Below are 144179 nucleotides of genomic sequence, written 5' to 3'. Positions count from 1 at the left end.
CCATGCTACAGAACACCCACGAACTCTGCCTGATACTCCTCTGCGCAGATTTGAAACTAGTGAATGCTAGAACTGCAGTGTTCTTTCTGCTCTTACAAACACAGTATGGTGTTGGGACCATTTGGAGTCCTGGCCTCCAGTTGCTCTTCCCTGCTAGAGATCTTTACTTTCCTTCTGATTTGAGTTGCTAAAAGCTGTGTCAAAGTTGTTTACCAGCTCTGCTTCACGAGCACGGGTTGCCTTGGCCTTGAGGATCAGAGGATAAGGTTTTCACCTGTTGGCCCACCTGACTGTTGGGTATATAAGCCTCCATGGTGCTAGTGAATAAAGGGCTTCTTACCAGTGACTAGAGGTCCGTGTCTCTGTCTCTCTGTCTCTGTGTGAGTGTTTACATGTTTCAACCTCCAGCCCCTTGCCCGAAGCTCGCGAACTGTACGGTAGCGCATAGGGCACAGACAGGTGGTGTGCGCTGCAGTATGGTTTAATCACTGAAAACAAAGACTTTTAGTATGTACCTTCTATCCTCCCTACCATGAAGTATCATCATATTAAAATATCTTTGAAAGGGATTGTAGGGCTGGAGAGATGGCTCAGAGGTTAAGAGCATTGTCTGCTCTTCCAAAGGTCCTGAGTTCAATTCCCAGCAACCACATGGTGGCTCACCACCATCTGTAATGGGGTCTGGTGCCCTCTTCTGGCCTGCAGGCATACACACAGAATATTGTATATATAATAAATAAATAGATATTTTTAAGGAAAAAAAGGGAATTGTGTTGGACAATTTGCAAACACAATCCTCCTCAAAAGCAAATTTGTGCTTTTTCCTTAATAGCTGATAAAATTATATGCATACCAAAAGATTTTTAATTAAATCTTGTTATTTATTTTGTGCATGTTTTATTTTCCTGTATAACATTTTTCAAGCAAACAGTGGTCATGATGGAAAAAGGTTTAAGAATTAGATCAATTGATAAAAATGCTTGTTTTGGAGCCATGTAAAAATGAGTAGGAGCCCCAAAACCCATGTCAACAAAATTGTGTGTGGCAGTGTGGGCTGAGATCCTGGAGCCAGCTGCCTCACCAGCCTAGCCTGCTTGCCACATTCCAGGCTTTATCTCAGAACAGACAAACAAAACAACAGCAACAAAACACACACAAAGTGGATGGCCCCTGAGACCTGAACACAGACACACAAAACCCCTCGTGTCTATGTCCATTTTGTTCATCTGTGCGTGAGCACCTAGATTGCCTTCTCTTGGCTCGCTCTTCAAGGCACATTCTCAGACAAATAAGCACAAGCTTTTCCTTCTGATGAGCCTTTGGAGAAGCCGCCAATTGTTTTCAGTTTAAAATGCGAGCTGTTCGGGATGGAAGCGCCCAGCACTGTTACAGGGGTGATGGGCGTGCCTTGGAGGAGATCGAAGCCACCTGAGCTCTGATTGGCCTTCGGGGGTGCCCTTTATGGCTCTCCCTGGGGCTGACTGTGGTCAGATGTGCTTGTGAGCCAAAGGCCTTTCCTCACTCCGGAGCTGCCCCATTTCTCAGTGGAAGAGCTGTGTGGAAGCTTAGAGTCTGCCACAGAGAAGGCTTCACAGAAGTCTGCCACAGAGAATGAGAGAAGTCATTCTCCAGACTTCGCTAGAGGCCATGATGTGTGTGGGCATTTCTGGTTCCGTTCATAGGACTTGAACTCCAAACATGATTGGCGTAAGGACTGAAGGAAAAGTCAGGAAGTTTCACTGGGAAGGCAGAATGTGGGAGGACACCAACACCAGAGTGCCCAACACCATAGCCCAGAGCGACAGAACGGCTTAGATCAAGCCAAGCTTGGCCGGGACAGGGAGCAGGTGACAGGGTCAACTGGGAGTTGTTTTAGCATACTTTTTTCCTTAAAAAAAAAATTATGTATTTATGTATGAGTGCTCTTTCTGCATGGGTGCCCGCATGCCACAAGAGGGCATCAGATCCCGCTATAGGTCATTGTGAGTCCTTGGTTCAGAGCCTCTGGAAGAACAGCCAATGCTCTTAGCCACTGAGTCATCTCTCCAACCTTGCTTTAGAACCTTAAGGACTGGGTTCAGATTTCAGTTTTTCTCCTTCTAGTTGGAGCAGAGCTTATCTCTTCTCAAATTCACTTTTTTTTTCACTTGTAAAATAGGGGCATTATTGATATTGTGTGAAATTATTTGGATAAAATAAATTTATAGAGGTGAGATGACTCTCACAATGTCAGGGGCTGGCATTCAGTGGTCACAGGGCCTGCTCTTCATAAGTCTGAGAACAAACTCCCAGGATCCTGCTAAATTGGGCAAGTTCAGGCTCCATGCTCACTTGGATTTGCAAGTCTCTGGGTGCAATCCCAAACATCCTTCCAAAAAGGCCTTTCTAACAAAAAACCATTTCAGAAACTTTTCTCCTCCTCCTGATATCAAAAGTCTACTTTAAATCATGAGGGGGTTTTTGGTATTATTTGCATATTGATGGCCCTAAGATTACCTTTGGGCCAGGGAAATGGGTTTGCAGGTAAAAGTTATTATGGCTGCACAAACCTAAAGACCTAAATTCAGTCTTAGAACCCGTGTTAGGAGCTGGAGCTGGCTGGGTGCATCTGTGACCCCAGCACTGGTGGGGTGGGAAGTGTCAAGAGAAGACTCTGCCCCCCACCCCTATCCCTGGAAGCTTGCTTCGAGTATGTAACACAGCAGCAGAAATAACAAGAGAAACTCTGCCTCAAATGAAGGGGAAGATGAGAACCAGTCCCTAAAAGTTGTCCTCTGTTTCTTCCATGTGTCAAGTACACACACACACACACACACACACACACACACACACACACACACTTTTCTTCTGTGTCCACATCAAATGCTTTGTCTTTGGGGGATCTGGTAGACAGGTTTTCCTAGTAGGTATGAAGCCATGTGTCTAAGTAAAGGATTCTCTATGCTTTAAAAATAATAAAGGGCTGGAGAAATGACTCAGGGGTTAAGAACACTGGCTGCTCTTCCAGAGGACCTGGGTTCAGTTCCCAGGTTCTACATGGTGGCTCACAACCATCTGTAATTCCAGATCCAGGGCATCAGATGCCCTCTTCTGACCTTCTGACCACATACATGGGCACCAGGCATGTATGTGGCATACAGACATACATGCAGACAAAACAACTACACATGTACAATCTTTAAAGAAAAGAAAACAAAAACAATTAACAATGATAATACAAGAGAAAACCTTTAGTATCTAAGCAAAACTCTCCGAGTGGTCACTTAAAAAGGAACTCTTTTTTTGAAGGCTTACTTTTATTTACTACAAAGGGTTCACTCTTTAAGAAGACCCATGGGGTTGGAAGAGAAGCAAAGGGGAAATACTTCAAGACCATAGCCTGTAAACAGAGACCACTACTATTAATGGGACATGTAGAACACTGCATGTTTGGTAAATGTGAACGTATTAAAGAACTTCCTCTTTCCCAGTGCTGGTTGGGGCTGGGGCAGAGGTAGGTTCAACCTTCTGCTCATCCTTGCTGATGTAACTCAATGAGCCGACCTGCAAACACAGCCAGTGTCCCGATGAGACATACCAGCATAAAGACTCCAAGGAGAATGTGGTCCATCACCATGGCAACATACTTCCATTCCTCTGATGCCTGGGAGGGAAAAGAGCATGAGACAGGAATCCCTTAAGATGGGACACAGGCTCATAGCATCCCCGACTGGCCTGGCCTTCAGTATGTAAATCTCCAAGCCTTAACACTTGAGGCTGATATTTTGATCTTTAGATTTTGTGGAATTGTTTTCCACCAAAGTGAGTTACTAGAATGGCCTAGAAGCAGTCAGCACAGCACTTCTGAGGACAGTAACTGGAGGCTGAAGCCGATTCACTGGTCATGCCAAACCCACCTGCCACACTCATGCATTTGATTATTTAAGCCCCGAGGTGTGAACTGGAAAGCTTACATTATTGGACTCCTGGTCTGACTTCATGGTCTCCGCGATGTACTTAACACCCTCGATGGCACTTTTCACCTCTGGGTGCCTGATCAGGGGAGAGTGGAAGCCCACAGGTGGAGGCCCCGGCTTCCCAGAAATGTCAGAGATGTCTATGTCTTCTGTAAAAATCTTTTTCTCTTGCTTATCTCTGGATGGTCTTTTCATTGTGGAGAAAAACATAACGTTTGGGATAGTGTCGATAAAAACCTAACATAAAGAAGAGATCCACGGCATGAGACTTCTTGTCAACATTTCAAGAACCACCATCTTTGAGTTAGAAGTGTAATCTTGGACAAATCGCTCAGCATCTCCAGACCTCACCCTCCCTGTCCTTAAAACGGAAAGATTGCAGTACAGGTCAAGAACAATACATCTCCTGGCTGTAGTCTACAGCTATGATTCTGTAATGTCAGCAGATTGCCACTGGAGGGAGCCTTTGTGCAGCCACCTCCGCTGCATTACCAGACTCTGCAGCCAACAGAAAGTGTGTTCCCAGGAACCTAGATTATAGACCTGTCCTGCAGCCTTAAGCATGTAAACGTTTAGCACACAGAATAGAATAACTTGACTGTTTTCTTCTGCGTTTTGTTCCTGATGTTACACATGGCAGAATTATCTAACAGGGACAAGTTGGTGTCCTCCAGAAAGCCTACACGGTGAGCCATGATTACTGACACTATTGTCCTACAGTTAAGTGTCTGTATGACGCTTATAAAAAGTGGGCATATTTGGCTCAGTGGTCCAGTGCTTGTCAAGAATGTTCGGGGCCCTGAGTTCCATCCCCAGCATGATTACAAAATTAATTGATTGAAATAAAAAGACACATGGGAGGTATAACTCATGTTCAGTTCCACAATAGAAACATTTGTGAGCACACACTCTCGTCAGGGCTCTCCTCGCTCTCTCTCTTCCTTATTCTATTCTCCTCAACAGAAACACACCAATACAAATCTTAGGAATGTCCTTGCCTGGCGTGGTGGCGCACACCTTTAATCCCAGGACTCATGAGGCAGAGACAGGTGGATCTCTGTAAGTCTGGGAACAGCCTGGTCTACAGAGTGAGTTCCAGGGCCGCTGGGACTACACAGAAAAATCCTGTCTTGAAAAACGAAAACCAATCAATAAAACAAACAAAATTAAAAAAAAAAAGATAAGACAGGGGTCTATTCATTTCTAATCAGAGATTTCATAAGGTTGAGCAGGCTTTATCCATTTACTCTCCTCTGTCCAGGAAGGCTACCTGTACCCACAAAAACTGCTCCAGGTTCCTAAGTCCAAGAAGGACTTTCAGTCCTAAGTATGTCGCTGGCCCCGCTGGAGGGGAGCCCTGCGGCTCCCAGCACTCACCTTCCGCACCCACTCAGGCATGATGTGGGTGCTGGGCGAGCGGTGGTGCGTGTTGATGACAATGACGGTGATGATGATGGACGCGATGACGAACACCATGGTGAACAGCATGTACTTCCCGATCAAAGGCACGGCACTGGAGGTGGACGGGATCAGCTCCACAATGACCAGAAGGAACACAGTGAGGGACAGCAAGACAGAGATACTCAGCGTCATCTTCTCCCCTAAAAAGACAAAAGGAAGAAATGCGACAACCACCCCTTCCTGGAACCCCAAGACTTCAGAGTGTGGGCTGTGCTTGGACAGGGGACCATTAAGGAGCTAATTAAGGCAACACGAGAGTGGGGAGGGGGATTATTGGCGTCACAGCAAGGGGGACTGTGGACACGGACCCGCACAGGGAGGACCATGTGAGGACATGGAGAAGGTGGCCTCTGATAGGCTGGGAGATTGGCCTGAGATGGATGAAGCCCATTGGCTCCCTGCTCTCAGTTTGAGTTTTCAGAGCTAAGAAGACAGAAGCTGGTATTGTTTAGAACACCCCATCTGTGAATTCCCATCAAGGCCGTCCTTGTACCCTCATTTGCCACCAAAGTCCAAGGTGAAGAAACGTGGCCGGCATGCTCTCAAGGGTTAATTTGGGGACTTCTTTCCTGTGTGACTGCAGCGTCTTAACTCTACTGACAGCATCGAGCAGCCAGAGTTTCCACTCCATCTTGCCAAGCAGTGAATTTCATGGCCTAAACTCTTCTTTTTTGTTGGGACTCAGGAAAACAGGGGGGATTCTGGGCTGGCAAGCTAGACAAAGGTGGGAGTGGGGCTAAACTTCAGGACTAGTTCTCTTGTTAGCCAGCAGGTGGCTGGGCAGCCCAGAAATACACTTCTCTCAGTATGAAGCAAGCTGCAAGGCCAAACTGAAAAAGAGACCAAATCTGCCAATGAGGAGCTGTCTTCTGGATGCCCCTGGGACTCTGAACCCCTGCCCCCTCTCACTCTTGTCTAGAAAGTTTGACTTTTCACACATTTCTCGGTTTGTTTTATTTTTCATAGTAAGGATCCCCTTAAGTCCCTGTCTTTTTTCCTGCAGGCCCGAGTCTCAGAATTCCTGGCTGAGCAGGCAGCAAGAAGGGTGGTGGGGTGCTATAGAGAACCTTGGGCTGCTCTTGTTGGGGTCCCTGGGGGGTCTCTCCTATTGCCCTGCCTGCTGTTACTGTGGTCTTCTTCGTAGGTGGTCTTCCAGATGGTAGATGGACAGTCAGCCTTCTGTACCTGCAGATTTTGCAAGGATTCAATCAAACTCAGATTGGAGAGATTCAGGAAAATTGGACCGTATCTATACTGCACATATGCAGGCTTTTCTGCCACTGTCTCCCAGACAATGCGGCATGGGAACTATCTGTGTAGCCTTTACAGCTCATCAGAAAGTAATTTTAAGTCTCAAAGGTTGTGCAGAAATTCCATGTGACTGCGATGCCGTTTTATATGAGGGACTTGAGCATCCTTGGATTCCAGGACCTGCAGGCATCCTAGAACGGGTTTCTTGTGACTCCTGAGGAGCAACTAAATAAGGAAGACACAGAGTAAAACAGGGAATCCTCAGTTCTGCCCCCAAGAAGTTAGAATTATAAATATTAAGTTACTGTTATTTACCATTTCTTATCTAGTTATACAATTTAGTTATGTACTAAGTAATCATAACTCTTCTGTTATACGGTCATAATTCAGAATTTATAGATGCTAATTAGTTTGTACATTGCTTTGTCAGCGTTTTTCTACTTGCTTTCAGAAGTTTCATTTGCTTGGGAAGCTGGAAATATTTATTTGCACTTACTTGTTCAGAAAGAAATATGGGAGGCAAGAGAGAGGGCTCAGCAGTCAAGAGCGCTGGCTACTCCGTCCCGGCGCCCACATTAAAGCTCACAACCATCTAGAACTCTGGTTCACAGGGGAACGGATGTTCTCTTTTGACCATTAGCATCAGGCACACACATGTAGCGTACAGACACACATGTAGGCATAATACTCACACACATAAAAATAAATAAGTAGAAATACGGGGGTGTGCCGTGTGGTGGTGGCACACGCCTTTAATCCCAGCACTCGGCAGGCAGAGGCAGGTGGATCTCTGTGAGTTCGAGGCCAGCCTGGTCTATACAGGGAGTTCCAGGACAGGCTCCAAAGCTCTAAGGGTGTGTGGGGCTGGAGAGATGGTTGAATGGTCAAGAGGGGAACCTGAGTTCGGTTCCTGCTATGAGCTCTACTGGTATCACACAGCCACTTGGTGACTGTCCGTCGGCACCCTGCCCACAGCAACGACGAACTGGGTCCCTGGGCCTCTGTTAGCACACAGTTATTCCTGGCTCCCCCTAACATAGCAGCGCAAGCTCCATAGCAGCTGTAGTCATGGCGACCGCGCTCACCTGAGTCTGTGGGCAGGTAGAACACCAGGCTGGTTAGGAAAGAGAAGAGCAGGCAGGGGATGATGACGTTGACGATGAAGTAGAGGGGCAGGCGCTGCATGACGAAGTGGTAGGTGATGTCCAGGTACGGGGTGTTGGGGCAGCAGGAGTAAAACACCCAGTGCTTCCAGCCCCTGGCTTCCTTGATCACCCACTCCCCGCTCTCCATGAAGTTACTCAGGTCCGGCTGGTCACTTTCCTGAGGAACAAAACAAGGTTTGCCGAGCCCTGCTCCATCACCCCGAGGAGGGGCGGTGACACGGCAGCCATATCCCATTCAGAGGGTCACTTCTCTAAGAGTGATGCTGGGCCCCTGTTTCGGGGTAATAGGTTTATTTCCTAGAGCATGTGCTATATGATAAGTTAGGGTTATTCGTTTTGGCTCTACAAATCTCAAATCTCCGTGAAACTTTAAAATACTGATCCTGGGGATGGAGAGATGGCTCAGAGGTTAAGAACACTGGCTGCTCTTCCATAGGACCCGAGTTAAATTTCTAGCAACCACATGGGTGCTCAAAACCATCCGTAATGAGACCTGACACCCTCTTCTGGTCTGCAGTCAGACATTCAAGCAGAACACTACATACATAATAAGCAAACAAACACATAATAAATAAATAAATAAATAAATAAATAAATAAATAAATGTATGTCCTGAGTCCCGCTTGACCCATTCATCAGAATTCTTGAGACAACACACAGCAAAGGGAATTCTTGCTTAGTTCTCCGGGGCATCAGGAACCTTGGCACTCAGTTGAAAGCCATACAATTGGATGCATCTCTAGCTGAGAGGAGGGCCTGGAGCTTATGGTTGCCCCCAAGCACTTATCTCACCACACTGATGAGCTGGATCAGCTGTAGGCCCACCCTGGATACGTGGGTGGTCCTATTCTTGAAACCTGCTTCATCCCGAGAGGCCACCACCTACCGGGTTGATGGCCACCACAGAGCCATCATAGGTCCAGGTGCCCAGCTTCATGCTGCAGTTCTGCTCATCGAAGGGGAAATGGGTGACAATGATCTCACAGTAGCTTTTGTAGATGGCTGGAGGCGTCCAGGTGATGTGGCCGGTGTAGTCCAGGAGCACCTTGGTGAATTTGACAATGGCAAAGTCGCCATCTGCACTACGGTTGGGATGAGAGAAAAATGGCTCCAATCTTGCCTTCTAGTCTACCACAGGGCTCCCCAAACTTCTCTTATAAAAAGCCTCCCTGGAGTAATGGTCAAAAACCCCACATTCTTAAGTACTAACCAGGTGTGGTGATTACACCGCTCCAGTGGCTGGGATTAAGACAGTCTGGGCTACATAGAAAGAGCTACTCTCTCTCAGTCAGTCAATGAACCGATGAAAGAAAGAATACAGATTCCTGAGCACTAAGCAAGCCCCAACTCAGATATCAAAGGAAGAACGTAGGACTCTACAGGCTTTGGGGACCTACAGGCTTCAGGGACCAACAGGTGACATGGGCCCCTTGCACCTCGGTTCTCCTTTCCAGTCCCCAGAGACCCTCACAATGTGAGCCTCTATCTGCGCTTTGAGAGCCGACTGGAAAATCTGAAAACTTAAAATAAAACACTCCTAGTAGCTGAACACTGTGCGGGAGGGCTGTGCCCTTCTGAGGGGTGTTCAGAACTTGGTGGGCGGGACACAAACTCAGATGCCTTCTGGCCATCAGGGGAGGGGCCGTTGTAGCTGAGAGAGAAGGGCACAGAACCCCCAGCCATCCAAGCCAGCGAGGCCTTCAGCCCCTGGTTACCCAGGGAAGCCATGGGAGTCTGAAGACCCAGCGTGGCCACATAGCTGGATCCCTTCTCAGAAGCTGAAAACGTAGGTCTTTAAAAATATCAAAACGTCCTTTTCCTCTAGTTCTGAGGATTCCGTATAAGGATATCATGAGTCAGACAAATCCTCTGCCACTGAACTGCATCCCCCCCCCCCCCGCAGCCTTTTTTTTAGCCATGGAGGTGCCCCTTATGGAACTGTGGAGAGAACGAGAGCTACCCTGGGTTCTCACGGAAGAGAAGGCTCTGCTTCCATCAGCATCTCTGTACAGAAGCGCACCGCCTCAGTGGGGGAATTTGGGTCAGGCTGGAATCCCAGCTATAGCTGGGCGGCGTGTGGTAGATGCTGGGAGGGCCGCCAGAGGGCATCATTTTCATCCACCGCCCCTACCGGGAACAGCAGCGGTGTGTGTGGGAGCAGGCTGCAAATCCTCTAGCTGACTGCGCATGCTCCTGCTCCTGCCTTGGAAGGATGCTCTTTGAAATGAATATTCCCTGACAAATGAAGGGCATATGATAATGAACGTGTCATTAAGCCAAGTGTCTTGAATCTCATTATAATTTCTCTGTGGCAGGGCCCCATGGATGGCAACCTAGGCATCCGGGTATTACTGCTGGGATGGCATTCAAGACGTGATGAATAAGACCCCCTGGGAGTTGAGACCCATTTGGTGGCGGGGGCGGCGGGGGTGGGGGGTGGGTATTTGATTCCAAGAAACTCAGAGACGGAAGTCCAGGTGATTCAGATGGCTGCCACACGCCCCACTGGGGCTCTCCGGGATTAATGTCCCCACCCACAGCCCTGATTCAATTTGGCTCCCATAATTGTTTCTATTCATAACATGGGACGCCATATGGCACCCCTCGCCTGTCAACGTGGCTTTGATTTTAAGGGTTATTTAATGCAAACGGTGGGGAAACGCAGGTGGCAGTTTTTCTGAGGGGACACTTGGCCCCCCCTTCATGGCTTTGCTTACTTGTTATAGAGAACGACGTCCGGCCGCCAGATCTTTTCCGAGGGGATGTGGATTTTTTTCACCCCACCGTAGTCGTCTGGATTCCATTTCAAGTTGCAATCTACCCATTGCTAGAAAGGGAGACATGTCCCTAATTAGACCGCGGAACCAGCCTCCTAGCTAGAGAGATTCAGAGTCCCGATGGACCCGCAAGCTTTAGGAACGCCATGCCACAGGCTGAGTTCTATTTCCGTGGAATTCACTCTTGCTAGCGCTAGCCCGTACTTCAGATGGGCCCCTAGTTGTATCGTTACAAAGAAACAAAGTTAAAACCAGTTCATTAGGTAAGCCCCAGTCCAATGGCCTTATAAAAAGAGTAAATTTAAACACAAACACACACACTAAATTCACAGAGCGAATGTGTTAGCGAACATGACAACAGCTATCTACAAGCCTCGGAGAAACTTCCGAAATAGATCCCCCCTCAGTCCTCGGAAGGAAGCAACTCCAATGACACATTGACTTTGGAACATCTGGAACATCTGCAACATCTGCTTCCAGAACAGAGCAATGATAAATCCCTGTTGTTGAAGCCTTCTAGTTTGTATTCCTTGGCTACAGCCTCCCTAGCAGATGAACCCACACAGAGACCAACAAACACAAAGAGAAAACTCAAATCAAACAGGACATTAGAATATGCCAGGTATATATGCTCCCCGCGTCCCAAGGGACCCACTTCCAACATTTTTGTATTCGATCCTCTTTCCTAGATTGATTTCATCCCGGCCCAGGTTTGATTTTAGGTGAATAAGAGCGACATAAAGGCAGTTACCCGGTTGCGTTACCTGTTTCAGACGGATGTTGGTGGTCACAATCTGATTGACTTCATCCTGTAAGCAAAGAAGCCCCCTCTTTAGGGAATGTACAGGGAAGCTGAGGGTGGGTGCCACACAGTGGGTGCCACAGGGAACCCCCAGCACCCATCTTACCACATTGATGAGCTGGATCAGCTGTAGGCCCACGGTGACCTGGACAATCTCCCGGTGATCCTCCACTGGCCGAACCACACTGCTGTAGTCTTTAAATAGCTTTGCCACCAGACGCGTCTCATGCTCGGAGCCCAGAACCAGGCCAGCTGGGCAGCAAAGGACACGTATCTTGTCAGATACTGTTTCCCAGCTTGTACATTCTCGCCAGGGCTAGAGGCATAGCTGGGTAACGAAGGGCACACAGAGCCCCTGCCAAAGGCAGCGCCCCCTCCCAAACACAGCTGCCGGTGTGGTCCCTTACCCAGAAACAGTTGGGTGGGATAACACATGCTCTTTCGATAGGTGACCTTACTTAATGCAGCCCTGGCCACATCATGTTTTCCAGGAGACCACACAGAGAACACACACACACACACACACACACACACACACACACGAAGGCTAGCATGGGCATTTTAGAGTCTGGATATGGTCTAAGACAACCTTGGACTGACTGGCCTCCTATTTCAGGATGCTATGGACAGTATAAAGTGGGTGCTGGTTTACAACCTCCAGGCTGGCCACAGTGAACTAAAAGGAAAGTACTAAGTGCTGACAAAGTTATAGAAAACTCGAAACCTCACATACTGTTGGTGAGAATATGGTATTTTGAGGTCCTCAACAATCTAAACCCGGAGTTGCTATATGATCCAGCAAGTTCAGTCCTGAGTGTACACCCAAAGAACAACCAAACTACGTGTTATACTCAGATGGTGGAAACAGTCCCACGTGTCTTTAACAGATAAAGGGATGGATGAATTGTGGTACAGTCAAAGAATGGAATATTATTAAATCATAAGAAGGGTATGAAGTGAAGATACTGTTGCAACATGGATACACCTTAAAAACATTCCGCTAGTGCAAACAGGTGTCAAGGGTATTGCTGATGGGACAGCTGGACCGGTAAATTCATAGTGGTGGAAAGACAGACAACTGGGAGAACAGGGCCACTTAATGGTGCCGGAGTGTCCTCTGGAGACAACCAAAGAGTTCCAGAGCTAGGCAATAATGATAATATTGAACTGAACTGTGCGCTTTAAATGCTAAAACAGTCCGGTTTACACATGCATGTTTTACCTGAGTTTTCACAGAGCACTGCTGGTAGAGCCGTGTGCCAATTAAAACAGAGGGAAAACTGAATCACAAACAAAACCCCTGTGCTTTGATGACTCGGGTTAGGACTTCTACTTAGAACACAGTTCTGTATGTCCTATTTTTGATGTGTGATTTAACCTCTGTATGCTGTGATTACCATTGATAAATAAAGGAACTGCTTTGAGCCTATAGCAGAACAGGACAGAACAAAAGTAGGCGGGGAAAAACTAAACTGAATGCTGGGAGAAAGAAGGGCAGAGTCAGAGAGAAACCATGTAGTCCTGCTGGAGAGGGACGCCGGAACTTTAGCTGGAAAGCCACAACCTCCAGTTCAACAAGGAGGCAGGGTTTGTGGTATACAGTTGGGACAGGGTAGCGATCTCAGTGGGCACAGCTCTATAGGGGAGCAGTCTTCAGGCCATAACATCCAGGGGGGAGAAAACAATGGTAGACATTTCTGCACACACATTCACACATGCACCAGAGGGAGGCTTTGCCATCTCACTCTGAGCCTTGCCCTAGGGAAGCTTTCCTCTTCCTCTACAGGTCAGAGGCTCTGGGATGTCTGGCACAGTCCTGCCTGAGTCAACAGCACACATTCATCCAGGACTTCACCCACTCAAGGTGAAGTCTTCGCCTCCCACAGACTACACATGGGAATCAACACAGGAAACTTTAGGTTTGACCAAAATACATAGCACACCCTTCCCTGAGCAGCTGCATCTGAATTTGTTGTCCTGAGAGAGCTTGTAGGTTTTTTTTTTTAGAAGCACTTGCGGATTTTCACTAAGGGGGCTGAAGAGATGGCTCAGAAGTTAAAAGCACTTGCTGCTCTTGCAGGGGACCTAATTTGTTCCCAGTGCCCATAGGGTGGCTCGTAACTATGTGTGATTCCAGTTCCAAGGACTCTGATGCCCTCTTCTGACCTCTGTAGTCACTAGGAACATGTGGTACACATCCATGTTGGTAAAACATTCAGACATACAAATTTTTTTTTAAAAAATCTTTTAAATCTTTTAAAAATGAATTTTCCCTGAGTGTGGTGTTTGCAAACACACACATACTGAACCCGATTTGGTTGGCTCAGTTTCAAATTCCACAGGCTTTAATTGATCTGAGTTTAGATATTTTCCCTAAGTTTGCTGTTGAAAGTGAGTGTGTATTTGCACAAGCTCTTTGCCCTTGCCTGGAAGGCCTGCCTTGATTAGAGCCATTTAGAGCACAGGGCTGCGGGCCCTTGGCCTCCTTGCTCCTTGGCAGGATGATGTCACCAGGAAACATTCACAGGAAGCAATCAACATGCATCTCCTGTTTCCCTCTACCGGAAGTCTGGGTCTCAGATACCGTTTCAGCTGCTGGGATGTGACACATTCCAGAGCAGAGAGGAGGTCAAGGGCTGTGCAAGGTTTCATAAGTCCAACTCAAACGAAAGCCGACATATTAGTGAGGGCCTTAAAGAAGGGGGTGGGGCAAGAGGGCGGCAGCTGCGCCTTTATATGGACTTAAAAAAAACTCTGAAGTTGGAAAAAAAAAAATGACAAAACCTGTTCTCTGTAGAGACAGTTTAAACCTACACTGATGAACAGGTTTCCCTTCCCGGCACCTGTAGCTGCCAATCAATTCCCTTCATTCTCAGACAGCTTCTAGAGCCACAAAAGTCCCGTGAATGTCGTTATGACGCTGCGTTGTTGGTGAGTTCCAACACGCCATCACCTACAGAAGTTCACACCTCAAACCATGCGATCAAGTTACCAAAAAAAAAAGTAAAAAAATAAAATAATCAAAAATAAACAAATAAGACTGAAGTAAGTTTATGATTTTGTATTGGGACACGTTTCTAGGTATCTTTGAGCACACGCAGCCCTCAGGTTGTGTGTTGCGCATGCCTGCTAGGGGGTTGAACGTGAAGGCAGTGCCCATTGTCTACCGGTGACCCAGACCATACAAGTACGCCAGGATGTTCACGTGGCTGCGTCTGGGACCAGGCAATAATAGAGCAACCAGGATATTTTGCTCGTGGCTTCTGACTAAACAGCTCCCACTTTAACCAGGTAAACAAGCTAAAAATCCACGAGTCCCCTCAAACCAATGTCTAGAAATGACTGGTCGCGAAGCCTGTGTCTGCATCCTGTATTCCCATCAAAGAAGTAAGACTGAGGTTTGGGAGTGGGGTGGGGTGGGAGGGAGTTAGCACTTCAGACACAAAGCAAGGACCCATCCCCAGGAGCACTTACCGGAGCAGAGGCCTAGCAGAAGGAGGAACGCTGGGAGCTCCATGGGCTGTGGGCACTGATGTGGCCTCCAGTAGCCAGCTGCCTGCCCTGCGCCCTGGCACTCTGTCTGGAGCTCGGCTGCCGGCGCTGGAAGCCAGCTGACTCTGTGGCTATTGCCTTACACCACCTGTGTGCGTGTGCGACAGCTGAGCTGCCCACAGCCCCAAGGCCCAGCGAGCCACTCAGGGGCTCTGGGCTGCAGTCGCACCCCGCTTTAAGGGAGCACTGTAGTCATGCTGGGTGTAACTACAAGAACGCCCACATGTATCATGAGTTGGACACTCTGTTTTGTGCTGAAGATCAATTTCTGACCCTCACACATGCTAGCTAAATATAGGCGAAATAAGAATAGCAAAAATAAAACAAAACAAAACAAAAAACTCTACCCCTGCATGACACCCCAGCCTTACATATGGGGTTTTGAAATTACATTTATTTGCTTGTTTGCTTATCTATCTATCCATCTATCTATCTATCTATCTATCTATCTATCTATCTATCTATTGTCTATCTATCGTCTATCTATCTATCTATCTATCTATCATCTATCTATTGTCTGTCTATCTATCTATCATCTATCTATCTATCTATCTATCTATCTATCTATCTATCTATCTATCTACCTACCTGTGTGAGGGTAGTGGTGGGTATACCCTGGTGCCTGCGTAGGTAAGGTAACTATTTTCAGAGGTTGGTTTTCCTACTATGAGAGTCCTGGGGATCAAACCCAGGTCATCAGGCTTGGTGGCAAGCACCTTTCCTTGCTGAGCCATCTTGCTGGCCCAGAAGTCATTATTAACGGAAAACCTTATGCATGAATCAGTGGAGGCCATGAGCCTGAGTGGACACCAGTTTGTGTAACCATCCTTAATCATACAGGTGCACACTCCCTAAACAAGAATGCAGTTCTGCATCACAGGCAGGCTCAGCATGCCTCCATCTTCTGCGCCTACGCGAGTTTGGGAAGACTGGTTGCTTCTGTTGAGTTAACGACTGGAGATGTCCATATATGATCATAGTGGCTTTAGCAAAGACAGCTTTCCTGCGAATTGGTTTCCTGGGGCCCCAAGCGGCTGCCCCTCCTTATCTGTGTGTCGGGCAGAACCTAGCCCACCCAGAGCTGTTAGCTGAACCCACCACAGCTTCCTGTGCCCTATTATTACAGCAGGGCACTTCGTGGGAACAGGCATACCGCCCCAGTGGCGTTTGTTCCAGATTTCGGCTTCCTGCTGTCCCTTCTCAATCTGCCCTCCCTTGGGGAACACAGAGGGCAGAGTAGTTCAGCTTTTCAAGCCCTTTGTTTAGAAGATCCCTAAAAACAAGATTGGCTCAGCAGTGAGCAGCTAGCAATGGTTCACTTTCAGAAAGCAGTCCTTTGATGACATCCTGCCTGTTCCCTGCACCTCCTACTTCCTACAGGGATTGAGTCCTGAGCAAAGTCTCTCACCTTGAGCTTGAGGACAGCATCTGGTCACATCGTCCCATTTCACAGAGTCCAAACAAACAGATGAGGGACATGCAGAAGAGAGGAGAGAGCTGCAAGCCTGCTTTATGTTATTATGTTTAAATAATAGGATATCAGATTCTGGGAGGAAGAAGGCAGAGTCAGAAGGACACCATGGATCCACCACCAGAGATATGCTGAAACTTTGCTGGTAGGCCACGACTTTGTGGTAATATACAGATTTATAGAAATGGGTTAAATTGAGATGTAGGAGCTAGCCAATAAGAAGCTAGAGCTAATGGGCCAAGCAATGATTTAAATAATATGGTTTCTGTGTGGTTATTTTGGGGCTAAGCTAGCTGGGCAGCAGGATGAACAAATGGGCCCTCCTCCTACACTAGAGATTATCTTTAACCACACGGTCCCAATGCAAAGGATCAAATTGTCCATTAATCGCCCCTTGTTACTGAACAAATAAACCTAGAATTTCTACAGCTGTACACAATAAATATTTTGCTTTCACTCATGAAATTCTGAGTGGAGAGAAGGTGGTGGGGGGCCCCACCTCCACACAGTCACTCGAGGATTCAGGATGTCCCAAGCAAAGCTAAGACTGCTGTGGGGTAGCATCCATCCCCCCAGAGCCAAGAAGGGCAAGATATCGCTGCTGGGCAGTCTGTGGGCACAGGAGAATCTCCCTGGGACTAACTGGCTTTAATTAGCAAGTTGGCACAAGGCAGAGGTGAGGTAGACGAGAAAGAAATCTGGAAATCCGGAACCTTTTGCTTTGAATTCCAAAGAGTAAGGGTTAGCACGGAGAGAAAACTTCGAGCCACAGCCGCTCTTGTAGACGTCTCACTGAAGAAGGCGAGGGACGGGTGGGTGACTCAGAGAGCTTGCCTGGCAAGCACTGGGCTCCATCTCCATCAATGAATGCATACATGCGCGCATGAACAGGGCCAATGAAACGGCTCAGCTCAATCCCCAGATCCACATGGAGGAAAGAGAACATTGACTCCCTCCTGCAAGTTGTCTTCAGACCTGCGCTATGGCATGAGTCGGTTCGTCTACGTGTACATGTATATATACACACACACAATAGTACAATAAGCATTTAAAAAAAAATGCTTAAAAATGAAAAGAAACAGTTTAAATAAATAAAGCCAGGATCGGATAAGGTCAAAGGAATGATCGTAGGTAGAGAAGAAAATGAACCTTCAAAGCTTAGGAGGACGTGAGGACGTGAGGACGTGAGGACGTGAGGACGTGAGGACGTGAGGACGTGAGGACGTGAGGACGTGAGGACGTGAGGACGTGAGGACGTGAGGACGTGAGGACGTGAGGACGTGAGGACGTGAGGACGTGAGGACGTGAGGACGTGAGGACGTTGTGATGAAGCCAGGGAAGGAGGAAGCCAGAGGCAGGGGATATGAGGCCCAGTTCTGGTGCCTGGAGGAGGAAAGAGCAGGGAGGAGGCAGGGTCCTCTGTGGCTGCGTTAACACTGCTGATGGAGACAGCGCGACATGAGTGCGGGACTTAGCAATATGGAGGCCACAGGGCGCTCTGACATGCACAAGGTTCTGGCCAGGGTGGATTTCAGAGGGGCACCTCTGCAAAGGGTGACAAGGATGAGGTGGGAGCCAGTAGGGACACAGAGGAAAACTTTGCGGGGGGGGGGGGGAGAAATCACAGCATGTATGCATGAACGTCACAGCGATCCAGCAGCAGCGACAGTGGAGCTGGGAGCAGAAGAGAGACATAAAAATGTTCTGGAAGTGAGATTTATTACTGTAACTTTCAAAATAAGCAATGAATTCTCCTCCTGTTCAAACGGGGGAGTTCTACTTTTTCATGTCCAATGGCTTTAGAATATTCTTTTTTTCCTTTTGAGTATACCATAATTTGCTTAAGCAACTCTTTATCCTTGGATCTGTGGACAACTTTCTTTCTTTCTTTCTTTCTTTCTTTCTATTTATTTGTTTATTTTTGGCAGCTTTCTTTACATTCCTTGTGCATTAGCTTGTGTACAACAGCAGGCAGTTCTGAACCTCCTTTCCTGACGGATGCTCAGGATGCATGCACCAAAGCAGAAGTACTTAAGTAACTTCAGTGCATATCAGACAGCCTGATGGCTATTTGATAGGACCGATGGATTGCTTAGGCCCTCTCTCTTATTGGGACCCTTCCTCTGGTTCTACCACATTGACTGTCGCAGTGGCCCTGCAGTTGATCAGCGTCTGCCTCTCCCACTAGACTGCAAAGTGAGAGTAATGACTCAGTCCCTTTGCTCGCTGCTGCAGCCTCAGTTTGGTGACGGGGAGGCAGTCATGGTTGTGAGCCATGAATGGAGGCTAATCATAATTCCAGAGTAGGGTGGTAGTGCAGCCTAGAAGCCCAAAGGCTGAGGCAGGGGGATGACCGATTCCAGGGCAGCCCATGCTATCATCAGACCTGTATCAAAATAATCAAAAAGGACAAGGATAGACCTCACTACATGCTTTTATTTGAGGATAAAATAAGAACGTGACTGTCAATCCATCAATAACCCCAGTGCCATTCTGGGTCCCTTCGAAATATTTATATGATTGATGGATGAATAAAAGGTAATGTATTTATAAAAAGCACACCCAAGAAAACAATAAACAAGGAAATAAAAGGCACCCACAAAATCATGTTTTGATGAATGAATTACTACTGTGGTTCTTCACTTCTATCCCCATTCACATTTTAGAAAGTTTATTCTTCAGGAATTCCATGCATGTATACAATGTATTTAGATTATACCCCCTCTCAGCCCCATCCTCAATTCCTTCTGTATCCCTTCTTTGCCCAAAGTCACACCCTATTCTTTTAAACAAAATTACAACCCACTGGATCCAGATAATGCTGCTATGCCCCACTCACAATTTAATTTTACTGAGACGGGGTCCCAGACTGCCCTGGAACTAGCTATATCAACAAGATGGGCCGTAGATTCACCTAGTTCCTGGATTAAGGCCATCTGCCATCACACTGATCACCGTATTTTGATGGGGGTCCAAGAAGCCCCGCGGTTCCTTAGCAGAACGCTGTGCGGCAGCCCAGCGGCCAGCAGGGGGCAACAAACCGTCATTAAAACGATTGGAAAAATATTCAAGCCCTGCCTGAAAGGGCTGCTTCTCTGGCCTCCTGCTGGCTGCTGTCCCCGGGTCCCCACCCCTGGAAACACCAAGCTTTGGGCTTGGAAGTCCTAGGTCTCCCTCAGCTTGGTGCATTTCCCAGGATGCGGCGGGCTCCCTCTGAAGAGTCTCAGCTGGAATCCAGCTCAGTTCCTGCCATAGCTCAGCATAAAAGTCCGGAGGACCTGAGCAGGGTGATTGGAGAGCTGGCCGTGATATTTCTTAAGAAAACATCAGATTTTATCCAGTTTACACCAAATGACCCGCCTCTGTCAGAAAGGCTCAGGCTTTTAAATTCTACCTTGCCATTATTGTTGGGAAGTTTTGTTTGCCAGACAGGGTCCCTCTAAACTGACCTCAAACTTGCGATTGCTCTGCCTCATCCCCCCCTGAGTGTTTTTATTTAACGGCGTGGGCTATCAGATCCATCCTCACACCCAAACAGAGACGCTCTGAAGCCTGTCCTTCAGGCTGATAGTTTCCTGATAAAATGGATCCTACGCTGCTTCCTATGAGACACAAACCAGACTTTCCAATTCATCGGGGGCCTCCCAGTCGTGGAGTGGTGCACAGCAGTCAGCATGGCTGTCCCACCCAGTTACAATCTCCCCTTTTCCATGGAGGAATAAAAGGAAGGAGAGTACCAGGTGAGCCAGGCAGAGTGCTGCTGCCTCCCTCTCCAACCTCAGGCAGCGTTACCTGTGACGCATCCAGGATCCCTTAGGCTGCAAGTCTCAGACCAATCAGAATTTGATGTTTCTCTGTGTGTATATTTGACCATGAGTGTGGTGTGTACGATCGCATGTACGTATGTGTACGTGCGGGTGCACCTGCATGTGTGTTGGGCAGTTAGTTTGAGGCCAACTTTCTCAATCACTCTTCACTTTCTTTCTTTCCCCTGGCTATCCTGGAACTCACTCGTACACCAGGCTGGCCTTGAATTCTCGGAGACCCACCTGCCTCCTCCCCCAGGTGCAGGCATTAAAGGTGTGCGCCTCCATGCCCAGGCCCATCTTATTTCTGCACGGTCTTGTCTCTACCTTCCCCGTTCTGGGGTTACAAACACAGGGCACCACACCTGGCCCTTTACATGGGGGCTTAGGCTCTGACTTCAGATCCTTGTTCTTGTGTGACTGAGCCATCTCCCCAGGTCCAGAATCGGATGTTTCTGAGGCCAATGATGACGCTCCTCTCACTACACTCAGGGTTCAAATTGCACCCCGACTAATCCCTGTCTAAGACAAGAGTAAGCCTAGGGGCTCTGAGGTGGTTCTTCTTGCTTCCCATCCTTAATATTATACATAAAATTTCACTTTGATTTTCTTTGTAGAAGGCAAAAATAACTGCTTTGTACTGGCAGACTTTTATGTCGATTTGCCACAAGACAGAGTCATTTTTGAAGAGGGAGCCTCAATGGAGAAAATGTCCCAACTTGACTGGGCTGTGGGCAAGCCTCTGGTGCATTTTCTTGATTTATGACTGGTAGGGCCCAGCTCATTGTGGGGGTCTCATCCCTAGGATGCTGGTCCTGGGTGCTATAAAAAAAAAAAAAGCAGGCGGAGCAAGCCATAAGAACAAGCCAGCAAGTAGCATTCCTCCAGGGCCTCTGCTGGAGTTCCTGCCTTGAGTTCTTTGCTTCAGGACTCCTTTTGATAGGCACTGTGATGCTGAACTCTAAGTTGAGAGAGAGAAAAAAAAAAAACCTTTGGTCCCCAAGTTGCTTTGGGCCATGGTATTTTATCATTGCAACAGAAACCCTAACTAAGACAGCAGCAAACAGCAATTACAGCTGGCCAGACCCCTCCGACGATGCAGGAAATGCTTCGGTAGGCAAGGACAGTTCTGCCTAGCTCTGCACCTTCCCTGGAGCAGGCACAAACCAAGAAAAGGGAGTCTCCTGTGAAACTGAAGGCGCCCTGCCTCCCCGAGTGGATTATGAGCTATTCTTTGTTCGGCAGGGTCTCAGTAGCTGCAATCTTTGAAAAGCGCTGGTGCCTGGGCGGCTCCGTGAACGACAGTGAGTGGGGGCGGGTTCCCTAGCTCGGGGAGGAAACGAACCGCAGGTATGGGGAGGGGCTGGGCGAGCGGGAAGGACTAAAACCTGGACCAACAGGGAGAGAGAAGCCTGGCTGATAATTTTAAGGAACGTTGCTAGATATTTAAGATACGTTCCTGATTTTGGCATTTTCTCAAGAAAGAGAAGAGATTTGCTTTCTGTTCCTTTTTTTCTGGACTGGACTACTGCAAAGACTGGACCATGCAGAATCCTGGATTTGTGCTAGTTACATAAGCAAACTTTAATCTTCGCTGTGATTTAGAAGAGTCAAAACCATGAACATTTCCCCTCCATTTGTCAGCTGCCTGAGCTTCTATTCTGAGAGGTGTGAAATGTTAAACATTGTTATTCACTTGTGTGCCTCAAATAACTTTTAATTAGTTTCAATTTGGACTAAGAATATTCTACTGTTGACACCCTGACAAAAATTATCAAAAAATAAAATTAATGAGGAATTCTTTAAAACCTTACATTAATAGTATAGTATTTTATATCTGCCTCATCAGGAACAGATAATTTAATTATTTTTATTTATTTTTTAAAAAGTTTTCTCACAGAAGGAATCGCATAGGTAAAGAAGTCACCTAAATGTTATTTTTCAAGCTGGGTGTATTTTTTTTTTCACAATGGGATTCTCCGTAATCTTCCAGCAAAGTTAATTACATTTGATGCAAGAAACACAATCGAATCTTCCATTTGACTATCTTTGGCCTTTGAAAATGTGTCTAGCTGGATGATCACGGTTTTTGTTACGCACTGGAGTGATGATCGAACCCTCCTAAAATGCCGCCAAAGATGAATGCTTGCTGTGCTCCCAGAATATGGAAGGCAGACCGTGCAGCACAACACGCGTCCCATCAGCGCTAGAGTGTTAATGGAACCCTCTTGGCGGACAACAGACCTGGCTGGCTGCTCATCATCTAAGCAGAGTGCTAACACCTGCAAATCCTTTTGGCTAAACGATGGAGAAAATCAAAGAGCTGGCACTCCGGGGCACCATCCAAGGCCTGGGTCCCTTTGAACAACAGTCTGGAAGAGATCAAAGCAAATTCTCCAAGGGCTTCCGTAGGGAGCGGGGCATGTTTGTGGGGACTCAGACGTGAACATGCTCTGAGCTTGCTCTAAATTAGCAGACTGAAAAGGGCACCTTTCTTTAGAGAAGGCCAGAGCGAACTTGACAAGTGTGTATAGTCTCACAGTCATGGTTTTCTGGAGTCTATGCTATGTGACTTGTCTTGGGAGTAAGGACAAGGAGGATGGGTTCGTGTGTGAACATACAATGGGTGGGATTATTAGGGTTCAGTGAGTGTGTTTGGGGGGGATAGCGCATGCTTATTGATGGTGTTCGTCCTTTCTTCCTCTTACAGAGGCCTCGCAATGAAACAGAACTCAGGTGACAGTTCCACATAATCTAACCAGACTTTTCAAGCCCGAGTTTCTTTAAAGTATATAATTTTAAGTATGTGGACCTCGTTCACCTAGCACATGGCCCATAATCGGTGCTTCTGACATCACCACCCTCTATGAGTCCCTTCTGTGTGCTGGACACTGTCACAGTCCGGGTCACACTGGTAATTCCCAGCAGGGTAGGGGGTGAGACGTCTGGAGCCTCTGGATAAACACAGTAGTCTGCTGAGAGCGTTGAAGATTATTGCTGAAGACTCGGAGAAAAAAATTAATTTAACCATTTGTTTAATGTGCTGCCAATTCTTGATTTAATTTTCCACGAAGCAAACAAAATTATGCATTAGCTATGTTATGACTAAAACCCAAATGTTGATTAATACTTACAGTGGTAGAATAACCATGTGTAAACCAAGAAATATGTCTGCTTGGCTCTCAGACTTCCAGCCCCAAAACAACTGGTGACAAGGAGAAAACCACCCGAAGTGGCTTCTTTTTCCCTGTAGGGAGAAGGGACACAGCCCTACCTGCCCTCCAGGTGAGGTAGCCTGTGCTCAATCCCTTAAAAGAGGAGGAGGAGGAGGAGACAGAGGAAGTAAATGAGGTACCTATAGGATGAACGGGAGACAGGACCTCTCAGAAGGCTAGCGACCTGCTAGACTTGGGGGAGACGTCACGTTTTCCCCAATCGTCAGTTTCCTAGCCAAACTCTATCATCTCCTCCGCTCCATCTGCAGAATGTCAGCGTAAAACAGGGGTTCATTTGAAAGTGTCCTTTTCTCCCCATCCTTTATCCAAGAGAAGCCCTTGCTCTCAGAGAGCAGTGGACAGATTTCAGGGTCCAGGGACCCTTTTAGCTTCAGGACAGGGTCTCCTGTAGCCTAGGCTCCAGCTTGCTGTGTATCTTGAGGATGTCCTTGAACTCCTGATCCTCTTGCCTTCACCTGCTCCCTCCCCAAATTTTTAAGGTCTGAGGATGTATTAACAGCTTAGTGGTAGAGTACTTTTATGCAAGGCCCTAAATTCACCCCTCAGTGGGAAAAGAGGGGTGGGGTGAGAGGAAAGGGGGCGGAGAGAGTGTGTGCACAGGCTTTCTCACAAGCAGAAAAAGCCTCTTCATATGGTTTCTCTGCGTCACCCATTGTTCCCTGGCTGGAAGTAGCTTCTGGTTTGCACACTGCTATTCTGTCACTCTAAGTATTAACCAACACTAGGGTGAGCAACCCCTGCAGAGCAACTCCACTGGAAGGTTCCCTTCAGGTGCTGAGGAAAGAGGACCCACCTCCAGCACGTGGACTTCCTGCCCACTGTCTGCCTGGACTTTTCTTCAATCCACCTATAAACGCTGTCTGCGCACAACCCCCCTGGATAGAGACTTGAGATGGAGGGGTCTCCTCTGCCCCCTGAAAGATTTGAGATGGGGGGTTCCTCTGGTCCCTGGGAGACTTGAGTTGGGGGATCTCCCCAGCCTCCTGAGAGACAGACTTGAGATGGGGCTCTCTCCTGCCTCCTGAGAGAGAGACTTGAGATAGGGGTCTCCCCTGCCCCTCCACCAGGTCGGTAACAGAACAGCAGACAGTGCAGACCTCAGATTTTTGAAACAGAAGCAATAATGGTTGAGCTGATTTTGTACAGACTGGCCCTTCTCTCTGCTTTTCTCTCAAATTGCTTTCAGAAGTAGTTCATGTTGTTTTGATTACATTCAGCTCCATGTTGCCTGCTTTGCATTTCAAGAAAAATAAAGGCAGCGTTGGCTAGAGCTGGGGGCCCTGTTCGAGAGCAGTGAGCAGCTTCCACGGACCCTGTTAGCTGGTGACAGGGTCTCTTGTAGCCTAGGCTGGTTTCTACCTTGCTGTGCAGCTGAGGATGTCCTTGAACTATGGATCCTCCTGCCTTCTGGGGATTGACTTCCAAGCTGCATTGCAATGGCTCTTAAAACAGCACACAGTGGACCAGGATGATGGATCAGCTGACAAAGATACCTGCTGCCAAGCTGATCTACATGAGTTCCATCCCCAGGACCCACATGGTAGAAGGAGAAATAGCTTGCCCAAGCTGTCCTCTGACTGCTACACACCGTGGCATATGTACACACGCCTGCACACGCGCACGCGCACACTAACACACACACACAACCTGTGCATGCACACACAGATAAATGCAATAAAAAGATTTGAACAAAAGACAACAAAGAAAGAGAAAAACAAGCCTACAGGGCCCCTGCCTCAGCTTCTTTCTCAGAATATTGGGAGCCCAGATAGACACAAGGGACATTTTAGGAGGCTTTTGGGTTGGCAATAAAGTGCTAGAGAAGTCACAAATGGGAGATTTGGCTGTGATAGTCTGCTTCCAGCCAGACTGCTTCCAGACCTAACAGGCATTAATTCTGTAAGAAGGATGATGCGCCTGTCCTGCTCAGAGTGCTTCAAGCCCTGCTTCTTAAAATGCAATTGTCTGGAGACTGTTTGCTTCCAGGGGCAGCATGTGGCAGGTTAGAAGGGTAGCCTCTGAGGGGTCACTGCCCTCCGAAGGCTATTAGCATGTTCCTTGAGATCTTGTTGTTTCTTAGAACAGCCGCATGAGGATGTATTCTCAGGGGTGACTGTGGCCAGCATCCTCAGTGGCACACATCCCACAGACATGGAAACCGAGGAAGCAGACCACCTGCCTCCTGCCCTACGGTTTGGGAAGGGCAATCACGCGGCCGAAGAGCTAAGCCAAGGAAGTCAGAAGGAAGTCTGTGGGTGGAAGCAATCAAATGGAGACCTAGGAAGCAGGCTGGGAGACTGAGAGATTGCTGCAAGAACGCAAGGGTGTCCCCTGTTGTCATCACTACCCAGATCCTTGAGATGAGAGGCAGAAAAGGACTGGAGGGTGGGTACCAGCTGGGCACGGCGGGGCAGCAGAGAGGAAAGAGAGGAAAGAGACAAGCATGATTAAGGAGAAAATTTGGCCAGGCAATCAGACCTTGGCAATTGTTTATCAATGCAATTCTTCCCTCTGGATTAGACCACAATAAATGCAAACAGACCTGTGTCCTTGCCACTCCCGGGGGGGGGGGGGGGATCCTTGGGACACCTGTTTGGGGACCTCAGTTCTGACGTGTTTGATTTGTGACAAGATCATTTCCGTCGTCTTAAAGTTGCTGGTGCGTTCATGGTCTGCGTCTGTGTTCCCGAGCTGCCTTTTCAAGGCTGGGCTCCTTTCAGCAGCTCCAGTCGGGCAGCAGCCTAGGGTGGGCCTGATGCTCACCAGCTAAGGATAAAATTCCACAGTGAAGTTTTCCCAGAGCCCCCAGGGAGCAATCTGGTGGCAACTGCAGTGTGTGTCCCCATAGAGGCTAAATGTGTGCTCTGCCTGCGGAGAACTGACCTGGGGTGAGCAAGTGGTGCCTGGTCCCCGGCACCCCCTCCCATCTGCAAAGGCTGCCTGCACCGCTTTTCTGGAGACCTCTCTGTACACCAAAGCCACAGCTCTGGCCCTTGCCCCATGGTAGGGCTCTGGTTTGGTCATTTGGACATATTTGTCCCCAACACCCAGAAGATAAAAGGCAGGAAATGTTCAGTTCCTGTTCCCATGTTGGGAGTGGCTGGACCTCATAGCTTTAACAGGGAGTCCTTGGGATCCTGAGGCAAACGAAGGGGAGGGGAGGGGAGGGGAGGGTGGGGTAGGTGGGGTGGGGTAGGGTAGGGTGGGGTAGGGCAGGGCAGGGTGGGGTAGGGCAGGGTAGGGTAGGGCACCCTCAGGCTGGCAACTGGGCTGGCACAGCTCCTGCTGAGCACTGCCTGGCCTGGGAGAGCCTCCTTTCTCACCACAGACTGACCACAGACCAGTTCACGTCCACTGCTGCTTGTAACAGAAGTTCCTTCAGATGGTCACCCCCATGACAGCTACCCACCAGAGGGAGCGCACTTCCTCCCAGTCTGGCCACAGCTGAGCAAAGAATGTGAAACTGGATAAAGGAAACGACTCCAGGGCTTTGGTCAGAGGTTTGGAAAATTCTAGCATGCTGAAAAAGTGACGGTTTGACCCACCAGGACCCAAGGCAGGGCCAGGGATCAGGGGTCAGGGACTGGGTGGGGGGGGAGAAAATCCAAGGACTCTTGTGTGTTCTGAGTGGCCGAGAGCCCTTCCCCGAGTCAGCCATCTAACTTGCTGATTTTTCTATAAACAGACCGCGGCTTCCGGAAGACAGAAGTAAGTTTCACTCCCACCCACACTCAGGATGTTGAAACATTTGAGGAACGATTTGTTCTGGACCGGAGTGGGGTGGGGAACACCATGCGGAAGGGCTCCATTTTTCTCCCTCCAGGTGTATTCCGTGTGGCTAGGGTTATGGAAGCCGCGGGGGCTGTCACTGGCTCTGTAAGGGGCCGTTTCCTGGCTTTGGTGCAGCTAAAGGGAGCCCTGGGTTGTGAGACTGTGGGAAGAGAGCCCCCATAGTTCATCTCCTTGGTGGCTGACTCTGGAAATTGACTCTAACGCACCTGATCTCCCTAAATGTCAAAGGGTGCAGTGGAGAGCCAGCTCCTGCACCCAGACTGAGCTCAGCTTCTTGTTGAACAGAAGCCACTAAAGACAGGAACTCCGGGACAATAATGTCCCTTTGTGCCTTTGTCTGGGGCGCCTCATGACGGTAGAGACCAGCCTGGGCTTTGACAGGACAACCTCTTCCTGTGTGTTCCAGAAGAACACAATTGGCTACACAACCCTTTTCTGATGTCACGGATACAAACCCACTTAGCCACAGAGCTAACTCAGATGCATTCTGGGAACATGGGAATACCACATTCTACAGCTAATCAGACCCATGGAAGGGTGGCACATGTGGATGGCATCAGGAAGGGGCTTCTGGGGACACCAGGGGCTGTGTGCTCTTAGGGTCAATTACAAGGTTCCGAGCATCAATGATCAGAGACCAGCTCCTGTGTACTCAAGGCCTATGAGTATCTGTTTTATTCAAGACCATTAAATAAATAAATAATAAAATAAAATAACTTGCTCAAGCCTTAATTCCAGCAGAGTTGCTCAATGTCTCCCACAGTGCTCCATGAGTTATATGACTGATCTGACATCTTATATGACTGTCCTCTCAAAGACCAAGGAATCCTTCTTGGTGACTCTCCTGAGACACCAAGTCATTTCAAGGTTTAAAAGGATGTTCTGGTCTACCCTGCCTTGGTTTGAACTATTAACACTGACAGAAGACCCTAACAGGCTGGGCACAGGGATAAATGTCACTGAAAAGGGCAAAGGCGGAAGGAAACAGCACCGGGTTTTGACTGGCCAATATCAAGGGGCAGTGGTGACCATCAGTCACAGTGACGTGGAGCACAAGGCTGGGGGAACTGCAGTGCTCACTGGGTACCTGGCTTATGGTAACAAAAGCCCCATTCAGAAGTAACTGTCAAAGTAGAACACTTAGGCTTGAATCACAACGCCCAGAGCCATTCAGAGGGCTTGTGGGTACAGGACCTTCTCTTGACCCAGAGCTTTACTCTGATTGGTGGCCCTGTCTTCAGTGTCTTCAGCTACCCACCTAGCATACTAACCCTTGCTGCTGCTCTGGTGGAGTAGTGGGTGGCAGGGGCCTGTGAGAGACCTGGTCTTTTACACCCTCTCCCTCCCCATCAAACCCGGGCCTCAGACCCTTTTAGCTTAACAGCTGAAGCTCCAGACGGTCTAAGTGTGGTTGGTGGCTCTGCCTCTGGCTTTGGACAGGCACAGAGCATTCAGAAAGAAGTGTGCTGGATTTGTGTGATGAATTCAGGCCGTCATCACAGCACTTGGGAGGCTGAGGCCAGCCCAGACTGCACAGCGACGCCCTTTCTCAGAAAAAGCTAACAAGAAGAGAAGGGCAGCAGTGGGTAGGGTCACCAGAGCACAGCAGGACCCGCTGGTGTCAGCAGGAAAGAGCTCTGCGAGGTGGATGAGGTGGATGTAAGGTGAGGCCTGTGGGGAGTCACAGGGAAGCCTGGAGGGTGAGCCTCAGGCCTCTGCCTCTGGGACTCACAGTCACTTCAGAATCCCAGGCCAGTGTGAACACATCACTGTGGACTGCTCTTTGCGGGCCCCTCCTGGTCCTGCCATGCCACACCTATGTCTCTTCATTCAAAACCAGGGGACCCTCAGTGCCCTGTGCCGCACAGCAAGGCAATAAACACGCTCCAAGCCAAAAGCCAAGTGCATTTGGAGAAACGTGGGGACATGTATGTATGTACAGGTAGCTACCAGGAAGTTGCAGCTTTGTGTGCATGCGTGCACATATATGTGAGTGTGTGTGTGTGTGTGTGTTGTTCGACTGGGAGCAAGGTAGGTTGTTTTAGATACTTGGGAATACTGTTCTGTAAGTGGAGCAGAATGGTTAGGCTGGGGCTAACCCGTTCTTTATGGCTAGGGGCTATTGCCCAGAACACCTTGCTGCAAGTCCTCATGACCTGAGTCTGCTCCCCAACAGCTTCTACCACCTTCCAATGGAAAATATCCAACGGCGTATTGCCGAGGAGGCTATAGTGAAGTTGGACAAGGTCTCGACCTCCCAAGACTTCCCTTTCTGGACTGTACCCTGTCTCTTGGTCCAAGCCTAGTTTGCTCCATGGTGAATGTCTGAGCTCTCCACTCCCCTTACTCCCTCCCGGCTGTTGCCATCTGCGTTTCTCTCCTGCAAACCTCCACGGGGAAAGGGAAACAGAAGATGCAAGTAGACGTGCCATAGCTCTAAAGAAAGCTTAGGAGCAGGCTGCGGGTCTAAGAATGTGTGTTTGCTGTATGTTAGCCAGGGCCTTTTCCACCTTGCTTTGGCAGGTACCCTACTGGGACACTGTGAGTCCCGAGACTAGGGTGTCCCGACATCTCACCTAGGAAGTGGGCATGCATCAAATGGTGCTGCATCCTGTTCTCCATCCTTTTTCCTGCCTCCTGCCTCGGATTCAGGAAATCTGGCTGCGGGCTCATGTTGCCAACCTCCTCCATCCTCAAAAGCTCCCTCTTCTTTTATTGTGGCTCTGATTCTCGTCAGAGACTAAATCACGCTGCACCTCTCTGGTACTCAACTCTCCCTCTGAGGCTCTGCCATGTGATACCCCACCTCCACCTCTCTGTCCACGGTATTAACAAACCAAGTCCTTGTCACCAATAATCTGTCCTGGTGTCTTCCTGAACCAGCATGTCTAAAACCTAACAGAGAGCTAGCACCTCTTCAGCGAAGGCCTGCTTGAGAATCTCAGAATGACAGGCACCTATCAAACTCAACCATATCTTAGCGAGGTCTCAGGCAGCTCTAAAGAAGGCAGGCTGCACTCTGCACGGCAGGGGTCAGGCACAGCTCTTTCCCCCAGGAAGGTAGGAAGAAAAACTGAGGGGGCTAAGAAGCACCCAGAGAGCTCTGAAAGATTCCAACAAGCCTTCTTTGTTTATCTTCTCCCGGCTTCCGCAAGCCGGTCTGCAAGTAGTTGGGATAAATTCAACCCAGGAGGAAAATCAGCCCTTCCTCCCCCTCTCTCCTCCCATTTTAGGTGAGAGGAGGAGGTGCCGTGGGGGTAGAGAAAGATCTCACCAGCTGGTGCTGCTGCAGGGCTGAGCCTGAACCAGCTTGCTCCGCCCCCACAGAGCAGGGCCTGAACAGGAACACGGAGGCACCCCTTCCTTTCCTCCCACCGCCCAGCACCTGGGTAGAGGGAAAGAGAGAGAGAGAGAGAGAGAGAGAGAGAGAGAGAGAGAGAGAGAGAGAGAGAGAGCAGGTAACTGAACCACATTTATTTGAACCAGGGCTCTCACAGCATGCCTGCCCCAAGCACAGCCCTGCAATCAAGCTGGAGCAGGCAGCTTCCGGGTTTTTAGTTCAGTCATGCTTTAGAAGGATGCAGTTTGCAATATAGTCCTGCTTAGGAAGGCGATATAAGAACAGCTTTCTCCTCCCAGCACAGAGTTCAGCCGGTGGATGATGGAGGGATTGCTGTGGGCCAGTTCTAGGGATGGGAGCTGGAGATAGGGGATGTCAGTAAGCGGGGATGGGGGGAATCACATCAGGGTCTTAGGTAAGGAGGGGAATCCAGGAAAACTGGGGTCAAAGATGCGGTTGAGTTTGATAGGTGCCTGTCATTGATTAGGGCCTAGGGAGGATACATGCGAGCTCTCAGCGTCAGCCAGATGCAGCCTCGCCTCTCTGGAGCATCAGGAGAAGACAGGAAGTTTGGCCCCAGCTTTGAGCAGCCTTGTGAAAGACTTTAGGAGCCTCTGCATGTAAACCAAGTGCCTCTTGCACTCCTGGTTCCTGGGTTGTTTCTGGAAGCCTGAGGGATGCTCAGGGGAGCGGAACTCCTTATCTGCCGTCAGCTATGACAAAACTCTGTATGTGTCAGAGGCTGAGGCCATCAGAGAGATCCGGCTCAGCTGAGGACCAGTGTACTCTATTGTCCTGATGCTACAATTCTGGCTATAGTGTTAATTACTATTAAAAACTGTTCTACTGGGTCTTTTCTGTAGGCGGAACCATTCGGATTACTCTTATCCATGAGTAATCTTATCTTTCCACCAGTTTGGCCACCTTTGACCGCAGGTGCACACCTCTGCTTACCAGCAAGCTGAGAAGCTAAACGCTCCCTTGGTTGCGTGGCAAGTGAGACACTATTGGCTGTGGAGTAGCTTGACGTGAAATTATAACCAGGGCCTGAGTGGGTGGAGACAGGAGGCCTGTGGAACTGCCGTGTGGTTTTGAGTGGCCAGCTAAGGATCTGGACACAGCATCGCCTGCGGGTGAAGCGGTCCATTTCTGTTGCTATGGGAAAGGTATTTGAAGCCACTGTGATGCAGGATTGGTATGCGTAAGCTACCATAACCAGATCATCCAGACGGGTAACTAAAACAGCCCAGGTCCGCAGTCAGAGTGGCTGCAGGGCAGTTTCTGTGGAGCTCCATCCTCCTGCACCAGAGGGGAGGGGAGGAGGGGTCAGCATTGGTCACGGTTCCCCAGGATGGAGGAAGAGTCCCGGACGGTGTTCTCCTTAACCTGGTGGGGGTAACAAGGGTGATTGCTCTACAAGTACTCACTGAACTGCTCACTTTACATGAACTACCTGTTTATTTGTGGTGTTGGAGACTGAGCCTAGGATCTTGCCCATGCTAGGCAAGTACTCTTGCCTGGAGCCCCGTGAAGGCCACATTTCTAGCCTCCGTGTGTTTCTCTGGATATATTCTATATTCATAAGGAAAATATCAGCGAGGGTCCTGAAGGCTCCATGCTTAGTCTTGTTCCAGACCCTGTGATGCCTGCCCAGGGAGGATCCACCGTTTGAAAGGACTGAAAACTGACACCAGGGCAGAGGCTTCTGGCACCACCACAATCCCAGCTCCATGGCATCCAGGAGGCAGGGTCTGGAGAAGCTTCTGCCAGGGAGAGGGGAGCATACTGGGTCGAGATGGGTTGAGGGTGAAGCAGGTGAAGAAGGCTCCACAAATGAGTAGCTGATAGCAGTTTTCGTCACACCCATGGTACGGCTCAAGAGGATTTAGAGAATGAACCGGTACGCCCCAACCCTGGTGCTAGTACAGGTTAATCAATTAATAGATTCTCAACTCAGAACTGCCCTCAGGCATACTACAGTTAGACAGATAATAGAAAAACGAACTAAAAGGGCTTGTAGAAACCCTCCGAGAAAAATAGGTAAATCTGAGAGAATGAAAAAATAGATACAATTATGCTTACTGCCAAATTCCATTATAAAACCATCTCCGTCAAGGCTCCACAGGGGCTTGCTTGGGGAAGAGTTTGGCAGCTCCTCAAAAAGTTAAACATAGAGCTAGCACACGATCCAGCGATTCTACTTCTGGGGGCATGTCTAAGAAGCAGAGAGCGGTCTCAGACAGATTCTTGCACAGTGGTGTTCACAGTGGTAGCACCATTCATAATCCCACAGAGGTATAAACATTGCAGGATCAATCAAGAGATGGGCTGGAGAGACGGCTCAGTGCGCAAGAGTGCTCAGTGTGCAAGCATGAGGACCTGAGTTCAAATCTCCAGAACCCACGTAAAAATCCAGGTCACAATTGTTCATGTGCTTACAACCCCAGTGCCGTGGGGGGCTGGAAGAGGGAAGAGACACGAGCATCACTGGGGCTTGCTGGCCACAAGCTTGACAAATATCCTCTTGCTATAAGTAGATATATTCAAGTAGGTCGGGAATATATGCACATATGAGCATATTAAAATCATGTCGGACAAACCAGGTCCCCAGGCTTGCTGGACATACCAGGCCAATGTGGAGGGGCAGTACCTCTTAATCTGAGCGCAGGGGCACAGTTCTGTAACCCTAGCACTTGGGATATGGATGTAGGAGAATCTGGAGTTAAAGGCTGGCCTGAACACACACACACACACACACACACACACACACACACACATGCACACATACACATACATATACAAATTTGTATATATACAAATATAGAGATCTCTATATTATATTCATCTATTATATGAAAAAATAGCGGGAGATACACAGACAGACAACACTTTGCACTGTGGTCTGTGATGGCCTCCCTGACCAGTCATCCAACCACCCAATGCAGAAAGAACCAGCAGACAGAGGACTCCAAACTGTCCTCAGAGCTTCAGCTCCTCATGGGCCTGGCTGCCTGACACACCCGCTAAGTGGCCGCATCCCTCTGCATACACCAGACCTGGTGCCACGCCTCCTGTCAGCCCCATCCTGTGGCTGGCCTGCAAACCTCCAGCTGCTCTCCAGCGGCTCTTTAACACTGGTCTGCACCCCTGCAGTGACCCTTGTGTGCTTTGTGCACCAGCCTTGGCCCTTCCACTAAAGCCTCTTTGAACTCTGTAGTCTCGGTAATGCTTGCTTCTGGGGCCATTTTGCAAAGTGTAATGCATGATGTGAGCGTTAGTATCAGCAATTAAGATTAGAATTTATAAGGACCCGGTGGAAAACGAAAGCGGTGGCCGCTGCCACCATCTAAGAGTTCTGAGGAGGCAGAGACCCGTGGGGGGCTCTGAGGGGCGACGCGGTGGCGGAAAAGGAATCGACAGGGAATGCAGTAGCTTCAGAACTAAAAAGAAAGAAAGGAAAGGAAAAAAAAGAAAAGGCAGGTCTTATGGGAAGACATTTTTAAAAAGTGGACTCGCGAATTTGGAAAGAAAGATGGTGGAACCCAGAGGAGCGCGCATCTTAGCCAGCAGGCTGCAAAGGTCGTGCCCAGTAAGCTACAGTGCTCCCAGCACTGATGACGGGGACGTGTGTTAGTGCTGCGGTCTGGAGCGCCCTTGGGAACACGTCATTACTGAACAGGGCCGGTCTGAGGCCCGCCCACCGGCTGCCCGCACCATGAAGCTGCCAAGGTCGCAGCCCGGTGCTGCTTGCTCTGCTGGGAAATGGAGAGTATGGGGCGGCTTCGCTGTCTGCAGGCGACAAGTACAAAGGTCGAACCCAGAGGCCACAGCGTGGTGGCAGTCACCAAGGGTAGGGGGTGTGCAGCAGCCAACAGCTGGCACAGAGCCTGCCCCCCGACGCCCTGCCTAGTCACAGCATCGTCCTGACGCTGGCAACAGCAGGATCTCCCCGAGTGAGCCTCAGCAATGGCCCCCTTTTAGCCTTTGAGACAGGATCAGTTGAATTGCCTTGATTGGTCTTGAACTTACTCCATAGTCCAGCAAGGCCTCAAATAGCCACTCCCCCTCCAAAAAACAGAAACAAGATAAACAAAATGAACACAAAAACCTAAACTGAAGAGACAGAGGCAGTTCAGGGCACCCAAAGCCTCTTAGCCCCTCAAGTAGGAGGGGTTGCAGAGAGGTCAGGGAGGGCAAGCTCACCTGGAGGGTGGCAGACAGCACAACAGGCTGCCTCTGGGAAGCCGACCAGCACGGGGGGGGGGGGGGGGAGAAAAGATATAGCCATCAGCCACAGTTGAGGGTAGCAGTGGGTTGGGCATGGGCTGATGGGTGATGGGGGCCTTGACTTTTTTTGATCCTTATGCCTCAGTTTACTGAGTACCTGGGATTCTGGCTGAAGCCTCCAGGCTTGCATAATCCATCTTTTAATGTTAAACCCACCCTTGATGCTTCTTGAAAACAAAATATAAAAATGAAAGACAAGCTTGTGAGACACATATTCAATGGAAAATTTGCTCCTCAAGCAGCTTGAGCAGAAAACCTCTCATCCCCATGGCAACCAGATTCCACTGCGACCAACCATACATCTCTGCCAGGTCACCCACCCGTTGGCAAGGCTTGTACATCAGCTCTTCCTAGCGGCACACGGATCACAGCACCCACACAGTGGGCTGCCTCTGGGGCTCTCTCTAGTCTCTGAGAGTTGTGTGGGGAGCGGCACCTAATAGGGGGCAGGCAAAACCTCTCCTGGAAGTCTGGGAGGCTTAGGCAAGCTACTGTCCTCCTTGCAGCCCCTTGGGGCTCAGGATTCGGTCATAAGTATGTGTTTCAACTCTATGCCGGAGCCCTGACAAGATGAGGATGCTCACGGGGAGACACTTGTGCCCCCCCCTTTGATCAGGTTATCTTCCTTTTCTTGGCTGTCCTGGAACTCACTCGGTAGACTAGGTTGGCCTCGAACTCACAAAGGTCTACTGCCTCTGCCTTCCAGTGCTAGGATTAGAGGTGTGCACTGCCACCTCCCAGCCACGTGATCATCTTTCCCCTTGAAAAGGAGCATGTTTAAGAAGAATGAATTCATGTCAAAGGAAAAAGAAAAGGAATTCTTCCAGACCCTGAATGGGTGCGATCAATATAACGAAAGAAGCAGAAATGCTTTTCTCTTTAAAAACTGGGGATATTGAAGACCTCATTTCCTCAGCTGGACTTGGATTTAAAAAAAACAAAGTTCCTAACAGAGAGGGGAGACAACCTGGGGCCTAGGTCTTCTCCCCCCCAACAAAGGGACCCATTAGCCTGCCCCAAAATTTACATTTGTTCTAGTCTTTGTTACAAAGTTACCCTTCAATTACATGATGGCCGCAGACTTACCTCTTCCCACTTGGAACAAACTATAATTAAATCCATTTTCCTTTACCGCTTTGTTTCCTAATTTCACTTAGAGAGGGAAGCCAGGTGCCGGGCTCACGCACCTGAGTGTGGGGTTACATGTGGGACGGGGTTAGAGCTGCAGTGTGCTGCTCCCTGGAACCCCAGGTTCCCCAGAGAATCACAGGAGCCTGGAGTCCTCCGTTTGGTGGAGCCCAGCACTAGCCAGACTTGGTGGTGTGGATATGTGATGTGCCTCAGGGAGGCCAAAGCCTGAAGGACATTCAAGACCTGGAGAAGCTCAGTGCCACCTGGAGAAACTTAGTGAGTCCTTGCCTCAAAAAGTGAGAAGAAGAGGAGGTGGCAGAGGAAGAGGTGGAGGAGGAGGAGGAGGAGCAGCAGCAGCAGCAGGAGGAGGGTGGGGTTGTTGCTTAGTGGTAGAGCTTGTGCGGCTGCGGCTGAAGGCAGCCTAGGTTCAGTCCTTGATAAAGCAAAACAAGCAAAGCCAAAGCTGCTGTAACTGCCTGTTAGGAACGAAGAAATCCTAGCGACACTTCCGCTAGGCTCTCTCTTTGGCCATCCTAAGGAACTAGAACTTCCCCAGTAACCTCTTGCTGGGAGAAGCCAAGGCTGAAACCCTGGCGTGTCTCCTGGGAGATTTCATACAGTTCTCACAACTGTCTGGCCACCTAGCAGGAGAGACTTAAGTCCAGACAAAGGACGGCACCACACCTCCACCGGAACTGCTCAGATATGCTTGCCGGTTCCTCCTCTTTGTCAGGGCCCTGAAGATGAACTTTGGAGAATGACTGTACCTCTTTTTACTTCTTCCCAACAGACTTAATCTCCTTTTTCTGCTTTTCACTATTCGATTGTCTCTTTAATTGGCCTATTGAGGTGGGTGGCTGAACTAGCTTGTTAGGGCTGCCAGGGCTCGGGCTCAGACTCAGTAACTCCAAGGACACTAATTCCATCCTAATGCCTCACTCCCTTGGACAGATCTCCTGACCCCTTGAGTTCGCACTGTTTCCCCCATCGATCTTTCCGGAACAAGCCCTTCCTTGCAAAGTACACTGTCAACACCAGGATCGGCCAGAAGCAGGCCGCTCACCCTCTTTGAGGTTTCTCTTTCCCGTGGGAGTGGCTCAAGACCTAGTCATCATCTCTGCGGCCACCCTCCCCTACTGACCACGGGTAATTCGGGGTTCGGCTCTGCTGGTCAGCAGGGCTCTCCTCCCTTCGCCCACACTGCAGCGATTACAATCAGTGAGCTGAGTCTCCAGTCCCAAACTGTACCCTTCCTGTAACACCACAGAAATCATTGCCTGTACTCTGAGCTGAGCTTTTGTGTTTGGGGTTGTCTTTCATAGGACCCAGATTTCAGGGTAGGAAAAACATACTGGTGAGAGACTGTGGTGTTGCTGGTAGATTCCTTGGGATTTCTCTACCAGCTATATTACCTTGTATTTGATCAGGTTTTGGAGGGGACAGGAAGTGCTTGGTGGTGGGCACATCTCTCTATACCTCAGGCAAAAGTCAAAGGGGTCTGTCCCTTTCTGGTCATTGGTAGGCTCCTGACCATCCAGTTATGGAGTGGATGATGTGTATGTGTTAGGCACAGGGCCTTTCTTGCTTGTGAAAACTCTCCAGAACAACCTCCCACCATCCCTTTGCTTCTCTCAGTCCTAAAGTTAGAACAAGAACAACATGGCAGTTCTTGGGGCACAGGCAGGGATTTTTTTTTCCTTTCTATAACCCATATTCAGAGCTGAAACAGTATGAGTTTGCAATGTGGAACAGGCTAGTTTCCTCTGCAGACAGCTAACTATGAAACCTGGGAAGCTAGGGGCAAACCAGAGAGGAGAGAAAAGAAATCTGTCTTCAACAGCCCAGGCCAGCCTGTCTTTGCCTTCTTCCTTCCTTTCTTCCCTCCCTTCCTGCTTTGTAACCTAAAAAGTCAATTTTCAGGGGACCTTAATCTGAAGCAACTTTTGAGTACATGCTAACCCTAACTGGCACACAACCCCGTGCCAAGGCAGAAGATATACCGACTCACTTGTGAAGCAGCAGTGTTTGGGGTGCCAGCTTACAAGTTCCACCAGAGAGCTCTCAGAACAATCCGGTTCCATCTCCCACGGACTTTGAGTCTCAGCCAGGGAATGCAGAATTCTGAAGCTATTGGTCATCTCTAACACAAACCACTGTTGTGGTACCAGGGCCTTGAACTTAATTCCTGTTACATAAAAACGTCCTTCAGCGGTTTCTAGCGATCCTCCCTAGTCTCCTAATAAAGGGTTTTAAGTAACTGTTGACATGATTCATTCTGATTTCTATAAGGTTTGATGAACTCCCGTTCCCTTTTCCTGACTTAGACCCACTTTAGATTTAGTGAGTTGTGCAATTTAGAATCAAATGTCAATAAGAACATATTGAGGGGGAGGGGGAGTTGGGGGAAAATGTATAGCACGTTCCTATCCAAACAATTAAAATGAGAAAAGAAGGAGAAGAAGGAGAAGGAGGAGGAGAAGAAAAGGGGAAGGAGGAGGAGGAGAAGGGGAAGAGGAAGAGGAAGAGGAAGAAGAGAAGACTGTACTGAGGACAGAGTCAGCTGTGGGTCAGAAACAGGGAGGTGACATTGGAAAAAAGCAAGGACTTCAGACTAATTGACTTCATTATTTTCTGTATTTTCCATATCTTGGAGAGTGCCCTCCCATATCCAGCCAATTCCTAGAGAGTGCAAAGGACTTCCCTTTGAGATGCCAAAGCAATCCAGAGCCAACAACCCCTGCCATCAAGTCAATGTTCTTACACTAAATCACCAGAGCCAGGTGGGAACAGGGATTAGCACCACGGGCTACTCTACTCTACTCTACTGGCGAGTCCTTGACTTGAACCTGATAAAGGCTCTGGCTCAGGCCCAGCCAGTATGCTTTCTAGCCACTGACTTCTTCCCTGCGAGGCCCCGTGTGCCTGGCTGTGCCCTGCCTCCTGTTTCTTTGTGCAGAAACGCCATGACAACCGTTTCTCCTACGTCTGCTATTTGATTCTACTTGAAGCATATTTCTAGTGCATTATAACACATCCAGAGGAAATGAAGCCGCTACAATTAGCAAAAAGGGACTATAGAATGACCCGGGATGCTGTCTGCCCAGGCCTTCATTGACCTGTGGTGATCTAGTGGGCAGTGAGGTTCTAGAAACCCCAGGCCAGCGGCTCCCAGAGTGGGATCCTGGGACCCTTGTAGGCGTCGCATCACTACACACGCTTAGAAATGGAAGCCTTGGGCCCTACTCTAGGCTTCACCTCAGGAATTCGGAGTGGGGCTTGGAAAATTGCTGCCCATGTTGTTCAGGCGATGAGGATGCTCAAGTCTGACGTGGTTAGAGAAGTAGGCGTGGGTCCAGCCACAGCAGGCTGTCAGCCATGACAAGGAGTGTGGCTTTGTTTCAGGTGTGAAGGAAGTTACAGGAAGAATTTAACAGGTTTTGGCTGCCGCAAGCTATGCGGTGAGGAGCTGGCTTTCCCGAGGGGTCTCCTGCAGCAGCAGAGGGGACACTTGGTTCTGGGGAGTGGAGGTGAGCAGAACCAGCGCAGTAGCAATGGCACAGGTAAGCCTGCATTTCAGCCCCTCCTGTAGCAGCGGCCTGGACCATGAGGCAGCTACCGTCAGCAACTCTAAGCCCCAGTGTCTTCAGCCTGCTGTCATCTCAGCCACACATTCACAGGGCCAGGGCATTTCTGTAATCTGGGATATAGGATAGAGACACCAGCTTCAGGGCTCCGAGACTCCTTCTCAGTGAAAATCTCCACTAACCCCACAGTACCTCTCTGATAGCTGGTGTGACTGAGAGGGACAGATCTGTGGTTCCTCGAGGAGTCAGGTTAGCAATTCTGAAACGTAACAAAACGGGCACATTTGAGGCTCTGTAGGACAAAAGATCTGAGGGGCTGGAGAGATGGCTCAGGGGTTAAGAACATTGGCTGTTCTTGCATAGGACCTGGGTTTGATTCTTAGCGTGCACAGGATAGCTCACAACCATCTATAAGTCCAGTTCCAGGGGAGCCAATACCATCTTCTGGTCTCCATGGGCACCAGGCACACACGTACACAGACATTCACGCAGGCCCAACACCCATGTACATAAATAAACAACAAAGCCCAGGGATCGCCAGTACCCACACCAGTTCAACGCAAGTTTTTAGGGTGAAGGCTCTCCTCAGAAAGCTGTAGTTTCACAAGTTTCTTATGATAGCCCACATGCTGCATGTCTCCGCTACTCAGAAGGCAGAGGCAGGAAGGTTGTTCAAGCCGCAAGTTGAGTCCCTGTCTCTAAATCGGGGAGGTAGGTAGGTCAGAGCCTCACCCAACTTTCAGTTTATAGGAAAAACAAAGACCAGAGGACCGTGCCAAATGGATGTAATTGGCAAATGTGACAATTTGGAAAATTCCCAATGAATTACAAGGACCTGATGGGACCCATCCATACATGAAGCCGCAGCAACCACCCGCAATATAGAGCGCCTTACTAAATGATCATGTCTGGGGCAGGCAAAAAGCACCAGTCCTGCCATTTTGATGTCAGCCTCCATTTTACCTGCAGGGTGAAGCACAGTTCAAGTTGGCAGGCCCTGGGGGAGCTGGGAACCTTCCACCTCCTCCTAAACCACAGCAACAGTCGTTTGGCATCTCTAGTTCTCGATTACAGCTATTTCTAACAGCGGAAGGAACAAACGAATCCATTGTGTCGGCTGGCAATGAGGGAACTGAACATTCAAGCCCCTAATCTCTTAAGTCCCGATTGGTGAAAATTTTAACTGTAACTTGGCAACAAATGTTTGTGATTTTGTGCTTAAATACTTGCTTCAGCTGGCATTCAGGGCAGCGGTTCAGCTCGGTTCTGTGGCCCTGATCAACCAGCCCCCTCCCCTCGCTCACGCCCTTTGTGCTGCTTGGCATTAAATCTTGCCTTGCGGTGTCCTCTGGTGTTTGCTTGGGTTGACTCGGAGCCTTGGGCCACTCCATCAATTACAAACTCCATCAATTACAAACAGTAACTCCATCAATTACAAAAAAAAATTGGGCAATCAGGGAAAATTGCATCTGACAATTTAGGGTAATTAAAAGATATTGTAAGGCCTGACATGTGACTCATACCTATAATCCCAGCGCATAGAGGACTGAGGCAGGAGGATTGCTGGAAGTTTGAGTCTTGTTTGCTACATAGTTAAGTCCCATGCCAGATGGTACAGAGATCCTGTCTCAAAATCCAGGAAGCCTGTGAGCTCTTTTAGATGCCTTGACAGGGTTTTTTTTTTTAATTTTTTTTGTTTTTTTTTTTTTTTTTTTTTTTTTTTTTTTTTTTTTTTTTTAAATAAAGGCCCTGATCTATGAGATGTGTGCTTAAATATGGATGAGCTTCATGGCTGTAACTGTTTTACCATTAGTTTTCAGTGTAGCTATTCAAATTCTCTGCACATGCTAGGTAAGGATTTTGCTGAGCTGATCCCCACCCTGTGATTTGCTTCCACTTTGAAGACGATTTACTCTGTATCTAACCAATCTGTGTGTTCTGTTCCACACTGCTCAGTGTTGCTGTAGGAGGCCGCTTGTTTTGTTCCGGATTCTTAGCACCAAAATAATCACACAGAAACCATATTATTTGTAATACTGTTTGGTCAATAGCTTAAGCATATTTCTGGCTAACTCATATCTTTTAAATTAACTTATCTCCATTAATCTGTGTATTGCCACAAGGTTATGGCTTACTGGGTAAAGTTCTGGTGTTTGTCTCCAGCAGAGCTCCATGGCTTCTCCTGACTCTGCCTTCTTTCTCCCAGCATTCAGTTTAGTTTTCCCCATCTACCTCTGTTCTGCCCTGCCAGGCCCAAGACAGATTCTTTATTAACCAATAAGAATTCACAGCATAAAGAGGGGAATCCCATATCACAGTGTGGTGACATTTGTCATTGGACACTGGTTAAAAGACAGCTGGGCAGCCACACTTTCCCTCAATGTGAACAGTAGTAAAAGAGCAAACTGCCCGTGCCCACTATAGCCCAGAGGAGGAAGCATGGAGTGAGAAAGCCTTGCGCTTCCACCAGCTCCCACCGCTCTGGGGCAGGAACGTATTTCGTTTTCACCTTTTATTTATTTATTTCACCACGTTGCCTGGGCTGGTCTTGAACTCTTGGACTCAAATGCTGCTCCTCCTTCAGCCTCCCCAGTAGTTAGGACCATAATACACTGCTGTACCCAGCTGTTCCACTGAGTGTTGGCTTGAGAGAGTCTCAGGTACCCAAGGCTGGCCCTGAACTCGATCCTCCCACTTTTTCCTCCCAAGTGCTGGGATCACAGGTGTGAATTACCATACAGGTTTTGTTTTATTGTTTAAAGCAGATGGAACTCAGCTCTATGCGGGTGCTCCTCTCACAGTCCAAGAGAGAAGGAGATGCTGTCTGCTCACAGCCACATGGCTGACTGGTGGCAGTCTGGCATGGATGGGACTCTCGGGATCCAGTGCAGACCCCCTGACAAGCTGCCTTGGCATTTGTTCAGCTGTGTGTTAAAGCTTCATGCACATGGCCCTAGCTGTTCCAGACAGGGAGCCCTATTCACTTTAGGAATCTCGAGGAAAACTGACCCCAAAGTGGAGAAAACATTACAGACTTCTGCCAGAGTAATAAGAGAAGAAAGAATAAATCCAATAAGTGAATGCTGATTCTAGGCAGTATAAACTGTTTTAGGAGATTACCATAATCCCGTAGTGACCAACAGGCAGGGGAAGGGAAGCATTGGTGCTAACTCATGCCAAGTACAACTTTCTAACTATTCTCCCCATGGCAAGAAAAAAAGCTATGAGTAGTTTTGATTTCTAAAAGCCAAATTTAATAAATTAACAACTGCATGCCAGGTAAAAATATAACTTTACAGCTGAAAACCAATAATTTAACAGAAAATGCGGTGTGGTGCACTTGTACTGGTAGGGTAGCTTACTGAAGTGGCAGACCCGCAGACATCCTGCTTTGCTGGAGAGAAAGCACTATGGTAGAGGAGAGAGCTGGGGAGGAACCAAGTGTGGGGTGGGTAGATGGCAGGGCGCTGCCTATGCGTGTGTGCGCGAGTGTGCAAGCGTCTGAAACCGATGGCATGGACCCCAAAGGCAAAGTCATGACAGTTTACTCTGGGCAGCATGCTGGGTGACAGGCACAGGAAACCCAGGACAGAGAGGCGGTGCAGGTTCAAGTCTGAGATTCCTTGATGTGGGGTTTCCTCACCAAACAGGGGGTCATGCAGGAGCTTGAGTTTCTCTTAACATGATAAACACCCAGGACTTCCAGACGGGAAAGCGTGTGTTTCGGTTTTACAGGGACAGCTGAGTGGTGCTACAGAAATGACAAGAAGTTCCTTCATTCAATCTGGTTGTTTGGCCAAACCTTTAACCAAGAAACAATTCAGCTAGCGAAGCTAATTAAATTACTAGAAAACATTCCTTCATCTGTAAAACATTTCTTTTTTCCTCAAATCAAAACTCTAAAATAAAATGTCTTCATTTTTGATCAGCAGCTCCACCACCAGTCTCTGATAGCGTATGTCGTTGAGGGCGGCCATCGGGTCTAGTTCTGGGGATCTCATGAGGGTTGGCCCAAACACGATCCCAAGGTTCTCTGCACTCATCAGGTTCTCCTTCTCGTGAAGGGTCACTCTGAAAACACAGGGAAGGACAGATGACTTCAGTGACGCAGGGGCTCCAGCAATCTGAGCACCCAGATGAAAGCCAGAGTCACGTCCAGGCCTGTGGCTACTGGCCAGCTCTCCCAGGCTGCTTTCCTGTGCTTCACAGAAGCTTCAAGGAATGCGACTTCTTTTGAAGTAGGTCATGTTGATAAAGATTTTAAAGTCCGTGTGGGTTCAGATACTTGAGGGGGAAGGAGAAGAGGTCTGCCCTCCCCTTCCTTGGCTCTCTGGCTCCCCTTGGGCCTTTCTGCAAAGTGAGACTGAGTATCTGGGAGAGCAGCTGTGGGGGCAGGGAGGAGTGGCCTACAGTCAGGACAGTCTCGGGTCTGTCTCTCTTCCTAGTACCCTACAGCATCAGAACAGACCATCTTAGAGAGTGATTCTTATTATAGAACACAGAACTAAAGCCAAATATGAAGCCGACTTTAACTGACAATGGCATGAGTTGTGAGCACACCCAAAGGAAGCATGAACTCACTCATGGCGCCTTTAAGTGGGAAAGAGCTGGGCATGGCGGCACACACCTTTAATCCCAGCACTACAGAGGTGAGGCAGGGGGGTCTCTGTGAGGCAGAGATGAACCTGGCCTATATAGTAAGTCACGGGTCAGCCAGAGTCACATAGCAAGACACTGTCTCAAAATCAAAGACAAGAAGGAAGAGGAGGAAGAAAAGAACAGGGCGGGTATCCACGAGTGTCTGAAATGCACATGTGCTTCTGGACAATGCATGCTTTGGGGCATTTAGAATTTGCGTTTCTAATTGAGTTTGAGGCCCTAAATCTGCTGACGTCATATAACTGTGAAATTTTTGTTTCAGCTGGTAGAGATTGATCACCATCAATCATAAAATAGCTTAAAACTCTTAAGGGGAAGCATTCCTCCCGACTCCATCACTGTGTGCCACTTTCCGGTGTTGGTAAGGGCAGTAAAGTAGTCTAAAATCCCATTCCAAGCTTGAAGTGCTTACTTGGAGCGATAAGCTAAGAATAAAGTGAGCTGCCCCACAAACTGACGGCAGCAGCCCTCTCCTCCTCCAAAACACTCACCAGTGTCTGCAGAACACGAGCACCCTTACAAGCAGGCCCCAGAAGGGCAGGGCATGGATGCAGGGCACTGCAGGGTATTTTTAGCACCTTTACCAACTAATGCAATTCCTCACAAGACAATGCCGCTATGCACCTACGCGTTCACTCATGAGAACATGTCCTCTCTTTCACCTTTTACTTAATTTTATTCTTGAGATTTGGCTATAATACAGCAGTAAGCTACAGGCTGCACTTGCCTCTTCAGATGGGCCATGAGGTACCGGAGGGTCTCGCAGTGGGCAGGCGGCAGCTGTCTCAGTGCTTCATGAAGGGTCTCCAACTGCTCGTCAGGGTCCATGATTTCTACAATAGCAAGGAGATATGCGCTAGTGGAAAACAGATGGGAATGCTTATGGAACACTCTTCCATGCTTTTGTAAAGCAAGCAAAAATGATTTCTCACAGAACAAAAACAACTGTCCAATGCCATCCTAGGTTCAATGCGGGAGCAGGGTTGCTTTTCCCACCTGCAGGTCTTGGGTGCAGCAACTGAGGAAATGGACACACTAGAGATCTGGACTGTAACTGACAAATCCAGACACATGGACACTCACAGAGAAAGCCCGTACACTCTAATGAGTTCATCTGAGAACATTATAGACTTACATATTGCTCAAAATATTTGTATACCATAGTATACAAGACAAGCTAATCCACGGCCTCTTGTGACTCCTGGCAAAATCTTATTGATAATCTTTTCTTCTTTTTTTTTATAGTGACACTGTTTTGCTTTGCAGTGGTATGGGCAGAACCCATGCCTCATAAATACTAGGCAAGTTCTCTACCACATAGTAATACCCCAGCCCTTCATTTTTCTAAGCCAAGAAATAGCTCACCTAACATTTGTTTGCTGTAGTTATTATATTGTGTGTTAAGTCAAAGCATGAGGACTCCCCAATTCTGAGACTGTGTTCTGAAGAACACACGGCAGGCAGCTCTTAAGTGTGCTGTGCCACGGTGGGGTACTAGGAGAAGGGGGTTCTTCCAAAGGAGTCCACCTGGAAGGGAAGACCTCCGTCTGGACCTCAGATCTGCACTGAGGGCTCACACACCAGGCTGTTACTGTGGCAACTCTGCTCGATCTATCAATCACACCTGTAACACCAACAGCTGAAGCTGTTGCAACCCTGTGCTCTTGAAGAAGCACCATAGCGCATTCTCACTCTGCTTACAAGGAGTGCTGTAAACGCTGCTCTCAGCCCAACCACACAAGGCCTTGCACTGGAGTCCTTCAAGTGCTGGGAAGGTTCCACCTGCCCAGAGCCTTCTGTCTGTTTCAGATGGACAGCTCAACTCTGGTCTCGCTTGTACCCACAGCTCAGCTGGAGGACAACGTGTACCGTGTACACCATGTACACTCTGTACACTGGGCCCAATAAAGGCCAGGGAAGAACAAAGGCTGAGCTTCGAGTGCGGCAAAGCAGGCCAGATGATTCTCAAAGTGTGATAGTGACGGAAGCTTTTTAGTTCAAAAGAACTTTTGACTGCTTCGCAGCTTTGGTCCAAAGCTTCCTCCATCCCTGCTTCATTTCTTTATAACAAAGAATAATGTGTTCTTTGCCTTTTGTCATGATAGATAATGCATGACTTCCAAATCGTGGGGACTTTAAAGGGTATCTGTTCATAACACAGCTATTTTCTCAGACACTGAAATTCAGTAATTGAATTTCTAGAATAAAGAAAAGGAAATTCTGTTTACTGTGGAAAGCTAGCTCTTAGTATAGGGCTAAATTAATTTGAAACTACATGATTTCAGAAATTAAAAGCAGATTTTCCTTTTTAATTTCTACAATTCATCTCGACTAGGAGAAGCTTGAGACAGTGGGAGGCTGCAGAGAGCACTGGTGTGCTAGCTCAGGGAGCTTAGCTCCTCCTGGAGGGGTGGACAGTAAAGACCGAGGCCAGCTTTGCTGCACAGACTCCACAAGGTATGGTAAGACAGCCCAAAGGATGCAAGCACTTGGACTTTAAAGGTCAGGAAAAAGCTCACTGTGAAGGAAAGGTCTTGAGTACAGCCTCAGAGTGAAGGAACGAGCTGAGGAGGGAAGAGGGTCCCAGCTGAACTGAGCTGAGAGCACATGCTGGTAAGACTGAGGGGAAGTGGGGCAGATGCGGCTGCAGATGAGAAGGACGGGGTGATGTCAGAGGAAAACACTTTTCCTCATGTCAGCTGGGGGCAACTCAACTCTGAAGATTTACGGAGAGGATTGGGAAGGCTATGAACCAAGTTGGGCTGTAACCTGATGTTCATTTAAACATGCTATTTATTTAGGCACTTATTTATTTGTGTGAGTACGCATGGCATGTGTGTGGAGGTGAGTTCTCTCTACCACAGGGGCATGTGGTGGCAAGTGTGTTTACCCGCTGACCCCGCACACTGGCACGAACATTCATCTTCTATGGTTCCCTTCCTCTAGGTGCCATGCAGAGCGCAAACTACAGAAGGCACGAGTAACGGCAGGAAGACCATTCCAGCAGCTAACACAGAGCCCAGGGGCCGCGACAGTAGTCTGGAGATGACAGCAGTGTGAACGATGAGAGACTGTTTTATTCTGAGTATATTTCGAAGGTAGAGCCCATGAGAGTTCCCGATGGGGAATGTGTAAAAAAAACCTGAGAACACGGAATAATCAAGGTTTGGATGCAGACAGTTGGGAGGGAGGGCGGTCTGGGGGATAGCGCTATCTGAGATTTTTAGATGGACAAATCAACCTGCTGACCTGGATGAACCTGCTGTTGCAGAAAGAGCACCTTCCCCCTGTATTTCCAACTGGTTCCAGTGGGAACATGGTAAAATGTACTGAATACCTGACTGAAACTGACCAGAGAGTCTCCCCTGGACATAAGCCCCCCCTCCCCCTCCCCCGTTCTCCCATGCACACAAGTATTGCCCATCGTCAATTTTCTAGAGAACGAAACTTTTAGTCCCAAGACTGTTACGGCGTAATTTAAGAGGTAAGCAGGAACAATGGAAGGTGTTTAGAGACAACTGGGTATCATCAGATTAGCGGTCATCAAATACAGACAGTCCGGCATGTGGGGGACGGGAGGGCATCACGGCGGGCAGGTTTCTCTAGACACAAGTGGGTTTCGTGATTGTCACACCTGTCCACCATCAGTGGCCTGGCTGTCTACAGAAAAGCAGCAAGAGCGCAGGTACTGGTGGTTTCAAGACAAGACTGAAGCCGGGCAATGGCCTTTAATCCCAGTACTCAGGAAGCAGAGGAAGATAAATCTGAGTTGGGGATCCGCCAGAGTGAGTTCCAGGACAGCCAGGGCCATACAGAGAAACCCTGACTCAACATACAAACAAACCAAAACCAAAACCAGGACAACCAACCAACACAACCTCCAAACAATGAATTAAAGGAAAAAGTCTAGCTATATAATTGCTTAGAATATTTATTTAGTGACTTAAGTCTGTGCATCTCCAGGTAAAATTCCAAGCTTAATAGTCAACAAATATGTAACACCTAACTATTACTGAAATGAGGGACTACTCAGGCCCTGAGGAAAATAACACCTGAGGTGGCAATTATGTCCTGAAGGGATGCCAGTGCAGCAAGAAAACCAAGTCATGGCCACCCTCTGCCCCACAACAGGAATGAGGCCCAGGGTGGGGATGTAACGAAAAGAGAAGGAATGCACGGCTGAGGGCTGGGGAAGGACCAGGAAAGATGGTCCAGGAAAGCATGGATACTGAGGGCTAGGAAGTAAACACTCGGGGCCTGGGTCAAGAGCTAATTAAGGTGCACCTGGAGCATGTACTGTTAATTCTCTATAGAGAAGTCCAGTAGAGAAGACCCAGAAAGTTCTCCCTGCCAGGCTCATCCAAGGCTGCACACTTAGGAAGAGATGTGACTGTCTAAGATCTGGAAAATAAGTGATCCGGCTCCTGGGCTGGGGACAGTCCCCACATGGTTTTCACCATGATTACAGAGTGCTCACGGATGCTGGCTTCTGACAAGACCCTGCCTCTGGGCCTCTGTTCTAGAGCAACAGTCTCCACTGGGGAACAGAGGAAGAAGGGGTGGCAGCCTCAGACTTCAGGGCTCCAGAGGCTGTGCAGTCTGCAGGGTGATCTGGCTCCGCACAGCAGCATCCATCTCCTGCCCTCAGCCTCTCTCGTCAGCTGTGGGAGTTGGGGGAAAGCTGCTACAGCACAGCTCCGCTAGATTTTGAGAAAAAAGCTTTAACCTAACTGATTTCTGCTGTGAAGGCATGGAAAACAATACCAGAGATTTCTGGGGGGTGGAAACTGAGATGTTTTAAAGGTAAAGAGTTGACTACATTAGCAAGTGTCACCTAATCCTGTCCATCACTTGAAGGGGGTCTCTCCACCGTCATAGGTCTTCTCCTGGTTCCTGCAGAAGCTAGGCAGGGTGCAGAGTGAACAGAACAAGGACCTCAATGAAAGGAGGACAAACAGGTTGGGGTGCAGGACCACTTCTAGCAACATGACCTTGGCTAGTAGCAGGCAGCTCAGTTATAGCTCTGTAATTGCCAAGGCCTTTGCTCCTCCTTCTGTGTTTTTTGAGGGATGCCTGAATTAGACACTAAAGCAAGAAGCTGACTCCAGTGGGAAAGGACACTATGTTCACTGCCATCAGCATCACACAGGAACCATACATGTACAGGAAGCACGGGAGGGTACCAGGGGCTTTGGTGTCACACAAATCACTTACCAGTTTAGATTATAAAGGAGACATTTTTTTCTCTCCATTTGGGGGAAAAGGGGATTTTCTGATTTCAGAAAGGAAGGTTTCTGAAACAAACCCCACAGCAATGGCAATTGGTTTGGAAGAGAAACAAAGGGAAAGGTGTTCCCAGGCAGTCAAGGTGGGTGGGAGAGAAGGTAAGAGAACATGGAGCCCAAAGCCTCAGGATCTGACAAGAGGCTTGGGTGTTTCCAGTTTGGGTGTGAGGTTCAGAGCCAGGCTGGGTGAGTAGCCCTCCACAGGGGACATGCTTCCAGTCGGGGGCCACAGCTGAGGGCTGCCTGCAAACTCCCTGGACAACCACGGCCAGCACCAAGTCCACCCTAAGATGGGGCAGTTGTGCCACCCACATCTTCTAACTTCTGGTCAGACTGTCTCAAGCTGGACTGAGAACAAAGGGTACCACAGCTCTGTGAAAGTCCACGTGAAGAAGCAAAGCAGAGGAATCACTACATCACTAAGCAGAGGAATCACTACATCACTAAGCAGAGGAATCACTACATCACTAAGGAAGTGATGCTATTATTTAAAGGGAGGCCATATGGGTTTACAGACAGAAGCAAAATGACAGGAATAGACTATCTTTTCTTAAAAAAAAAGTGATGTCAATACCTAAAATCTGTTAAGATTTCCCTTCTTTAAAGGGTAAGATGTGAATTTCAGGTATGAATTTTGAAACACAATTTTGCAAATGAGCCATTTTCTTCTCAACTAGAATTAAAAAAGGAAAAACCAAAACTCTGCCTGAGGCCTGAGTTCCGTTTCTTAATTCTGAAAACAAAGCAAAACCAAACAAACTCCTCGATGATGCAGAGCCATCTTCCCGGGAGCACACACTGATGAGCCACAGGTCGTCTGTGAGCTCTGAGGGCCTGCACACTCAGGGTAAGTACCGAAACTGACCGTATGTTTGCTGAATCAAACAAGACTGTAGTCTTGTTCCGACCTTGGGTTTATTTTACTGGACGCCGGTCAACATCCAAGCAGAATGGTACAGATTATTTTGGAAAAGCAGCAGAGTACAAAACTAATGGTAGAAGGCATGGATAATCTGGGCTAGAGAAATATGTCTTGCAGACACATGGACTGGAGCGTGGAGAGAGCTGCAGGGGATGAAGGACAGGAAAAGTGGTTACTGGGGAGAGGCAGCGTACTGGGTGGGGGACTCACATGTTTGTACTTACTGGCAGACTCTATGAACTTGGGGTAGGCATCATACGTGATGAGAGGAATTGGCAGATCCCTGAAGTACAGTTTAAGTGCACCAGTGATAATGTTGATATCTTCATACATGTTCACAGAAATATCTGCCTTTTCACCATCTTTTAAAAGAGAAAAAGTAAACATTGAATTCATAGCAGAATCATTTTAACATGATTTGTGCATGATTAGCTTTTAAAGATACACAACACTTCATAATTAAGTATTTTATCCTAACTGTATAGAAGTTTGCTGGGATGTATACAGTTTAGGACTGGACAAGTGCATGCTTGAGTGGCTAACTTAACCCCTGGCTATGATGTTTTTGTTAGTTAAGTGATTTTTATTTTAAAATAAAACAAAAAATGCATTTCATTACTAGCAACCAACACTCTAGTTTCTAAGGTTGAATTCAGCATGAAACATTATCTATACTAGTGACCCACTTTGGTAAAACGGCAGGTAATTTTTCTCTTCTTAAGCTACTTATTTTTCTTTTTCCTTACTCAGCTGTGCATGTGTGTGTGTGTGTGTGTGTGTGTGAGGAGAGAGAGAGAGAGAGAGAGAGAGAGAGAGAGAGAGAGAGAGGGGGGGGGGGGGGGGGGGGGGGGGGAGAGAGGGAGGTGGAAATAACTTTACATTTCATAGTTGCCTGAGAATTCCCAGGGCAATAATGCAGTGTTGCCTTCTTTTCTGTTTTAAAGAAGTACACTGCGCAAAAGAGAACACGGGCCAGGCCTGCCGACCCGAGTTTGTTCCCCAGGAACCAAATGATGGAAGGCAAGAGTGCACTCTTTTCAGTTGTCTGTGACCTCCACACAGGTACCACCCCTAATACATGCAATGCCGATGATAAAGGTACCTTGTTTTATCCACACCTGGCTTCACAGAAATAACATCTGGATCTTGCCTAACCAAGTCCTATGAGTAAACGAGGCAGTGAAAAAGAAAAAACCTAAAATGCTCCACATTTTAAATAAAATGCCCCAGAAAATGCGCCAAGGTTCTGAGTGTTGAAGCAAGAGGAGAGGCACTATAGAATGGGAGACCACTGACAGGCGTTAGGCACTCAGATTCTGAAGCAAGGCTGTCTTCAGAGAGTCCTCCTGTGCTGTCCTGTGTTTAATAACATCTGAACTTGTAGGCAAGATGGCTCGGTAGTTAATAGCACTGGCTGCTCTTCCAGAGGACCTGGGTTAAATTCCTAGTACCCACATGGCAGCTCACAACTGTCTGTAACTCCAGTTCCAAGGGATCTGGCACCCTCACAGGCAAAACATCAATGAATATAAATTAAAAATAAAAAATCTCAACTTTTATCTATTCAAGATTTAATTAGTATCATTTCCTTGATATCTATATTTGTATGTGTCTGCATACCTATGTGTGTGCACAGGGGAACAGATTTAACAGTGAAAAGAATGTTAGTAAATTACAACACACACAAATGAACCATCAATGCTTGGTGACAGAAGTCAGCCTAAAATGGCTTCGTAACATGCAATTATAACTAGACAGGGTGGAAAGGTTTGTGATTACTGAGTATTTGGGGGAAGAAGGAACACACAGGTAGAGTATGAGGATTTACGTTAGTGACGCTATTCTGCATGGTACTGTGATGTAGACAAAGAAACCAAGTGTAGACTCTGGCTTTTAGTTAATAATGTGCCAATGCTGGGCTATCAGTGATAACAGACACACAACACTAATTCAAGATGCTAAACCAGGCAGGGTAGGGCATGCCTGGATCCCAGTGTGCAAGAGGAGGGGGCAGGAAGGTCAAGAGTTCTAGATGATACAGCTTCATGTTTCTTTCTCACCACGAAATCTGATCCTCTAAGGTGGCTGATGCAAAGACAAGAAACTCTAAGTTGAATTTTGTTTTTGTAGGCTTAGTTTGAGACAGGCTAGGCTCAAATTCATGTGTACTAATCACAGCTTTGAATACCTGCTTCTACCTCTCAAGTCTCGGGATCAAAGGTGTGCTTATCAAAATTGTTTACAGAATATGATAATCACCAGTCCCTTAGAAAATTAATTTAGGAGTAGCCTAAGAGTGTGAGCATCCGAAGTTAACGTCTACGCTGAGAGCATACCTCTGTCGAAAGCCATCTTGACATCTTCAATTAGGTCACTGAATCCCGATACTCGGTACAGCCCTTCAGAACTAAGACCTGAAAACCAAGCAGTAATCATGGAAACGGTGCTGCTGATCTGCGCATTTCCTTCACATTTAACTTCCCTCCATACTTCAAGCTCGACAAGTTATGTATTAGAAAAAATAATAAAACACACATGGTTGGAGGACTTTTCCCACTTTTCTCCTAAAATGAATCTGTTTCACTCAGTTTTTACTTCTGACCTAATGTCACCTGGGTATTTATAATTTGGCCATTATGTCGCCTAATTAGATCAGGTAACATTAAATCTTAAGGGAAATCATCCATCACCCAATTCTATCGCGAAGTCTTTTATATAACAAAAGAACGAGAGCCTGCACCAGCAGGCCTGTGCCAGTTCTCCCAAGTGGGTAAGAATAACTAGGGTGCAGCTCAGTTTCTGGTCTTTTCTGGTATCTTAATAGGGCATTTCTGCCTTTGTTTCCATCTCTGCACAGAGATCTCTGCAGACTGCAGGCATCACCCTAAATGTTACTTTCCATAGCTGGTAACATGCTCCGTGAAGCCAAGCTGTCTGCTTATGTGCACACTGCAGACACACATCTTCTTATGCCCTTCTCCCCCATCACTGGAGACAGCAGCAGTTCCATAACTGGCACCAGAGGGGCGGAGCTTGCGAAGGCTACAGCCGCTGCACCGGAAATGCCTCACCTCTGGATTCGATCTCCCTGATGCACATGTCCACCACCATGGGCCGCTTGGTGGTGTGCGCTTTGACGAGCGTGGTCAGGTCGCAGCTGTACACCTTCTTCACGTGCTTCAGGTCTGGCTTACAGTCGTTGGGGACCATCTTGGAGCACTGCTTGTGAACATTCAACCCACAATCTGTAAAAGGAATAAAGGAAAAAGTTATGATTATTTTCAGTCTGGGCATTCTGGAGTGTTTCTCTGAGCAGAAGACACTGGTGTGAACTGCACCTCCTCCCAGGGAACGTACAGCAGCCCCCTCTCCTCAGAAAAGTTTCATTTGAACCCAGAGGTCAGGATTTTCTTTCTTTTTGAGATAGAGTCTCACAACAAAGCCCTGGCTGACCTGGAACTCTCTAAATAGACCAGGCTGGCCTCCAGATATCTGCCTGTCTCTGCCTCCTGAATTCCAGGACTAAAGGCATGTGTCATCATACCCAAAGAGGCCAGGATTCTTGCTAATAAGAATTCTTGTTAATAAAATTTAAATAACTTCATATTTTAGCTTCCTGAATGGCCCCAGAAGAAGCAAAAATAAAATCAAGACAGATTCCCCACACCCAAATCAGTAAGTGTTCCATAATTATTCACAATAGAATGTCAGATCAGCAAGGCTAAGACCTGAGTGTGTTTGCTTTCGTCATAATTCTATGACTTGTTGAAAGGTGTGGCATTTTGGGAGGTGCTGGGCCCTTTTCACAATTAAGTCAGTGTTGCTGTGAAGAGGCCTGTGGGAGAGTTCTCTCTCTTCTGTCATGGAGAATACAGCCAGGAGCTCCTAACGAATGCTGGTACCGTGACCTTTCTACCTCAGAACTCTGGTATCTAATACTTAGTCTCTGTAAACTATCTAGTGGGAAGTTCTTTGATATAGTAGCACAAGATGAATCAGTCAGATATCTCAAGAAAATTTACACCTACTGTAAGTTGTAATCAAATTTCAAATCACTTGATATAAAGCAGAATTAGACACCCAAAATAAGTGTATACAAGGTTTGCTTAAAATAAATCAGTTCCCATTTATATCTATTCACAACACCCCTATTTTTGTTTTGTTTTTCAAAGCCGGTTTCTCTGTTAGTCTTGGCTGTCCTTGAACTCACTCTTAAGACCAGGTTGACCTTGAACTCACTGAGATCTACCTGCCTCTGCCTCCCAAGTGCTGGGATTAAAGGCCTGCACCACCACCACCCAGCCACAAACCTTTTTTACAGGTAAGAGTACATATAATTTCTTGGGTAGTCTAAAATAGCCATTACCATTCTTTTTACTACGAACAGTAGCTAACATTTATGGAAGACTTAGTATTATTACCCACTACCATTAAAAGTGCCTTGTCTTTACTATTTCCTTTAAAACCACAAAAGTATATCAAATAGCTACTGTTTCTTCTCATTTCCTATTTATATCTGAAACAAGGCAAGTTAAGGAATTTGTCCAAGCTACATAGTGGGGCTGGAACTCCACCCGATGGTGACTCTGGAGCCCTCAAGTCTCCATATCGATTATCTCTATTGAAATTACTCCTCTGGCTTTACAGGGCTCTAACATCTTGGGCAGCAGAACCCAAGAACTTCCTGGTTAATATTTGAGGTCCCTTTTCAATAACAAGAGTATAATGAAGTTTTATAATGGATGACGAACAAAAGTGTTCTGCTAAATTAGACTCAAATGATAAAATATACTGAATTATTTAATTCAACTAAAGTAAATGCCATTTTATGTTTTTTTTGTTTGTTTTAATTTTTCGAGACAGGGTTTCTCTGTGTTGCTTTGGAGCCTGTCCTGGAACTAGCTCTTGTAGACCAGGCCGGCCTCAAACTCACAGAGATCTGCCTGCTTCTGCCTCTTGAGTGCTGGGATTAAAGGCATGTGCTACCAACACCTGGCCATCTTTATGTTTTTCAGAATGTTTCGTTGGGGAGCAGTTTATGACAGCTCCTGCTTCTTGTCTTATAATCCCAACATTTCAAGTTTTGAGTTTAAGCTTTCCTGGTTCATGGTAGGATAAGTAATTCTGGACTGTATCTTGGCTCCTGTAAATGTTGTGAGTCAGTACCCACTTAAATCTTCCATTTCAGCAAGTTCTACTTTAAACTTACAATGCCAGGCCTGGCTCACCTTTGAAGATAAAATTAAAATGTTTACCTGGTCTTTAAAACACCTTCCCTCTCTCCCTCTCTCTGTGGACCACATGTGTGCAGGCGGAGGCCAGAAGGCAGCACTGGATACCCTGTATCTGGTCTACGGAGTTACAGGCTATTAAGAGCTGCCCCGTGTGGGTGCTGTGGTGCTGGAACCTGAACTCCTGGAAGAGCGAGAAGTCACTAAACTACTGAACCAATTCTAGAAACTTTCTTTAGTCCAGATCTCCAAGTTTTCTCATGGTTAATACAAATATATTGTTATAACTTAATTTTTTATGTGGTTGTAGGTGTTACAATTATTGAAGAAACAAAGTAAAACGCATATAGCCAGCTGGAAAATTCTTTTAAAGTGTATTAAAAGTCTGAGATTTGGCCAATTTTCATCATTTAGTAGTAGTTTGGCTGTGTCTTGCACTTCATGCACAACCCAGGTCCCAGGGGGGCTTGTGAAGAGCAGCTGAGACAAGCCATCCTCTCAGATGGAGAAAATGAGGCCCCGGTGTGTTCCCGCTACTCGGCTAGAAGAGCTGCGCTGTGACTGGACTGCACAGCGGCCAGCCTGTGCTCTGCTGATCTCCTCACCCCTCCTTCCTGCCCACAGCACACTGCACACGCCAGTACTTCTGTCAGCGCTGACGATGAATTACCTACGTTCAGTCTTTTGATCAGTACTGTGTATCACAGCACCAGGATATATTCTTGAGTGTAAAAGTGTTGCAGTATTTCACCTGTACCAGTCTTGCAATTATCTGTGCTTGATCTTGTAGAACTTTTACAAAGCAGTGATAAAACCTAGATATTATATTCTTGTTTCTTAATTATTTAAATATGAATATTCATAAAACAATGAATAACTATCTTCCAAAATATACATTAACATAGTTCTGTTACCCTTTAACCTACCATTAGAATGTAAATGAATGACGTTGGTCATTCACTTCAAAGCATGGGTCTCTGTGCTTTCTAGAAGTGCAGCATTCATGTACATAGAGAAGTCGGTGCATACAAAGCCAGACAGCCTGAGGTCAGTAGTCTAAGTAACATGTGTGTGAAGAAAATGCAGACTAAAGTGCAATGTGGATTCTTTGTTGCTCTTTTCCTGTCTTGATCACAGTATATTTCTTCTCTTCTTATTTTATTTCCAAGACAGGGTTTCTCTGTGTAACCCTGGCTGTCCTAGAACTTGCTCTCTAGACCAGGCTGGTCTCAAATTCAGAGATTCACCTGCTTCTGCTTCCCGAGTGCTGGGAATTAAAGGTGTGTGCCACCATCGCCCAGCAATGTTGCATATTTCTTATCTTGAGAAACTGGAGGATGAAACACAGTTTAATAACATAGAATTAACCTACAAAACCGAGAGATATAACAAATGACATCTACGGACCTATCTCTCATTTGTGTGTAACATCTTCTGGAGGAACAGAACTGCATATGATTTAAATACGAAAACAAAATAAAGTCTTTTTTTGTTTGTTTGCTTTTGTTTTGTTCTTTCAAGACAGTCTGTGTTGTCTGTGTAGCCCTGGCTGTCCTGGAACTCACTCTGTAGACCAGACTGGTCTTGAACTTACAGAGATCCACCTGCCTCTGCCTCCTGCGTGCTAAGCCTTAGTGGCAGACTGAAATGTGGTGTGCTGCTCGTGCACTGAAATATTCTCAGTGTTTTCAGAGTGTGTTTGGGGAATATAGAAAGATGCTGTAATTTTTGTGCACGGTGTTCCGCCTGCAGGGGCAGGTCAGAGTCTCTGGGACTGGAGTTATAGATAGTTGTAAGTCACCATGTGGAGCACGGGAATTGGGCCTCTAGATGAGCAGCCAATGCTCTTAGCCAATGAGCCATCTCTCCAGCCCTGATGCTGTATTTTAATGCTGTTTCCTTACCACGGCCTTCCAAAGAACTTCATCTCCAATCCTGTTAGAAATTTAGCCTTTGAAGTTAATCCCATACTTTTATATTGTTCAAGTGGGATAAAGAATACTTGTTTAGCAAACATTTCATTGTCTTTAAGTTCTAAATCTGAGCTTCGTCATTATTTGATGTGGTTTTGAGTGAATCACAATTGTATCTAGTAGCTGTCTATTTAAAATGGATGACTGCAGCTGGATGGTGGTGGCACATGCTTTTAATCCCAGCACTTGAGAGGTAGAGACAGGTGAATCTCTATGAGTTCAAGGCCAGCCTGGTCTACAGAGCGAGTTCCAGGACAGCCAGGGCTGTTACACAGAGAAACCCAGTCTCAAAAACCCAAAAGATGACTGCAAACTTTCAAAGGATAAATGTGACCCTGTTGGCACCATACACATGTTTTGATATGTGGAAGCATCAGGGTTTAAGCCTGGGTTTCCATTTTGAGGTTATACATGAGGAAGGATATGAAGAAACATCTCTTTCTTCTTTCTGTAGCACTGATGATGGAACCAGAGCTCCATGTAGGCTGGGCAAATGCCTACCATTGAACTGCATCTGCAGCCAATAAATTTTATTGTTAAATGTACCTCTCTGGTATTTTCCACTATGAAAGATTCTCGTTATTTTTAATTGTGTGTGTCTGTGTATGGGTCTGTACATGTTTCTGCAGGTGCTTGTAGAGGCCAGAGGTGCTGGATGCCCCTGGAACTGGAGTTACAGGTAGTTGTGAGCCCTGACCTAAGTGCTAGGATCTGAACTCAGGTTATGTGTTCTTAACTGCTGAGTCATCTCTTCAGTCCCTTCCCTTATTAAAAGTGAGTATCTCACAGTGAGTATCGAATAACCATCACATATCATTTTCATAAGCAAATTAAGAGAAATGGTTTATGCCTTGGAATATTTATAAAAATATTACTTTCAAACAAAAGCGGCTACATGAAAATTTTAACGGGATTCCTCAAGTTCTCACCGACTAGTAAGGGAAACCACTAGTGCTATGTGTGACCAATTGAGGTGCTAATAAAAACAAAGTTCTTCAAACTAAAAGTTCAATATCTGCATATTTAAAATAACTTCTATTATTAGGAGAGAAACTGCTATTTCTTGTTTGAGGGCAGAAATGACAATAATGATGATGAAAATATTAAGAAATCTTCACAATTTAAACTCAGCTAAAATGTCTGTTTTAAGACAAGTATTATCTTTCCTTTTCTATTGGAATATTCTGGCAAGGCTAAAATAAATACAATTTAGGAATTCTGATAGAATACATTATTTTTGGGAATAACATTTCCTGGAAGAGGAATGTCTGATAAAATTCAGTGATTACATAATAATAACAGAACCTAGAAGTTTACATTTCATGATTTTAAAAAGTGTGGGAAAATTAATCATTTGAGTGTGTGTATGATTTATTTGCTGGCAGGCCTTGCTACAGAATCCAGGCCGGTTTTGAACTCATAACCCTCTGACTGTCTCTAATGTGCTGTACATCACATTCACACAGTTCCCTTTGGGAAAGGGACTATTGCCCCGCCTACTACCGTGACTGTGTGCTCTCTACAGCCTTCACTCTTCAAACTCTGGCTTCGGCCAGATGAGTCCTAGAATCATTTAGATCTAAAATCCTCACTGTCAATACAAATGTTAATTGGTTATCAAAACAGAACTAATGTGAGTCTAAACTTTTCTTTTTCCTTTCAGAAGACTGTCACTGTGTAGCTCTGGCTGACCTGGAACTCACTATGTAGACCAGGCTAGTTTTTTTTTTTTTAAAAAAGAAAACAAACTCTTTTATTTTTCATTTTACATACCAATCCCAGTTTCTATTCCCTCCCCTCCTCCCATTCCCTCCACTTTACCCCTCAGCCCACTCCCATCCACTCCTCAGAGAGAGTAAGGCACATTGCTTTGGGCCCTCCCTACTATATCTAGGCTGAACAAGATCTATGCATCCAAAGAGAATAGGTTCCCAAAAAGCCAGCACAAGCAGTAAGGATAAATCTTGGTGCCACTGCCAGTGGCCCTGCAGTCTGAACCAGCTATACAACTGTCACCCACATTCAGAGGGTCTAGTGTGGTCCTATGCTGGTTCCTTCCTCTCTGGTTGGAGTTGGTGAGCTTCCATTAGCTTAAGTAAACTGTTTCAGTGGGTGTCCCCATCATGGTGTTGACCTCTTTGCTCATATTCTCACTGCTCCCACTCTTCAACTGGACTTTGGGAACTCAGCCCAGCGCTCCACTGCGGGTCTCTGTCTCTGTTTCTATCAGTTGCTGGATGAAGGTTCTATGGTGACATTTAAGATATTCATCAATCTGACTACAGGGCAAGGTCAGTTCGGGCACCCTCTCCTCTGATGCTAAGGGTCTTAGCTGGAGTCATTCTTGTGGAATTCCTCTAGTGCTAAACTTCTTGCTAGCCCCATAATGGCTCTCTCAATCAAAATATCTCTTCCCTCGCTCTTATCTTAAGGAAATGTTACCTAGCCACAAGGGAAGTGCAAATCAAAACGACTCTGAGATACCATCTTACACCAGTCAGAACAGGCTAAGATAAAAAACACCAATGATAGCTTAAGCTGGAGAGGATGTGGAGTAAGGGGAACACTCCTCCATTGCTGGTGGGAATGAAAACTTATACAGTCACTCTGGAAATCAGTGTAGCAGTTTCTCAGAAAACTGGGAATCAACCTACCTCTGGACCCAGCAACACCACTCTTGGGCATAATACCCAAAGGTTGCTCAATCATTCTACAAGAACATTTGTTTAACTATGATCATAGCAGCATTATTTGTAATAGACAGAACCTGGAAACAACCTAGATGTCCCTCAACAGAAGAATGGATAAAGAAAATGTGGTACATTTACACAATGGAGTACAGCTCAGTGGTAAAAAAAAAAATGACATCTTGAAATTGGGGTGCAAATGGACAGAACTAGAAAAAACATCCTGAGTGAGTAAAACCAGACCCAGAAAGATGAACTTGGTATGTACTCACTCATAAGTGGATACTAGCTGTAAAGCAAAGGATAATGAGTCTCTATAATTCATGACCCTAGAGAAATAAGTAACAAGGTGAACCCTAAGAGAAACATACAGATCCACCTAGGAAGGGGAAATAGACAGGACTGCCTAACAAAATTGGGAGCATGGGGGTGGGGGGAGAAGGGAGGGTGGAAGGGGAAGAGAAGAGAGGAGAAGAGGAGTAGGGAGGAGAATTTGAGGAAAAGGGATAGTCAAGATGGAGGAAGGACCAGACTAGTTTTAAACTCAGGTCTCTGTCTTCAGAGTGCTGGGAAGCTACATCTACCAAAGTAGATTCTGTTTATTTAAAAGGAATTGTTTTTATTTTCTGAAGACCATTAATGGTGGATTTGTGGGGTTTCTGTTCCTTTGTTTTTAAGGCAGAGTCTCGTGTAATCTAAGCTTGCCTTGAACTTCCTGTGTAGCTGAGAACGATCCCGAAATCCTGATCTAGCCTGTCCCTCCTGAGTGTTGGAAGTACAAGCCTGCATACTACACTCCATTTTCAAAGAATGTGCACTGGGGAATGCATCATGTGAGACAAACACTGCTGAGTCACACCCCAGCCCTCCTCTGTATTCAAACAAAGGCTAACATGTGCTCCACAGGTAACATTTTAAAGCACAGATGAAAACTCTCCAGACTTTTCTTTTAGCTTCTGCCCTTTACTCATGGGAAGAGAGAGAGGCTATACACGTGGTGCTGGAGGGCAGAGTTAAATCATTTTATTTTTCCTTGCTTATGTTATCACTAAAACAGCTGTTCCAAGGCATTTCTTCCAAATACGACTTGGAACTGTAGCATATTACTGCATATACTTTAGACACAGTGGGGCTGTTTTCTGCTGCTGACTGACAGGATTCTCATGTACATGGTCTTCTCTCTTTCCAAAGGCAAATGGTACAACCATTAATTCATAGAAAACCTTACGTTAGTGACTGTCAAGTGCTAAGAAACTCAGTGTCAGCTGGTCAAGGATGTCTCACAAAAGACAAATGAGGCTGACTGAGACCCTCACTCCTTGAGCAGGAGACCTGCTGTGGAAGGGGTATGTTATCTGCCTTTCAACAACCATGAAAATCAGTGGTTCTCAACCTGTGGGTCAACTTACTCTTTCGTATGGGTTGCACATCAGATATTCGCATTACAATTCATAACAGTAGCAAAATTGCAGTTATGAAGCAGCAACAAAAATAATTTTATAGTTTGGGGTCCCCACAACATGAGGAACCATATTAAAGGGTCACAGCATTAGGAAGGTTGAGAACCACGGGTCTAGATGGTCTTCCTACCACAGTGACCAACACTTTCCAGCCCTGCTGCTGCCCTTTAGTTCAGAGACAATACCACAGTCTTCCAAGGAGGCTTCTTTGTGGACTCTGACACCAGAATCAGAGCTGAGGCACTCCTGGACAGATCATTCTGCACACTTAAGTGCCACTGTGACATGTTATCCTTCTCCCCATGTCAGGGAGCATCCTGAATAGGACTGGCCTGTGACACATGTCTGGAAACTGAGAATTCCTTAGTGATGATCAGATACTACTCACATGCAATACATATTGTGCTTTGTACTCAAAGAAAATGTAACCCAGCAACACACATAAACATGTCTGCATTTAATGCACAACTAAAATACTCAATCTTAAATCAGAAAAGAGAAATTAGGGTAGTTATCATTTTGAAATAATTTACTCTTAATATACTTCAGGAAAAAAAAGCCAGGGTCTTATGTATCTCAGGCTGGCCTTGAACTCACAACTTTGCTACATACAATTTTGAACTTCTGATCTTCCTGCTGTCACCTCCAGTGTGCTAGGATTACATGTGTATGGCACCGGGCCTAGGATTTTGAGGCTGTAGGGACTGAAACAGTCCTTGAGCATGTTAAGCAAGTCCCTACCAACAGTCACATCCCCGGCCCTCTTAGCATACATCTGCGTAAAGCTTTATGCTAAAAGACATGTAAGAAGATATTTTAGTTCAAAAATTAAGTAGTAGAACTTTAATGATCAAGTATAACATATTTAATATTTAGAGAAAATACTACATAATATTTTGCTTACATATATGTCTGTGCACCACATGTGTGCCTGGTGCCCACAGAGTTCAGAAGGTGGCATCAGATCCCCTGGAACTGGAGCTACAGATGGTTTTGAGTCACCATATGGGGTTCTGGGAATTGAACCCAGGTCCTCTGCAAGAGCAACAAGTGCTCTTAGCCACTGAGCCATCTCTCAAGCCTACCACATTGAGTTTTTCTTTATGGGTAAAAGTGTCTAAATGTAGACCGAAAATACCATCATCATTTTTCACAAAAAGATCTGTTACATTGAGCATCTTCATGTATCATAGAGAAAATATAAAAGATCAAGTACTTCTTCAGAACTTGGTAATCATCTTTGAGGATAAATCTGTAGACTTTTTACAGATTTGACTTTGATTTAAAAAATGTAGTTAGGACAATTCAGCTTACCAAGTCAGCTTTAAAATTCAGTTTCCAAGGCAACAATCTTATGTCCTGCTCACTGCTTAAAAAAACCAAAACCACTATAGATGCAGTCAGTACAACACCAAAGGCATGAATAAACCGAAGTGCTTCTGCTTCTGTCTGAAACAAGCTGGCCTCTTCCTTTTCAGGGAATTACACATATCCCTACTGCTCTGCCCACCAAGGGTGAGAAGGTTATGGCCAACACAAGAACAGTCTTCAGTGGCTGCTGGCACACGGGGAGGAGCAGGGGCTCTTACCTGCACATTTCACTCCCTGAGCAATGAGGCCCCACATGAAGTTGGCACAGTATTCACACCAGTGTGGCCCTCGGAACGTATGGACCTGAAAAAAGAATGGGGCAAAGTGGAGAAAGGGGAGACATGAGGAGGCTGTTGTGCATCAATCAAAGGAGGCTTACACAAGCTAGCTGAACTAAAGATGCGCATGCACATTTAGAAAACCCATCGAGTGGAACTGACAAGTGACGTGTTTTCAGAACTTCATTTCTTCTTTTAGAAGGGATGACACATCACATCGATAGACTGCAATTTCCCTCTGGAAACAATTTCTACCATGGAATCTTCCAATGAGTTGTCTTCTCAGGCACAGGGAGCCTTTTGACACTGACATGCAAGTCTGAGTGTGAAGACTCCAAGGCTAAGAAGCAGGGTTGGCAACGTCTTGAGTCTGTAAAGATTTTGTCAGTCCAGTTTCCTGGGCAAAATGGGTTACATATATTGAAGTGACCCTGGTTGAAACTGAATCATCAAACAGGGCCAATTCTTCAAAACATTTTATATTACTGTATTAACAACAAATGCATGTTAGTGCCTATAAAAACTACAGTGAATGAGAAACCAAAGGCTGGCATTCCAGGCCTGTGACATTGTGTTGGCTCCCACAGACTTTCATGCATACAAAAGGTAAGTATTCTAACGCTGGTGAAAAATATCACCAGAACAGAGATGCCATGAATCTGAACCTTCAATTAAATAACAGAATTAGGAAATCCTGCCTGATGTGGTGGCCCATGCTTCTTAATCCCACACTAGGGAGGCAGAGATTCCAGGTCATCAAGAACTGTACAGTGAAACCATGTCAGAGAGAGAGAGACAGACAGAGAGATGTGGAGAGGGAGGGAAGGAGGAGGAAGAGGGGTAGGGGAAGAAACAGTATTACCAATTTTGGGCAAATTCTGGTTAAAAGTGCACTAGGAAAACAACAACAACAACAAAAAAAGAGAGGATACAGGAAGTCAGCTGATTTACAGCCAGTTAGATTTAATTAAGGTCATTTCCTCCTGCAGGAAACAAAACCATGGAGAAAAATCACCAAGTGTGATGATCTCCATGTGCAGATCTGCCAGCACAGTTCTGTAAACCACAGCTAAGAATGTCACTTCCCATAACTGTGACATTAACCTACTGACTGGGTCTCAGAAACAAAGCAATGACTCTGGGATATGTATACATATTTACATATATTACAGAACTGAATGGTTTCTTCAAGCCTAAGATATCACAAGTATAACATTTCATTCAGAAAAACAATTCTGATTGAATAATGACACACCACTAATTATAACGCTCAATTTCAAAGATGCTGAAATATGAAATAAAATGTCTCTAGTACAGTCAGTAAAATATGGATATCAGAATTCTGGTCCAAATACAGAACTGGCACAAATATCCCTATGAGACTACAGAGGATACCCACAGTTCATTCCAAATAGGTATGTGTTTATGATTACAGCAAGCAAGACTGAGAACCAGGTTTCATGTAACTTTGAAAAGTAGGCCATAATTCCTTTTATATCTTTCATTAAAAGGGTCAGAATACAATACACACTTGCCTCTGAACTGCTAATGATGTTCAGAGCCTATAAATTGAAAGCATTTCATGGAAGTGCCGGAACAGGGCCCAAGATCAACAGATTCTCTCCAATGCCCCTATGCTTGTCTGTGTTCTTCAGAATGAGTAAAATTGCATGAGCCACACTTCACTCTGACGTGAATGTGAAGTAGATCACAGGCACGGGCTCATACAAAAAGGTATGGACAATCAAATCATGATAGCATCCTAAAATTACTTTGGAGAAAGTCTCTGAGATACAAGTTCGACCACAGGTTGCTGAGTCTCATGTTAAGTATGTATCACTCAGATGAGTGATGTAGATGTGTAAAAATGCAATGAGAATATGGAGGAAATCCCAGAATTACTTTGCACATGACTTATCTTGTATTGAAGCATATTGAGTTACAATGGGGAACAAGTCGTAGAGGTGTTATGTTTATTAAACACAAGAGCACTAACTACCAATGTTAGCACAGTCCTTTCTTCCCTTGTGAGGGCAGTGGTGAATATGGTATTTTAAAGACACAGGGCCTCTGTTCATATGACACATGCTGAAGTAAGACTTAACTGTGCAGGCTCCATGTTCTCTAATCAAAGGTTGCACGTGTATATCAGAAAGCAGCTGTTACAGAATTATTACTCATATACTTCAGGCTGGTACAAATCTTTTATAAAGGCATTGTGAGCCATCTGTGGTTATTTTGTTGTAGAAGTGTTAAGTAGCTTGCATGCCCCAGCTGAAGTCAGTCTGGAAGGGAGAGAGGGCAGGGAGAGAGGGGTCACTGACAGGACAGGGTCCGGCAGACAGTTAGCTTTGACTGGAGTTAACTGGGTAGGAGGGACAGGAAGAGAACCCCCACAGGCACACCTTGGTCTCGGGTAGCACAGGCTGATGATGAATGCTGCCAAGGCTGACCTTGAACTCCTGACCCTTCCATCTCCATTTCCCAAGTGCTGGGATTATAGGCAGGTGCTACCTGACTAAGAGCAGCCTTTAAAGTTTTACAGCACAGAAGGGCAATTATAGCTAATATTCATTAGCTGTATATTTAAAATAGCTAGTAGAAAGAATTTTGAAAGCTATCAACACAAGGAAACAATAAATGTTTGAGGAGGCTGATGCCATTACCCTGGTCTGGTCATTACACTTGTGTTGAAATATTACAGTGTATCCCCAAAGAATGTGTAATCACATGTTAATAAGAAGAAACAGCCCTTCATCTGTGCAGAGCCGAGCACAATGCAAACAGGTGGTATTTACTGCATACAGTTCTACAGTCGCTGACATCTGCCAACATTGTCACTAGAAATAGTTGTATTTTAATCATGTTTTAAAAAGGAGTTAATCAAATGTAATGCATGCTCAAGTATAACAGAAAGGTCAAAAGTGGCACTGCTTAGGAGGGAACTAAGAAGGAAATGAGGAGAAAATAGAAGAAAGGTTCAAAGTGGATTAGGAAGAAGCCCAGGGCCACAACAGTGGAATCTTTGGGTTTTACAAATGCTAACGCGCTAGGCAAACAGTCTACCCCTGAACTCTAGCCCCAGACTGTCTGTTTGCCTATTTTTAAAGTTAGGGTCTTCTTGTAGAGCTCAGGCTGGCCTTGAACCTTCTACCTCAGTCACTTTAGCTCTGTTGTTATTGGTGTAGGCCACCATGCCTACCTGACCAAAGTGAATACTTTTGCCTGGAATGCTCTACCCTTCATACAGTAGATGCCTACCAGGGATCAGCAGCTGGTCAGCACTTCAGGAGTAAACACTCCTGCAACCTGGATAAGCACACACTAAGCAGCACTGGCATTTCCATAGTTTTCATCTCAAGTGCCCGAGGGTTTGTTTTTGTCCTCCTCTCTTACTCCTGCTCCCTTTCTCAGCTCCTGGTTCTTAGCTATTTTCCTGGTTGGGTTTTTGTTTGGTTTGTTTGTCAATTCCACACAAACCTAGACATATCTAGGGAGAGGAGATCTTAAGTGAAAATTGCCTCCTACGACTGGCCTATAGTGCATTGTCTTAGCTAATGTTTGATGCTTCTCCTGGGCACAAGTGGTCCTGGGTCACATAAGAAAATCAGGCTGAGCAAGTTATGGTGAGCAAGCCACTAAGCAGTGTTCCTCCATGGCCTCTGCATCAGCTCCAGGCTGACTTGCTTTGATGATGAACTGAAATGTGGAATTGTAAGCCAAAATAAACCCTTTGGCCCACAAGTTCCTTTTTTGGTTATGGTGTTTATCACATCAACAGAAACCCTATGACTGCTGCAGACTTGGTAATCTAACGACAACCTTTCCTTAGCAGTGGATAGAAAACAGGAAAACGTTCCATCTCAGATCTTTCTTTTCCCGTGACTTCTTTTGCTTTTCTTTTATTACATTCATTTATTTATGTGTATACGTGGGTGTTCATGGAAATCAGAATTTGGGGTAACTGGTTCTCGCCTTCCACCATGTGTCGGGTCCTCAAGATTGGCTGCAAGGGCCTTTACCTGCCTGAGCCATCAGTCAGACCTTTCTGAGACGTCTTTGCTGCTCCTTCCACTGTCACTATGTGGTCACCTGGGGAGGGGCTGACCAAGGGTATGTGAGTATATGTGATTTGGGTCATCCTGAAGCTTTTTGTTACCTTCTCTCCCAGTTTACCTTGGGTATAAAAGCTGTGGAAAAATAAACGTGGGTGATTTCAGGACCTGAATAATCCCTGAAACTCCCTCCTGATACTGTTTTGTAGTTTCTGTCTTTATTTTCCCATGCCCCTACCCTGGTAAAAAGTATTTATGTTGAGGCTGGTCCTCAACAGTGTCTGAAGAGGCTATTATATACCAGGGCCTCATCCCAGCCCCTGGCACCCATCTCTGGAATTCTGGGCAGGAAGCTCCATTTCAAGCCCCCTCCCCTGGGAGTTGCCTGGTCCAGACTCCACCTCTGGGAAAGCCCACGAAGCAGTGACCCCCTCCCCAGAGAGGTTCAGGACCACTCCCACAGGCTACTTAAACTGTCCCCCAGAGAATGTACATGTGCTCTCTGGGTTTAGCGTGGTCTCCCCTTTTCTCTCTCTTCCCCTTGCCATGTTTTCTCGTTGCCACCCGGGAGCACTGCATTAAACATGGGCATCTCTTATTCGGTCTAATTTGATCTGATTGGAATTACCTGCATCGGCCAAGAGGCTCGTTCTAGAAATATTCTTAACAGAGGCCAGAAGAGCAAGTCAGATCCTCTGTAACAGGAGTTTTGGACCATTGTTAGCTGCCACACGGTGCTCCTCAGGGAGCACTCTCAATGGCTGAGCCATCTCTCCAGTCTGTCTTGAAAGTCTTAGACAGTGTTGCATAATGCACGTCTCTTAGTAAGCATACAAAAATTTTGCCTTTTTCTGGGTTTTAGACAACTGAGCCAACTGAAGTGATCTTGTGATGAGTGAGAGACTTCAGCGGCATCTTACTTTGGCACCTCCAAGTGGAATCTAATCTCTGCTTGCTGTCGGACCAGAAGCACACACATAGGCTTTGTAAGGTGGAAGGGGGGCATAATTTCTTTATAGTCAGTGATACCTGCACTAGTAACTGTATCCGTTCCCCAGAGGCAATGCCTTTGGAGATTCTTTTGGTAAGACAACTCAAAAGAGCAATTTCCAGCAGCATGGGGCATTACCAGCTAGGAGGTCATCTGGTAAGAGGACACAGAACTATTTTTCCTAAGCTACCTCTAAAGCTGCTGGTCCATCTTGACAAGTCAAAGTGACAGAATACACGAAACGGTACACGCCTTAGTGAACAACAGCAGGTTCAGCTAGTTTTAAAGCCCCTTTCTCTTTTGCTCCTAGAAAAGACAACATCATCACTATGGTATGTGTGATTACTTTTCACCTGTGAACAACTCCTTTTATGCTAATTGCTCTTTAAGCAATCAGATGAAACTAATTAGAAACCCCAATAAAGCCTTATTACAGAATGCACCAGCCAAAGCCAGGCTGAAAAGGGCACAGAGGGTGTGACATGGGAGGTGTGTTGGGGGCAATAGCCAGTGTCACACTGTCTCCCAGGCAAGGACCTTTTTATAGAGTGAGGTCATCCTCACTGTGGTTTGCTATAATGAACACACCTGCTACCAGCTTCTCACCATGTTCACAAGACTTACAATTCCACTTCGAACACCAATAACAGAAATAGCAAAAGAGAAGCCCACTCCACTGGAAGACAAAGAACACTGCATCGACATCCTCATTATCCCTCTCAGACAAACACACTGCCTTTAGAAACATGCCGGCAAATGACCTTGTAAACCACAGTGGAAGTGACAAGAACATTAGGACCACAAGGTTTTGCTGGCAAAGGTGGCATTGACATTTCAGCTGTAGCCTTGTCATTTGGGTGGCTCTGATGACTCAGTCCTCTAGCATGGTACTGGGCAACAAAAGAAGGGAACAGATGATGACAATCAAATGGAGGAACACAGAAATAGGCAGCCAGGCAGGAAAGGCCATTTCTTCTGTGCTCCTCATTTTTATAGTTTAGTGAAACAATACGCCTTTTTTTTTTCTGTTAAAAGTCACCTCACTCTATAGTGCAGGATGGCTGAAACTCATGACCTTTCTGTGTGCTGGGCTTATGAACCTGCACCATCAGACTGAGAGAGATGGTTCTCGGTTTTAAGTTAGTCTCACCAAGATAGTTTACAAATTTTGATCACTTGATATGAAATTTACAATCTTAGTTTTAATTTGATCACTTCTGTTAAAGTGTATACATATATACACACATTACAGATGCATAGATGTAAAGACGTAAAGAGATGCACATCATATCAGCTGTGAACATTAGCAGTAAATACATGAATCTGTACAAAGTCTCCTGCAAACAAAGGTGGGTTATAAAGAAAATAGTAGGGCTTTTAGTATCAATTACCTTCTTGCCCATTATTTAATCAAAGCTAGTCAAAACTGCCTTCAAATTCTTAAGAAAAATCTACAGAGTAAGGTTTGAGTTGAGTTAAGGCACCAACACTGTCATTATGCTGGCCATTTTGATGCAAAAGACTGGTAATGCTGACCTCAGCTGGGAAGAGAGAAGTGTATGGGGCTCTTGCTGAAGCAATTCTGAACACTAGTCAGAGACAGTTAAGTGTCTGGGGGAGAACAAGTCAGAGGCCAGCAGCAGACAGAACCAGGAAGCCATGGGACAGCTGGTAAGGGCCTAGGTGCTGACGACCTTTACAGCTAGCTGCCGAGCAGATAATCACAGGGAGGAGCTGCAGGGGCTGCGCCAGGTGCACCCAACTGCACACCTGTGAACACACAGCATCACTCTGATCAGTGTGACTTTTATTTCAGGAATGGGAAAACTGTTCAAAATTGGAGGAAGTACCATAAAAGTTCCTCCAGATTGACAGTGGCTATACCAAAATAAATAATGTTACCATCCTTAGCTTTTCTGTCCATTTTTCATCACATTACAAGGTATAATTATGTAATTAAAAAGTAAAACAACAGCACAGTACGGTGGAACACGCCCTTAATCCCAGCATTCGGAAGGCAGAAGCAGGCAGATCTGAGTTCGAGGTCGGCCGGTTCTACAGAGAGAGTTTCAGGACAGCCAGGACTGCAAAGGCAAACCAAAAAACCAAACCAAACCAAAATAAGAAAAGGAAAATAACAAATATAAGTAAACCACTTTCCATTTCAAAATGTGGACGTTTAAAGCCTATAGTTTTCATCCTTTCCTCCTGATAGTGTTCCCTCTAAATTGATGGTGCTCAGGTAGAAGAATGTCAGATGTTAAGGGTAGCAAGCCAGCTCAGAAGGACAGCCAAGTCTGACCACCTGACTCTGACTTGGACCCACATAGTAGGAGAGACAGTCCAAACACTACTTTGTTACCTAATACAAATGGTCAGCCCTGAGCGTATACATACAAGTAGTAGTAGACAGACTGGGGAGGTTTATTTAGGAATACACACACACACACACCCAACATATATACGTAGCACATAAATACACACATAAATATAACAACAATTAAAAAAGAGGTCATAAATTTGAGGACAGGGTGGTTTACATGGGAGGGGTTGAAGGGAGGAAAGGGAAGTGGGACAGTATGTAATTATAATCTTGAAAAAGGCTTTCTAAAGACGCTTTATTTTTAATTATTTGTATGCATGTGTGTATGTGCACAGAGTGCCAGGGGCTATGGGGCAATTCTTCTGGAGCTGGAATAACAGGCAGCTACAAACCACTTATCTTCGGTGCTGGAAACAGAATCTGAGTCATCCATAAAAGCAGCATGTATTTGTAACTGCTAAGCCATTTCTCTAGCCCTCAGATCTAATTAATTCACTGATACAGGGTCTCACTATGTAGATGAGCTCAGTCTTGAACTCAGAGATTCTCCCCATCTTTGCCCCCTGAGTGCTGGGATTAGAAGTAGTTGCTACCTTGCTAGGACACTCTCTCTTTAAACTGCACACTCACTTTAAAGGTACAGACTTTTGCTATTACTGAATGAAGTCGGTTATAAATATCAATTAGACCAAACTGGTTGATTAAAGCTTCCCATGCCCCTGTTTTTGGTCTGCTCTATCACTGACAGAATTACTGAAATCTCTATGCTGTGGACTATTTTATTTGCAGTTCAGCTGTGGCTTTATGTATATGGATCCTGTTACTAAATGTATATACACATTAGAATATTAAGTCTTCTTGAAGAATTTTACCCTTAGTTCCAGTGATAGTCCTTGTCTGAGAAACAACTACCACTTAGATCTGGGCCAATTAGCATCCTGTCCTCCTGGCAGGAGCTACTGTGCAGAGATGGACGTGGACATACCATCAGGCAATGAGTGCCAGGCCTTGAGCCTGACAAAACTGTCTCTCTGCAATAGGCCAGTCTGGCAAGACAAAGAGCTGGTACCTCTGCCACCATCCTGCCAACAAAATGATCCTAAAAATAAGCTCAAAGTTGGAAGTTGGGGTTCTGGTGAGAGCATTTTTAATGATGGATTTCTAATTCTGTGACACATTGCCAGTCTGGGTTGGGCTTCCTGAGACTTACAAAGAAAAATCTCACAACTGGTCTATCAAATGGTAAATACTATTCAATAGATCCATGTAGTTAAAAAGAAAAAAACCCAAACCAAACCAGAGGCCCCATAGTCAGCAGCAAAGCAAACCTGTACATCTCCAGGAAAGGATGTCTCTGTGAACTAGACAGCCCAAGCAGAGATGAGGCCAGGGCACAGGTTGCAGGTGGAGTTTTAATAGGAGGAAGAGCACACAGGAAGAACAGTGACAGACTACAGACAGAATGGCAGAAAACACAGCAAACTAAGTATTTGATGGGGTTAGTATCAGAATATATAATAAATTCCTGTCACTGAATAGCAACCACCAAATAATTTTAATTGTAATTATTATTATTATTGGTATGTAAATGTGTGTGCATGCTTGTGCACACCTGCCAGGGCATGCACATGGAGGGAAGGGGACAACTTTTATGAGTTGATTCTCTCTTTCTACCTTGGATTCTAGGGATTAAACACAGGCTTGCATGGCAAGCACTTTTACTATCTGAGTAATCTTGCCTGCACAGCAAAATGGGAGGTACAGTTACAGTAAGGGGGGGTAGATAGGAAGGGGGAGTGCTTGCTACTTAGGGGTGTCACAGGAACTCAAGTGCAGCCTGAAAAGGAAGCATGGTGTGAGCTTCATCTCAAAAAAGAAAAAAGGATAGGAGGCTCGAATAAACATTTATTAATGGAAGATACATAAATGACTAACAGGTACATGAAGAGATCATTTACTATCATTAATAACGAGGAAAATACAAACCAAACTACAATGGGTACCACCTCAAACCAGCTAGGAAGGCTGTTAACCAAAACCTGAGACAAATAATGTTGGTGAGAACGTGGAGAAGCTGGCAAACCTGAATGGTGCTGGTGGGAATGGGAAATGGTTTGGCTGCTACTGAAAACAGCATGGCAGTTCCTTAAAGACTATCCCAAAAGACTGAAGTCCAGATCTCAAAGAGGTATCTGTACCCTCTGTCAAGAGCAGATTTAATATTTACGATATTTTTTTAACAGTTATGGTATGGAAAAAAACCCTTAATAGTCATGGATGGATGAGTAAAAAAAAATGAGTATATAGTCAATGAAATGGTCTTACTTTGGCATTTTTCTTTTTGTGATTAAAAACACTAACCAAAAGCAACTTGGGGGAAAGGATATATATCACTGGCCTATATATCATGGGTCACAGATCTCCGAAAGCCAAGATGGAAACTCAAGCAAGGTAGGCAGCTGGAGGCAGGAACTGATGCAGAGACCATGGAAGAGTGCTGCTTACTGGCTTGCTCATCATGGCTGCTTCACCGGCCTTCTCAAACAGGGTGGCACTGCCCAGTGTAAGCTGAACCCTCCCACACCAATAATTAAGAAAATGCTCCACAGACTTGTCTATGGGCCAGTCTGACAGAGGCAAATCCTCAAATGAGATTCCCTCTTCCCAGATGTGCCTAAGTTTGTATCAAGTTGACAGAAACCAACCAGCACAGGAATGTTTAGCTTTCAGAAAGAGAGAAATTTTTCCATATGATAAATATAAATGAACCTGAAGAATATTGTGCTAAGTGAAATAGGCATGTTCACTGGGACAAACTACACATCTGCATAGGTGTGGAATCTCAAATAATTCAACTCATAGACACAGAGACTGGCTGCAGGGGCCTGGGCCAGAAAAGTGACAAAGTTTTAGCTCATCTATTACTTTGTTTGTGCCATGTTAACAGTGCTATTAACTAATCACCAGTGCCTAGCTAATGACACTGGCTAGTCACCTGTGCCTAAATAATGACACTGGCTAGTCAATGGTGCCTAGTTAATGACACTGGCTAGTCAATGGTGCCTAGTTAATGACACTGGCTAGTCAACCGTGCCTAGTTAATGACACTGGCTAGTCAATGGTGCCTAGCTAATGACACTGGCTAGTCACCTGTGCTTAAATAATGACACTGGCTAGTCACCTGTGCCTAAATAATGACACTGGCTAGTCAACGGTGCCTAGTTAATGACACTGGCTAGTCAACAGGGCCTAGCTAATGACCCTGGCTAGTCAATGGTACCTAATTAATGACATTGGCTAGTCAACGGTACCTAATTAATGACATTGGCTAGTCAAAGGTGCCCAGTTAATAGCACACTTAAATATTTAACAAGGTAGATCTTATCTTCTTCTCACAAAAACAAACAAAATCCCGAAATCAAAACTCTGCCTGAAGCTTGAGGACTCTGTTGTGGATTTCTAGTTGAGCTTTGCATATTTCTTTCTAGCCGCCACATTCCTACAAGCAGAAGCGCGATGTTCACAGCCCCTTCTCATCATGTTCACACACTGAACACTGAATTCTAGGGAGGAGGGCATTAGTAAAGAACTTTAACATCCGTGTTCACACGTACACATCATGTTCTCCTTTTCTTCTCATCAGATTGGTATTTGGTTCCCAAGGATCAGGTGACAATTACTCTACCCTCCGCATGTCTGGCAGGGTGGTGAACATGTAGGAGCTGATCACACACATGTGAGGGATGAGTGATGAGGAGGTGGAGAACATGCCAGGGAAGCTGGAGCAGTCTCCTTTCAGATCTGAGAAACAGTGTAGACAACAAGTTTCAAGACTGTAAGTATGCTTCTCTTGTAGTATGTTTAACAGTGATATACCATGGGTATGTAAGAGTAAATTTTTCTGGGTCACATGGGTGTGGGAGGGAATTCTGCAAGAAGCTGTTTCTAAGACATGTCTGACCCAATGGGATCATTTTAAGAAAAATATTCTAGCAAATATGTGTGGGAAAAATAAAAAAAGAGACAATGTTGTACACCTTCACAAAAGGTAATTTGTACCAGAAAGGCAGTACCAATAAGGAAGTAAAACTGTGGAACGTGGGAAAATAAAACCAGATTACAAAATATCTTAGCACCAATGGAGAGATGGAGCAGTGGTTAAGAACTCTGACTGTTCGCCCAAAGGACCCAGGTTCAGTTCCCAGCTTCCACAGCAGATGGTTCACAACTGCCTTTAATTTCAGTTCTGGGGGATCTGATACCCTCTTCTGGCCTCTGTGTCTCTGTACTTACGTGGTGCACATACAGTAAAGGAGGCACTCACAGAAACACATGAAATAAAAACAAATCTTTAAAAAGCAATGCTTTGTGAGGATCTAGATACAACGCGTTACTTCCGAGTTATGTAGAACTACTCCTGCCCATGAAATGGCTGTGAAGTATAATGTGACTGAGCAAACCACCAGGACCCCTTGCGAAATGCTTCTTTCTGGGTTTTAATAAGAAGCACAATCTTTACGGTCATCTTAAAGATCTAGACTTGCACTTGGAGTATCAGAACCATCAGCATGGAGAGTAAGGCGAGAAGGCTGTGGTGCTGGGGCAGAGACAGCACAGCCTTCCGGACAGCAGAGGCAGAGGCATGGCTCTTTATTATTTTGGGGTCTACACAGCAGAACACTATGCCAGGGAACAGAAGTGAAGTTCTTACAGGGACCACATAGGCGACTTTTCCAACCTCCTAGTTCTGCTCAACAGTCTTTCCCTGTCTGACTATAGAGGCAGAAAGAACCCCAGTATGCACTAATCTGGACTATTTTTGTCGTCTTTGTCCCACATTCAAAGTGAGGAGGGGGGGGTGTGCTTAAGATAAAATACACATTGCAGTTCCTTTAACCTCTTGTTTACAGAAAAGCTACTCCTTTAAAATCTCACGTGGGATACTCCATGTTCATGTCCATAAAGGACCGTACATTACTGCAAAAAATTAACGAGACACTTCAGGCTAACCACACTAATGAAGATGAGGCAGGAGGAGCTGGAGCTTGAGGCCAGCCTGGGCTACATAATTAGTTCAAGGTTGGACTGGGCTATACAGTTACTTACATTCTATCACAAAATTGGGAAAAAAAGGCACAGAAATTAAAACATGATTTTTGTTTCATTTTTAAAAATATGTAAATATGGTTAATATAAAACAATACAGGTCCTCAGAATAATTTTTTTGTAGGGATTTCTTGCCATCATAAAATTTGGTTTGAAAATAACAGGTCCACGATGTCGCACTATGTACTCACTCAGTCCACACTTCTTACACATGTGCCAGTTGCCAGCACTTTACCACATGTGGCAAGAAAGGGAAAGAAGGATGGGAGAGGAGAAAGTGGTGGCATGGCTGGTGGGCACAGCACAAGGGAATGGGAAGGCACAATCACTGCACGTAACATTTCACTGCAGTGAAAAAAACAAAACTCTTAGATACGTATCAAATGGAAGAGCAGAGGGCCTGGATCTGTGTTGTGTCCTAGGAGGGAGAGGCCTCTTCAGTGTGAGTGTGACCACTGCTGCCCTCTGGTTACTAAGCGGCAGGATGCTGTCTGCTCGCCACGTGCTTGCTATATCTTCATCTAGCAGGTTCTGAATCACTAGCCTTATTGCATAAGGCTCCTGCTATGGGATTATCTGAATTATATCACCAATTCACACTTTGGGACTCACGTCTGTACAGGGCAACACTAAATCTATTAATACCTGACATCTCCCCTCTGCATGCAGAAGGCAAGTAGTACATGGAACTAAAATCACCTTAACAAGTACACCAAAGTCATCATAAAGTACTATTCACTCTAAGTTCTCTGTGCAGAGCTAGGAATTCGGTTCTGGGTCTTGCACACACTGGGCAAGTGCTCTACTACTAAGCTATGCCCTAGCTTTATAACTGCTAATATGTTTTTCTTTTAAGTAGTTAAGTTGCCCAGGTAGCCAGATTTCTGTTATTATTCTAGCTCTTCTTGATTTTTGTATTATACAACCTTTTGATTAAGCAACTAATTAGACAAAACCTTTTATAACTCAACTGGGAGGGGATAAAAAATTAAGAGGATTTCATTGTACACTGTGGTACATGAAACACTCAGATATTCTCATGTAAACCCCACTGTGCCTGGGAGCTGAATGGAGTCCCCAGGATCATCCAAGGCTCTCTACCACACTGTAATCTCTACGACTAGGTGGGAGACTTAAATCGCTCTTCAGTATAAACTAATTAATACAAATCCAGAAAAAAATGCCCAGTCAGAGGTAATATGTCATAATAAAGTAATGACTACCATGAGCCTAGAGGGCCAGGAACTTAAGTTTCCTACTACAGAAAGAGGTTAGAGACATTAAGCATTCAGGCCACATAAGCAATGGTACACATCACAAGCAATGCCCCAGGACACATCAGCGCTCGGTGTCCTTCCCAGAGCCTGGAAAGTAGGCTACAATGACTGAGGAGGCGGGGAAGCTGGCTGTTTCTGCTTTGCTTTAGATAATTTTTTTTTTGTGTTTTCTACATGTGGTTATTAGGACAGAGAAAAACTCTTTAAAAAAATTTTAAAAATTCGCTTTATTTAGGGCGTGTTTGTGGGTGCATAGGTACTATGGGGAGTTGGTTCTCTCCTTCCACTTTGTAGGTCCCAGAGATAAAATCCTCCAGCCAGGAGCCATGGAAGTACCTTTACCTACAGAACCATCTCACCAACTCAGAACAGAGTAATTCTTAAAAGAAGTTGATTAGTTAAAAATACATACAATTTTATGTTATTAAATAAAGCATATATACATATTGAAACATCACATGATACCTAATACATATGTACAAATTTATGTGTGAACTAAAAACATAAAAACTATGGGGTAATATGTGATGTTATCATACATTATATACATCTAATGCTCAAGTGGGGATAAACGTGTCTCCTGCAACATTTATTTTATTTTACTTTTTGGTAAAAATATCCAGAATCCCTACCTCTAGCATTTTTGGAATTATGCTAAAATTAATATTGACATCTTACTATACTATAATACAGAATGTGGTATATTTATTTCTCAAATGATAACCTCTCTAGATACAGTAGCCTTTCTATGATGTAAGTAACAACAGAGGTGAGGGGAGGGAAGAGGAGGGAGGAAGAGGTGGGAGCAGAAAAGGAGAAAGTGTTACGTAACAGCAGATTTTTTTTTTTCCTCCTACAAATCTCCAATCACAGGGTCAGCTGCTCCGAATGGCTTCCGCCTTGCTGAATGCTTTCACCTCACCAAAGGTAACCGGTGTCTTGGATTCACCCCCAAAGAAGGGCTGACAGCTGCACACAGCACCAGGCAGCATTACATAACAGGAGCTCAAGAGGCAACCTGTGATGAGGCTATGGCGATGGCGACCTTACTAGGGAGGTACTAGAGAGACAGAGAGAGAGAGAGAGAGAGAGAGAGAGAGAGAGAGAGAGAGAGAGAGAGAGAGAGAGAGAGAGAGAGAGAGAGAGAGAGAGGCGAGCGAGATAGCTACCGGCAGGTCACATGACTGACAATCATCATGGAAACACTCCAGCTTTCCCACAGCAGACCTGACTGCATATGTGGACAAGCAGTGCCCTTCTAAGCCAGCATCTGTGTGGGAGTGAACTCCTGCTGGGGGCTGGAATCCTTTCAGGGATATTCTCTGAAGTCAACTATGACCCTTTCTCTTTTCTTTTTTTAAAATAATGTTACTCCACAGGCACATTTTAAAAATAATAGAGCTATTTATAACAGGAAGAGTTGGATTCTGAGACTCCTGACCTTAGAGATTTTAAACACTGAGTGCCATGTTTCCCTGTCTCCCAGGAGGCTCTTCTAGACGAAGGACAGTGTTGGAGAGCAAGTCTCAGCTGGGCCTCAGCTTCTGCTCCAGAGAGAGAAGTACCCATGTTTTATGTGTTTAAAACAGAAAAAAAAAAAAAAAAAAACCAAATAAAGAAAAAGAAGGACACTGAGGGTAGGGGCAGAGTTTGCACTGCTTGCCCAGCACATGCAAGGTTCTAGGTTCTGTCTCCAGTTGTGTGTGTGGTGGGGTCTTTGTAGTAACCTGGGTGGCAAGGGTCACACTTGATCACACAGCACTCACTTCTTATAAAGCTATGTGAAAAGAACTAAAGATATGATCTGCAGGAGAGGGGAAAGGATATGCTTGTTTATGCAAATTTTTCAAAAGATGTGTTTACTTCCAAACAATACTGACAAAAAATATTTACAGAAACCGACTTAGCACTAAAATGTCAATCCCACAGGCCTGTTTTACCTAGTAAACTAGACTGCACCTCTCTGAAGATGCTTTGGAAGTCCCAGAATTTCTAGAAAATGCAGGTGATTCTTGCTTACAAACTTAATAGCCATTTTAGGGGGCCATTTTCCTTGTAAAGTCCTGTAAGACCAGGCTATAAATCACCAGAGTCCGGTAGCCGACTCATTTGTTTGTCTGTTTTCTTCTGGATCTTAAGAGGCTGAGTTGGTTTACGATGTGGCTAAGACTGGGTGTGCTCGTGATTTCCATCTCCTGTCAAGGTTTGATCAACTCCATTTTAAAGCAAAAATGCCAGTTGAAAAGTAAGGTTCATATGATTAACCCCAAAAGGTATGAAGACTACAATCTATTCCTCACTATAGAAAATGCAGGGTACACTGAGGCATAGTGTTTTTGTTTTTAGCATGAGCAAAACAAAATAAATGCTGGTGTTAAAAATCAGGGTGGTTTATAAAGCTGGGGTGAAGTCACTTGATAGAGAGCTTGGTGCCTCTGATATAACAAATAAATATTTAAAAGATTGAATAAATTAACAGATCAAAGACAAAAATTTCAAGCTCTAACATCTTTTTGTAAACAAATATTCCCATTATAACATCAGCATGAATGATTTTCTGTCTAAACGGAATCTTCTTGAGCCTTAGACAACTTTTAACTATTAGGAAGTTACCACAGAAATGCTGGCTCATCTGCTGTGAAGTGGAACTGGGTCTCCTCACACATGATTTCACTTTGCATACCCCTGAACTAGAATGCAAAGGGCACAACTTCAAGGCCTTATACCATGCAGTAAGTACAGGCAAGATCTGGACACAGCTCAGGCCATCATACATATCACCTTCATAAAAGAAGATTTGGGTACACTGCATAAAACATGCCACAGCAGTAATTAAAAACAAAGGTGAAAGCCAACCCCGAGGAAGTGAAGGGAAGCTGTCAGTCACAGCCTCTACGGTTGCAGGGCAGCAATTTTCCTTTAATCGTGGTCAGTTTATTAACGGAGGGAGGAGAAAAGACAGAAACTATGGGAAAGGCACACCATCTGCTCACTCCAGATGCAACTGCACATGCCTGCCACAGCAAAGCCTTTGACCAGAACCCAACATGTAAGAGCTAATCCCCCTGAAATCGCCAACAAAGGTATTTAGACATACTGCAACACAGATACATGCAATGCCTAACTCATGATTTGGAGACCTTTATAATACCAATCAAGACTTACCAGTGTATACACAGTAATTAAAGGGAACATTACTACAGCATCGGAGAAAAATGGGGCTGGATTTCTATGAGCTTTATTCACCTCTTCCTTAAATAAAATTGGGATGTAGACATCACTTTCCTTGAATAGCAATAACACTGCAGTCAAATCATGCAATTTTTCAAAGGCTTTGGAAGATGAGCCTTTAACACCACACCTTCTAAGTACTGAGTGCTTCTTATAGGAAAAGGGTCAGAAACAAACATTCTTACCTTGAAATTGTGAACCTTTTCATATTTTGGAATTTGTTCATTTTCTTTCAGAGTCGCTCTTCTAACAAGTGATGTCAACTGCGAATAAGCAAAGAGTTTCAGAGGTTGCCAGATCGTCACGGACGACTTTTGAGAACCCAGTTTCATTCCCAATGCTGCTATCAATAAACCTTGCTGACGGCCCTCTTGTTTTGGTTTGTGAACCGTAGCTCTGTTAGTTTTCCTCCCCGACCAAGACTCTTTGGATGGCATTTTGGAATTCAAAGGAAGGAAAAAACAAAACAACAACAACAACAAAATAAAACCTTGTAGCAAGCAGCCTGCGACTGTCGGAGAACTCTACTCAGCTAACACATGAGCATTGCTGCAGCCAGTTCAAAATCCTAACCTAGAGAGCCAAGGCCACACCACACGCCAGAGCATGGGGAGGTGCGGGAGGGTGATGAAGCACTTCTTCACAAGGCCGATTAACACGCAAATTCTCTCTTCCTTTTTTTAAAACAGGGCTCTATATTTAAGCTTCTGGAAACTTAAGAGTCTGGAGAAGAAATCAGTCTGTGCTACCATACAGAACCTGCAGTATCTCTCTCTGGGAGTCCTTTAAAAAGCCAGACAACTGTGACAAACGGAACATCGCTGGAAGCTTTCTTCTCTGCTCAGTACATCAATGTCCATTCTGAATGAGAGATGCCTACATACAGCCTGCAGTCAGTCGCTAGCAACAGACACCCGGAGAACTCACTTGCAGGAGGGGGTGGAGAGGGAGGGATTTGCAGGAGGAAGCACAAGACTGGTTACAGTAAGAGAGGAGACAGCCAATGAAAACCCAGTAACAGTATTTAAGTACTGTGTTCCTCAACTCACTGTTTCCCCCCTCCTCTCCTGCAAGATTTTTCTTGCTGGCTCAAGGAAAGAAAAAAAAATTATGTAGGAAGGTAATGAGTCATCATTAAAGGCAGAGGAAAAATAGCACACAGCACCAGGTTTTCATTTAAGAACAAAACCAAACAAACAAAAACTCTGCTGCCAGGTAAACTGTGAAAGGCCAGCCCATGTCTTTCTTTGTGCGTCACGTGGGACATGAGCTGCTCTGAGATGAATTGAGCCTTCTTATTTGTGCATTGTGATGGCTGGCTAACTAAAATCTACTTTTATTAAAGATGAACAAAACGGCTACATATTTTGATGAGAAAGAAAGGAATTTAAGTGTTGCATTTCCCCCAGAATAGAAAGCATGTATGTGGCACTGCTTATATCCTCGAGAGTAGCTTTGTCTGCACTCTGTGTATTAAGTTGGAGATCTACACAATAACACCAATATGCTAGTTTTCTAGCTCAACAGTCTGAACTCTGTTCAGAGTTTGAGGTCAGAGGAAGGGAGGTAAGAATGATCCCTCAGTTGCACAGAGCCCAGGGGCAGTGTGGCTGTGCTTACCAGACCCTGGTACATTTGAAAATAGGGGCTGCTAGCTGAGACTCCAACCCAGTTCTACTCACTCAAGAGCAATGACTACAGTTCCTTAAGGATTCGGAGAAATTCAGTCTGTTGCCCCCTTCAGGACATGAAATCATTATATAGCCCTGGCTATCCTAGAACTCACTGTATAGACCAACCTAACCTTCAGTTTACTGAGATCTGCCTGTCTCTGCCTCCCAAGTGCTGGGACGAATAGTGTGCACCATCATACCCAGGTTCAGGCTTTCCCATTTGGCTCTTTAACCATCTCTCATCTATTTCCTTGTGCTGGCTATATAATGACTCTTACAATAAATTTGAAGTCTTGTATTTAAACTAATTGGGGGCTGGAGGCTGTAGCTTAGCAGTAGAAGCATGTGTTTGGACTGTACAAGGGCTTGGGTTTGAGCTTTAGACTCAAACCAAACCAAAGCAGAAATTCAATCAGCTTAACCACTAAATGCATAATACCTCATAAAACATAGGAGGTATTCCACCAAAAATTCTAATTTAATTAATATATGAGACATCCTGAAATTATATTAAGACACTGGAAGCAATAACTGGTGTGTGCCTGTGTGCACCTGTAAAGGGAAAGACCAACGCTGGCGGTTGTGGTTGGTAAGGTCTAGCACCTTCTTTTTCTGAGATAGTGTCACCCACTGAAGCTCAATGATTTGGCCAAGGAGCTGAATGAGGGCCAGGGCTCTGCCTGTCTCTATCCTTTGCCCAGACACTGCCACACTATGGTTCTATGTGGGTGCTGGGACCCAAACTCAGGTTCTCACATTTGCACAGAAAGTACTCCTGTTCCATCTCTCCCCCATGACTGAGGGCCAATTATCTTTATTTTCTTGAGTCTACACACAGTTACTTTAATTATTTTTTTATGGTAATGAAAACGTAATCCAGGGCCTCAGGCATGCTAGTCAACCACACTAGATCCTTTGTAGTAAAAGAAAATTTAAGCAAATGACAAAGGGAGACAGTAACATTTACTCAAATGCATGGCTCAGTTTTACAAATTCAGGCTTAGATGATTGATAGATTATAAAATGATACTACTGAGAGGAGACACACTGGAAAATGCTTTCCTGCCTAACAAATGAGCCTTCGGCTCAGGCCTAGACTGTCCTGTGACGACAGGAAACATAAGGGCAACAAGTCCTTGGTTAAGTTCAGCTGAAAGTCATGTTAACCCAGTCCTCAGTAGGCATCAGATTAAAAAAAAATTAGACCCCAAAGGCACACATAACGGTATTTAATTTTTCAACAATGTATAAAGCAAGGTTCCTAGGTTAAAGAAAACAATTACAAGTGTAATCTGAATGATGGTTTTGTTTTTCTTAAATATTTTTGTCGAGTTCCTATTATGTTCATATTAACCCTCGTGTTTCAGCTAAAATAACTGAAATTCAACTCTGCACAAAAAGAGTAGACTTGCCCAGAAAAATGAATGGCCAGGTAAGTAAATATTTTGTCTAGAGATAAAGTTTATTAAAGACTCAGCAGAGTTCTATAGTTTTTCTTAATTTTTCTATTAATCAAGACATGCTAAGTTAATTACAGCTTGGGCAGCAACTAGGCCTTGAAGGAGATAGAAATCAAAACTAAAGGATCACTGTATGCATGCATGCATGTATGTATGTATGTATGTATGTAGCATGTATACCAAATAGCTATACCAAATAACTGCCAAAGGTTTGGCCAGTACTGAACCTGCAACACGAGAACAATCACGCTACTTTTGTGTTACTTTTGGGGACCAGTTTCAAGTGCAAACTCTGAGACTCTGAACCACTGTAAATGTTCTGATGTTGTAGACAAGCGTCTATCATTACGCTTCCATGTATCTGGCCATGTATTGTTAATTATGGCTATAATTTGTCAGTGAGTACTTATGTACCAGGCACTGTGCTGGTTACATATCTAATCTCATGAATCCTCAGATAAACCTTGTAAGGCATACATATATTATCCTTATTTTGAATTTCAGAGAACTGAAACCCACAGAAACTAAATCCCCAAGGTTGAATAGACACGTGGAAGCAGAACTGGGATCCTAACCAGGAAGGTATATCCACACAGTTGAGAGAAGAAGAGGAACTCATTTTCTGAGAGGGCTATTTCTTCTCTCCTGGTGGTTCATCTGCCTCCAGTTTCAAAGGCTGATAACAGACTATGAGAGAGAGAGAGAGAGAGAGAGAGAGAGAGAGAGAGAGAGAGGACCAATGAAGAAAAGGAAGAGGAATTGATGGTTCCTCAAGTTCAATTCTCAGTCCCATGGAGTAGCAGATGCTCCTCAAAGCTCAACCCAAACACTCCTTTTTCCAGGAAGCTTTGGAAAATTTAAACATATTAGGTGTGACCTTACTCATCTGTAAACCCAGGAGTCCTTCACTTGTTTATTAATTATAAGATATATCACAGTCACCCCGTGAACTATAATAACAACCAGCCTGGCAAGACAGGCCCATGATTTCAGCAACAGCATGAAGGGTATGGGGCAAACCAACTGCTTCTGGCTGAATTTAAATGAGATAACACGTGAGAAGAATTTGTCATGATTTTGAGCCAAGAAGTAACTAATAAGTAAGTTTGCCCTTCTTTCCCTTGTATTCAAGGGTCTATGTTTCTGAGATTAGGGCTAGTATACTATGTGACTATGGATGAATTAAAAACCCAAGGCCAAAGGCTGGAGAGAGATGACATGAGGTGCTTTGGGGATAGAATTCTAATTTAACATGTATGTCAGACCCATGGTGTATACAGCTGAGTGCTGGGATTAAAGGCATGCACCACTACCGCCCAGCTCTCACAGTATGTTTTTAACACAAATTCTTAACAGGTTAGTACTCATCCTAGATCATTTGTCTTCAGCACATTATGTCACTAGGCACTTAGTACTGCTATATGTAGATTGTGCTGTCTATTAGAGTCAATGTTAACCAAAATTTCCAAGTGGACTTTAAGTCAAACATTAGAGACTTCTAGATTAGGATTTCTAAATTCCTTACGTCATGTTCATATTAATAAATATTTATGTTTCATAGGAAACCTCCATCTGCTGGGTTGCTAAATGTTTCAGTCACCGCAAGAATCAGATTATAACTTCTAACTCGTTCTTCATCACAGTTCCTATTGCAGTAACCTAATATCGATCAAAACTATACTATCTAAGCAGATAAGGTATGTCATGCTGGGCCAGTTAGGGAGCACGTCAGAGTAGAGACGGCATGGGGCAGTGGGGATACTAGTGCAGTGTACTTCATCTGGCAATGGTAACAGAGGTCTGAAGGCACGCGACTTCACTTCCTTAAACACCAATACACAAAGAAGGGTCCTCAGGAACATGGTTCAGACATGACCACTGTCCACTGCACCACCTGCTGTAAACTACTCTATGCCGTGACTCTACTATGTGCATGCTTTACAGCAAGATGACGATATTTAAGGAATACAGCTAGATGTGGGGAGACTCAGACCACTGTGGGTGGTGACATCCCTGAGCAGGTGGTCCTGGGTGGTATAAGAGAGTGGAGTAGGCAAGCCAGTAAACAACCCCATCATGTGTGCATCAGTTACTGCCTCCAGGTTCCTGCCCTGATCTTGACCTGACTTTCCCGGATGGATTATAAACCTTAAGATGAAATACCATCCCCCAAAGAAATAAAATTAGTTTCCTTTTGGGTACTTCCTGAAAAAACTTTTTATATCACATCCATAATATTTCAACTTATGAAATTCCTTCCAGTTCAAAGGTTTCTAATAAATTAGAGAAAACTTTAGCAATCTCTAATTTTGCTGCTGCCCTTTCTGCCCGAGACAGTCATTAGACTGAGTATGTGGTCTTTCTTGAAAATCAATGCTTAATAGGGCTGGAAGCATAAGGATGAGGCCTGCAAATGAATGGTATATTAAGAGAAGGGACTGAGAGGTGACTCAGCAGCTCAGAGTACTGGTTGCTCTTCCAGAGAACCTGGGTTGAATTCTTGGTACCTACATGGCAGTTCACAACTGTCTGTAACTGCAGTCCAGGGGATCTGACACCCTTACACAGACATGCTGCAGGAAAACCACCAACACACATATAGTAAAAATAAATAACTCATCAAAAAATTTAAGAATACACACACACACACACACACACACACACACACACACACTCAGCCTGAAATGACAGACCCTTGAGAGGCAAAAGAAAAGAAGAAAGTCGGATTTACCTTCTCTTAGTTCTATTTTGTTACCATAAAGCACCTACTCACTGGTGTCATCCTCTACAGAGGACAGGACTGTAACTGGAGATCTGAAGCTAAACTGGCCAATGCTATGATGGTCACCTGGCCAGATGGGACCAGGGCTTCACTATCGTCGCCAAGAAATGCCCTTCCCAGCAAAGGCTGGTGAACAGGAATGAGCACGCAGAAGGTGCAGGGGGCCTTTCTCAACACCCAGAATATTTTAATGCAAAGGTGTTCTCAATCATCACTCCATAACAACGCTGCTCTAGGAAGACAGGAGGTATTTACCTCGGGTTTAAGAATGACATCAGAACAGGTCTGAGTGCATGGGAAAGTCCTTGGAAAAGCTTTCTGTCCCAAGCCTGACTCTATAAACATGTTCCATATTAAGAAGTAACCTACTTCATAACAATTTTAACTACTGTATTATTCTGCCAATCTACTCACAAAAAAAAAAAAAAAATAGTCAGGTTCAGCTTTTATGCTGCCCCGAAGCAGGGCTCTTTCACAGAACTTAGGATTCCAGAAGAATTTTTGCTACACAGGTTATTTTATTCTGTTCTCACATTCCTGGTGTTCAGATGGGAAATCCATCAGTGTTAAGGCTTTAGCTTAGAAGCAGAGAATCAAGGTAGCTACAACAGAAATCCAGGCCTTGTGATTTCATACCCTGCCTTTCTGGTCTCTGCTATGCTTCATGGAGACCCAGGGGCATGACTGACACCGACTGCAAATAGGGCTGAGTATGACAATGCAATACTAAGCACTGATGAATTAAATTCAATTAACAAGTATTTCATGGAGTAGAATATGCTATGGCTTCACCAGTAAAATTAGTAAATGCCAGAGTATAAGGCCACATGCTGTCTTCACAAGGGTCAGATATTAAAGAGATAAATATATATTTCATGAATTGATTATAATTAGAGTACATATTAGTGGATAAAAGGTATTTTCATCCTTCAGTTCCCAGTCCCATTTTCTAAGAAAGCCTGCATTTCCCCACTAATCTGTTTATACTCCCCTTCCAAGCTTCTCCACCCTCTCCTGGGGCTTCTGAGACAGGTGACTTCTCTCCAGCCCTCCATCCAGATCTCTGTTTCCTTCCATGATGAATGTGCCTTTAAACACCCTCAAAGTACACACAATGGTTTAGCTTGTGATCATCTCACAGAGTCTTAGCAGAAATAATGTAGACAGGAGGCTGCAGCTTGGTTTGCCTAATTGCTAATTACATTAGTTTTTAAAAAGTAAGTAAAGCTTAGTGCTATTTATAATGTGGCTCTCTAGTTAGATGATGTATAAATGAATCTCAGCTCAACTTAACAGTGATCTAGGATCTTAGGAAGGGATGAAATAACAGATCTTAGATGAGTCTCTCATAGGGCAGTAGGTAAGTCTATTTCTTCTTCATAAAACCCGCAACGATGAAGAGCACCTCTCCCAACAGAGATAGTGGGGGGCTGAGATGAAATATGTAAGATGTACAGAAAGTACCCAGAATACAGCAAGCTTCAAAGCTCTCAGAGAGGAGGAGGAAGAATGTTGAGACCAGTGCTGCTCTCGTCATTTTGACACAGTGCTCAGAAAAGGAGACACACATAAATGCTGCAGGAGAACGATTATTCCAGCCTCCTCTCTGAGTTGTTGTAAAATATTGAATATAAATGCACAAAAATGTTCTTTTTGTTTTACAGTTATTAGTAGAATCCAATGGCTGGCCAGGAATACAAGAAAGAAGGGCTTTTAAAACACCATTTCTTCATTTGACAGTCAATATGGCTACAAAACAATGAAGTGGAGACATGCGGGAGAGAAAATCGGGGACGACAGAAGTATCTCAGCAACACTGCAGCCCTGAGGAGAAGGGACCTGAAGACATTTGCAGCACCGAGGGGCAGCGGCCGCCTGAAATGAGACGCATTCCTGAGCTGCAGGTCTCATATCTAAAGGCTCTTCACAGGACCCAAAAATTTATTTTTGGAATAGCATTAAGGAATAACAAAGTTCTAGGAAAGTTCCTTCATGAGTAAAAACTGTGAGAATAAATCTTAAGACAATGTTAGAAGGAAAAAGAATGTGGGCACTACCTACTCCTTTAGCAAGCAGAGTTCCAAGTTTGATAATTTTTCCTTCTATAAACTCAAGGCTATAACTCATTCTGAGTTGAGATTATTTTACCATTTTCACAAGCAAGGGAGACACTGGAATAAGGATGGGCAGCTGAGGATGTAAGTGGATGCAATCATTACATTTTTCACTGTCGGAATTTCAAACTGTTCCATCAGTTGAATGTTACAAATGCTGATATATTTTATCATATCTAAAATTACATTGTTAATATCAGAATTAGTCTCAGCAGGAAAATTCTTCATATAGTAGAGAGCTTTCAAATTCTCATTTGAGAACCAAAACAACTGCAAAACAATGAGCTGAAAACACACAAGAGAGAAAATGTGTGATAATGGATATCTTTGCAATGTCCTTATTTTTTAAGAGTCAGTATTTTAAGATATTGAGCACAGGGTTTAGTGCATTATATTATACCAATGATACTGTTTCTAATGAACAATAGTGAGCAATAAATCTGGTGTCTGTCAACGTTCATCAGCATTGAAGAGTGTGATGTCACTTAACCTTGGTTCTGAACGCACGAGTGTACTTTGCACTGTGCATGTAGCCTAGCCACCCATAACAAGAAATGCTGCCCAAAATACTCTGGTTTGGACAAAAAATTACAGTACCCTTATATTCCAATGATTTGCTCTTAAAAACTGTAATGGCTTAGTTATGGTGGGATAAAAAGACTTTTGTTATTATACTTCAGCATCTAAAGACCAAATTAGTATGTCTTTGGGTTATATTGTGTTAGAACAGTTGACTTTAAAAGCTGCTGTTTTCATGAATGAAGTCTGGCATGGGATTAGGCAGAATTACCAACAATTTCTGAAATGACCCAAACACAAGCATTTCTGCACTTTGGACTATGGATTTGTGGGAGGCAACTTTCTTAGCACTAGTGATCCAAAGCAAAATAGAATCATCCCTAAAAATGCTAACGATGGTCTAAATCTTTTTGCATGAAGCACTCAGTCGAGATTTATGTAAAACTGAAGTAATTCATCTTATTAGTAGGCAAATTTGCTTTAGACTTAAAGAAGTAGTCAAATTATATGTATACCAAAGAATCATTTTAAAATTAATTTCTCTATGACTTATACAAAGGGGCTGTTCAAAATTTTCTGGGTGAAATGTGGTCATGTTAGAAAAGTTTAAAAAGTTCTAATCTGGAAAATAAGTGAAGAAAGACATCCTTCCACTCTCGGAAAAGAAGTCAATAACAAACTGCACCTTTCAAGCAATACAATTTTGGCAAGTTTATATCTGGTATCCTGAAGGTGAGAGATTCCTGCTACTTAACAGACTTTACTAAAGAGATGGATGACAACAATGACACATGTGCTTTTTGAAACTTATAAAATGTGTCCACATTGTAAGAACCACATAACTCCGTGAACCAACCAGCATCTTCCAAATGACTGAGACAGGACCATGCACAGTAGGTGGATCCTCTCAAAGTTCTAGACACACCAAGAGGTTTTGGTACAACTAAGACACCACAGGATTTCAGATTCCACTTGGAAACAAATTTATTATGGTACTGTATCAAAGAGAGTCATTCACAATTATCTGACAAAGTTCCTAAAATCTTCCCTTATTCAGCTGCATATTCAGATTTTCTTCTTATACTCTAATCAAAACAATGCGTCACCATGAACTGAATGCAGAATCATGTCTGAGAACCCTTTCCCCTTAGTAGCACTGTACAGTCTAGAGAGACTTACACAAATGGAAAGCAACAGCATTCTTTTGGTCTGTGTTTTAAGACAGGGATTTACTTTGTAGCCCACACCAGCTGAAGTCACTTTGTAGCAATAGGATGGCCTCAAACTCAGGAATCCTACTGCCCCAGTCTATGAGTGGGTGTGTACTACTATGACTAATTTCATGATGCCATTTTCTAAAGTTTTTATATAATAATAATAATAAATGTTATCATGTTTCCAAGTAATTCTATTATTTCCTTGAAATAACTATTTTTAAAACCTGTTTTAATTCCTAGTATAATATCAACAGAAAGAAGCCATATAAGCAAAAATCCTTAACAGTTTTTAATAATTTTAAAATATAATATAGTTCTGAGTCCAAGAACTGAGAGAACGACATAATTTTCAGTGTGTAACAAAACCACCACATGTGCAAACATGTAAGCACATTCACACAGACACGGCTCTGTGTGAGCCTACTGTGACATTTCTGCAGGGATTTCTGCTTTATATAAAGCTCAGAGTGAGAACACTGCTCTGACACCTTAGTCAAGTCTCTTTACCACCATGAATTTCAGAAATTTAAAGTGTGTTTTCTTGTGTTTACTATTCCATTTCCCCAGCACTAGCATTGGTAATAGCATCCTTTCCTTAGCTATAAAATGTTAATCCTTATTGTTACAGGCTTCCCTGTTTCTAAGAAACAGCATGGGAAGGGTTACAGTGTCAAGAGATGGAGAGGCCTCTTGTTCCTGTTCCTTTCTGCTTGTACACCGTAACAAACTTCTACAGCATCTTCTAAAGTCTCCAGAGGACTTCTGATTTGAAAGGTATTCCAACTGCCTTGAAATCTTGTTTATTTAGGAGGTGACAATAACTGGTCTATTATCAGTTTCAAAGAGCTAAGAGTCTCAACCTTAATAATGAAATGATAGTCAGCACTTTGAAGACTGAAATGTTGGAAATCTGAGGTTGCCTACCCTAATTTAAACCAAACATCAAAAAATGTGAAGTTGTGAGGACTTACCTAAATATAATAAATGTGATATGCTCTTATTATTAATGTTAATACATGTTTAGTTATCAATAGTTTTCATAAAGATAAACCATTATTACATGGCTCAAGAATTAACCATCCAAAGAAATTTACTCCCTGCATTCTAAGTACACTATTGGATATTCACAAGTTGAATTAGTGTAAATTTTGTACATTTATCACTTTCCATATCAATCCTTTATTAGATATGTAGTTTTATTGTTCCCATGAAACAAGACTTGAAATTTGTATTTCCCCACATCCCTGAATTTGAATCTTTCTGTGATACTTAAGGAAAGGAGAATAGCATTTTCCACAAGGGACAATTAGAGAATAAAGTTACATTGTTTTCTTAAAAATATACAACTTAATACAAATTGAACAGAAATAGATTTTCTTATTGTATACAATGAAGTCTCACTCTTTTGACACTAGATAAGGATACTGCAAAAGCTGAGAGAGAGCTGTGCTTCTGCAGGGATATGCCCAGTGGGTGAAGGGCCCATCCGATTGATCTCTGGTGTTCTAACTTCACCTTTTTTAGTAATTCAAAATCCTAAAGGACAGTGACTCTCTTAAATATTGCGAAGTCCAGTATTCAAGCTTCTATGATGGTACCAAGGAGGACTTGGTTAAAAGGCCTGGATATCTTTTATGAGTTCATTCTCAAAATAAAAGACTGTATTCTTAAAGCTAGCCTAGAATCCCTTGAAACCTCAGCATGGAGTATATGTGGGGCGGTGGTGACACACACCTTTCAATCCAGCACTCTGGAGGAAGAGGCAGGTAGATCATTGTGAGTTCAAGGCCAGCCTGGTCTACAGAGCTAGTTCCAGGACAGCCAGGGCTGTTACACAGAGAAGCCCTGTCTCAAAAAACAAACAAAAATTCCTAAAAGTTTGCAGAAAATAATCTGAAAGAAATACTTCACCAGGTTCCAACCTATAGAGGCTCTGCTTTTATTCTCAGGGTTAGAATCTTTAGAATGTACACTAGGGAGCTAGAAGATAGCTACAATTTCCTGAGGCCCAAGGAAATCGTGAGCAACAAGACAAGGCAAGATTACATCCTGCTTTGTACCCAAAATGCTATTAGTCCTAAAGAGTTGGCTTCTGCTGACAAACTTTAAATGGAGACTTTGTCAGTAGTGATAATTTCCTCACCGAATCCTAAAAATGGTGAAATGTCAATTGTGGGTGACTTTCTAATCAGCAGCCAAAAAAGATATTTTATTTGTTCAATTGGCCTAGAAACAGAAATTCTCCCCAAACTGCAGTTGGCTTAGAAATTACAATTTGGCATTCTTGGCCTGGTTCATTGGCGCTGAAGAACTGAGGGGTCTATCTTCCACCTTCCTCTTTTCATCTGTTTTCCCAGTGACTTTCAATTACTCTCCTTTCTGCAGGTCATAAAGAAGGACAGATAAACATAAACAATTTCCCAGGTTTCACTGAGGTTTTTTTCTTCAGCCAGCACAGCATAGGATTCCTCAGCATGGTCTACACGGACTCCACATATGACTGACAGCTACCAACCTCATCTTGACCCCATGGGACACATTCCATACAGAAATGCATTTGGTCACCATCCTCACAAACTATTTCACATCTAAGGGACAAGTTTTCTAGATCGCAGATGCTTCACCTGAAATGGCCAGTGTCCCTCCCTGCCTTGCAGGAACATTTCAAGGATCCTAAGTCCACATAGGAAAAAAACATACAGTATGAAGTTTAGCTGAATAACTATGCTTTCTCTTTGTCTCCAGTTACAGGAAATGTTACCTTCTTGTGAATTCCATGATACCAGACATGCATATGATCAAAGCACACATAAAATAAAATCAATAAATCTAAAAAACCCCAATCCCATATTAATCAATGCACTGGTATCTATGAATACCTATCAGATTGGAAGATCTCCCATGCTCTTGGGTAGGTAGAATAACATAGTAAAAATGGCAATCTTACCAAACGAATCTACAGATTCAATACAATGCCCATCAAAATCCCAGCAAAATTTTTCACAGACCTCAAAAGAACAATACTCAACTTCATATGGGAAAACAGAGAAACAGAGGTTAGCCAAAATAATCCTGTACAACCAAAGAACTTTTGGAGGCATCACAATCCTGGACTTGGAATTCTACTACAGAGCTACACTAATGAAAACAGCCTGGTATTGGCATAAAACAGACAGAGAACCAATGGACTCGAATCGAAGACCCAGATATCAATCCATAAACCTACAAACACCTGATTGTTTGACAAAGAAGCTAAAAATATATGGAAGAAGCATTATCAACAAATGGGGCTGGCATAACTGAATATTAACATGTATAAGAATGCAAATAGATCTATATCTATCACCATGCACAAAACTCAAGTCCAAGTGGATCAAAGACCTCAATATAAAAACAAACTTAACTTCATAGAAAAGAAAGTGGGAAGTATACTTGAATGCACTGGCACAGAGAACCACTTCCTAAATTTAAGCCCAGTAGCAAAGACACTAAGAGAAACAATTAATAAATGGGACCTCCTGAAACTGAGAAACTTCTGTAAAGCAAAGGACATGGTCAACAAGACAAAAGAACAGATTAGAGATTGGGAAAAGATCTTCACCAATCCCACATCTGACAGAGGACTTATCTCCAAAAAATATAAAGAACTCAAGAAATTGCTCATCAAAAAACCAAATAATCAAATTTTAAAAAAAGGAGGGGGGTACAGACCTAGACAGAGAACTCTCAACAGAGGAATCTCCAATGGCTGAAAGACACTTAAGGAAATGCTCAACATCCTTATGAGAGAAATGCAAATCAAAACAACTCTGAGATTCCATCTTACACTTTTAAGAATGGCCAAGATCAAAAACAATGATAATAGCTTATGCTAGAGAGGATGCGAGGTAAGAGGAGTGCTCTGTTGCTGGTGGGAGTGCAAACCAGCAGAGCTGCTTTGGAAATCAGGACAGTGATTTCTCAGAATATTAGGAAACAACCTACCTCAAGATCCAGCAATACTGCTGTTGGGTATACACCCAAAAGGTGCTCAATCATACCACAAGGACATGTGCTCAACGATGTGCTCACAGCAGCATTGTTTGTAATAGCAAGAACCTGGAAACAACCTAGATGCCCCTCAACTGAATAATGGATAAGGAAATGTGGTTTATTTACACACTGGAGTACTATACAGTGGGAAAAAACAATGACATCTTAAAATTTGCAAGCAAATGGATGGATTTAGAAAAAAAACATATTGAGTGAGGCAACCCAGAATCAGAAAGACAAATATAATATGTATTCACTCATAAGTGGCTTTTAGACATAAAGCAAAGAAAAACCAGCCTTCAATTCACAATCCCAGAGAACCTAGATGACAAAGAGGACTCTAAGAGAGACATATGTGAATCTATATAGGCATGAGAAAAAGGCAAAATCTCCTGAGTAAATCGGGAGTGTGAGTGTCACGGGAGACGACAGAAATGGAGAGGGAGGAAGAGAGGGTAGTGTAGAAAATGTATAGCTCAAAAAAGCAATAAAAAAAAACCCTACTATCAGACTGGGATGAATTGAGATTCATGAAAGCTAAGGTAAAGGACTTGTTCAAGGTCATATAACTGATACACAATGATCAAACATGCTCCTTGAAAACAAGCCAACTGTGTTATCTTAAGCAGAGTATCTTACAGAGGATAAACCACTCTCAGAAGTTCTGTGCGGAAGTTGTAGCTTTCTTATAAATCATCAGCTTGAGAATTGCAACCCTAGCATACTGAAGAGTTCTGTGAAAGGGTATTCACAAACTGAGCTAACTCTTCAAGAAGCTACATTCTGTCCCAAACTTGGACATGCAAGTTTGTCGGGGACTGAGGTAGACCAAGGCAGGGCTAAGAAAAGAAGTTAAAACTCAGCATGATGTCATACATCCACAATCCCAGAACTTCAAAAGTAGAAGTAGGACGGTCAGGAGTGTAAGGCCAGGCTAGGCCACATGAAACATTCTTTGTTGTTTGTTTGTATATATGCCAGTGCACCACGCGCATGCAGTATCCGTGGAAGCAAGAAGACAACAGTGAGTCCTTTGGGACTGGAGGTACAAATGCTTGTGAGCCATTATGTGGGTGCTGGGAATCAAACCCAGGCTGGGAGAGCAGCCACTGCTCTTAACTGCTGAACTATCTCTCCAGCCATATGCATGATGAAGAAAATGAGAGGTTAAATAGATATAAGAAAAGGGAATGACAAGGTATGGGTCAAAAGAATGTGGAGGCAAGAAGGAAGGAAGGAAAAAAGGAAGAAAGGAAAGAAGGAAGGAAGGATAAATCAAGCATCATTTTTAAAGACTGCTGTATGGCATTCCTCTAGTGTCAATTTTATTATTTAAGATTAAGTTTATGTAAGTCAGTCTGTTGATTTCTAAGGAGATACAGATAAAATGGCACAAACTTTTTACGCAAAGAAAAAACATTTGCAAAGCTACTATACGGAGGACTAGGAAAATATGTGCGCCAGATCACCCAGACCCATCCAGCTGTTCCAAAACAAAAAAACTGAATGTTTATAGAGGTTTCCAAAGATTCTAGTAGTAAAAATAACTTTTGGTATGGCATCAATTATGTCTTAATGTCAAACATACATAGCTTGGTAATCCCAAAGAAATCTTTCAAAATTAAAATTTCAATGTAAAAGAAAACCCTAAAAATCAAATTAATAACAACATGTAAGACACTGCATTTACTCTAAACTTTCTTAGAAAAAGGGATATATATACACACACATATGTATGCATATATAGATTGTGTGCATACATGTCTATGGGTGTGTGTGGAAAGGAGAGAGAACATTGGTGAGAGAGGTGTGATTTAGCTTACTGAGGTTTGTGCACACCCATGCCATCAGAAGCATCTTCGTGTGAGAGGGGTGATGCTCAGATAACTGACCCAAAGCTCAGGACATTCTGCTTAGATTATGTTCTGGCTCACAGTATGGTTTCTGAAATGCAAATTACGTGGTTTGTTTGTCATTTTTTATTATAATGTTTATAAGAAATATTTCCTACAGCATGCTTCCCAAAAGATTTAAAATTAAATTAGTAATTTAATTAGTATGAAATTATCATAAAAACTACCGAATGCAGCCATTGGTCCAGGATTTGTAGAGACACACATATATTTATTACTTGGAACAAGAAACCATTCAAATTTAGTTCCAAGAGAGGTTACTAATAAACTGGGCCACTGTCCAGTCTGGATTGTTAAATCATCTACTGTGGAGAAGAGCGCCTGGCTCCCTTACACACTGCATCTTCATCAGTTTATTATTACAATGCTTTAACTTTCTTATTTGCAATTAATTTTTCAAGCTTAGGAAACAAATTGAATAGTAGATGAGAAAAATACAATAGTTATCACTTGGAAGGAAAGCTGGCCATCACAATAGGCTACCAGGTTCTCTAGGGACAAGAACTGGCATTCCTGTGGCAACAATGTTCATGCTATGAACCCAGAACATTTACATGTTCACGTCCATAAAAACATATAGCAACGCCTGTACAAAACCATACGACAGACTGTTTCCATGCCGGTGGCCATAGCACGTATAGCGGATTGTTTACAGAAGCTCGGGTACAGAAAGAACTGACTCCTAAACACACACACCTCTGGAGCTCTTACTCCTTAATTCTGAAACAGAGAGTGATCACCATACTAAACTTCACCAAGGGGAGCTGCATGAGACATTTTTTCCAAAACCATTCTTAACAACGGCAGGCAACTCAAGCAGTATAAATTCAAAGCACTACTGGGGAGCTGTCTAAGTTGCCACTCGAGGCCCAAGTAAAAGAAAATAGCTTTAAAAAGTCTGATGTTTTTCTAATTTATTTGAGCACTGAACCCTTCTATGTATTTTTATTGAAATTCTGTGCAATTTATCTTTTACGGAAAACCCTCATCTCAGATGAAGAAACCCGAGTCCAGAGAAGTGAGATGAGAGCTGCAGTTAGGCAAGCAGTCAGCAGATAACCAACAACTCTCAGTCTCAAGACTCCAGGACATGTTTTAGTACTATATTCTCTCTTTCCTATAGCACATAATTAAATAATCTAGTCCAAAACTCTGTGTTGAAGATGGAAGATGTCCTCAGCGGAATCACATAAATGCATGTCTACAGTGGAAGCAGCACCCAGCTCCAAATTTCAACACTACATCTTGCCCATAGTACTACCCAATTTCTGCAAAACAAACACGTTTGCCTCTTATGTAAGAAGTATGAACAAAGAGGGAATTTAACTGTTAAGCACCCATTAAAATGTTTACTAAACCACTTTTGTATCAATAGCTAGTTTTGAATCAATTAAGCATGACTACTTTTACTTACAAATGTCATCCACTGTGACAGGGAGTCAGTGTTTCAAGCTGTTGAACAGGTCATCATCCCTGTCTTGTTGGATGACACCTGTAAATAAAATAAATCTATTTTTGAGTGAGATTTCTAAGTTAACTCTTTTTAAGATGCATGCAGTTTAAGCAAAGAGTAACTTTTAAATGCCCCTTAATGATGCACTACTGGAGAGAAATAATTCCCAGTGCTAACTACGTTCCATAGTTTTCACTGGCCCCTTAACACAACAGAGTCCTGAGAGTTTACTGTATTGTTAGAACACAATCAAAATAGTGGGAATCGTGTAGCTGGTATTTATTTCAGTTCCCTGACTCTGTGATTATTATTTCTTCTTTATACTAGGGACAAGCTAGGCCCTGTCAAGTTAAATAACGATTCTAATGCTAAATAAAATTCACTAATAGTCACTACTTTAATCCCTAGGATTGAAAAATCATATATATATACACACACATTAGCAAAGATCATCATTAGGCTGATAAAGTTTGAAAGACTTAAGTTATTTAAACAACGTAAGTTTACATCTACATAAATTGCTACAATGCCACTTGTTCCTGGAAATATCACAGGTGGAAAATAAGAAAAGCAAAAAAAAAAAAAAAAAAGTGAATGAGACAGAACACTCTTCTATATAGCACACATCTATGACTGTAAATTCTGGCAACTTCCAAACAAGATGTGCATCTTTTAGCAAATATAAGCATAGGAAAGACCATATTTGAAGCAAAAATTCAAGAGCCAATGATTTAAAATGTTGGTTTCTCTATAGTTACTAAACACCGATTGAGCTAAGATCTGTCAGAAACCAAAACTTGGGCTGGTCAATAAATACTAACTTTCCATCTCCTACCCATCCATAGCAAACTAATCTTACACTGTTTTAGCTGAGGCCATAGACACAGACCACACTGCAGGCTCACTACCAGCTGAGCACTGCTGAATGCTTTACACACACCATCCCACTCACCCACAACTCCTCTTGTCATGAATTTCTAGTAAGGCCAGCCACAGAGGGACCAGCCACAGAGGGACCAGCTCACAGAGGGACCAGCTCATAGAGCTGGGCACCAAACCTAGCTGCACACCCACAGCCACCAGAGACTCCTGCAGAACCAAATGAAGGAACACTGCGGCCTAGACAGAGAATGGCCTTTAGCTCAGTCCCACATAGCATCTAACAACAGGACAGTCTCTTTTCCTAATAAAGCATGAATGGCAACACGCGTCAACAATCCCAGCATCAAAGGATGAAAACTTTTCATGTTATTCTGAAACATATCATTACTAACATATGACAACTGAAAATTTAAGCTGTGTTTCACAATTAAAGAAAAGTAAATCCTTCTAAATACTAAGGGATAAATCATCCCAACTCAAGGTTGGCTGATTTTCATAACAGTGAGTTATCAATAAACAGAATTAAATCATGCATATTAAAATAAATAAAATTGTTAAAAACAGAACTATTTAATAAACTACCTTTAAAGAAAACAAAAGGTTCTGATGTAACCTCTCAGTTCCTTACACAGTGGTAGCTATCTTTTGGTCACAAGCTATGCTTCTCACTACAGCCCCTTAGCTTTTTGTTACTAGGTCATTTTCCAACATATTTTAAAACTGACAATGAACTTTTTTTAAAGGAACACAATCAGAAGCAAAAATATACCTGGCATATTTTAATCAAACAAGTAAGGTATGCATCCCCACATCCCAGACATTAAGAAAACCGCATTTCCTTCTGAAAGCACTGTGAGAATGGGAGACTTTCAGGCAGAGGGGTGCTCTGCCACGGACCGCCCCCCCAAAGACAGCGTGGTAGAGGATAGCTTACCCTTTTCTCTGACACCCCATCCTGGCCTGTCGCCTCTTTCTCATCATGTGTCTCTTTCAGGACTGCCATGTGCTGTTTGTATGCTGGCTCTCTGTTTAAGGTTGTGTATCCTATGTGCTCATAAATTGGGTTTATCGTCATCTTGGCAATGTACTCTGCTGCCTTGGTTTCAATATAGAGAGTAATCAAGCCATCAGTCACCAGATCGTGGATGGACTCAAAGCGTTTCTCCCCAACAAAGTGCTTTCCATCGTAGTACAGCCTGAAGTTTCTGGTTTGACTTCCAAATCTGCCTCAATGAAATGGGAAAGATGCTTTTAAGAAAAGTGAACAAGTGAATTTTTTCTAAAGAAGAAACAAATACACAAGTACCCCAAGCTGATATACAATGCTTTTGCTTGCATATTACTCTGTTTAGATCAGCTGTGACTAATGTCCATTAGTCACTTAGAATACATAAGATTCAACTTCTAAACACAAGTAATGTACTTGAAATAACTAGGGTTTTTAGCACGGAGATCCTAGAAAGAATTTATCTTTTATTTACTTATGTATTGTTTAAAATCAACTTATTACACTTGTAATAAAGCAAGGAAAATAAATTTTATAGCCTAAGAATGCACATTCAATATGCAATTGGTCAACTATAATATATAAAACTTCTTCAAGTTTAATAATGAAAATATTCAAAGTGGTTAAGGCCAGTATTCATGTCTCTCAACAGGGAAGTCCCATTTACTGTTCACTCAAGTGGGATGCCAACAATCATTTACATGTGTGCTGCCTCCAGAACTGAGCCAAGCAGCAGACAGCAAAGAAACAAACACACTTGGGCAATTCTGGCCAGAGGGCAAGGATTTATTCTTACCTTTAAACCTGTCTTCTGGTTAGGTATAGGCAAGAAACACTTGCAAATACAGTGTATGTTAAGTTCCATACCCTCAGACTATAGAAATCTGTTGTCGGTTTTCATAATATGCCTTAATAACTGGAGAAGGATAGTTTCCCATAATAGTAATTTCAGTATTTTGTTTCCTGCAGGAAACCTCAGAACTGGCTCCAAGTTGGCATGACTGACATTGTCCTGGCCAGGAGATACAGGCAACTCAATAGAAGCCAACACCAAAGTGGGAAGAGCTGCCAGTTTCAGAGTGAACGCCAATGAAACTAAGCAAATAAGAAAGGATCTTCTTAATTTGGTTATAAACTCTCTCTCTCTCTCTCTCTCTCTCTCTCTCTCTCTCTCTCTCTCTCACACACACACACACACACACACACACACACACATACACACACACTCATTAGAGATAAATTTTAAAATTGCAGCAATTTTGCCTTGAAAAGGCCACCATAAAGCTGCAAATTCAGTATGCAACATAATTATGGCACAGATAGTATTCAAATGTGTAGGAGCTACACAATTATTCTAGTTTATTTTATTTGGTTACATGGTCTCATTGTGTAGCCCTGGCTGGCCTGAAACTCACAGAGATCCGCCTGCCTCTGCTTCCTGAGTGCTGGAATTAAAGGCGTGCAGCCACCACATCTTTCTAGGAATTAGACAATTTAAATAATGGGTCCAGAATATTCTGTTTGTTTTTTGTATTTAGATGTTAATAATACTCAATCCAGAATCGAACATAATACCAATGTTGACCTTTTAACATATAATTATCTACCTTTTGTTCCTTCTAAAGCAATCAAGTTTTTACTTATACTTAAGTAAATGAGCTCTATAATTAAACTTTCTTCTAAAATTAAACATTTCTCCCTAACAAATTTTTATTCTATAGGTCTCAAAAGCTAGAAAGATAAAATGTCTATGCCAACAAAATAATAGGTATTATTAGAAAAAGAGAGACACACATGAGAGAATGGGAAGAGAGTGAGAGAAGGAAGGGAGGGAGGAAGGGGGAGGGAGAGGGAGGGAAGAGAGAGAGAGTTTAGAAACTGTCTAAGCTCCTTTCCATGGTGGTGATGGCCCTCTAACTGAAGACAGACTGGGCACTAGTGTCAGTTACCGGTCATACAAGTGTCTTCTCAAGTCTGAGCATAAGCAGGGGAGGCAGGGGAGGGAAGGAAGTACTGGAACTGGTCCCAAAAGGGTTAGGTATGGTTTGGCTAGAAGAGAGAAGTCTAAGTTTGAATTTCTGCTTTACCCTTTAATCCCAAGAGGTCTCCTCCATGATTCCAGCTCCTCTTCTGTCTGCTAGCCTTGAGGGAGCTATGAGATTACTGAAGGAGCTCTTGGTCATCGGGTACCTGATTAAACTTAGTCTCAAAGGACATGGAAGCAATGCCCAGACGGAACTTTGCTTAATTTTTTCTTTAGAAAAATCATATCTTTTTACTCAAGGAATGTCAGGTTTTCCTTTAGTTGCCAAAAGCAACTCTCACTTACTTAGGGCATTACCTAAGGGACAGTCTAATGGTGCGGACTATCAGACACTGTGCTTTACTTTGATTATTTTGTACTTTGTTGTGGGATCTGTGGGATCAGAAGTAGAGATAAAGCAGAATATCCTTGAGAATGGAGGGGAATGACTATAAGAAAAACAAGAAGAAGAAGACACCAGGTCTGAGGATGAAGGGCCCCTTCCTTGTAACTGCACTCTACTGGTATGTCCTTTATTCAACAACCAGTCAAGAAATGCTCAGACACTCCCAGTATTAGGATGTTCATGATGTCCTGTGCACATAGCAAACACAATGGGACAGAGATAACCATTAAAACAGATCAAAAAAGATATGAAGTGCTGAATTTCAAAAACCTCAAGTTAAAACAGCTTAGAACATGTTTTACATCTGTTTGTGTGCGAACGCACACATGTGCATGCCCAGGCACACAGAGGTCAAAGAACAATTCCTAGAATTGGTTCTCTCTTTAGAGCATTTGGGTTCGGGGCTGAACTCAGAACATCAGGCTTGGTGACAAGCACCTTTACCGGCTGACTAATTAGTGGTCTGCTATCCACTATTTCTCCAGACCATTCACTCTTCTCATTTTCTGAAGTAACCATCCACCTCTGCCTGGACTGGAGCAGGCCAGCTCTGCAGAGACAGCGGAACAGATGAAATTCGTGTTCTCCAAGGTGGTTCTGAACCTAACAAGCAGGAAAGAACGAGGGCAATCTGCTCTGCACTGTGACTGCTGTATGGAATTACCACTTCCCACGATTATCCTCTCCTGTGGCTCTAGTTGGGTTTTCCTGGTTAAAATAACTATTACTGTGCCCACCTAGTTGCATTAGATGTATTTCAAATTTTGTAATTCCACCATTTAGCTTTAAAAATATGAACTCTTTTCCAACTTTTTTCTTGTGGGTGAATAATATTCCTAAAAAATTCAGTCTACATACATAAAATGATGAAAATATATAAAACTGTTACTTTCTATAAAACCAAAATTTAATTTGAGTTGAGGCCAAAGTTATTTTGAAGTATCTCTTCAAAGGACTCAAAGCTAAGTCTCCTGCTTAAAAACAGAAAATAAAGTATACACAAGTCTATGTCCCACCAATACTGAGACAGAGTAGGAGTTTCTAGCAACAAATACACAAAAATGTCATCATAAACACAATTTGTAATATTTACCAGAACCAAAGCATCCAACTCAATGCAGTAACCGTAGGAACACCGCAGAAGCACATAGAGTCACAAACAAGCCTTCGGGAGACAACTGGGAACAGAAGTGAGCAATGAAGCATTCTATGATCTAGGCTCTGCTGAGGGACTACACACCACCCCCTCTAAGACATCAGGCTATGCATGACATTTACCTACCTTGTTACATAATTTTGATGATAAAAATTTGGGAAATTACTAAAGCGAGTAAAGTTATTCCTGTATTTCTCCTCCCATTGCTTAACTAATTTCCAAAGATGGCACCAGACAGCTCTGGAAGGTCACAACCCACGCAGGACGCAGCTAAGAACCCACTGCACTCCTCATCCTGTCCCTAGCAGACCTAAGTTCTGCTCACTGGCGAGGATGAAACAGAGACTGGCGGGCACAGGCAGAGCAGAAAGCCAAGGTGCCATCTTGAATATAGGACACTGAAACCACCCCCTTTACCAGGTCCTTAGGAAGCGTTTCTCCTGACAGGAGAGCTGAAGACTTCTCTGGGGAATCCCATCAGCTCTACAATAGAGAGCACCATCCTGTAACTGTCAGGTTCCCCTGAGCTCTCAGAACTGCACTTGAGCCTAAGTGCCAAATGCACTTAAATATGGTAACCAGCCAGCAACCACCCAGTATCTGAGAAAAACGTTCCCAGAAGAAAAAGACTAAGACAAACAGACAGAATCAGGTCAAGTTGGAGGAAACAAATCACTCACAGGGAAAATATTTATTTTTAAAGTATTATAGAATCTCTTATTTCCATTCTTACATAGAAGTTAGTCAAAATGATCAGGATGCTACAAAGGAGACCCACTGTAAATAACCAAGGTAGAAATCAAAGAAAAAATCCAAGAAAATAATCACAAAGGAAGGACAGAAATTTATGTAATTTGCAAAAAAGGGCCCATACAGCATGGGTAAAAATGTAACAAGGTACTGAAAAAATAAAGCAGTAATTGTCAATGAAACCCTCAGATGGGGAAAATGTAATTAATGTCTGACATTACTAAACACCAGCAAGGATACAGAGCTACTACAGAGTCTGTGGCTGCTACACTGTTTAACAGATTTACTTGGTAAGGCTAAACACAGGCACACATACATACTCTATGACACTGAAAGCACAGGCCTAGGAGCTGGGACTATACTATTTATCCATCCTGAAGGTATATAATACCTAGAAATACTACATTCTACCTCACATATAACCTGGCTATTTTATAAACAAACATGTAATTTTAATAGTTTATAAACATATAAATAAAAAATATATATGATTACTGTTGCCATAGGCTTACATCTATATTTATAGGTAGGAACAGATATAGATACAGCTTTTTTGAGATGGGGTCTTTCTACCATATAGCTCTGGTTATCCTGGAACTAGCTATGTAGACCAAACTGCTCTTGAACTTATAGAGATCCACTTGCCTCTGTCTCTTGAGTGCTTGAATTAAAGGCATGGGCCACTATATCCAGCCACTATAGGCTAATTTTTTTTGGTAGGAAGTTTCAAGACAGGGTTTCTCTTTGTGTAACCTTGGCTATTCTGGAACTTACTCTATAGACCAGGATGGCCTCAGACTCATGAACAGATCTGCCTCCCTCTGTCTCCAGAGTTCTGGTATTCAAGGCATGCACCACCACCGCACAGCTCACCATAGGTTATTTTTATATTTAAGTACTTCCCCTAACTTCACATAAACACACATATAGCAACAACATTCAAAAAGTGAAACCACATAAATTCCCAGGAAAACAAAAGCTGTGATGGTAAATTCCATGAGCTTGAAAAGTCCTCCCATAGCCTTTCTCCTTCCTGAGTTAATGGCACACTACTGCTTCTAAAGAAAAGGTCAAACACTGCCATGCAGTATGGACTGTTGGTTCTGCTAACACAACACCTGGCCGGTATGATGCCCAAGCAAACGATGGCTGAGCAGGCTGACTGGTATGGTAGCAAATAGTTGTGACCACAGCACTTAGGCTGAGACAGAGAACAGACATAAGTTCAGTTCCTACAGGCGTATTAGTACCCTGTCACACTGTCATCACAGACCCCCAATGCCCTCAGTGTGATGAAGAACGGAACATGAAGCTTCTTTCTATAGCAACAACTGACAGTACAAAGACGCTCTTTCTACTCCAGAGAGTCAAGAATTTTGTTATCATTTTTTACCTATCACTTATGCAGAGAACCAATACTAAGTACTTTGCTCGGAACTATATGTATTTATGTATTTCATTTACNATATACCTTTTAGAAACTACAATATGTCCAGAAATGCTCACCATCTCTGTGAAATTAACAACAGATTTCACTTATTTAAGAACTGATGATCAGTTCCACTAAATGGTTTAAAATGAATCTGCTATATAGCAGAATAAAAAATTCACTCTAAAGTACAGCTGTAAAAAAGGGAGTTATCCACATGAATGTCTTTGCTATTAAGAGCTGCACAAGAAGACCAAGCAACACAACTGTAACATATATGTAGAATGTCTAGGTCAGCCCCATGCAGGCTCTCTGGTTGACAGTTCAGTCTCTGTGACTCCTATGAGCCCAGGTTAGCTGATTGTGTGAGTCTTCTCCATGGAGTCCTCTGCTTCCATCAGTTACTGGATGGTGCCTGCAATTTTTTTAGCTTCTTTTTTTTAAATGATAACTGGTCTCTTTATTTTTTATTTTTTTATTAATTTTTTATTGAGCTCTACATTTTTCTATGCTCCCCTCCCCCCTTTAACCCTTCCTCAAGGTCCCCATGCTCCCAATTTACTCAGGAGATCTTGTCTTTTTCTACTTCCCATGTAGATTAGATCCATGTAAGTATCTCTTAGTGTTCTCACTGTTCTCTAAGTTCTTTGGGATTGTGGTTTATAGGCTGGCTTTCTTTGCTTAATGATTAAAAACCACCTATGAGTGAGTACATGTGATAATTGTCTTTCGGTGTCTGAGTTACCTCACTCAAAATAATGTTTTCTAGATCTATCCATTTTCCTGCAAAATTCAAGATGTCATTATTTTTTTCTGCTGTGTAGTGCTCCATTGTGCAAATGTACCACATTTTCTTTAGCCATTCTTCGGTCGAGGGGCATTTAGGTTGTTTCCAGGTTCTATACTATATAATGTAGAAAAAAAAAAACAAAAATTGTTTTAATGTTTTAAGACTGTATTACGCAGACTCTATTAGGGCTTACCGAGTGCTCCTTTGCAACAGACACATGGATTCTTTGTTTAATTTAGCCAACAACAGCCATTTCTCATCACTTCTAGTTTTCAGGCCATGCTCTGGAACTTGATTTGGTCTGTTACATACCTTTAAATTCAGTACCAACTATCTACTAATGGTCAGCAGATTATTACATTTTCCTCAATAAATGCCCATTATTAATGCATTACTTAAATATAGCATCCCATATTTACTGACAGGATACAATTCAACAAGCTTTTATCATAGGTAAAATGCAGAAACTGCCCAAACAGCTCCCAAAATTTCCCCACGCTCTTGTATAGCTTCTCTGTCCCACTGGACCACCTCACTGTCTGCTGCCACTAAACTTGTCATTTTCTACAAACAGAGCCAGCAACCTAAGTTCAATCCATAGCAGTGGCTCATATCTGTTATCTCGGCACTCCGACAGGAGAATCCCCAGGAGCTCACAGGCCAGCTAGCTTAGAGTACACGGAGTGGAGGAGCACCAGAATAGACCCAGAAAGCTGTCCTCTTACATCCACATGCCCATTCACATACACATACTAACAACAATAAAATAAAAACAATAAAAAGTTAATGAACTATAACATGCATATAATTGTTTTTGATGCCCAACTGTTTAACCTAAGATTTACTGTAAACTGATGGATACAGGTGTGGTGGCAGTAAGCTGTATCTGCACATGCGACTTTGCGTCTCTATCGCTACTGGAGTTTACACTCAGCATTTACCATCTGAAATCTGTAATATGAAACTGTCTAAAACTTAATTTTTTGAGCACTATCATGATATTACAATGGAAAATATATATGACCTCACATGACACAGACAAAGTAATAGAGCACTAAAAAATTATAGAAAATGATCTTCGGGTCATGTGTACAATGTATATGCAATATAAAAGAATTTTGTGTTTAGAATTAAGGCATCCCCAAGATTTCAATATATATAGGCAAATGTTTGAGAATCTAAGATATTCCTATTGTAACTATAACTGCAAATTGTCTCATAAGTAGAAGCTTAAACTATATCTGTTTATTTTAATAATAACAATAATTTTCAGTGATATGTTCATTTCACAATACAACCTTTCTAACTCTATGAGGTACTCCTAATACATCCTCATTTGCAACAAAGGAAACTAAGTGTTAAGGAGATTAAGTCATACAGAGAACTTGGGAACTGGGGTTTGAACCCCGGACTGTGTGATTAAGAGTCATGTTCTGAGTCACTGACTACCTACCCTGATTTAGAACCACAGGCTGAATCAGTCATCAAAAGCCCTATCAAAAGGCTATGTGTCTTTTCGAGCAACACAGCAAAGGATTCACAAATCTCTGTTTACTAGAGAGGTTTTTAGAAAAGAGTAATAATCTGAGTGAAAAATGGCTCTTTGGTTTCATATTATGCAGAGAACTGCATCCTAAGGAGGTATTGGGAATCCGATGGCTCACGATCCAGGGCAACTGAACAAATCCCAGGTATGCATCTTATAGAAGCCTAAGAAGTCAAGATAAGTAAGGCATCCTCCCCGCCCTGGAGGACCTCATTTCATCTTTAAAGACAGCCGTGCACATAAATAGCCATTCTCTGTAGGTGTACCTTCTGCTTAGCTGTATTTAAAGATCACATAAAGATCTTTTTAGAAAATTCAATTTAATAACAATATGGAAAAAGCACCAGATGTAAACATGAAACAGTGTCTCAACTGTAATTTTGCCCACTGGGCACCATTCCTAAAAAGCCCCCACACTTGAGTCAGAAGATTTTTAAGTGAACCTAAGATCCTGGCAGAAAACAGATGTTGGAATTTCTAACAAAAATTCTGAAGTCTTAGCAGGCAGTGGCAATCTGTAGAATTCACAAAATAATCACAAATGAGAACAGAAGCAAAGGCTAACACAAGTACCTAAAACCACAGCAAATAGGGCTGGACAGACACTCAGACTGCAGCAGGCACCAGGAGATAGCATGGGATATTCACAGGGCAGCTACTCTACTAAGTCAAAGATTACAGGATACATAGGAGGTTAAGTTATCCTAAGGGATAAGGGCTCTATATCAAACACCTATTTGTGATCTTCAGAAAGTAATTTAAAAGCTTTAATACTCCAAGCAAAGTCCAGATGAGCTCCATTAAAGGGTAAAGGAAGCCTTTCAGTTCATCTGCAATGAGCGCTGCTCCAAGTTGGCAGAGCTCTGCTATGCCTGTGGCCTCTGGGTGGGTGGGAGGAGAAGAATGAAACATGCATTCATTTGGGCTTTTCCAGAGCTTCCTGAGAGCTTAGTTTTCTCTTGACTGACTCAGAATGCTAATGGAGTCAGCATTGTTTGTATGTGTGGGGGGCCAAGGAAGCCAAAGAGGGCAAGGACAAGCTGGAGTCCTGTGGTGCCACCCACCAAGTCCAGTGCAGTTCAATGTGAGTGGGGAAGGCCATTCAAATCACGGCTTCTCCCTTATCAAGTGGAAAAGGGCAAGCGTGTCAAGTGTGTATGCAACATTCTGCTACTCAGAGAGATATACAAGGGACTTGTTTCTGCTGGCTCATTTCGGGAACTGCCATAGAGCTGAATAATACCCACAGGAGACTGGTTCTAGGACCCCCACGGAGACCAAATGTTGCAGATCTCAGGTCCCTTCAATAAAATGGCAAAATAGTCCTGTAAAACATATATCCTCCATATACTTTAATTATCTCCAGCTACTTCAACACCCAATACAATGCAAACTTTGTAAACATCATATAACTGTATTCTTCTGGGCATGATGACAAGAAAAAAAAAAACACCTGTATGTCTTCAGTGCCTGTATGCTGGGGAGGATGTGGGGTAAAGGGAACACTTCTCCACTGCTGGTGGGAGTGCAAACTGGTACAGTCCCTTTGGATATCAGTATGGCAATTTCTCAAAAAATTAGGAAACAACCTACCTCAAGACCCAGCAATACCACTTTTGGGTATATACCCAAAGGATGCTCAATCGTATCACAAGGACATGTGCTCAACTATGTTCATAGCTGCATTGTTTGTCATAGCCTGAACCTGGAAACAGCCTAAATGCCCCTCAACCAAAGAATGGATAAGGAAAATGTGATACAATGGAGTACTGCACAGCAGAAAAAAATAATGACATCTTAAAATTTGCGGGTGGATTTAAAAAACATGATATTGAGCGAGGTAACCCAGACCCAGAGCGGGAGGGGAAGAGGGAGTGGGGGGAGTGAGAGGGAAATGGGAGGATGGGAGGAGGTGGAAATTTTTAATAAATAAATAAAAAAGAAAAAGAAAAAAAAAAGAAAAGCTGGTTGATAAAAGATCTCCGGTATGCAACCAGCATACAGAGAGTGAGAGAAATGGCTATTTCTGAAAATGTATACAAGTGGAGGTGGGGAAGACAACAGATCTGCCCAAAACAACAAACAGAAGACAACTAAAGCCAAAAGACCAAAGCACATAAAAATACGGCTGCAGAAGCACAGCCTAATCAACGAACAAACCTCCTGGGTCTCAGCCCAAAGAAGTAGGTGCTCATGAATCACCTGATGGAGAATTCCAACAAATATTAAAGCAATGGAAGGAAAGATAAGGTGATGGGTGCAGGGACCAGGAGAGAGGGAAAAACAGTTGTTCAGTGGGTACATAGTTCCAGTTGCACAGATGAAAGTTCCAGAGCCCTGCTATGCAGCAATGACATTTGTTAACAACCATACTTATACTTCAATTATTAAGAGACTAAAAATAGGTTGTTTCAGAGTAGTTCAGAAAACCTGGATATAGATTAAGAAAAATAAAAGACAATCATTAAGACAAATTAAAACCTTCCTTTCCTTGTATAACCACATCTCTTGATGTAAGACAAGAGAAGTTTTTATTTAAGTTTTTATTCTTAAGTCACATAATAAACATGTGGGTACTGGAAAAATGTCTGCTTTGTACAGCAGAGCTTCAGAGCAACTCCACTTTAATTACACACACACACACTCACACACACACACACACACAGACATTTTAAATGCTGAATTCTAAAACACATTTGCCACAAGCCTTTGGGGGTAAGGGACACTCAGTCTTTGCAAACATTTTTAAAGCTATGGCACTACTGCATTTTAAAATTAATTACAGTAGCCTTTTATCACATCAGTTATAACACCTCAGGACTACTAAATGTTATTGTCTCGTGAGCCCCCCTACTCTAATACCCAGAAAACTTCTCTTGAGAAATGTGTAATTTTAAGTAAAAGAAGCTGAAAATATTCTTGGGAAATAATTCCACACAGCATCATTTTCCACTTAATCCAAATAGCACAGGAAGCTTTGCAGAAACTGAAATGAAACCATAGCAACCAACTGAACCTATCATGAGCGATCAGATCAAAAGAACACACAGTACACAACATGTCAACGCCTACCAGCAGCATAATCCTTTCCCAGTTCCTTTGGATCCTTTTTCTAGAATGAAAAAGTCTTTGACCGTGCTCAATACCAGCAATACGTAAAATCCCCTTTACAAGCAGCTACTGTGATTGTCTGGGAATTCTGATTCAGTTAATGCTAAAACTCAAACTAATATTCCAAAATTTAATGATTTTTATTTCAGTCTATTTTACTATTTCATAACACAATAAGAATGGATTCTGCTGTGCAGTGGTGGTGCACACATTTAATCCCAGCAACTGGGAGGCAGAGGTAGGCAGATCTCTGTGAGTTCAAGACCAGACTGGTCTACAAGAGCTAGTTCCAGGACAGCTAGGGCTACACAGAGAAACCCTGTCTTAGAAAAAAAAAAGGAACAAATTCTTCCTACACAATATTCATAAATATGAAGATGAATTAACATAATAGGAATTCCTTGCTTAGCATTTTAGTCAAAAGTCACAATAAATTACATCTTATTGTCTAGTCTCTCACCAGTGATCAACCAGCTTACCAAAAGCTAAACTCAAAGAATGGGACTGAACATGTTTGAAAACTACCAAGTATCTGCTAAAATGAAATAAACTAGGCAATGATGGCATTTGTTAGGCATAAGCTGTTGGTTATACAACTACATAGCCAGGCAGACAATGTACAAACTTACGCAAAGACTAGAAATTACCTTTCTTGGTACATGGACCAATCTTTACCAATTCTCAATGAGAACACAGTTTACATGTGGGACATAAACTAGATGTAAATTTTAGGCATGAGCAGACAAATAACTGTGACTAGCACTGTCTACAAGGTGAACTAGGGATAGACCAGAGAAGCACCTGATTTACTGTCACAGATGCTTTGCTTTTGGTTGAAAAACCTTTCCCACATCTACCTGCCAGTTTCAACACCATAAAGATAGAACAGATGACATGGAGACAAACACTTATTTTAGTAGAGAACCATTGCTGGTTTTCCTTTGACTAGTTAATCAAATTTAATATACATTTTTTTGAGACTAGTGATTAAATCCAGGTCCTTGCTCATAGAAGATCAAGTTATAACACCAACTTACACAAACCCTGGCCCCAAATTGTTTTATACAAATGATCACAAAGTGATCTTACAGTAGGATTTTAGTTTAAATCATTAAATTTTGAACACACTTAATTTGGCTTTCCTCTTTTTGGAGAAGTGAAAATTTAGCCCTTGAGATTTAGTTGGTATAATTACTATCTTTAAAAGCATTAAACAATCGTTTCTCCGCTTTATAAAGATGATATGTCACTATTTTTAAAATATTAATTTTTAAGAGCTCCAATTTTTTAAAAATTGTTTACTCATGTGCCATACCCACTTGTAATATATATTATGTGTTTCATTATTAGTCAAGCTGCTGTTTTAAAAGCTGAACTTCTGTTTCTTAGGTTTTTTGTGCTGTAACAGCTATGCCTCAGCTTTCTCATCTATTAACTGTAAAAGAAAATTCAAAGAAGCAAAAAACCCCAAACCACTAGCATGTACTATATGGACTTACTTTATAGACAAAACTGAATTTTCCAACTGGTTGCCATGAACAGAAATGACAATTACAAGATACTAAATCCATTCAGCCTTCAAGGATGCCAAAGTGGATCTATTGGAGTCCTTGGGTCAGCACATATGGCCAGGCCTGCCTTGTGCATTTATCTCCAAGGTGCCACCCAACAGCATTCTTTCCATGGCTGCCATGATACAAAATAGGCTGAGAAACGCCAAGCGTTACAACACACAAAATACTAGAATGCCTGTTAAGGGATCTGGAGAATAGTTATATTTATAAGATGATTAGGGCTATTAATACTCTGGATTTCCCAAATTTGTGGGGTTTTGTTTTCAAAGAAAAGGAATCACGTTATGAACATATTCCAGGGCTGTGCCTGGTTCCTGAAAAGCAAGTCTTAAAGAGAATTTAGATACTTCCTACTTCACCTCCAAGCAGAAACACAGGTCAGATTCTAGTTCTCCTTGGCAAAGCAACAGCTCAGAGAATCATCACTGAACCAAATTTCTGTCCATTGGTTTTGAAATGTACTGGGGGCTGGCGGAGATGGCCAGCAGATTAGAGCACATTCCGGAGAACTGGGGCTCTGCTCTCAGCACCCACTGCAGATGGCTCACAAAACTCTCTAGCTTCCATCTTAAACCGATTGCTTTATACACATCTAAGACAAGTGAGATCTGAAGACAGACCACCAGTGAATATAAACCATGACAATAATCAAAAATTTTAAAAATGAAGTACCATTTCAGAGTGAGGTACAAATCAAAACCATAACACGATGCCACTCCATACAGCAAGTCTACATCAAAGGCACATGAAGCGCTGGCGAGGGAAAGCTGGACTCGACTTCCTTCTTTGCTACAGAACTGCACTAGTGTAGTCATCTTGGGAAATAATTTGGCAGTCTTTCAAAACTTTTTTTGTTGCTGCTGCTAGGGTCTCTGGTCTGCTAAACACAGATTTTTATCAATGAAGCATGTGCCCAAGACCCCCAAATTGTTTTTAATTTATAATGAGACCCAATCATTTAATTCTTAAGAATATATCCAAAATACAAAACCAGATTTCTTCATAAAATCTGTACATGCGTGATTGTTGTATTTATAGCAACATTAATCACAGAAGCCAGAAAAGTGGGAACAATACAAATGTCTTTTAACTGGGAAGTGAATAAACAAAAAGAAGTGTTCCCATATCCTGGAATATTTGTTATTATTTATTAATAAAAAGGAATAAAATCTGACACATACCACGACACAGATAAAACCTAAAAACATCATGAAAGGAAATCAGCTATTAAACATCACATATTATTTGATTTTGTTCATATGAAATGACATGCATTGCCTGGAGAGTTAGAAAGACCCTGCAACTCTTAGTACACAGAGCCATGCTTGGCTGCCAAGAGGAGATGCTTCAGCGCACCTGGGATGAGCCAAGGCCTTTTTGGCTGGAAAGGGAGGTTGGTGAGAGAGGAAGAAAAGCTACTCGCTCAGCTTTTTTTCCTATCAACTTGACACTTTAGCAAGTCGTCTTTTTGTTGGGTGATGAAAAGAGGGTCTGAGAAGAAGTGAAGTGCAGGAGCAGCGAGGCCTTTGGATGTCCTCAGCAGACAGAAGAACTCTGACCCAGGAGTTCTCGCCGCCTCTGTCTCCGCTACTCCAAGCCCTTAATACTAATTTGCTAGCTGAGAATGCTAACTAATGCCAAGGATCTTAACAGCCAGCCTAGCTATTTACAGTTTTCTCTCCTTGTGAAGCAACTGCATGGGGAGCAATCATCAGAGGATTGCTTGGCTGCAAGAGAAAAGCTGAATCAAAATGTTGAATGCAGACTCTCCCAAAGTATACTCGACTACTACCTCGAGACAAGAATCCTATCAATCCTCACGGCCCTGAGGAGTACCGCAGGGGAGATGTCCAACTGATGAAGCTTATGGCAGATAGGACACATGGCCTCTCCCACTATCTCCATGCAACAATTACCACTGCCAGCACTGGACAGGGCTCCTCTTATACAGGCTGTACAGATTCTCAGACACTGCCTGTGCCCTCTCCCCCAACTGCCAACCAAACATTCTTCTGATCAATCACTGAAGTTGGTAGTTTATAATCCTCATATATTTAAGATATACTGACTTTCATTTTTGCTTAAGGTTAAAATTAATATAATTTTTTTCTAAAAAGAGAACAGCCCCATTGATTTTTTTCTGATTAGGAAATGATATACAAAGTTGGTGAAAACAAAATCAATGAACTTAAAAGGTACAAAATAAAAACCATCTTTAAGTTCAACACTCAGCTAAACCCTGGATATTTTTGTGATCATTCTCTTAGACAACTCTACTTACATATGCACCACAGATACATAATTTTACATAAGTAGGATGATGCTACACATACTGTGCTGTATAATTTTATTTTCAGATTAACATAGGCTATATATGCTTCAGAATTTATCAAATAAGAAGTATGATGTATTTTAAAAGAAAATATAATTTGTCTAAACATGCTTTTTGGTCTTAAAACCTTGTTTTCCATTATTTAAAAATTTCCAAATAATTCCCATCTTGGTCCATGACACAAATGAGGAAGTGGCAAGCACTGCGGCTCTGAACATCTTCTGGCACATGTCCAAATCTGTCCTGGGAAGGTCTGAATCCAGATTTGGGGAATTATCAAGACTCCTGCACATATGACATCGTGTTCTTCTCCCAATTTAGAGACGCTAAAATGACTCAGATTAACAGAAATATTTCTGGAGTTGCCAAATTTGGAGTTTAACACATCTTCTCAAAGTAAACCTATAAGTTATTAAGAAACTCTTTTAAAGATCTTTATAACCAAATGAAAACTGCTTACTAAATTAATTTTCTAGGCTGTGGGCTTCATCTCCAGCAAGGCCAAGCCACATATACATATATACATGCTTGGGGCATGGTCAATGTTGCCTGGCATACATGGTATCCTGGGCTGTATCATCAACACTCCCACATCCACAGTAATTCTGGAGAAAGTTACAGACACTCATTCCACTCAACATCCCTCCTCTTTTCTCTTTCTTTTTTCTTTATTTTTGAGACAGGGTTTCACTGTGTAGCCCTGGCTTTTCTGGAACTAACTCTGTAGACCAGGCTGGTCTTGAATGCACAGAAATCTGCCTGCCTCTGCTGCCCAATCACTCAACATTCTTATTGCTTTGATTAAACTGCAAGCTAAGGTCTCTACTAGAAACCTTCAATGGCTATCATTTCTTAGAGGAAAAATAAATTCTCAGTGTGAGCTACCACAGCATCCTGACTTTTACTGCTCTGTTTCCTGTATCCCTGACCCATATCTGCCTCAACACCAAACATTCCATGTTGTTTTACACATTGGTGTCATGGCCACTTCCTTCCTTCCCAAATGCTCATTTTAATATTTTTCCACCTTTTCTTTTTAAAAATTTTAAATTATTTTTAATTATGTGTTTGTGTCTTATGTGGGTATGCACATGTGTGGATGCCCATGGAGGCCAGAGCCATCATATCTGGAGCTGCCTGAAATGTCTCCTTTCTTCACTCACTGAATGCAGCTTATCAGTTCAGCTATACTGGCTGGTCAGTGTGTCCCAGCTCTGCCTGGCTCCAGTCAGTGACAGGGCTAAGGTATATCTGTTGTGCCTAGCTTCTTACATGGGTTCAGGATATCCAAACACAGCCCCCCCCATGTTTGTCCAGCAAGCACTTTACAGATGGGTCCAATCCCCAGCACTGAGGACTTTAAGTTTTGAGAATTAAGCTATGGGTCAATCCTCAGTGCCTAACAAGAACTCCCTTAATGGCTACAGCCTACCAAGCTGTATTTACTGGTATCCATTTCCCATCCCCCCCTACAAAACCAAACCAAACCAAACCGTACATTTTATGTGCTCACTCAGTTCCCTACAATAGTCCTCTTCCAGAAGAGGCACTACACGGTACCAGGAATAGGTCCTAGCTAGAAAGACACTCAGGGCCTACTTGTACTTCTCTGCAGATGCTCCAGGGTCTGGTCTGGGTAGGCTTGACCTGAATTCATCTTACCATCCTGAAGGGAAGCACACAACTCTGGAATGGCAACTACCCAAGTGAAACCTAACCTTATAGTGAAGCTGATTATCCATTAAGAGAAACAGGGGATCACAAGTCCTTTGTTACACCACAAGTGTACTGACATCCAAGCCATCATTACACATCTGTAGCACTAATGGTATTTCCTTAAATCATTTCACACTGAAGCCAGTAGAGCTGTGATAAGTATCTGATTTTGAGGATCAGATACTTATAGGTAAAAGCATCTCAACTGATAGAAATCAAAAGGATAATAGACTTTAAAATCACCTCTTCTGAAAAGTACCATGTCTGTTACTCTTGTTTTATAAACCAGGAACTCAAACTTCAAAGGTAAATATATATATATAAGTAATATGTGTATTAATGCATAAATATATACATATGTTCATATACATATGTTCATATACATATACACACATATATAAAACAGGTAGATAACCCGAGCCCAAGTCTGTCAGACTTCAAATGTGCAGTATCATTTTATTTGAAAAGTTCTAGCAGGGAGAGCCATTATTTTGTAATAGAATTTTTAAAATCTTAACTTCTTATTTTCTCTGATCTTCCTTTTGTTTTTCAATCTATTCATTTTAAATGATTCATTTGGCCTTATTCCTTATTGTAAACATATACTTAAGATTTTTCTCCTAAGTAAAATTAAACTCAGAGGCTAAAGCTACTGCTAACAAGGCATTCATTATATCAGAGGGACCACAGTAACAGAACCCAGGGACCGTCACACCAGATTTAATCCCGTATCTGGTTAAATATCTGACACTGTTATATGTTTCTTGGGGCTTTGTTGTGATTTTGTGTTTGCTATTTCCAAGAAAACTCTTGGACAGAATCCAGGCAAGTGTGCCCTGAATTAAATGTTTGGCTCAGGAGAACAACAGCAAGAATAATGTTCAGCAGTAATCTTACCTGTCTGCACACTTTAGTTACTCGGGGTGAGAACATAAATAGCTGTTGGCATAAACTGTGAGTAATACATTTGTTGAGTTATAAACAGCTTCTCACATTTACCCAATTTCAATAAAAATAGAATTTCTCAAATAAAAGACAAGTTTTTTGTTGTTGTTGTTGTTTAAGTTGAAGTGGGTTGCTGCTGGAACATGGTCGAAGGATGGAGTCCTATGAGTAGAATTCTGAGTGTGAGAAAACTCAAAAAAAAAAAAAAAAGCAAGAGTCTTATGACCCCAGTTTCTTCAACAACATGGAATTGTTCTTTTTTATTGTTGTTTGGTTTTTGGAGACAGAATTTCTCTGTGCGACAGCTCTGACTGTCCTGGAACTTTCTTTGCAGACCAGGCTGGTCTCGAACCCATGGAGATCCACCTGCCTCGGTCTCCTGAGTGCTGGAACAACAGGCGTGTGCCACCACTGCCCAGCTGGAATTGTTCTTGAAATGTGCTTTCATGGCCCTTTAAAGTATAGAGGTAGCAATGAGTTCACTGCAGACTCCTCATTACAACTTGATGTTGTTTCTATGCCTCTAAGGAAAAACTTGTTTGTGCCACACGCAGCTTGCCCTTGTGATTATATACTCAGGTGATCTTTCTTAACCCTCAAGATACAGACTGTCGGGGGCTGGAGAGATGGCTCAGAGGGTAAGAGCACCGGCTGCTCTTCCGGAGATCCCAAGTTCAATTCCCAGCAACCACATGGTGGCTCACAACTATCTGTAATAAGACCTGGTGCCTTCCTTGCCAGCATTGTAGGCTTAATAAATCAATCAATCAATCAATCAATCAATCAATCAATCTAAAAAAAGATACAGACTGTCTGATGCTCTGAATAAAGTTAGTTATTGCATGAGGCTATCCTTATAAGTACCACCTATAAGGACTTGCATCTCCATTCTCCCAGATCCACTGCTTCTAGAGTGGTAAACAGGCGGCGACTGTGCAGACAACCATAAGTGTTGAGAGTTTATCAGGCAGTGACAGCAAAGAGAGAGCAGGTGCTTGCTATCTGAACAGTCACTTCATGTGGTTACTCTCATTAGCTCTCCATATCTTCCAGACCTTTCTATTTCACTAGTCTCAAGGTGTGGATGAAAATTTAGAGCCAAATAATCTAGCACAGTACTTGAAATGACAAACTCAGTAGGACAGGTTAAACAACAGATCAGAAACAGCAGAGCATTGGGGTAGGAGCTACTCACTGGCACGATGCCTGGAGAGCATGCGCAAGACCAGGGAAGCGAAAGCCTGAGAGGAAACGTTCAAACTGAACTTGACAAGTTTTCTTCTAGAGAGGTACAAAGCTTATGGTATATATTCTGTGTGTTTCTGTATGCCAGAGGACAACTTTTAAGGCTGTCCTTATAAGTACCACCTATAAGGACTGTTTCTTTGAGACAGAGTCTCACCAAGCAGGCTAGGTTGGCTGATCAGAGAGCTGTCTCTGCCTTCCCAGCACTGGGAATACAGGAGTGTTTACCGAGCCTAGCGTGTGTGCATGTGATTGTGTATGTGACAAAGTTTTAATATGTAGCCCTGGGTGGTCTGGAATTCAGTGTAAACCACACTGGTCTACGTGTTTGGCAACTGAGGAATCTCCCCTGACCAGTGAAGTATGTGTTTTAAAAATTAGTTCCTGAACTGATGGGGTATTTCAGTGATCACTATAAAGCCCTAGGTTTGATTCCCAGCACTGAGAAAAACAATATGTCTTAAAATTATGAAAATCACTAGAAAAGCATGTTTTCAGCTGAATTTCTTAAGTTACATTATATTACTTCATGTTTACTTCCTTAAACTGTAATTAATCCAAAGGTCAAATTAACCCACAGGAAGCCTCCAAATCACTGGGAAACAGGCAGATCATAGTAAGTACCAAACAGCACATTTTCCTTATCTGCAAGCTATGAGCTCAATGGAGCAGCTCCCCTCCTTTTTACTATGGCAATTACAACCATGGGAACATGTGGACACTACCCCATTCTCTACATTACTTGCAGAGACCCTTGGGGAAGGAAGTACAAGAGATGCCAATGAAAGGAAGCCATGTTTTCTCAGTACTGTGTCCTGTCACCTCTACAATCTTACTAATCACTGGAGACTAGGCCCTACTTTATTGGCCAGGCTGGCCTTGAACTACTGGACCTGAATAATCCTTCTGCCTCAGTCTCCCCAGCCAGTCTATACTCCTGACAACTATACGAGATTCCAAGATGATCATTTATGGAGACAAAGCTGGTCTCAGGAGATCCTTACACATTTACCAATCCAAGCAATTGCATAAAATTAAAAAGGTAACTTCTGAAAACACCCAAGAGATAGGACTGGCTTGGCTATATGAAATACACAAATGGAAATTCCTCTTGATTACTAGGTAATACAGTACAGTATCTAAGGCTTTGGAGATCTATGCAAAGGTATAAAATAGAAAAAGTCAGGCCAGGTGGTAGTGGTACACACCTTCAATTCCAGCACTTGGGAGGCAGAGGCAGTGGGTCTTAGTGAGTTCAAGGCCAGCCTGGTCTACAAAGCTAGTTCCAGGACAGTCAGTAGTGTTACACAGAAAAACCTTGTCTCGAAAAAAAAAACAAAAAACCAACTAAACAAAAAAAGATATAGATCCAGAACACTAAAGGAAAATTATAAAACCAAGTTAATTTTTGAAGTTTATGTTAAAAATAATAAACTTATTTTAAAGGCAAACTATATATTTGCTATAAGATTCAGTGTGTGCTAATGGAGTACTACACAGCAGAAAACAATGACACCTTGAAATTTGTGAGCAAATGGACAGATCCCTAGAAAACACATTGAGTGAGAGAACACAAATCCAGAAAGACAAATACTCACTCATAAGTGGCGTTAGACATAAGGCAAAGAAAACCAGCCTACAATTCACAATCCCAGAGAAGCTAGACAACAAGAAGGACCCTAAGAGCGACATACATGGATCTAAACTACATGGGATTTAGAAAAAACAAGATCTCCTGAGTAAACTGGGAGCATGAGGACCATGGGAGAGGGTAAAGGGGGAGGGAAGGGGAAAGGGGGGGAGTAGAGAAAAATATATAGATCAATGGTGTAGGAGGTTCTTCTGTTTATGTGTTGCTTTCATTGACTAATGAATAAAGAAACTGCTTTGGGCCTGAGAGGGCAGAACTTAGGTAGGCAGAGAAGACAGAACTGAATGCTGGGAAGAAGGGCAGAGTGAGAGACACCATGGATTTTCTGCCTGAGACGGACACTGGTTAGAATCTTGCCGGTAAGTCACAGTCACATGGCAATACATAGATTAATAGAAATGGGTTAAATTAAGATGTAAGAATTAATCAGCCGGGCGGTGGTGGCGCACGTCTTTAATCCCAGCACTGGGGAGGCAGAGGCAGGCGGATCTCTGTGAGTTCAAGACCAGCCTAGTGTACAAGAGCTAGTTCCAGGACAGGCTCCAAAACCACAGAGAAACCCTGTCTCAAAAATAAAAACAAAAACAAAAAAAAATCCCATAAAAAAAAAAAAAAAAAAAAAAAAAAAAAAAAAAAAGAAAAGAAAAAAAAACAAACAAACAAAAAAGGAATTAATCAATAAGAAACTAGAGCTAATGGGCTAAGCAGTGTTTTATGAATACAATTTCTGTGTGATTATTTCGGGTGTAAGCTAGCCAGGTGGCCGGGACAAATAAAGGGGCTGCCTCTTCCTTGTAACAAGCCCCCCCCCTCCTTATAACAGATCAATAAAAACAATAAAAAAGATGAAAAGATTTAGTGTGTGCTGTAAGAAAAGGTAGGAGCAAATAAATGTTACAAGGACCTAAAACCTAAGAGAAAAAAAACAAAACAACTTGTAGATTCTGTAAAACCAGACTGGACAACAGTATTGCCAGCTAAGAAGGGGGATGGAGACATAGGCTATCTGGAAGGAAAGCATTGAGCTCGGTTTTGAACATATTGGTCTTGATGGACCTACTGAGGACCCTGAGGTGTAAGATTTGTTCCTTTTTAGAGAGTCCTTGGCCAACACAACAAATGCACAATGAACACAGATGGCAATGAACTAGATAAGCCATTTACCACAAATAGATCGTACACTATGTTAAAAACAAGACAAACTGACATGAATTGGGAGAATTATCAGTTGCAGTGGGAGTAAGAGGTAATAATAACACATTTCAATACAACTTCTATTTCATATTTTTCCTAACAGTACCCTGCCATACATCTAGTTTAAAATGTGAAGACTATTATATTTCAATGCATAAATTACTAAAAATACACCTTCATGAATTCCTTCTCCTACCCTTGCCCACAGCTTTCTTTACTCAGTGTTTCTTTCCATGTAAGAATCATGTAATGAAAAAAATTATTTTCAGTAACAAAAGACAGACTATAGGTTCTTACAGACTTTTCAATTAAAAACACTCTGGAGTAGTGGTGCATGTCTTTAACCTCAGCATTCAGGAGACAGGCAGGCAGATAATCTGAGCTCGAGGCCAGCCTAGTCTACAGAGTGGGTTCCAGGACAGTCAAGGTTACACCAAAAAACCCTGTCTTAAAAAAAAAAAAAAAAAGAAAAACAACCCATCATTCCCTTCAAACTAATGTCCAACTGCTCTCTAATCTCGATGGATGGCAAAGAAGTTGAATGACAGGGCAGAAAGGTGAGGAGCAGGAAGACTTGGGCAGTCAGGGGGTTACTTTACTCCAAATCAAATCTGTGGTCCTTGAATATTTGATGGTCTGGAGTCCGGGGAAACTACACAATGACTGCACCCTAAGATGAGAGTAAAACTGATTTTAAGCTACTGACATCTTAGAACTTACACATGATCTTAGAGAGAAACAAGGAAACGGCAGCCAAAGGAGCAGAATTTTGTTCTTTCTCCTTCCAAGATACCCTGGTCCATTGGTTGTTACATCAAGGCTCATTTATCCTAGACAATCACGTGACTGCCACATATGGAAATTCAGTGGTGCAGAATTCTGGTATAAAGTTAAAGAATAGAAAGACAAAGAAACTGACCTCAAAAACTGCAGATGCAAGAAACAGAGGCGGCGGATCTCTGTGAGCTCAAGGTTAGCCAGCCTGGTCTGCAGAACAAGTTCCAGGACAGGCTCCAAAAAGCTTCGCAGAGAAACCCTGTCCCGAAAAACAAACAAACAAACTAACAGAAACAAAACAAAACAAAAAAATCCTGCAGATGCAGCTGAGTGATGCACAGGTCTTGTGTTTGAGGTCCCCAAAGCAGAGAAAGTAGAAACAAAACCAGAAAATTGGAAAAGTAAACTTCTGTAATTCTGTGATTTTTCTACAAATCAGTCTTCTGGTAAAATGGGTAGGTAAATAAACAAAGATATTTGGGTTGCCAAAATAGATACCTTCCCCTGTATACCACAATTAAAATTAATAAGCAACACAAGTAGTTGAAGGGAGAGTTATATGTCATAATTTGTATCAAAAGGCAAAGTTGCACAAATACTATGAGAAATTCTTCTTTCCAAGAATACAGAGGACTCAGAATTCAGTATGAAATAATACTGAATTATATCAGTCAAGTTATCAGAAAGATGAATTGATCCTCATCTATGGATGAGAATGAACTCTATGCTCACTCATAGAGGCGGGGCAGCTGAAGAAAGAGTCAGGCTAAAGCCCTGGCATTTTTCTACCTTCTGTGAGCTATGGTTTCTTCACCACTTCCTTAGGAAGTTACCCTTGCTCTTTAGTCTCCTCAAAGGGACAGTGTGGATAACCCAGGAAGAAAGGGACGAAGACAACAAGCCATTACTCTGAGCCTTGGGGCAGCAGGAAGGCAGTATGTAAAAGCACACTCTAAGTCTGACAAACTTAAACTACTAGCACAACTTACTGCATGTGTGACCACGGTTGGCAATGTTAATCAACCTCCAGGCCCCCTCTGTTTCCTCAACTGTAAAGTGAAAATAATATAGAGAATCGTCTTGAAGATTAAGTACACTTAGAAGTCTGGCACAAGGAAAGCCGAGTGAACAGCCATGTTACTGCCTTTCTGCTCCTATGACTGATCTAAGTGCAGGGCCAATGGAAATACTTGTTTCTAGGCACCACACTTCAGCTAGGAACAGCCAAAATCGTAGAGAAGAGCCAAGAGTTCAAGAAAAGTTACTTCAACCAAAATACAACTTAAGAAATGACATTGGCTTTAGGTTCATCAGTTACAAAGAACTTCTTTTGGTATCTTTCCTTATTTGAGAAATAGATGGAAGCTGACCCAGCAAGACAGAGAGCAAGGGAATGACGGAAGGAAGCAACTATAACAAACATGCTTTAAAGTGTCTGAATCCTTACTCCCCGAGGGTTACCATTCACGGACAGTTTTTAAAGGGTCTCAAAGCTATTAAAATGGGGTAATTAGGCCCCAAGAAAACAAGAACCAATTCAATTACTTGCTGGATGTCTTTAAAGTCCTCTATTAACAAGATTTAAAATGAAACACAGTTATAATTGTAGGTCCAGGACCAACCTTAAAGCCAAAGTGTATGTTCCTGGCTGTCGCTGGCTCTCCCGGATGAGGTAGCTCCCCTCAGCCACACTCAAGAGCTGGTCAGTCTCTTCTCTAGAGATCATGCCATGAAACCTATGGAAAAAAGTCAGTCAGAGACCTGGCTCTCCACAGTTTTTAATATAACAGGACAAAACGTGACCTCTCCCTCACCTGTTGCTCTCAGTTACCCCGTGGAAGGAAGCACCTGAGTTTAACTGTGCTTGTGATTCTATGGGCCTGGCCCCTGGCCAGCTTCTCTGTGATAAGAACAGCACCAAAGCAGCTACTGAGTCTAGTTCCCAGCCAGGGAGCAAAATCAACATCCATCTAAGGCAGGGTTCAACACCTGTAACCATTTGACCATATGGTCAAATTCCACAGAATTTATCTCATTTCTTCTTCCCAGTTGGTGCTATGATCCAAGCTTCTGGCTGGAAGTCCATGCTGGCAACTTCCCAGGCCCCTGGCTGTCTTTAATTGGCATGATCACCCAATAATGTGCTTAATGTGCATTGCTGAATACTCAGACCACAAGCAACAGCACTTGCTTTGGCTTCCTGTCCAAACCCTATCTTTCATTAACAAAGAAAAAAAGGAAGACTAAACACAAATAATAAATGCATCTTTTATGGAAAGATTCATTTACAACAACCCGATACAGAACACAGAAAGTAAAGCAGCAGTGGTAGCAAACATCTAAACTATGGAATCACTTTACACCTGTATGAGGATTTTCAGTTCGTGAAGTTATATGCCATGTCCTTTTAGAACTCAAAGACTATAAAGGAGTACAGGCCACGCCACCCCAAATGTGTTGCTTTAGTATGTTATCTTCTGACAGCACGAGACAACAGCCAGTACCAGGAAAAGTCTTTCTGAGCTCTCTTTATCTACCTAAGGACAAACTATCAGAAAAGGACCTGAATCCCAGCAGACTCCTGGGAGACTGAGTCTCATCCAGAAGAGGAGACATAAATGTAACACTACACAAACCGGGCGGTGGTGGTACACATTTTTAATCCCAGCAGAGACAAGAGGATCTCTGTGAAATTGAGGCCAGCCTGGTCTACAGAGTGATTTCCAGGACAGCCAGAGCTGTTACAGAGAAACTCTGTCTTCAAAACAACAACAACAACAAAAAAGGTAACACAGGCCACACACAAACTTGCCTATCTCTCCCATTCCTTTTCCTAAGGGAAAAAAATCATAGTTCCCAGAAATCATTAAGGACATTAAAAACTACTGAAAAATAACTAAGGAATAACATATGAATAGACAACCTCTGACATTGCAGTGGGTCTTCACGACTTGTTCTGTGATGCCCTTGTCTGCACTTTGTATGCACCATGCCATAAGTGAATCAAGTTGGCAAAACGTGCTAGCTGTCTAAAACAAAGATCGATTACCTTAAAAGGCAATCAAATTCAAATTATGGAACACACTTTAATAATGAAATTTAAAGAACCTTAAAAGGATTCATACCAAGTGGTCCAATATTTGTATCCCTTTAAATGGTATGCAGTGAGAGGTTCTGAGAGTTACTATTAGCATTAGAGAGTAATCCTCCCTAACCCATAATCTCCAGCAGAAAACCTGATCCACTTCGGTGTCCAGTTCTCCTGATGAGAGAGCAACTGAGTAACTCTTAAGACTGAAAGGACAGGTTCTCAGCTATGTGATCACTCTCACCTCAGCGCACAGGCAGGCTGCCTATGGACCATTCCAAGACTAAAAAAAACACACCTGGAATTGTAAATAATTTATAAATACTTGCTGTATACATTGTTATTTGATATTACCCCAATGAAAAACAAAGATTTTTATCTGGAGCAGTGGTTCTCAACCTGTGAAGAGCAACCCCTTGGGGGTTGAATAACCCTTTCACGGGGGTTGCCTAAGACCACTGGAAAGCATAGATATTTACATTACAGTTCGTGACAGTAGCAGGATTACAGTTATGAAGGAGCAATAAAAACTGGACCAAGGGGTAACGGTATTAGGAAGGTTAAGAATGACTGATCTGCTTTCCGGTGATTGCCCACGCCTTTAATCCTAGCACTCAGGAGGCAGAAGCAGGCAGATCTCTGTGAGTTCGAGATCACCCTGATCTACACAGCAAATTCCAGCACAGGCTCCAAAGCTACATAGAGAAACCCTGTCACGAAAAGCAAAACCAAGAACAAAACAAAACGAAAAAGGGAGGGGGTGTGTTTTTTTTTTACTCTTTTGTTCAAAGTGCTATATTACTATTTCTCAATAATAAGAAAAATTAAGAATTTGGACATTAAAACAACATTTTGAATAATTTTTAGTATAGCCTGTTGCCCAAACATAGAACTAAAACGAAGTCAATTTAAAAAATGTTATACCCCCAGTCACTGAGCCGCCGCCGAGGACTCAGTTGCCTCCCCCTCGAGCCCCCTCGCTTCCCGANCCGCCTTCTCCCGCAGCCGCCTTCCGCAGGCCGTTTCCACCGAGGAAAAGGAATCGTATCGTATGTCCGCTATTCAGAACCTCCACTCTTTCGACCCCTTTGCTGATGCAAGTAAGGGTGATGACCTGCTTCCTGCTGGCACTGAGGATTATATCCATATAAGAATTCAACAGAGAAACGGCAGGAAGACCCTTACCACTGTCCAAGGGATCGCTGATGATTACGATAAAAAGAAACTAGTGAAGGCATTTAAGAAGAAATTTGCCTGCAATGGTACTGTAATTGAGCATCCAGAATATGGAGAAGTAATTCAGCTACAGGGTGACCAGCGCAAGAACATATGCCAGTTCCTAATAGAGATTGGACTGGCTAAGGACGATCAGCTGAAGGTTCATGGGTTTTAAGTGCTTGTGACTCTGAAGCTTAAGTGAGGATTTCCTTGCAATGAGTAGAATTTCCCTCCTGTCCCTTGTCACAAGTTTAAAAACCTCACAGCTTGTATAATGTAACCATTTGGGGTCCGCTTTTAACTTGGACTAGTGTAACTCCTTCATGCAATAAACTGAAAAGAGCCATAAAAAATGTTATAATGCTCATTATCAATATTAAGCAGAAAACTCAAGCTGCAAATGTGTATGTACAGATATAAATTCTGTAAAACCTGAAAGGGACTGCTGCATGGGCACATGCCAGAAATTCCACCACAGAAGGAAGCAGGACTTCACAGTGGTGCTCTAGCTTAATAAATAGCATTAAGAAGACATCTTCAGAAGATAGTGTACAAAATTTTTTAATATGTCTCTGGATAACATGAATCACTTTTTTTTTTTGGAAAGAGACTACATAATATTGAAAACTAGAAAAAAAGGGGCAATATATAATAAAATGTCTGAACCCATTGAATCTATTTGTATGTTTTATTGCATTAGTACCTAAATATATACACTTTCTTGATATTAATCTATGAGTAAGCATTTACATGGCTTGCTTCTTATTTCTTTAACATTATAGCATATTTACTTTGTCATGGCATTTTCTTTTAATAGTGGTCTTTATTTTCCTTTTTAGACCTGTAAGAATTATACCTGTAATCAGATAAAGAAAAATGGATCCCACCAAACTAGAATATTTCTTTCACCCTGTATTTTCCAAAAGCATGCATTTACCTGTATCTTTTACACATATAAACCTACAAGGTATTTTCTGATAATCCATACTTACTCTCTTCCGTAATACTTTGGTCTGTTTTCTACCTACAGAAAAAGGAAGAACAATGAATACTTATGAAAATCTAAACACACACAATGTAAGCCAACACCATTTCCATACGATAAACTAACACATATCAAGAGATCTGAGTAATAATAATAGGCAGAAGATGGACTGTAAGTTTCTCTGCCTGGCTTATTTCACTTAATATAATGCACTCCAGGTTCACCCATGATGCTGCAAATAATAGGACTTGCTTCTTTTAAAGGCTATGTTTGGTGTGAAATACAGTATTGCATCATCCACTGACTAGCCACTGGGACTAATACAGCAAAACATCAGAATGTAGATATGTCTTAACATAATGAATTCATTTCCTTTGGACAGGTACAGGTGCTGGACTGTATGATATAAGAGGAAACTGAGTAGCAGGGAAAATTACACTTGTTATTAAAGATACTGTCTGTCCAAATGGTAGAGATTAATACTGGGATTCCTATTAATAGCCAAATAGTGATATAGGTCTTTCCATGCGTCATGAGAAGTATGACAACAAACTCATAAAACAGTCTGTTGACTGAGGTTTTCTGTCCTGCCCAGTTCCCACAGTCGTTAGGTCCCAAAGAAGTCACACAGAGGTCTACTTTAGTTATAAACTGATTGGCCCATTAGCTCAGGCTTCTTATTAACTCTTACAGCTTATATTAACCCATTATTCTTATCTATGTTAGCCACTTGGCTTGGTATCTTTTTCAGTAGGGCAATCACATCTTCCTTGTTCTGTGGTTGGGACAGGACTGGGGAGGAATGATCTTCCTCCTTCCCAGAATTCTCCTGTTCCATTGACTCACCTCTACTTCCTGTCTGGTTGTTCTGCCTATACTTCCTGCCTGGCTACTGGCCAATCAGTGTTTATTAGAACATAACTGACAGAATATAGACAATTGCCCCGCAGCACAGTCTGTTTGCCTTCAAATGTCCATCTTCCTTCCTAACCCACCTTCCACACTGCAGCCAAGTGCTCTAGCCTAATATGCTTTAGTACCTAAAATACCTTTACTTCTATGGCTACAAGGACAAGTCTAAACTCTATATTTAGGACATAAGACATTTTTATTATTTTTTGCCTATATAGATAGATCTTTTGGCTCTCTACCACAATTTCCCTACAAGGGACAAAACAAAACATAACAAAAACCAACCAAAAAAAAAAAAAAACCTCACAAACACCAGATACATTAGCCAATTGGTCCTACTGGCTAATCTGCTCCACTCCCTACGGAGACTCTAGGTTCTTCTGGGAGAGAGATATTGCTTTGACTTGAATTCTGAGGATCTAGCAGAACGCAGTCCCTCGGCGAATACTGGTTAATCGATTGAAGGAATAAAAACATAAATGTCTAGTCTCAGGTCTTGAACACTTTAGCAATATCAGGAATAGGTACTATATCATGGAGTGAAATTAAATTCAATTTTTTTAAAAAAGTGCCAGGCTGTGGTGGCTCAAGCCTTTAATCCCAGCATTCAGGAGGCAGTGACAGGAGTTCCAAGACAGGCTTCAAATCTATACAGAGAAATCCACAATAGATAGATAGATAGATAGATAGATAGATAGATAGATAGATAGATAGATAGATAAATAGTGGTCACCTATTCCCATAACACATGTGATATTACCAGATCAACATATCTTGCATGTGGTCACTGCTATAGGTCAAAGGGTAATAATGATAATTACTTTTCTCCTCCGGTAGCATGCAAAGTACCTTCTAGCATCATAAACATTAGTCAGTTGAGGTTAAGCTACTTTGGTCAGCTGAGGTGAAGCTTCTAGTTGGGTACCAGCTCAAGTTATCCATGTCTAATGATATAAACGGAATTGTCAGCAATAGGGCCTTGTCGTCTCGGGGTAGAAGGCAATGAATAGCTGTGGCAATAACTTTTGATATTTGGGAGAGTTTATGGGAGTCCTTTGGCAACAAGATGCAGCCCATTCTTGGCACTGGAGGTTTTACTTGGTGTCATAATATGTCTGTATGATTGGAGCATTGTCTCACCCCTTATATGGTGTCTCCATTTAAATTTCTTTCATATATGCATATATGTTAGGAAGCTTCTACATTAGTAAGTTTCCAAATGGCTTTTCAAATGTTTTTAGTGTTAGCTGTCGCTTCCCAAATTCCTTTTTTTACCCTACTCTCCCATACCCTTCCTGATTTAATTCTATTCTAGTTTTCCCTGTATCTCTTTGGAACACTATATTTCACCTCCTTTGGAAGATCCCTTCCCTGCCCCCCAGGTCCCTTACTAGCTATTTAAACACTGGTTTAAACACTGTGTTTATTAGATAAACACACAAATATACAGAATAAAAGCTAACATTCACATATTATATTGCAAAAGGAATATAGCTATAAAAATAACACCTACTGATACATTTCTATACCCAGAGATCAGTGTCTTGTTCAACTCTCAACAGAGAAGCTGCTTCTTGCAGTAGATGTTAATTAGCACAGAGACCCACAACTGGACAGTGTGCAGAGAGTGAGAGACTCAAATGAGATGCCATCGTTATATACATCCCCTTAAGGTCCATTCAGAAGAGGAAGCTGAAAGATCTTTTAAGACCCAGGGGTGTGAATGACTCCAAGAAAGCAGTGTCTCCCAGACACGAGGCTGATACACATATGAACTCACAGGGACTGAGCAACATGCACAAGACTAGCACAGGTTCAAAAAGACAAGACCCCAGCACTGAGAGTGGAAGTGGACAGTGTCCCACCCCAACCAAGAAGCTACTTGCAATGGCTACCTACTGGCACAGAAAAAGTCAGTTTTCTTCACTGAGTATACCAACCGCATTCAGGACAGGACCCATGCCCAAGAGTAGTTGGCCAACACAAAATCGACTCCATGATTTTTCTGTGAGCTTTTTGTGTGGGTATTTAGGGTAGGCTGTTTACATCTTTTCATATTATAATATTATACAAAAATACCTTTCCTAGGTAATTATCCATGTAGCTTGCTTATTTTGTTGAAGTGCTTTCTCTTTTTACTCTTTTGTAATTTCATACATGTATACAATGTATTTACATGGCATCCATCCATATCCGGCCCCCTCTTTCTACGTTCTCTGTGTGTGTGTATGCATATTTATTTGCATGTGTGTTTGTGTATAACTTGTTATGTAGACAGGGAGGCCTGAAACTCAGAGGTCTGCCTGCCTCTGCCTTCCATGTGTTGGGATTAAAGGTCACATATCTGGCTCAATTTTTGTTCACTTTTTACATTATGATTTAAATCTTTTAATAAAAGTAATAATTCAATAATTCTACGATGATACTTTCAAGTTCATTATCATAAATAAGGAATAAAACTTTTGTTTGTTTGTTTGTTTTTTCAAGACAGGGTTTCTTTGTAGCTTTGGAACCTGTCCTGGAACTTGCTCTGTAGACCAGGTTGGCCTCAAATTCACAGAGATCCACCTGCCTCTGCCTCCTGAGTGCTGGGCTGTGCCACCACTGCCTGGCTGGAATTTTAAAATGTAAGAACAACCTGTAATTAGCTAAATAAAATTAAAATAATTTAAAACTATACAAACATGTCTTATATAATGTTGTAAACAGCATACATGTCCCATGAGACCACTAATACAATGAACCTGAGTGAATGGCTACACGCCCATACAAGCCTCCAAGGAAGGTCAGTCTTGGGAAACAGAGGAAGGAAAGGGCAAATGCTGTGCTGTGTGCGTCACACCCACCTCACGAGTACAGGTGATCCTTCGAGGATGAGGGGCTTCCTGCTGCAGCTGGTACACTACAAGAAGGTAGACATCAAAGTGTCACTTTCCCTTATACAGGATTTAGGAACATACTAGAACAAATTGGCTGTTTTTTATACTTATAAGAAAACAGTTATAATCCTTTTTGTTGCTACATATAGATTTGTTATGAACAAAACAAAGACTGTCAACCAAATTAAAAGTTATCAAATTTAAGGAGAACAAAGCAGAAAAATAATAATCCACACAAATATCTTATAGAACAATCAAGGCTGTATATAGTCATAATCCAGACAAATATCTTCTAGAATAGTGATTCTCAACCTGTAGATCACAAACCCTTTGAGGGTCAAACCACTTTCACAGGGATTGCTTAATACCATCAGGAAACACAGCACTTACATTACAATTCGTAATAGTAGCAAAATTACAGTTACAAAGTCGTAATGAAAATGATTTTCTGGTTGGGGTCACAACATGAGAAACTGTATTAAAGGGTCGCAGCTGATAAGTACTGTTCTAGAATAAGTTGGTACTATAATTTTTACATTCTTCTCTATAATCCACTCTTTGTTTTTCCTAATATAAACCAGTAATACTTACACTGCTTAAAGCACATTACTGTCAAGCACGAGACTAGAATAAGGAGTTATAGGTCAGAAGTTAGAATACACACTATTTTTCTCCTTACTTATATTGCAAACATCTATTTTCAAATATAATCTCCTTAAAAACAAACTTTCAGAGACCAAGTTCCTAGGACTTACTCCATATGGGCAGATTTGGCACAAGAAAGAATGGGACACTGAGGCACCTGGCCAAAGGATGCATGAAATCTGAACTGAGAGCACGACCTTTTCCAGTCTTACACTAGGTTTTAAATTACAGAATTGTGGCTGTCGGAGGAAGCGAGTTCATCTCTTGAGATTGCTTTTTTCCTATTTCTAAACGTGCAATCATAGGTAAATGAACTTAAATTAATACTGCAGTTAAATACTTCATAGTTTGTCAACATCATCAAACTATCCAGAAATCTGGGACTTCAGACAATGCATGACTCATTTGAATGAAGTATCATTTTATAGGTTCCCTCTCTGGCCATTGTAATTTATATAAATCATGGGAATATATGTGAATATATACAATTAGATAATATAAACATATATAGTTAGAACAAACAGAACACATTGGTGTTCTCTACTGCTATTTACTATACGTGAAACATTCACAATAATCCTTGCTGGACAGGAAACATATCATAAAGAGCATTATATGTTGATAATTAATACTAAAATATGAAGCTTACTACAGTAATGTCTGATTCTGATGCATTTTGAGTTCCTCAGTAGGATATAGTACCTGGATAATGCCATGATGTAACAGGAACTGAGTACAGGCAGCTAAGGAAAGGTGAGAGCAGCGGGGAACAGTCTTCCCCAAGGAAGAGCGTATCACTTGATTATCAATTCCAAATGGTCAGTCCTGAAACATACCTTACTTCATCTAAAGTACTCCTGTGGCCTGTGAACCTACAGACTAAAGGGAGGATGTGAGGGGGATAATTCTGACATGCAGAAGAAAGGAAAGAACACTGAAATCACTGGGCCTGACACTGAGAATGTGTGCATCACTCAAAGAGAGCTCTATGTCTCCACCTACAAGGAGACAAACGCCATGTGAGACAGTCCATGCCCACGGCTCCTTAGTGGTAAGCATAATGACAAGGTTAAAATCCAGTTCATAACTCTACTTTTGTCTATAATGTTGTCTTCTTTGTCAAATAAATCTTACAGAAAATACCGTCACCTATAAAACTCCAATTATGGCAACTGAGCCACAGTCAAGAAGATCAAAAAAAGTACCATTAGAACCAAAGTAAATGTGACCCCACGCACACAGGCTGAAGTTTCTGTTATAACTAGTAAACATCTGCCTGTCTAGTAAGTAAACAGTAAGATAGGCCAATAAAAATAAAGGGGACAACATCACACAAAAGAACTGGGATGGTTTCACTGCTGTGTTTTTCCTAACAATAAATTGTGTATATTTATTTTCATTTTCCTTCAACTTCTAATAGCCCAAAATGGCATGGTTCTATTACTTGGAGAAAAGTCTCTAGATAAAACACCTCCTGAAGTAATATGCAAAATCTGTGTGTATATGGACATCTGATAGTCAAATACAGCAGGTTTATATTCACAGTACACCTGTGAAAAGTTTCATTAAAAAATTATATACAAACTGCCAGGTGGTGGTAGCACACTCCTTTAATCCAAGCACTCAATAGGCAGAGGCAGATGGATCTCTGAGTTCTAGATCAGCCAGGACTACAGAGCAAGATCCAAGTCAGCCAGGGCTACATAGAGAAACTGTGTCTCGAAAAACAAAAAACAAAAACACAACAAGAACAAAATAATAATAATTACACACACGAGCCAAGTGTGGTGGCACATATCTATAAACCCAAAACTCGTAAGACTGAAGCAGGAGGATTATTATGAGTTCAAGTCCAATTTGGGCTACATAATGAGTACCAAGTTAGTCAAGCCTACATACATAGCAAGACTGTATGCCTGCTCTCTTCCAAAGTAAGTATTCTAAAATAACAATAGAAAGGTCTAATTAATTCAGTCATTTCTCCCTTAGTTTAGAACTTCTGATAATTTGAATTGAAACATAACTGAGTTAAAATTGGCAATCATTAACTTATTTGTGGGAAGTTATTAGCTAAATTTAAAATGACAGGATAGACAAGTATAGAACTTAGCATATTTTCAGTCATGTTAGAAGTGTTAATATTTATAGAATTATTAATAAAATTCTCAGTCCCTAGCAATAACAACAATCAAATTCAGAGATCACAAATCAGTATCTTAAAGTCAAAATCAGCTCACATATGGTTTGTTTGCTTTCAGTTTAAATTTGTTTCAACTATAAAAGCAACAGGAAATTCCCATTTCTTTTAAAACACAAACCTCAGCTGTGACAGCAGCAGGTTCAGAGTGGTCCGTGGCAACAACAAAACAGCCAGTTCTGAGCTGCTCCCCATGAGGCACATCCACCTCCCCACCCACTGCTCCTCCCAGCACGCACGGCACTCATCTGCTGACTGCCATGCTTATGTTTGTTTAAGAAGGACACTAAACACAATTCTGTTCCCCTATTGGTTTATAATTTTCAGGTTTTTTGGTTTCTGTGTTTTTATAAGTTTAATTATTCCTGAAGAGAAAAACACACAGAACAGAGGAAAAATAACTGTCTCAAACTTTCAGTAAGAGACAGTATGATGGCTCAGAGGGTGGCAGAGGCCAGCAACCCGCACTGGAGGAGAGAATCAACTCCCACAAACTGTCCTCTGACTTTTATATGCATACTACACCACAACACGTGCACACATGCAGACACACATGCTACAGACACACATGCTACAGACACACACACAACCAAAGCAAGTGAATAAAATGTAACTATTTCTAAAGAATAGCAGTGAATAACTAGTTTCCTATAGACTCACACTGTGAAAAGATGTTTCTATCCCACCAAAACCCAACACATACAGCAACATCTGACAGTAAATCACCCACTTAAGTTTAAAAAGCACATGCAAAAAAGTGAAGTACAGATTCTGATTAAATTTTCACAAGTTTTTTTGAAATAACCAGATATAAGTCATATCAAAGAAAGATTCTGAATTCATTTTTAATCCAAAACTGTCAACAGAATTGTCAGCTACACAAACACACACACACCTTTTATATTTTGAGAAAGCACTTTTAAATAATTTTTTACCTTCTTTTACTGACTTAAATTCTTTTAAGATAGACCCTACATTTATCATATATATTCCTTTTGTCACATAAAGAATTGAGATCAGAATAATTAAATTGCTCAAATTATTAGTTTCTCCATGCATTAGCTTTATCAGCTGTTCAAACAAATCATCTACATGGGATTCTGTACACTAAAACAGGTGAGTTGCTCTCCAAACATTAAACCACACAGAGCTTTGTAGAAACACATTCACCACAAATATCCCTTTTATATTAATCCCAAACTTTGTTGTTACATTACTTACAAAAACACTAAAATCTACACAATAAAATTTATTTGTATACTTACAGTAAGATTTCCAAACAGGAGGTCTGTATTCATCCGTATCTGAAAGAACAGATTACCAAGTTAATATTACTGAATATTACTTAAATAAGATGCTTCAATCATTAACTAACATGGTACATATACTGGCTATGTTCTATCTGTCTTAGTGCTAGGCACTAAAATGCAAAGATTGTTTTTTTAGCTTTGATCCTTACTTTCTTAAAATACTGTTTTTAAAAAATTTAAAAGAAGTTATTGTGTCTACTCAGTTGTAAAACATAAAAAAACAGTTGATTCTGACTTCTCATAATCATTTCTTATATCCATCAAGTAGTAGTCAATAAAACCATGCTTAGGCTTAGTGCTTATTTCACCCCCAAAATTCCTCATATTATTGGACTTTTTCCTTTCCAATTCAGCTGACTCCATGATGCTAACCTTCACAGATGTCTCTGCTTTCCCCCACTAATTCTGAGGACTCTTGTAGAGCTAACTAATCACTAACATGAAGAGAGGAGAGTGCGGGGACAAATCCTAGTGGTCAAATGTCCTGGACAGTGAAAACCAGGAAATGAGACTCGCTCCCATGGAAGAGCATGTCCCCAGGGACCAACAGCAAACAGGATGTGAACATCTGCTCTTCAATCCATTTCTCTCACTCTATTTGAGTTTCAGGATGCAGTGGAAGGAGCTGGAAATCCAGGCATGGGAAGAGAAGATAAATTACAGAAAGGCAAAGAGCCAAGTGTGCTCTAGATTCTTACTGACCATGGACAGCTAAGGAGTTGTTTGCCAGCCAAAGCCTCTGCAAGACTATGGAGTCAAAGGAACAGACAAAACAGTTCTGGTGTGGAAAGATGCGGCCAGTCACATCACCTGACTCTACTGACATCTAAAATGAACCCATTAGGAGATCTTGTCCCCAGGGAGGCAAGAAAAATCTGGAAAGTTTATTGAGGGTAAACCTGACACTTCAGTAAAATGATCACAGAATCAAAACATCCAGCTCTCAATTCCCAACCTTTAAAATGCAACATCTCACTAGGTTTATGATGCGTTATTATAAATCACACAAACACTGTCAGAGAACAGAGCAAACTACCAACATGGACTTAGGACATAAAATGTGAAATTCTTGAGTTGTGTAGAAATCGCTTAGCAACCCGGGGAAGCATTAAAATACACCTGCTTAAAGAACAAGAAAAGCTGTGTGAATAAGTAAATAATGAGTCACAAGGCAAGTAATAGTGGACTGTCCTTATTTGCTCCAATAGATAAAATCTCCACCACATTGAATTGAGAAGAAGTAATAAACCACAGCTCTTAGGAGAAGCACAGAGATCAAATTCTGTTTCTGGCCACAGCATTTTCATCAAGCAATCCGTACATGCCTTGCCTTTGTGTGTTTCTCTTCAGAAATCCCTTTCTATACACTGCTGACTGGTTACCACTGAATTCCCATGCCTCAGCACTCGTCCTATAAGCAGTGTGTCTAACGTGTGTCTCTCTGAGACAGATCACAGCCTTCTCACACTCAGGAACACCACACCACTCTGCAGCACTATGCTAAGAGACATTTTATCCATACAACTACTAACAGAAATGCCACAAAACAGAAGAATGCTTTGCAAAAGCAAAAGGGAAGCTGAAAGGAGGAGAAACTCACAGCTGGTCACAGGAAGGTCACAGGGCTCAAAGGTTTACAGTGCTGACAATATTCACAAATGACAGAAAATGTTGAGCAATTGTTTCAGTCGCCAACAATGTTAGTAAGCAGGCAAATTTATAAATATACACCCTGTGAACTATGAAAATTGACTACAAATAATAAGCAATTACTTAAGAAACCATTCAGGTTAGGTGAATGTAAAACATGGTAACTAAAGTGAGGGGTACTGGCCCAGACCTTTAATCCTAGCACTCCTGAGGCAGAGGCAGACAAATCTCTTTAAGAGTTTGAGGCCAGCCTTGTCAGAATAGCAAGTTCCAGGCTAGCCAAGGCTAGATAGTGCTACCCTGTCTCAAAAAAAAGTAAAGTAAAATTTAAAAATGATAAATAAATTAGACAAGACAAAGCCTTAATGTGCTATGTAGAAATGCATCCCCGTGTATTTGAACTATAAGCAGAGTCCTCTATAGTCCCCAATGTTTATGAGGACTTAACCCCTGTCCCAGTGCCCTAGGGAGAGTTGGATCCTTCTAACCTGTTTTATAGCCTCTTCAATTTACAGTCATTCCACTCAAGGAGAAATATGGCTTTTGCCTTTAGCTCCCAGGAAATAATCTGGGCTTGCCTTGGGCTGCCCAGAGAATAGCAATGAAACTGAGAATGCAGTTTTTGGATAGTACCAGCTAACCAACCACAAAGGTACCAATGGCCCAAAGGATATGTGGGGGAGTCCTGAGTGTCTAGACAGGAAACGCTTCTCTTCCCTGTAGACAGTCACACCATGAAGGACAACTATGTGCCCTCTCAGGAGACAGGAGAGCAGGAGCTCCACTTTTTTATTTGTCCTGACCCTGCTCCAAGCATATCTCCTACCTGGGATAAACTTACACACCCTTTCCATGAAATAGCTCATGCTGGCAAGTGTGGGTTCTGGTGGTCTTTAGTGAACTAGGAGACTGTGGAAGTTATCCAGTCCCTACCTTGCACTTGGTATCACAGTGAGGAAACTCAGAAGCTACTGCTCTAGGCTCTGTCTGTTAGCGACCCTATACTAACAACCAGCACGAAGCTCACAGCTACCAGTGACAGAGGCAGGAACGAGCTGTGGTGTGGCTCTACACCCTGATTGTGACCCTCAGCTCCTACAAGGCTTGTGTTACAGCTCGTGGGCCTTGAGTATCAGAACTCTTTGGCTCTTCTGTCTTGGTAGCTCCCTGGAATTCTAAGCCACTAGGACCCACAGCTTCTCATCCTCATCTCTTCACAGTCCGTCCTCCCCCTCCCCCACCACCCCACCCCTGTCCCGCCACACGTCTTCTTCAGCATCCTTCCTTTTCTCATCTCCTTAGCTCCCTGTGGTTTCTGCTCTCTGGAATTTTCTGTCAAGTTTCTGATGCAACAGCTGCTGTCCCACCTGTTAGCACTGTCACAATTGCCCCCCTCCCTCCTTTTGTCCTTAGCACCTAAGCCTGCTGACCACCCACAAAGATCACAAGCAAGAAAAGACCACTAAGAAGAAGGCTTTTATTGGCCTCCTGTTTCAGTATCAGTGAGAGCTTAGAAGGCTTCCTCCCAGTTGATTCATAGAGTGAGCTCAATAGTCTAGTTATAGAACTAGGAAGGTATGTGGCATATAAATGAAGGATTATATTTATGCTGATCACAACACAGCTTCCATGTCTACCATTCATAAAACTTTCATAACAACCAACCAGAAGTCCTATACTGCACCAATCACTGCCCACTTGCTGAGTTACTTAGGGAGGCGTCCCCCACTTCCCATGCTGACCGAGGATAGTTCACAATGCTAACCAGTGCCCTAGGGATAGTTTAATCCCTCTAACCTATTACACAATCTCTCCATCTACAGAATTATTGTCAAACTCAGGGACAGCAATCATCTGGGACCCTAAACTCCTATAAGAAAAAAAAAATAACACCTCAAACATTTATTTCTGGCTGGGCGGTGGTGGTGCATGACTTTAATCCCAACACTCAGGAGGCAAAGGCAGGCACATATCTGACTTCAAGGCCAGCCTGGTCTACAGAGCAAGTTCCAGGATAGCCAGGGCTACACAAGGAAACCTTGTCTTGAAAACAAGCATAACAAAAAAATTGATTTCTGAAGTTCAAAATTAAAGAGCAGTGTCACACAAAAGCCACCCACATCAAGCCCCACTAATAAGAAGAGGTATTCATTCTTAAAAAAACTAGTCTGTAAGGATGAATTGGCATAATTATATTTTAATTTCAAAAATAAAAAATACATGTATAAAACTGTCAAAGAACCAATTTAATTAATAATAAAATATAAAATATTTTAAGTAAAATGAAATATTAATTAAAAATAGTAATTAAGAGCCCCACAAAAGACCTTTAAGCTTATTAGGAAGGACAGAGCTGACACAGCCTAAGGAAGAGGCTGGATCTTGACCTCAGCCTCCTGGCACACTACACTGTGAAGTCAAAGAGGGAACCAAATACTTGCAGTCTTGACCTTCACTGGAGTCACTGCAGTGGCCTTGGCCATGGTCTGACAGCACCCTATCAGAGTTATACAAGTAGTTATCAACCAACAAGGCAGAGTTAGTCTTTAATTCTAGCAAATAATAACAAGGAAATAAACAAACAAATGACAGCAAGCCTGAAAACATGCGTTTGACTCATGGACACCAATGATAAAAAGAGAGACCTGACTCCTGAGTTGTCCTCTGATCACTATGTGCACACCATGGACCACGTGTGTGTGCGCACACACCAACCGAAACAGAGACAAGAAGGGGAAGTGGTGTTCTATTAAACTGCAGCCATCTCTCTGGCCTTTGGAAGAGGAACCCTGAGACTAAAGAGGCCTCTTGGGGTTAAAAGCCTGCAGGGAGAGGCTGAATCACTTACTATCTGGAGCACTGACTAAAAGGCAAAGGAGGCTGTTTAACCCTGAGGTCATGTGACAGGCCTGCTAGCTCTTTCTGCTTATCTCGGAAGGCAGTTTCTGTATTTCTAGCTTACTGTAAAAGTCAAGTTTTAAATAATACTGATAAGCATCATCACGGCAATATTCTTTATAATAATCAAAAGCAAAGGGTATGGTTCTGTGCAGGAGCACTGTCAGTACTCCAAGTGGTAGCAGTGGGGGCTGCAGACAAAGGCTAACTGACTAAACATGACCAAAATGCCAAGATCTGGAAATTAAACTAAACAATTACAATTGGGAAATACCTTGACTACATAATAAGACTCCATCTTCCTGTTAGTCTGTTTCTGAAAACAGTTTAAGCCTTATAAACCACTGCCTGACAACCTTTCTGGCTTTAGAAACCTGAATTCTAAAAAAAGCTGTTAATATTTATTGATTTAAGTTGAGGATCCCAAATGCTTGGTTGGGATCTTCAGAAGTGCTTCAGTTCAGATCTTCTCAGACATGGAATACTGACATACTCGCAGTAAGCTGTCTTGGGGACGAGACAAGTCTAAACATAAACATCATGATGTTTCATATATACCCTATGCTCAACTAAATGTGATTTTACATAATTTTTACAGCATCTGCTTTGACTACAACCTGTCACATGAATTTTCATGGCTGGCATCATGATAGTTTTTTAAAATTGCTGAATTTTGGAGTATTTTGGATATCAACCTTTTAAGGAACTGGGATATCCAACTATGAGTAATGATACTCATAAAAGATAAAAACAGAAATTTTGATAGTGTATTTTATTTCATTTCATTGAAAAATAACAAACCCAGATTTACAACTAAAAGCACTTGCCAAGCAAGTCTGACAACCTGAGCTTGCTTCCCAGAGCTCACAGTTGGAAGGAGAGAACAAAATCCCAAAAAGTCGTTCTTTCATGTCCACCATGTACTGGAGTAAGCCCACGCTCATGAACATCATTTCACAAAATAATAATAAATACTATCATTATATATTAATATTTTTATGAAAAATAATATTTTCAAAACAAAACCTTATCGTCTTTGGAGAACAATTAGCTGCTGACGAATGCTGGAAGGGGGCATCAGGGCCGTCAGTGATGTAGCCACTGGTGAGCCCCCATGATCCAATGGGTACATTCATAGCCACCCTCATGCTGAAGGCCCGGATGCAGTAAAATCACAACACCAAAACAAAACAAAAAAAATGGGAGGAAGTCTTGAAGGAAGGAGAGGAGAGGTTGATGAGGGTGAAAAGTAGAAACAATAGGATGGGGTGTGTGATCAGTGTATTATACCCAGGTAAGAAATTATCAAGACTAAAAAGAAAAGGATCTGGTTTTCCACCTTACAAATCATGTTAATGTTGAGCCTAGTTATCACACAGCTAGACTTCCCTATGTATAGCTATCGTTACATCACAGACCAAGTCACTTTGGAAGATTCAACTAGATGATGACAGAGGCTGAATATCTTGGAATTACCATGAAAAGTAGTTTGACTCTATAATATTCTGGGGAAAAGCAAACCTAGGAACCTAGAGGTCTGTGGTCTGCACTCTGAAATGACTACCCTCCACCATTTCTTCAGTGTATGCGGCTGCAGGGCAGAATGGGCTAAGAGACCTCCCACCTGATAGGAAACACATAAAAAGAAACTAATGAGATGAGAGCACAGGGACTGGAAACTCTGTCCTCTTAGCACAGAGCAGGAGCTCACTGAAAGAAAGTTACCAAGAACGACTAAGCAGTAGATTCTCACCTCCAGGAATGTCTTAAGAGTTCTTGGCATCTCTCTGATTGCATCAGAAAATCTACCCAGATCAAGACACAAATATGTCAGACTCACATCATCAGAACCACTGGGAATGAGAACCAGACAACAGATGACTGGGTCGTGAGCAGCTGCTAAAGACGGCCTGGCTTAGTACAGGTGATAAGCGTTAGGGAAAGAAGAGTCAGTCTATAGGATGGAAGAAATGTTTATAAACTATATGCCTGGCAAAGAATTAACATCCAAAATACAGAAGCTAAGCAATCCCCAGTATCATAATAAAAACAACAATAACAAATCCCACCCCGTAGCATTAAGCAAGGCCCATGAAGGTGAAGGAAAAGCTTCGTCTGTAGTTGAGTGGGTAAATAAGGTGGGTTCTTCTGAGACATTCTCCTCCATGATACACTGTAAAAATATAAAACTCAGCTGAGCTATGGTGGCGCTCGCCTTTAATCCCAACACTCAGGAGGCGGAGGCAGAGGCAGAAGCAAGCGAATCTCTGTGAGTTCGAGGCCAGTCTTGTCTACAAAGCGAGTTTCAGGACAGCCAGAGCTAAACAGTGAAACTCTGTCTTGAAAAACTTAATATATACATGTACACACACACACACACACACACACACACACACACACACCTCAGGAAAATTAAAGAAAAAGGCACAATAAATAAACTATGAAAATACAGACTAAGTTAATGATCTCACAAATGAATCATCTCATCTAAAAAAATAAAAAGATTAAGTATGTGTATACCTATGTGTATATATGGGAAGAGGGGCAGTGGAGTAACTATGAGGGAACCAGGAGACATCTACAGAAACAGTAAGCAGCTTCTCTAAACCAGCTTCTCTCAACCAAGATCTCATCTAAACCACGGAGCCCAGACACACGCTGATATTCTCTCAGGTCTCAGAAATACCAAAGAGGTATCTCTAATGATAATTTCAAAAACAGCTGTAGTATGTTCTGTAGGAAATTATGTACCGAAGAGTACCTTTGTACAAACTTAGAAAAACAGCAACAGCAAACAAACTAACATTGAACACAGAAGACCGGGGCTGGTAAAGGCATTTGCTGCTGAGTCAGCTGTCCTGAGCAGGGTTCCCAGGACTCACACAGGGTAGAAGAGAACCAACTCCTACCAGTTGTCCTCTGACCTCGATACACTTGCCCTAACACCACATGTATATGTGTGCATGCACACACACATTCACACACAATGTAAATAATAATTAAACAAAAACTGCAAGTTTAACTATTTGAAAGATAAAGAAAACATGGAACTGAGAATGCAAACTCTTTTAACGACGCCCACGGGGCTCTGTAAGGCTCTTAACATGAACACATGCTCCCTCCCACTGTGAGGTGCAGAAAACCACTCATTCTTCTAATCAACTTACACACAATAAAGTGCCACCTTCCTTCTGGGGTCTTCTACTTCCTGTCATAAGATTGTGGAATGTCAAGAATTTGTTATAGAAAAAACCTGCAGTTTCTTAATTAAATTTCCCTTTATTTTGACTACTCCTAGAAATTTAAAGAAAGCTCATGTGGATTTTTAAACCTAAAGGTAAACATATTTACAGGACTTAGTGTTACATTTTTTGCTGCGTGGTTTTAGGACACTCATTTTTCCCAAAATAGTAATATATTTCAAGTTATTATCTGTGTCTGTATGTAGAAGTTTAAAAAATCTACAGTAAAACATCTAGGATAATTATTTTATAATATTATAAATTATATATATATTTAAATTTATATGTTGTATTTTTTATATTATAAATTATAATGTTATAATATTAACATCTGGGCCACTTAGGAGGCATTTTTCAAAAGTGCTCATGTAATGGTTGGTAGAACTCAAACTATTTATAAATACCCAATGTTCTGATTCTTTGAGATTAAAACATTATATAATCGAATCTTTATACTTTCCTCAATTAGATCTTCTCTGTACCTTATAGACAGATGTTGTTAAAAGATGGCTGAATTTTGAAGAAAATCTGCTTTAATTATCTCATTCTTTTTATTAAATATGGCTTTGTGGACCAGCACATATTGTGTCGTATCCTTTGGTTTAAGAATACTTCTCTGGTGAAGGTAAACTTGCTCAACTTCCATCTGAAAGGGAAAGTGGCCCACTGCAGAACATGTGAGAGTGACGATCTTCTGCTGCTCCTTTTTAAAAGCCTAAGCCAAACAACTTTTAAATCACAGAATAGATATTCGTTAAAAGGTAACATTCGCTAAGTGATCGCGGTGCACACCTTTAATCTGGACTCGGGAGGAAGAGGCAAGTGGATCTCTGAGTTTGAGGCCAGCCTGGTCTACAGAGTGAGTTCCAGGACAGCCAGCATCACAACAGAGAAACTCTGTCTCAAAAACACAAGAGAGAGAGAGAGAGGGAGAGGGAGAGGGAGAGGGAGAGGGAGAGGGAGAGGGAGAGGGAGAGAGAGGAAGGACGAGAGAGAGA

The 144179-nt window shown here is 43.1% G+C and overlaps 3 protein-coding genes across 6 annotated transcripts; 1 reads left to right on the top strand and 2 right to left on the bottom strand.

Annotated features, from left to right (window-relative positions):
* Positions 1 to 3361: 3361 nt before the first annotated feature.
* Positions 3362 to 14930, bottom strand: Chrna1 (cholinergic receptor nicotinic alpha 1 subunit). Its single transcript, XM_050121870.1, has 8 exons — positions 14888 to 14930; positions 11376 to 11665; positions 10552 to 10661; positions 8721 to 8916; positions 7754 to 7991; positions 5334 to 5557; positions 3954 to 4193; positions 3362 to 3643 (listed from the first exon to the last, which is right to left on the bottom strand). The coding sequence occupies exons 1-8, from the start codon at positions 14928 to 14930 to the stop codon at positions 3512 to 3514; spliced, it is 1473 nt and encodes a 490-aa protein (XP_049977827.1). The 3' UTR covers positions 3362 to 3511.
* A 27910-nt stretch (positions 14931 to 42840) lies between these two features.
* Positions 42841 to 123852, bottom strand: Chn1 (chimerin 1). 4 transcript variants are annotated; one of them, XM_050123501.1, is made up of 8 exons: positions 123780 to 123852; positions 80647 to 80724; positions 63419 to 63503; positions 53550 to 53723; positions 52815 to 52892; positions 50703 to 50840; positions 44999 to 45104; positions 42841 to 43683 (listed from the first exon to the last, which is right to left on the bottom strand). In XM_050123501.1, exons 3-8 carry the CDS (start codon positions 63453 to 63455, stop codon positions 43512 to 43514), a joined length of 705 nt encoding a protein of 234 aa, XP_049979458.1. In that variant the 5' UTR covers positions 63456 to 63503; positions 80647 to 80724; positions 123780 to 123852; the 3' UTR covers positions 42841 to 43511. The 4 variants fall into 4 exon arrangements, with proteins under 4 accessions (XP_049979458.1, XP_049979450.1, XP_049979441.1 ...); XM_050123493.1 differs by lacking the exon at positions 123780 to 123852 and adding an exon at positions 97586 to 97648; XM_050123484.1 differs by lacking the exon at positions 123780 to 123852 and adding an exon at positions 81221 to 81597.
* Positions 123853 to 126231: 2379 nt separating this feature from the next.
* LOC126489318 (eukaryotic translation initiation factor 1) lies at positions 126232 to 126810 on the top strand. The gene has a single exon (XM_050123514.1). It carries the CDS (start codon positions 126297 to 126299, stop codon positions 126636 to 126638), a length of 342 nt encoding a protein of 113 aa, XP_049979471.1. The 5' UTR covers positions 126232 to 126296; the 3' UTR covers positions 126639 to 126810.
* Positions 126811 to 144179: the final 17369 nt, after the last annotated feature.

The sequence above is a fragment of the Alexandromys fortis genome, unplaced genomic scaffold, assembly GCF_014885135.2.
Source record: "Alexandromys fortis isolate MF-2015 unplaced genomic scaffold, M_Fortis_MF-2015_v1.1 scaffold_8_9099976_23576923, whole genome shotgun sequence".
NCBI classification, from domain to species: domain Eukaryota; kingdom Metazoa; phylum Chordata; class Mammalia; order Rodentia; family Cricetidae; genus Alexandromys; species Alexandromys fortis.
This window is presented reverse-complemented; position numbering and strand designations above follow the sequence as displayed.

What these genes read in the sequence shown, in the direction of transcription:
- LOC126489318 (XM_050123514.1), top strand. Translation starts at nt 126,297, where the DNA reads ATGTCCGCTATTCAGAACCTCCACTCTTTCGACCCCTTTGCTGATGCA.
- Chrna1 (XM_050121870.1), bottom strand. Translation starts at nt 14,930, where the DNA reads ATGGAGCTCCCAGCGTTCCTCCTTCTGCTAGGCCTCTGCTCCG. An exon ending in TCTGCTAGGCCTCTGCTCCG is followed by an intron (nt 11,666 to 14,887) that starts GTAAGTGCTCCT and finishes TTTGCTGCCCAG; the next exon opens with CTGGCCTGGTTCTGGGCTCC. An exon ending in GACGTCGTTCTCTATAACAA is followed by an intron (nt 8,917 to 10,551) that starts GTAAGCAAAGCC and finishes TCCCAACCGTAG; the next exon opens with TGCAGATGGCGACTTTGCCA.
- Chn1 (XM_050123473.1), bottom strand. Translation starts at nt 80,898, where the DNA reads ATGCCATCCAAAGAGTCTTGGTCGGGGAGGAAAACTAACAGAGCTACG. An exon ending in TCAGGGAGTGAAATGTGCAG is followed by an intron (nt 53,724 to 63,418) that starts GTAAGAGCCCCT and finishes TTCCTTTTACAG; the next exon opens with ATTGTGGGTTGAATGTTCAC. An exon ending in CTCATGGCCCATCTGAAGAG is followed by an intron (nt 43,684 to 44,998) that starts GCAAGTGCAGCC and finishes CTGTGTTTTCAG; the next exon opens with AGTGACCCTTCACGAGAAGG.